The 144179-nt window shown below is 43.8% G+C and overlaps 2 protein-coding genes and 1 pseudogene across 4 annotated transcripts; all 3 read right to left on the bottom strand.

Annotated features, from left to right (window-relative positions):
* Positions 1-42556: 42556 nt before the first annotated feature.
* On the bottom strand, positions 42557-43834 carry LOC128585463 (keratin, type I cytoskeletal 18-like; annotated as a pseudogene).
* A 24869-nt stretch (positions 43835-68703) lies between these two features.
* On the bottom strand, positions 68704-71549 carry OLFML3 (olfactomedin like 3). The gene is made up of 3 exons (XM_053591584.1): positions 71192-71549; positions 70222-70507; positions 68704-69967 (listed from the first exon to the last, which is right to left on the bottom strand). Exons 1-3 carry the CDS (start codon positions 71327-71329, stop codon positions 69147-69149), a joined length of 1245 nt encoding a protein of 414 aa, XP_053447559.1. The 5' UTR covers positions 71330-71549; the 3' UTR covers positions 68704-69146.
* A 2002-nt stretch (positions 71550-73551) lies between these two features.
* Positions 73552-142218, bottom strand: HIPK1 (homeodomain interacting protein kinase 1). Of its 3 annotated transcripts, none has more exons than XM_053591236.1 (16): positions 141936-142218; positions 131606-132683; positions 116446-116569; positions 105996-106115; positions 104390-104476; positions 103555-103739; positions 103103-103265; positions 101976-102201; positions 89537-89658; positions 88507-88641; positions 85183-85325; positions 84569-84748; positions 83913-84119; positions 81900-82141; positions 79925-80055; positions 73552-78374 (listed from the first exon to the last, which is right to left on the bottom strand). In XM_053591236.1, exons 2-16 carry the CDS (start codon positions 132679-132681, stop codon positions 77886-77888), a joined length of 3630 nt encoding a protein of 1209 aa, XP_053447211.1. In that variant the 5' UTR covers positions 132682-132683; positions 141936-142218; the 3' UTR covers positions 73552-77885. The 3 variants fall into 3 exon arrangements, with proteins under 3 accessions (XP_053447211.1, XP_053447210.1, XP_053447212.1); XM_053591235.1 differs by lacking the exon at positions 141936-142218 and adding an exon at positions 141460-141573; XM_053591237.1 differs by lacking the exon at positions 141936-142218 and adding an exon at positions 141460-141573 and having other exon boundaries at positions 103205-103265.
* Between the last annotated feature and the right edge of the window lie 1961 nt (positions 142219-144179).

Here is a 144179-nt window from a genome sequence, read left to right as displayed (position 1 = left end):
AGATGGCCCCCAAGCAAGTTGTCACCAGTCAAGCTTCTTGGTTACAAAAGATAAAAAATCCAAAATGTTTTAAGTGGAAAGGAAATTCATTGGCATTGCCATTGGTGGTTTGGGACTCATGCAGAGTTTGATCCAGGAGCTCAAATGAGGTCAGTAGGACCCACATGTCATACTCTCCCCCACTCCCAGGTGTGTTGGGTTCATTCTCATAGACTGTCCACTCTTTATCACAAGAAGGGAATCAGCTGTGCTACCAAGAAACAGCAGAAAAAAGGAGAGATCCTCTGGCCCAGTGACAAGCTAAGGTCACATGCCCAACCTAAGTCCATCACTGTGGCCAGGGACTATGAAGCTTTGACCAGTTTAAGCTGAGGTAATCTAACAAAATGGATAAGGGATGCGTTTCCAAATGAAAACTGAGGAAAGGATATAGAGGCAGCTAGCCTAGACATGGCAGTGTCCAGAAGCAACCCCACACACAGAAACCGTGGCGTCATTATCCTCTCCTCCTTAGCCACTTCATTCCCTTTCCTCCCCACTGCTGTGGCTTCTGTTTCGTTTTAGGTCCTCATGACTTCTCATCTGGGTAACTATAAGACTTGAATCGAAGTTCAATTTTTCATTCATTCGACAGAGCAACTGGTATACACCAGACACAGTCCCCCCTCAGGGACCTCGGGGACCTGTGGCAGAGAGAAAGAAAATAAACAAGTCAACCAATGTGTATGACATTACAGCTGTGCTAAGTGCTACACGGACAGGGAGGAGGTCACGAGAGAGCATAGTGGGGGATCCGCTCTAGACCAGTGGTCAACAGAGTTCCAGCGAAGGTGACTTCAGCTGAGGCTTGACGTGTGAGGACAAGGCAGTCAGATGAAGGACATCGAGGCAAAGCCAGACTCTTAGTCACATGCCCCAAGTGAATGAATTCTGTCAAAGACCTGAATGAACTTGGAGTAGATTCTTCATCTTTCTTTTTTTTTTTTAAATAGTTTCACTCTATTGCCCTGGGTAGAGTACCTTGGCCTCAGCCTAGCTCTCCACAACCTCAAACTCCTGAGCTTGAGTGATCCTCACGCCTTGGCCTCCCAGAGCGCTAGGATTACAGGCATGAGCCACTGCACCTGGCCAGATTCATCCCTGGTCAAACCTCCAGATGAAGATGCAGCGGGGCTGGCACTTGATTCCAGCTTCGAGAGACCCTGCACAGAGGGTACAGCTGAGCCAGACTCTTGACTCATAGAAACTGTGAGACAATGTGTGCCGTTTGAAGCTACCAGGTTGGTGATTATTTGTTACACATTGGAAAAGTAGCACAGCCTCCCTGAGGCAGGCAGACCCCACTGTCAAAGAAGGCAAGTAGATAAGCCCTGCAGGCTTATTCTGTCCCCACCACTCAGGCCAGGCCAGGACTGCCCACCTGGGGGTGAAGCCTCCACACGGAAGCAAGACTCCCCCTTGGCATCACCTCTACCTCAGTAGGAAGCAAGGGTGGGGGGGGACTGTCAGGAGGGCAAGAGATGACGGTGGCTTGAGCAGAGAGGTGGTCGGTGGATCTGAGACATGTTTGGAAGGTATAAATTGCCAGACTTGCTAATTGTTGGACACAGAGGGCGAGAGAGAAGGGACCAAGAACAGCTGGGTGTGAAGGAAACATTAGCAGAGGAAGAGTCGGGGAAAGAGTAGAAATCAAGTTTCCTTCTGGACGTGTTAAGTCGGAGTGCCTGCGAGACAGCCAAGTCGAGATGTCACTTAGAGGGCTGAATATGCCAATCTGGAGCTCAGAAGAGAAGCTGGGACTGGAGATATCCACATGTGAGTCACCAGCCAGCCGTGTTATGTAAGCCACGCAGAGGGGTAGAACCAGCCGGGAGGAAATGTGGGATCTGCCTCCTCCAGTCTCTCCCCCACACTGCCCTCCATGATACTGTCGTCTAAAACACAAATCCCGTCCTGTCGTGCTCTGAAAATTACGCCATGGCCGTCAAAGGGCTTTCCTTTCTCCTTTTAAGTTTCAATTTTACTAAAATTTTGTTTAAACTGTAAGAGGAAAGCTATGTTAACGTGTTGTACATTGACCTAGTTTTGCAGAAGAAATTACATAGCACTGATTAAAAGCCAGTACAATATTTGGAAAGTTGAGGAGAAACAGAAAACACAAAGAAAATGTAATGAAGGCAAGCGGATAATTAAATTATGGCAAATGTGTTGCTTTTCACACTGCTTTCTCGGAGTAACTAAGATCATTCGTACACCCAGACACAGATTTTAATTTTATAGAAGGTCACTCACCAGCTGTGTGACCTTGGAAACAGCTTTGACCTTTCTATGTCCCCTTTCCCTTTCTCTAGAAGGTGGGGATAATGATGTTTGCACTTCTTTCCTAGAAAGGATGCTGAGAAGGCCAAGTGAGAGCATGAAAATAGAAACACTTTGAAAAGTTTACGGGAAGAGGTGTGAGGTGGGGTTTATAAACTCCTTACATTTTGAGACCATGATTAATTATGCTGTATCTTCTATGCCCAGCAGAGTGCCTGGAGTTCATTACAAGACTATTACCCAAAAGGAAAAAATGGGCCAGGCACGCGGCTCACACCTGTAATCCTAGCATTCTGGGAGGCCGAGGCAGGTGGCTTGCTGGAGCTCACAGATTCGAGACCAGCCTAGAGTTGAAGGAAAGTACTACCAAATCCAAAAAGGCGGGGGGGACCAGATATGTAGCAGCACCCCTCGCCCCCTACCATAAGAATGTGACCTTTTGTAACTGTCCCAGGAAATAGCCCCAAGCTGAAGCAGATAACCGGTAACTGGTTCTGAAAGAAAAAAGCTAAGCAAATGTTTAACTGCTGATCTTGTCTTAAGACAGATGAGTAATGAACCAGAGTTCTTCTTTTTTTTTTTTTGTAGAGACAGAGTTTCACTTTATGGCCCTCGGTAGAGTGCCATGGCATCACACAGCTCACAGCAACCTCCAACTTATGGGCTTAGGCGATTCTCCTGTCTCAGCCCCCCGAGTAGCTGGGACTACAGGCGCCCGCCACAACGCCCAGCTATTTTTTGGTTGCAGTTCAGCAGGGGCCGGGCTTGAACCCGCCACCCTCGGTATATGGGGCCGGCGCCTTACCAACTGAGCCACAGGCGCCGCCCACCAGAGTTCTTCTTATCTGGAAAAGCCCCTATGTCTGCTACCCCTCCCTAAAGTCCCTGCTATGTCTGCTACCCCTCCCTACTTTGTGGTTTTTGCCTTTATAAGCTTGTAAAACCTGCTGTTCAGGGCTTGACTCCTCGGCTCCTAAAAGAGTTGCGAGTCAAGCCCCAGCATGCTGGAATAAAATCCTCTTGCTGTTTGCATCAAGCGCCATCTCTTGCAGTTGATTGGGGTTGTCATCGCTCAGGGCAGAGTGGGGGGTCCTGCCCCAAGTCTTTCATTTGGGGGTTCTCCCGGGATTTGATGACCACCCCTCACCTGCAGAGTCGACCTTGGAGGTAAGAAAGGGGTACCCCGAAAACTGTCTGGTCTGTGTCTTTAGTCCTTTGTTTGACTTTGTGTGCGCGCTTTCGATTTCGCAGCCGTTCGGCACCTCGTGAGAGTAGCCAGACAGTGGTCGGTAGACGTGCCCGGAGGACCACAGGCTGAAATCCTGGGGTACGCTCCAGGAACTGAGGAGAACCAGGGATGCCTGGTTGTCTCCTGCTGTAAGGGCGCTGATTGAGTCCAGTTGTTCGATCAAAAATTATGGGAAACGTGCCTGTCTGATTCTGTTGTAGGCTTGTGAGGGACCAAGTGTGGTAGGTAGATCCTTGTATCTATAATATTTCTGTTATTCCTGTTATTTGTGTTTCTGACATATCTACTGACGATGGGACAGACTGTGACAACCCCTCTGTGTTTGACTCTAGATCATTGGACTGAAGTGAAGAGAAGAGGTCGTGACCTGTCAGTAGAGGTTAAAAAAGGCCCATGGCAGACTTTCTGCTCCTCGGAGTGGCCCACTTTTAACGTTGGCTGGCCCTCAGGAGGAACTTTTGACTTATCTCTTATTTTTGCTATCAAAGAGATTGTTTTTCAGAGAGGACCGGGAGCCCATCCGGATCAACAACCTCACATCATAGTCTGGCAGGACCTGGTGCAGAATCCGTCCCCCTGGGTTCGGCCGTGGACTGCCACATCCAGGCCCCTGTCTAATCCTCGGGTGCTCGCTGTCCAATCTTCCGGTTCTAGAAAAGGGGGCGACAGCTCAGACCCCCCCTAAGAAGATCTACCCGGAAATTCAGACTGATCATCTTCTCCTCGACCCTCCGCCTCCTCCTCCCCCATACCCTCCCGCCTTGGCTCCTGTCGGGGGGCAGGGAGGACCAGCATCGCCAGATCCGGCGATTGCCCCCTCTGCACCCCCGGGGGAACCTTCACTGGGGCCTGCACAAGGTACCAGGAGTCACCACCAGGGAGGAATGTCTCCCGACACTACTGTTGCCCTGTCCCTGAGGGCATACGGCCCCCCGCCAGTGGCAACAGATGAGGGACCACCTCCTCTCCAGCCCCTCCAGTACTGGCCATTTTCTTCCGCAGACCTGTATAACTGGAAAACTAATCACCCCCCTTTTTCAGAAGACCCCCAACGACTGACTGGGCTGGTAGAGTCCCTGATGTTCTCTCATCAGCCCACATGGGATGACTGCCAGCAGCTCATACAGACTCTCTTCACTACTGAAGAGAGGGAGAGGATTTTACTAGAAGCTAGGAAGGATGTACTCGGGGCAGACGGGCGTCCTACCTAGCTCCCCAACATCATCGAGGCTGCCTTTCCCCTCTCCAGACCTGACTGGGACTTCAACACAGCAGAAGGTAGGGAGCGACTGACAGTCTATCGCCAGGCTCTAGTGGCTGGCCTCCGTGGGGCGGCAAGACACCCCACTAATTTGGCTAAGGTAAGAGAAGTAATACAGGGGGCCACGGAACCCCCCTCAGTGTTTCTTGAGTGCCTAATGGAAGCTTTTAGGCGCTACACCCCATTTGACCCTGCCTCTGAAGGACAGAGGGCTTCCGTGGCTATGACTTTCATAGGGCAGTCAGCTGTAGACATTAAAAGAAAGCTGCAGAGGATTGAAGGATTGCAGGACTATACCTTGCAGGATTTAGTTAAGGAAGCTGAGAAATTATACCATAAAAGAGAAACTGAGGAAGAAAAAGAGCAGAGAAAGGAGAAAGAGAGAGAGGAAAGGGAAAATAAGAGAGACCGAAGACAGGAGAAAAACTTAACACGGATTTTGGCCACAGTAGTAGGGGAGAAGAGCCAAGAACAGACCCAAAGTAGAACTAAGAAGTCAGGTAGCCTGGGCAACCGTGTCCCGTTAGATAAGGATCAATGTGCCTACTGTAAGGAGAAGGGGCACTGGGCCAGGGAATGTCCTAAAAAAAGGAAGAAAGTACTGGCCTTAGAGAAAGAAGATTAGTGGGGACGGGGCTCGGAACCCCTCCCCGAGCCTAGGGTAATACTTAAGGTGGAGGGGGAAGCCAGTTGAGTTCCTAGTAGACACCGGAGCTCAACACTCAGTCCTACTCGAACCATCGGGACCCGTCTCTGAGAAAAAATCCTGGGTTGTAGGGGCCACAGGGCATCAGCAGTACTCATGGACTACCTGAAGATCAGTAGATCTGGGAGTGGGACGGGTAACCCACTCATTCTTAATTATCCCTGAGTGCCCTGCGCCCCTCCTTGGGAGAGACTTACTCACCAAAATGGAAGCCCAGATCACTTTCACTCCTGATGGCCCAGAGGTAACCCAGAATAAGAGAGTAACAGCCCTGACCATGCGTTTGGAGGATGAACATAGACTCTTTGAAAAGCAACGGGAGAAAAGGACTAGTCTCATACATGACTGGCTAGAAAAATATCCCGGGGCATGGGCCGAAACTGCCGAAATGGGACTGGCCGCAGAAAGGCCGCCTATAGTCATAGAACTCAAAGCTACTTCCACTCCTGTGGCAGTGTGCCAGTATCCTATGACTAGGGAAGCTCGGGAAGGGATTAGGCCTCACATTCAGCGTCTCCTACAGCTGGGCATACTAGTAAAGTGCCAGTCACCATGGAACACCCCCTTATTACCCGTCAAGAAACCCGGCACAGGAGACTATCGCCCTGTGCAGGACTTGACAGAAGTAAACAAGCAGGCACAAGACATCCACCCCACCGTGCCTAACCCTTATAATCTGTTAAGCTCTCTCCCTCCAGACCATATCTGGTACACCGTCCTGGATTTGAAGGATGCCTTCTTCTGCCTCCGACTACACTCCTCTAGCCAGAACATCTTTGCATTTGAATGGAGAGACCGGGACTCTGAAATGACGGGGCAATTGACATGGACCCGACTTCCACAGGGGTTCAAGAACTCCCCAACCATCTTTGATGAAGCCCTCCACCAAGACCTAGCTCACTTTCGCGCCAGCCACCCTCAGGTAACGCTCCTACAATATGTAGATGACTTACTACTAGCTGGAACGACAAAGGAAGAGTGCCATCGGGGCACAGAACTGTTACTGGAAGAGCTAGCCCGCTTAGGATATCGAGCCTCCGCCAAGAAAGCCCAGATCTGCCAGAAAGAGGTAACGTACCTGGGTTACACCCTAAGAGGAGGGCAGGGATGGTTAACAGAAGCCAGGAAGCATACTGTGACTCAGATTCCAGTTCCCCGCTCGCCCCGCCAGGTGTGAGAATTCTTAGGGACTGCGGGGTTCTGCCGCTTATGGATACCGGGGTTTGCTACGCTGGCAGCCCCCCTCTACCCTTTGACCAAGAAAAGCACTCCCTTCGAGTGAGGTGCCAGCCAACAGCGGGCCTTTGACAACATTAAAAAGGCATTATTATCAGCCCCAGCCCTGGCTCTACCAGATGTAACAAAGCCCTTTGTCCTATACGTAGATGAGAAGAGAGGAGTGGCCCGAGGGGTGCCGACGCAGCCTTTAGGGCCATGGAAAAGACCGGTAGCATACCTCTCCAAGAAATTGGACCCCGTCGCTGGTGGTTGGCCAGCCTGTCTGAGGTCTGTGGCGGCAGTAGCGGTACTGGTAAAAGATGCAGACAAATTGACTATGGGGCAGAAGTTGACAGTCATTGCCCCCCATGCCTTAGAAAGCATCATCAGACAGCCCCCTGACCGGTGGCTGTCCAATGCCCGCATGACACACTACCAGAGTCTCCTATTAAATGGAGACAGAGTCCAGTTTTGCCCGCCTGTTATCCTCAACCCGGCTACCCTGCTACCTGATACCTCTGTCCGGGAGGATGTATTACACACATGCCAAGAAGTACTGGCTGAGGAGACTGGAACTCGGAGGGACCTCTGTGATCAGCCCCTGCTGGATGCCCAATTGACCTGGTTCACTGATGGGAGCAACTCCATAATAGAAGGTAAAAGGGTGGCCGGGGCGGCGGTGGTGGACGATAAGCAGACCATCTGGGCAAGTAGTCTGCCTGAAGGGACGTCGGCCCAGAAGGCCGAGCTGGTCGCCAGGCCTTACGTTTGCAGAAGGAAAAAAAGTTAACATATACACCGATAGCAGGTATGCTTTTGCTACAGCCCATGTCCATGGGGCCATTTACAGGCAGCGAGGACTGTTGACTTCAGCAGGAAAAGAAATTAAACACAGGGAAGAAATCCTAAGTCTACTGGAGGCTGTTCACCTCCCTAAGAGAGTGGCCATAATCCACTGCCCTGGACATCAGAAAGGGGGGTCCAGAGTTGCCGAGGGAAACCAAAGAGCCGACTGAGAAGCTAAGCTAGCGGCTCAAGGGCTCAACATCCTACCGCTATATGAAAACACTTTAAGGCCTAGCCTTAAAGAAATAGCACCCCCCCTTATCAAAAACTTTAAATATTCGGAGCGGGATCTCGAGAGGATGGACAGATTAGGCCTCCACCTAGAATCCCCAGAGGGGATCCGAGAAACCCCGGAAGGGAAAAACATCCTCTCTGAGGAGCAGGCAATCACCTTTCTCAGGCAACTTCATAAATTATCCCATCTGGGCCCCAAGCATCTGAAAACCATTGTTCCGTCCTCTCCATACTATATTATAGAATTAAGTAAGCTCGTTGATGCAGCTGTAAAAGAGTGCAGACCTTGCCAATTAGTAAACACCCAGCCTAGCACACTACCTCAGGGAAAACGACTCCGAGGGGATCGCCCTGGAAGCTACTGGGAAACAGATTTTACTGAGATTAAGCCGGCTAAGTATGGATACAAGTACTTGCTAGTGTTCATAGATACTTTCTCAGGATGGGTCGAAGCTTTTCCTACAAAGAGGGAGACTGCTCAAGTTGTGGCCAAAATAATATTAGAAGAGATTTTTCCAAGATTTGGGCTACCCAAAGTAATCGGATCCGACAACGGTCCCGCTTTTGTTGCCCAGGTTAGTCAGGGTTTGGCCAAAATCCTGGGGCTTGAATGGAAATTACATTGTGCTTATCGGCCCCAGAGCTCAGGGCAGGTAGAGAAGATGAATAGAACCCTAAAAGAGACCATGACTAAATTATCCTTAGAGACTGGCATTACTAACTGGACAGTCCTCCTTCCCTTTGCCCTGTTCCGTGTGCGCAACACCCCTAGTACTGTCAAGCTGACCCCCTTTGAAATCCTATATGGAGCTCACCCCCCGCTCGTTGCCATGCAGCACTTCCCTTCCCCAGAATCTTACTCCTCTCAATCTCTATACACCAGATTAAAAGCCCTTGAAACTGTGCAAAAGGAAGTGTGGAGCTGGCTGATCAAAGCCTACAAGCCCGGAGATCTGCAAATACCTCACCAGTTCCAGGTTGGAGATTCGGTGTACATCCGGCGCCACCGGACAGCCAACCTTGAACCATGGTGGAAAGGACCATACCTAGTACTGCTCACAACCCCGACCACGGTAAAAGTTGATGGCATCGCAGCCTGGATCCACGCGTCTCATGTCAAACCAGCACTGCCGCCAGACTCTGGGTGGAAAGTGGAAAAGACGGACAACCCCCTCAAGCTCCGCATCCACCGCAGTAGCCCTGCTCCTGCTGATACAACTCCCGGTGATAAGTAGCTCTGGTCCCAATCCCCATGCCCCCCAGAGGTTAACCTGGCAGGTTCTCTATCAGACTGGTGATGTAGTATGGAGTACTACAAAAGAGGACCCTCCTTGGACCTGGTGGCCGTCCCTCACCCCAGATATTTGCGCCTTAATAGCAGGGCTAGATAATTAGGATATCCCCGATGAGACCTTTGAGGAGGTTCCATCAAGCCTTGATCATCATTTGGCAAAGCGCTCACTTACCCGAGGCTCCACATCCCAAGGCCAGTACATTGCAGATGCCCCTGGCTGTGGCAACTTGCCCGCCCAGCGCTGGATGCGACAAACGGAGTTCTATATCTGTCCCCGGGACGGGAGAACGAGAAGCCAGGCCAACAGATGCGGGGGGATAGAAAATTTCTATTGTAAGCAATGGGGATGTGAAACGACTGGGCAGGCCTCCTGACACCCCATTTCCTCTTGGGCCTTAATAACCGTAAAGAGAAGCAGTACCGGGGCAGGGTCAAACCCCCTAAATATTTCCTTCATGGAGAGAGGGAAGCAAGCCCGAGATTGGATAAAAGGAAAAACATGGGGATTCCGTTTCTATATGTCAGGGTGGGATAAAGGATTTACCTTCTTTATCAAATTAAAAATAGAGACCCCTGTCGCTGTCCAGATAGGACCCAACATCGTACTCTCAGGACAGCAGCCGCCAGCCAGGCCGCCTATTTCCCCCCCGTATGTCCCAGACCCCGGGGAGCACCCAATTAACTGAGGCCAGCACAGCCCCATTGCCTGCGGAACTGTCTCCCCAGGTGACATCCCCGGAGACTCCAAGCACCGGGCAGAGACTCCTTAACTTAATACAGGGGGCTTTCAATGTCCTCAATACTTCCAACCCTAATCTTACCGAATCTTGCTGGTTGTGTCTAGCCTCAGGCCCGCCCTATTATGAAGGGATCGCCTTCTCAGGTATCTTCCAAAATACCACCTCCCATAATTCCTGTGACTGGGGATCCAAGATCACCCTTACAGCAGTCTCTGGGCGAGGCATTTGCCTAGGCACAATCCCCGAAAATCGCCAGCATCTGTGTAATCAGACCATTAAAAGCCCGTCAACCACTACCAATTATTATCTAGTGCCCCCTAAAGGAGGATGGTGGGCTTGCAGCACCGGGCTAACCCCGTGCATTTCCTCATCAGCGTTTAACTCCACTGCAGACTACTGTATCCTCGTACAGTTAATACCTAGAGTTATCTACCACGAGGCGAGTTCCTTCGAGGCAGAATTCGATCTCAGACCCCATAGACAGAAGAGGGAACCAGTCTCTATTACCCTAGCTGTCCTGATGGGTTATAGGGGTGGCAGCCAGAGTAGGAACAGGAATGGCTGCGCTTGTCCAGACCCCACAGTATCCCGAAGAACTGCGAGCAGCCGTAGATGAGGACCTAAAAGCCATAGAACAATCAATCACAAAACTAGAAGAGTGACTGTCCTCCTTATCTGAAGTAGTATTACAGAATAGACGGGGACTCAATCTCCTGTTCCTAAAAGATGGAGGGTTATGTGCTGCACTGAGAGAAGAATGCTGTTTCTATATAGATCACTCTGGCATGGTAAAAGACTCCATGTCTAAACTCAGGGAGAGACTGGAAAAAAGGCAACGAGACTGGGAGGCCCATCAAGGGTGGTTTGAAAGTTGGTACAACCGATCCCCTTGGTTCACCACTCTCGTTTCCAGTTTAATAGGTCCCCTTATCATACTGCTTCTAATTCTTACCTTTGGGCCTTGCATTTTCAACCGTATAGTCACCTTCGTCCGGGAGAGAGTAAGTGCTATACAAGTGTTAATGCTCAGACAGCATTACCAGTTTCTCCACCGGGACGATAGCCATGAGAATGAATACATAGAGCCAGAAGTTCCATGATTAGAACTTCCCAAAAAACAAATGGGGGAATGAAGGAAAGTACTACCAAATCCACAAAGGGGGGGGGACCAGATATGTAGCAGCACCCCTTGCCCCCTACCATAAGAATGTGACCTTTTGTAACTGTCCTAGGAAATAGCCCCGAGCTGAAGCAGATAACCGGTAACTGGTTCTGAAAGAAAAAAGCTAAGCAAATGTTTAACTGCTGATCTTGTCTTAAGACAGATGAGTAATGAACCAGAGTTCTTCTTATCTGGAAAAGCCCCTATGTCTGCTACCCCTCCCTAAAGCCCCTGCTATGTCTGCTACCCCTCCCTACTTTGTGGTTTTTGCTTTTATAAGCTTGTAAAACCTGCTGTTCAGGGTTTGACTCCTCGGCTCCTAAAAGAGTTGCAAGTCAAGCCCCAGCATGCTGGAATAAAATCCTCTTGCTGTTTGCATCAAGCGCCGTCTCTTGCGGTTGATTGGGGTCGTCATCGCTCAGGGCAGAGTGGGGGGTCCTACCCCAAGTCTTTCAGAGTGAGACCTGATCTCTAAAAATAGCCGGGTGTTGTGGTGGGCGCCTGCAGTCCCAGCCCCTAGGGAGGCTGAGACAAGAGAATCATGTGAGCCCAAGAGTCAGGTTGCTGTGAGCTATGAGGCCACTGCACTCTACTGGGGACAACAAAATAAGACTGTGTCTCAAAAAAAAAAAAAAGAAGAAGAAGAAAGAAAAGAAAAGCTTCCAGTTCTCCCTATTGCCTTTAGAATAAATCATAGTTGGATCCCCAGAGATCAGAGTCTAAGATTAAAAACTGGATGCAGATAGTTTATAAGGCTGTCCAGGGAGCAGACGAAGAGAACAAGCTACTGTGTGGTACGACAGGGACACCATTGCTGAGGACGACAGGGAATCAGCTCCCTGAAGACCCCTGAGATGTTTATGGAGTCACTTCCAGAACTGCCCACTTGAAAGACAGGAGGCTAGAATAGGCAGGCTGCCCCTGCACTGCATGAGGTTGTCCTGAAGAGCATCAAACACTTGTCCCTTCCCCAAGTGAGCAGTTCCTGTGGCCCCAGAGATGGGTCAGTGGCAAAAAAAAAAAAACTGATGGGTCAGTCGGGGGCAAAAAGTGTCCTTGGGGTGAAAGACATCATTGAAGAGCCAGCTTGAGCTTGCATAGAACCCTCCAACACGACAGGAAGTAGAATCAGAGGTGGGCAGGGGGTGTGGTGTGGGCTTCCAAAAGATGCAAAACCTTCTGCTTGACATTTGTCCTCCCCTAGCTTACAGCCCCCCTAAAAGAATTTTCTCTGCCATCAGACTCTGCTGCAGAGGTGCCACTGTGGGGCCCTTTTTGTACCTCATACCCTTGACTGCATCCATGTACTCCTGTGGCTTGGAGCAAGGACAATCACCCGTCCCAAGGCAGCCAGGCCAGGCTTTAGGCATGCGAGTAACCCATAACTAGATAAGACCAATCAATCCCGTTCTCACTCTGGGAAAGACAAAAGAATGAGTCCATCAGTAGTAGGTATTGAACCTGACAGGGTGAAAGGGAAGGATGGGACTCTAAGACTAGGTCCAGTTTACCAGGTGGCAGGTGGATCAGGAAAATGTGTCATAAAAGAGATGATTCTTGAACTGATCATAAAGGATGACCATGTGTTAACCAGGCAGACAAAATGATATAATGTATGAGCAGACCAAGATAATGAGAAATTGAAGGTGAGGTGGAAAGAGGGCGAGTGAGCCTGGGAGTAAGCCAGTTGGTGGTAGGTGGAGTGGAGGTAACTGAAGAGGGACTGAATTTCCTGAATGGCCCAGACCTTCTTGAGGCCAGGTCATGAGGCTTCTCTATACATGTGTCTTCAGATCCTTCAAATAAAAGGTGTAAGGGGTGGAGAGCTATGAGGCCATGGCGCTCTACCAGGGGCAACAAAATCAACCCCAGAATTCTGCCACTCTCCACACATCCCATGTTTTCTCATGCCAGCCCTGCCTCAACTTCCTGGTCAACTCCATTCAACCTTTAAACTCAGCTCAGACATCAGTGCCTTTCCTGACTCCACCACACCCCTATAACTTTGACATACACACTTCCCCCTAAACTCTGTGACATCCATACTTATCCCTAGTATAGCATTCTTTGAATTCCAATTATTGACATTCCTATCTGCTACTATTACACTGAGAACTCCCTGAAGAGAGGAATGATCAATTATCTATTCACTTAAAAATGTATATTGGGTGCTGACTATGTGCGATGCATTGTTCTAGACATTGAGGTCATGTAATAAAAATGAATAAAGCAGACATACATCCATCCTTCTGTTTTCATGGAACTTATACTTTAAATGTTTGTTGGATAGATGGCTAGGTGGTTGGATGGGTGGATGGGTGGGTGGATGGGAGCACAGAAGGATGGATGGAGGGAGGGAGGAAGAGAGAGAGGGAGGGATGGATGGATGAGTGATTAAGCAGATGAATCTTTGAGGTGAGAAAGTCCACTATATGTAGGTCACTTTGAAAGTTTTAAGACACACTGTGTCATGGTCCACTATTTCACTTTCAAGAAACACAGCAGCGTCATTTCTGATCTACTGGTGCAAGTTTCAACTTGCTCAGCTTACTGGTGTTGCTGGGAGGTCTTCATTTGTTTCCATCCATGCCAATTTCTTGTTTTTTGTGTATCTAAAAACTTTACTAATGACCAATGTATAAGGGAACAAAGATCTTTCCTTTAATTAAACTTAAGTCACCTTATAGTACCAAGCCAGATCCATCTTTTTCCCTGTGTTAGTTATCTATCACTTGGTAAGAAATTGCTCCACGACAGAGAGGCTTAAAACAAGTATTATCACCCCCTAAGTTTTGAGGGTCATGAATTTAGACAAAGTTTAATAGGAATGGCTTATTTCTGCTCCACAATCTCTGCAGTCTCAGCTGGAAGACTTGAAAGCTGAGACCTGAAATCATCTGAAGTCGTGACTAACAACGCTGGAGTATCTGCTTCCAAAGTAGCTCACTCACGGCGGTGGTAAGTGGAGCTGCGTAAAGTCTGTGAGCGCCTCTGCCCAGGCTGCCTGAAGGTCCTCATGGCATGGCAGTTGGCTTGCCCCAGAGCAAGTAGTCTGAGAGAGCAAAGCAGACGCAGCAGTGCCTGCTGTGACCCAGTCCGGTCACACGCTATCCCCTTCACCATATTCTGGTTACTAGAAACAAATTACTCAGCCTGGCCCACAGTCAAGGGGACAGGAATTAGACTTCACCTTTTGAAAGTAGCGTCAAAGAACCTGTGGCTCTGTTTGAAGCAACCCTCTTCCTCACACCTGCAAATAGATTTCTTTTCCCCAGCTGTCATCCCCTACAGTCAGATTCCTCCCTCATAAAACTCCCACTGAGCAGTCTCCCCAGTTTCACCCCTACCAACCTTCTCTAAACAAATAATGACCCTTTGCATTTTAAGAGTTTTGCTGCCAATTCCCATAGAAAAGAAAAGCAAATAGAGGTTAAAAATGATAAATCTAGGGAGAAAATCACAGGAAAATTGATAAAGAAGCAGAGAGGTTATTATCCCTGGGATTCTCAGTTCCATGGCTCTCAGAGCCCCCCTCAGACTGCCCTCCCTGCGGGGCAGTCAGTTCTCCTTCTGGGGATTGTCTGATTGGTAGCACAGTAAGCTACTAAGCCGTGAGCCCCCAGATATCTATTTGACACCTCTTCTACATCTGATGGAATTTTTGGTCTTTTCCAGAACCTTCCTCCAAATCTCCCTGTTTGTGTGGGCACTTTTAGCCCTGAGCTATTTTGCATTTATTCTTGGCATGTGCCCATGCTGCCACTTCTGGACTGTACCCTGGGCAAGGGCAAAGGAAGGCCCATCTCCAAACCACACCTACAGACTCCTCCCAGGTTTTGGATGTTCTATGCAGACCTGAAGGCTACAGCACTGTCATCTCTTGCTTGAAAAACTTCAGTAGTCCCCTAAATGGTCTCCCTCCAGACAGCGCACCATATCTTAGCCAGAGCCACCTAAGTTCATACGTGATCTCACTGTTCTCGTTCTTGAGACTCTTCAGTGGCTCCCATTACCCCAGGACAAAATCCATGCTTCTTCACAAAGTCTACAAGGTCATTCATAACATTGCTTTGCTCACCTCTCTGATATTAGCATTCAACCAGAAAAAACTAGATTCACCTGGGAGAGGATACGCATAACAGAGGTCTTCTCAAGGAACCCCCAAGGATACACCTGCCAGGGGCTCCCTGTGGTGACACACCTCTTAGGAATTTGTATACTTCACTCCCTGTGACCTGGAGACTTCTACATCTATAAAAACCAGTGGTTTTGTAAAAGCCAAAGCTCACTTCTCTGGCTTGATTCAAACTGACCAATGAGAAAGGTACCCATGGATCAGCACTTTTTGACTGGGGATAAAAAGGAGAAGACTGAGCCAGTCAGGGAGTGCGGTCATTTTGAATTCTTCTGTGCTGTTGCTCGGTAGGCTGCAATAAAGCCCTTCCTCTTTTAAACATGGTGTTTGGGTGTTCGTTCTCCCCACTGGTGCTCACCTTCTGCAGCCCACCACGTTCTGTCTCCCTTGTGTGCCTTTACACATGCCATTTGCTCCACCCGGAAAGTTGTCCTCCCAGACACGAGCATCCCCGAGGGCTGCCTCATTCCCCTTTCCTTTCTGTTGTCTGCTTGGATGTCTCCTTTTCCAGGAGTGTGTGCCTGGCTTCACCCCACCCCACGCTAGCACATAGGGCTTGCTCCCACTTTTTACGTTCTTTGTATTTTGTTTGATTATTTGTCCATCTATACTGTTACAACCTTGCCATCGTAAACCACATCCTGTGTTTGTTGACGTAGAAGGAAGAAGCTGAGGCAAAATTAATATAAATAGTGAAGAAGCTCAGGAATTTCACTCCAAAAATATGACTCCTTGGTGTAAAGAGTGAAAGGATGGCCCATCTTGATAGTGAAATAACAGAAAAGTTGTTGATAAGATCAAACCCCACCCAAATAGAGTGGGCCAGTCTAAAAGAATCAACCTCCTACCCTGCCCCACCAGATGTCCCACCTAAGAAAGGTGAATGGTCAACACTCTACCCTACCCACCAGATGTCCCACCTGGGAAAGATAAATGGGCCAACCTCCAACCTTACAACAGGTACCCACCCCAGTAAAGGGAATGTCCCGGCCCCCACCTTCCTGACCTTTAAAACCCCTGTTCACCAGGCGGCGCCTGTGGCTCAGTGAGTAGGGCGCCGGCCCCATATGCCGAAGGTGGCGGGTTCAAACCCGGCCCCGGCTAAACTGCAACCAAAAAATAGCTGGGCGTTGTGGCGGGCGCCTGTAGTCCCAGCTACTCCGGAGGCTGAGGCAAGAGAATCGCGTAAGCCCAAGAACTGGAGGTTGCTGTGAGCTGTGTGACGCCACGGCACTCTACCAGGAGAGCGATACAGCAGACTCTGCCTCTACAAAAAAAAATATATATATATATATAATAAAAAAAAAAACAAAAAAAAAAACCCTGTTCACCATTACCCTCATGTGGATTTCTCCCCAGTTGGAAATCCTACCCCCCTGAACCCAGGTGGAACAAAGCCATTTTAATTGCACAAACTGGGCCTCTGTTTTGCTTTTGTATCACACCTAGGAATAATCTTTCATCTTTGACTCTGTAACCTTTCAGTTATTAACTGGTAGTTTTTCAGGAAGGGCTAAAAATCAAGCTCTCTCTCCAATCTCTGCTCTCTCTCCAAATCTCTGCACTCTCTTGCTAGCAGGCACCCAGTAGGGTTCCCGTTTTCACAGCCACTAAAAAGATCAGGCAGAAAGGAACTGTAAATCTTTGTCTTCCCATTCACCAGCTCCTTATCTTTTAGAGTCCATTTGACAGCCTCAGGGTTCCGGGGTTGTCCCTGAGTTCCGGGAGGAAAAGGGTCCAGCGGCCTGTCACTGTCAGCCAATATGCAGACATTGGGATAGGTCCCCCAAACTTTATTTGTCAGAAGGCAGATGATTCGGGAGAACAGAGAGACTAGCCTCTCCAAGACTGTTCAGTTCTTCCATTTCCAAAATCACAGTTTTATACATAAAGATTCAAAGCAAAGACCACATTAACCCTGATGTTAAATACTAATCAGTGGGTGACCTATTACAGCATTCCAATTCAAAAGTTATCTCCTAAATCGATCCACCTAAACTACTCAAGATAGGCATCTTTAGGGTGGGAGTTAATTTACAAAACAGTAAGAATGGGAGGCAGGAGGTGAAGGTCACTTAGGACCTGCCTGTGTCACCTGGGCCCCACCTGACCGACTCCATGTTATTCTCACCATCAGAGCTTTCACCCGGGTGAATGATAGGGCACAAGCGTCAGGCCTCAGATGGGAAACACCTGTGGCAAATCTGTCTCCAAGGGCTTATCATCCAGCTGCTAAGAAGGAGAGATGCCACAGTGTCACAGGGCCCTGTGCGTTGGCTACAATCGCTCTTTTTCCTCTTTGCTTAAATGCAGTCACCTCTTGACCTCAGTGCTGACATTTCTCTTCTTTCTTTCTTTCTTTCTCTCTCTCTCTCTTTCCTTCCTTCCTTCTTTCTTTCTCTTTTTCTTTCTTTCTTATGCCATGCCGTCTCCCTCTTCTCTCTGTCTCTCTTTTCCCCCACTCTCTCCCTGTCTCCTTCTAAGAAGATAAAATAAGCCTTGTACTTTTACACTCTAACCTTGGTCTAGAGAAAACCTTTTCTTGACCCACATGGAGCACGTACCAACCCTAACAAAGAATACATTGAACTAAAGGCCCTTAGAGATCAACACACTGGCAGGGGCTTTCCCTCTTTCTTCATAAAAACCAGATGGACCCATCAAGAACAGTGGTCTTTCCTTCCCCCTTCCTGTTATCCCAATATGTTGCAGGGAAGAAGATCAAGAATTCAACTAGACCTGGCCCAACCCATTTTAAAGATAATACCTGTCTCTCAGGCCAATTTAATTTCCAAAGAGAATCATTTACAAGTCATCTATTTTCCCCAGCATCCATTCATTCTCCAAAGTAACTGTTCATCCTCCCTAGTAACAATTTATTTTCCCTCAATAGAATTACTTATATCCCTTATCCCCTCCTTCCCTCTTAATGAGGGTATCTAAACTTCTGGACCCCACTGGGATACTGGAGAATCACAGTGTGCACAGTAAATAAATTCATAGTCTCTTATTAATCTGCTTCCTTGTGAGCTGATCTTTCAGAAAACCTTCCAGGGGCAAAGGAACTTTTCCTTCTTCCCTACAGGAGAATTTTATTTGTGCCAAGCTTGAGATTGCAACCAGGAACATAGATTGAAGTTGCCCTGAATATACAATGGGTTTCTAAAGGAAAATAAAGACATTCCTAATGATGCAGGAAGACGAGGCCCCGTGGAGAACACCCAAACACCATGTTTAAAAGAGGAAGAAGGGCTTTATTCCAGCTGGCAGAGCAATAGCACAGAAGAATTCAAAATGGCTGCGCTCCCGACTAGTTCCGTCTTCTCCTTTTTATCCCCAGTCAAAAAGTTTCAGCTCACGGGTCCCTGTCTCATTGCTCAGTTGGAAACAAGCCAGAGAAGCAGACTCCGGCTTTTACAGAATCCTGGGCTTTTACAAAAGTGGAAGCAAGCGTTAGTTTCCAGGTCCCAGGAAGTTAAGTTTGGGGTCTCCTTGAGAAGACCTCTGTTCTCTTAGACTTTCCTTTTTTCCAGGTATCCTCTCTCACTAAGTTCTTTACCATTAATGTATATTCAAATAACATAAGCTATATATTGGCTATGTATTTATTGTTCTTCGTATCCCAAACTCCAGGAACAGTGAAGATAATGAGTGAGGCAGCTATTCAAGAACAAAATGACTTTAAATAATTGCCCCGAGCTCATGTGCCCTGGGGGAGGCAGGTGGGAAAATACCCAAGTCTCAGACTGAGCCCAGTAGATTTCACATATTTCACATAGCTTAGACTGCACTGAGATATTTTTCTTTTCTCATATCTTTACTATTACCAGACAAAGAGGCTCCAGCTCCCTGTCACTGTCAGCCAATATACAGAGATGGGGATAGGTCCACCAAACTTTGTTAGAAGGCTGGGATTCTGGAGAACAGTGAGAGTAGCCTCTCCAACACTGTTCTGTTCTTCCATTTCCAAAATCACAGTGTTGTGGGAACAAAAATCCAAACATCGTATTTAAGAGGAAAAAGTTCCTTTTCAGCTGGGCAAGATATGACAAATCTAAAAATCTCAACCTGGTTGCACCCCCACCTTACCCCCCAACTGGCTTGGTCTTTCCCTTTTTATCCTCAGTCAAAAAGTTCCAGCCCTCAGAGAACTACAGGATTTCACACCAGAAGACATTTCCAGGTCCCAGGAAGTTAAGTTTCTACAAATTCCTGAGAGCTGCGTCACCAGTCACAAGGACTTAGGTGTATCCTTGGGGTCTCCTTGAGAAGACCTTTGTTCTCCTAGACCTCACCCTTCCCGGGTATCCTCTCTCAACAGTTTTATACATGAAGGTTCAAAGCAAAGACCACATTAACTCTTATTTTAAATAATAATCAACATAACTCAGTGACCTAATACAACATTTCTAATTCAGAATTTCCTAAATCAATCATCCTAAAGCGAGGATCACATTAACCCTTATTTTAAATAACAATCAGCGTAACTCAGTGAGCAATTACAGCATTTTTGATTCAAAAGTTAATTTCCTAGATTAATCTTACTAGACTATTCAAGACAAGCATTTTTAAGGTGGAAGCAAAATTTACAAAACAGTAAGAATGGGAGGCAGGAGGTGAGGTCAGGCAGGACCTAAATGACCAGACCAGCTGTGTCATGTTGGCTCTACCCTGCCTGACTCCACCTTATTTTCACCACACGAACTCTCACTAGTACCTAACAGCATGCCTGGTTGGTAGTACTTGGCCAATGAGCATTTGCTGACTGAATGAATAAATGAACGGAGCCCTTCCCTGCCCTCCTCCAGGTGCCATGGCTCTATTCTCCATAAAACCTTAGTACTGGACTATTTCTGTCACATGCAGTTGCCTGCAGAGCACAGACTTAATAGATGTTACAGTGAGTTCAGCTCTTCTGTGACCTCTGCTGTCCTGGGCCACAGAGCTGAATCTCACTAAGCTGCCATGTGTTAAAAGAAAAACTTTAGAGAAGTTAAATTTAAGAGTTTATTTGAGTAAAACCAATTGGCAAATCAGGCAACCCTCGAAATCGTAGCAGGTTTAGAGAGACTCCAGCTTTGTTACGTGGTTGGGAAAATTTATAGGCAGAAAAAGTTGAGTGACGTACAGAAAACAGAAGTGAGGTACGGGAACAATAGAACTGGTTACAGCTCAGAGTCTGTCTTATTTGAACACAGTTAAAACAGGTGGCCACTTGTGATGTGAGTGGTTGAAGTGTGGCTGCTGTGATCATCTGAGAGGCAGCTGTTGTCACAGTTCACCTGCCAAGTTAGGCCACAGTTCATAGGTGAGAACTGAAGTAGGTGAGTGCAAAGCTTTCTCAAGGCCACGTTTTAGTTTAACACATTTAACAGAAAAAAACTCAAACTCTGTAAAATAATTTAAAGAGGTTTATTCTGAGCTGAATATGTGTGACCATGGGTCTGAAAATCCATACCCAAGAAGGCTTCAGCATGCAATTCCGAGGCAGTTGTGCTGACAGAATTTCTTTCTGTAGTAGGTCCTTGGTCTCAGGGATTCAAAGAATGAACCCACAGACCACAGATCACTGGTAAGATAGGATTTATTAGATAGAAAGGAATACAAAAGGAATATAAAGCACCAGAGCGTCTGACAGAGGGAATACCCAAGTGGGTCTCCACATGGGTCTTTTGTCTAGGTCAGTGGTTCTCAACCTTCCTAATGCCATGACCCTTTAATACAATTCCTCATGGTGTGGTGACCCCCAACCACAAAATTATTTTCATACACCTGTATTTGTATGGGGTGTGTGTGATGGTTTTAGGTGACCCCTGTGAAAGGGTCGTTCCATCCCCAAAGGGGTCATGACCCACAGATTGAGAACCACTGGTCTATGTGTATAAGGTCATGAGAATTACATTTGGCCAGGATTTGGTAGATGGGAGACATCTTTTTCAACGTTAATGAGTCTATTAACAAATGAATGAATGCAGTCCCTCCAAGTGCAGGGTGTCCACTTCAGAAGAGACCAGCTGACTTACATGAAATTGCCCAGGCGTAGGAAACTGGGGTCCCCTGTCCAGCCCTGAATGGGGAACTCTGTATCAATTGGGTTGTTGTAGGAAAACAGGGCCCAACAGAGAGAAAGAAACATCCAAACACCCATGTTTAAAAGAGGAAGGGATTTATTTCAGCCAGCAGTGCCACAGAGGAATAGAGTCCAAAAATGTCCAAGCTACCCCCAACTCCCCACTGGCTCCATTCTTTCCCTTTTACAGGGCTCCTTATCCACAGGTACCCTTCTCATTGGTCAATTTGAATGGAGCTGGAGGAGGTATGAGTGTTTACAGAAACGGAAGCAAGTGTTAGTTTCAAGGTCCCAGGAAGTTAACTTTCTACAAATTCCTAAGAGCTGAGTCACCACAGGGAGGACTTTGCTGGAGTGTCCTTGGGCTCCTGTGAGAAGCCTTTTGTTCTTTCAGACCTTACTTTTCCCAGGTATCCTCTCTCAGGGTTACAGTTGGTTTTATACATTTTAGAGAGACAGAGATTGTGGGTAAAATCACAAATCAATACCTGGAAGGTGTATAATGGTTTGGCCTTAGAAGGCAAGACATGGCAAAGAGGAAGGATTGGGGGGATGGCTTACAGGTGATGGATGGGTTCAAACATTCTTTGATTTGTAGTTGGTTAATAAATAAACCTTTGTATAAAAGCTTAAAGTCTTTTAAGAAAAGGAAGTCTCGGGCAGCAGCCCCATATACCGAGTGTGGCGGGTTCGAACCCAGCCCCAGCTAACCAAACTGCAACAAAAAACATAGCCGGGTATTGTGGCGGGTGCCTGTAGTCCCAGCTACTCTGGAGGCTAAGGTAACAGAATCGCCTAAGCCCAAGAGCTGGAGGATGCTGTGAGCTGTGATGCCACAGCACTCTACCACGGGCGATAAAGTGAGACTCTGTCTCTACAAAAAAAAAAAAAAAGAAAGAAAGAAAAGAAAAGGAAGTCTCTCAATCAGAGACAAGCCACAATAGATAGACTGAAATGATCTGTTAGGTAAACTGATGGCCTGTAGATGTGATTTCACCTTTGCCTGGCATGGCTCTGGGTCCTGTTAATAATTCTGTATCTTATTGTCACAAAGAGTCCATTTCATCTCAGTCTTACAATCTGTTTTAACTTTAATGCTGGTCAGTTGGTTCTAAACTCCAAAAGGGAAGGTGTGCGGGTGTAATGAAATGTATCCCACCTCCCCTTCATAGCCAGGAACCCAGTTTTAAGGTTTACTGGGGTCCCTTGGGATACGAGGGGATTTATTTTAGTTTTAGTTTACACGTATGTGATTTTAGTTTACATATATGCAATGTGGCAGACTGGTGAAACCATTCTCATGGAATTCAGCTGAAATTTAGTATAATTAAGCATTAATTAGGCTACACTTTGGCCCACTTCCTTGTAACCAAAAGTTACATAGCACTAGATACTAGCAATTTTGCATCCCCACTGGTCCTATAGATAAAATTTTTGATATTAGAATGGTAAGTCTTTTGTTGAAGAATTGCTGGCCGGGCGCAGTGGCTCATGCCTGTAATCCTAACACTCTGGAAGGCCAACGAGAGTGGATTGAGTTCAGGAATTCGAAACCAGCCTGAGCAAGAGTGAGACCCCGTCTCTACTAAAAATTGAAAAATTGGCTGGGCATAGTGCTGGGTGCTGTAGTCCCAGCTACTGGGGAGGCTGAGGCAAGAGGATCTCTTGAGCCCAAGAGTTTGAGGTTGCCGTGAGCTATGATGATGCCACAGCACTCTACCCAGGCTTACAGAGTGAGACTCTGTCTCAAAAAAAAGAAAAAAAAAAAAATGTCTTAACATGTGTTTCAGACCTTAATCCTGAATTCCAGTGGAATAGCTGGCACCAACCAATTTCAAGACCCTCAGAGTATCCCAGGACTTCATCCTGCACTCTTCAACCAAACAACTTTCTCCACACATTGATCTACTCCAAACCCCTTAAAAATTCCATGGAGAAGTGAATCTGTGCTGTCCTCCCATCTCCTCATTTGTGGCTCTATAACTAAACCTCTCTTTCTGCTGCAACCCAGTGCCTTGTGCATTGGGCAATGAACTTGTTTGATGCAATGGACCTGTTGTGGTACAATTTAGAGGCAAGCTAGCCAGGAAGCTCCTCAGGGTCATTTGCCTGAGGCTATAATCTACCTCAACATACCTTTCCAGAGTCAACTTTAAAGCTCTCCAATCAGACCCTGCCAAGTCAGCATTCCTAAATCCTTTCCCTTGACCTCTGAGCCCGTAAATTTGCCGCAGACCATGGACTGGGGAGACGGATTTGAGCCTACTTCTGTTTCCTTGCTGACCAGCTTTGCAATAAAAGCTTTTCTTTTCTCCAGAGCTGGTGCATATTGGGCAGTGAGCTCATTTGCTCAATGACTTCTGTGCATATTGGGCAGTGAGCTCATTTGCTCAATAACAACAGCAGGCCAATTACCTGCCATTTGGTCATCTTCTGTGCCTGGATAATGGAAGCTGTCATCTAGGGTGTGTGTCAGGGGACCACAGAGTATGAACTCTCCCCTTTCCCAATATGGCCTGACCAATCTTTGCCAGACTATATAGCCGCATCTCTGATGGCAGTTAAAGCAGTTCTTTACCAAAGAAACCCACAGCTGGAAAGACACAGAGCACTGAAGGTTGTGACCATTTCCTTTCCATGCCCTTATGCCTGCACAGTCTGGGGTTTGAGAGTCTGAGTTCCAGAGGGACAGACACTGAGATGGATCCCAGTTCTACCACTCGCTGGTGGAATGACCATAGGCAGGTCACATGAACTGTTAATCCTTTGGTTCATCATCTATAAAATGAATAAACAATAATAATGCCTTCTCTTGGTGTTATTGTGAGGGTTAAATAAGATGATCACGTAAAAGACCTTAGAACAGAGCAGGTATTCATATAAACAAACAGCTACTACTGTTTGCACAGAGAGGCAAAGCCTCGAGAATAATGTTCCTCATTCTCTGACTGCCTTCCTTGACCCACTTCTTCCCCTTCATGCTCCTCCCTTTAAGACTTTCCTGGGATAGTCTCTCCCTCCCATAGCGTGATGCAAGACTCACCCATTTTCTCCTTGGTGGATGTCAGTGCTGCCTTCATCTGTCCAGGGCTCTGCTGACCAGCTGAGAACTACACACAGGGTTGGGGGAGGGCTGATGAGCAGATTGTTGGGTTACGGGATAGAAATGGGGTGGTAGTTAGCAGAAAGGAGAGGAGGGCAGTCCTGAGACAAAGGGGAGTTTATTAGAGAAAAGAACAGAAGTCGGGTTCTGGAACAGAGTCAGTCTGCTCCTCCCCATTTCAGAAGTCTTTATCAAGCTTATTGGTATAGAATGTGGGCAGCCCTGGGCGGCACTCCCTCCTGCAGAGAGACCACTGGTCAGGCTGGAAAGTCCACATGCCGCAACATTCCAGGAGTAATTGCCCTACAATATTCCAGAGACACAGGGCTTTAACCATGGTTCCTCGGTTCACATCCAGACCTCTTGCTTGGCCACTGTTCTGCCCTTTGAACTTTGGCTCAATTCATTTGATTTCTTGGCCCAATTCCTCTAAATGGCTACCTCCCTAAAATGACTGTGCTTACGCTAAGGAAGTATCAAAGGTTTGAGGATCCCTTTCCCACACAGATGGTGGGTGTTTCAACTCCATTTCACTCCTCTCCACCAGCAGATGCTGCAGTCTGCTTTTCACCGAGTGACCTAAAAGCAAATACCCCTGTCACAGCAACAATTAATTTTCTTCCAGAGACTGCAGTCTAGGATATGTAAGGACTGCATATTCTTCCCATTAACACAGCTTTGACCCTACTCTTAAGGAAGTAATTATCCTGGCCCTATTATGCTAAAGAATCATTTGCCTACTTCCTGGCCTGGATTTTATTATAAAGCATCTCCTGTTAACTGAAAAGCCTTCTGCCTGAATCAGGAGACTAATGGCACCATCCTTTGCATAATTTCTCTGTTCCCAAATGTCTCTTTTAATAATAGCATTTTTCTTGCCGCTAATCCCACTGCCCAATTCCATCTTCCTGTTTCCAAACTCCAGCCCCTCAAGGGAACTCCCACTTAGCTGCAGTTTCCAGCCCAAATGGTACCTCCTGGCTCAGGAGTCTCGCTGCAGACGAGACTACCACACCCTAAGCCCAAAGATGAATCACAGATTACCAGTCCTCTGCAGCCCTGTCCTCCTGGAGTGGCAGTCCTCACCTTTGTCCCTGACCACACTGCACCAGGACATCCCTGGATTTTTTTTTTTTTTTTTTACTTTTATGATCTGTGGCATTAATAAAATGGTGCTCAGGTAATGCCCAATCCCCAGTTCTGACCATAATTCCAAATCTTCCCTCAACTGAGCAACACTCTCACAAATCCCACTGAGCATTTCTGTTCTCTATCCATTGTATTCCAATGCTACAATTTCTATAAATTTCTTAAACATGCAATAACAACAAACAGAATTCCTTCCAAGGGAAAAGAAGGCTCACCCACCACCACCTCCCAACTCCCCAAGAAACTGGTGAGAGTTAATTCCACTCAAATCCCAAGCCCCACACTCCTGGAGGCAGCCAATAACCCAGCTCCCATAATGGGCTCCCCAGCTCACCCTACCTCACCCTCCGCCCCAATTTTCTAAATCTGCTCAGCAACTGGAGCCATTAAATCCAGAATCTAATTCGCAAGGAAAACAATGAGAAGAGTAACTGTCTCTGTAGGATTCCAATGGAAGGGCCCGAGGGGACTGGTGCAGAGAACTGGAGAAGGGTACCTGGAGAGGAATGCCTATTAACCTCCAAACCCCTCTAGTGGAATGGAAGCTGACCCACTGCAAAATGGAAAGCTTCCCCAGCCCACAGGAGCCTGCACTCAGGTTCCTATTATTTATCTTGCAAACGGAGTTGTTAAAGAGCAAGCAATCACAGGCCTGCTCCCCACAGCAGAGGTAGCCTACAGAGCCATTCCCAGGACACTTGCCTGGGTTGCTTTGAAGCAGCACTATTTGGAAAAGGAGAAAAATAAAAATAAAGCGGGAAAGTGGGAGGGGAGAAAGAGGCAGAAAGGCTGAAGGGAGAGTGAGCTGGCAGAGAGAGCAGTCTAGCAGAGCCCCTGCAGGGATGGCTAAGCTTGCTGAAGGGAAATACTGATGTGATCTTCTGTTCTCCATGGGTGGGGAATAGCGCCTCAGAGATGGGAAGATGTTCACCTTGAGACATGCAGTGAGTCACAGGCAGGAGGCAGAAATAGAGCTTATAACCCACTGTTCCTTGTCACAGACATCTTGTAGCATCTGTAACCAGAACTTGGGTGCTCCTTGCAGCCAGGTTGGTTCATTTGATGTCTGTCTTTCTCCTTTCCAAAGGCAAGTGATTTAAAGTCAAGAAGGACCAGGATCTTCAAACTTTCCCAGCCAAGGTGACCTCCCTAGTCACATCAGGTGTGTCTGCTTCCCGTCACTGGCAACGCATAACAGGTTCCTAGGCTCTCTGTCTCTGCCTCTCCTTCCCTGCCTTCTGGCTTCCACAAGCCACACACACCAAGTGCATCTAGGACTTTTAGGTCTCATGGGGAGCTCCTGCATTCCAGAAAGCCTTTCTTGATTAGACTGACCCAGTTTTGCCCTTTTCTCTTACTTGCATTCCCTTAAGGCTTATACAAACAGGACAGGCTGCCTACCCAAACATCCAAGGTCCCTTCGTTTCATGTTGTCAGAACTCAGATTTAGTTCTTTTTTTTTTTTTTTTTTTTGTAGAGACAGAGTCTCACTGTACCGCCCTCGGGTAGAGTGCCGTGGCGTCACACGGCTCACAGCAACCTCTTAACTCTTGGGCTTACGCGATTCTCTTGCCTCAGCCTCCCGAGCAGCTGGGACTACAGGCGCCCGCCACAACGCCCGGCTATTTTTTGGTTGCAGTTTGGCCGGGGCTGGGTTTGAACCCGCCACCCTCGGCATATGGGACTGGCGCCCTACCCACTGAGCCACAGGCGCCGCCTCAGATTTAGTTCTGATATTCACCCTCCCCTGTGCTCAAGGAAGGTGTTCCTTCCCCAGCCCAGTCCTGGTTTTAGGCTTGGCATGCGAGGATATTACTATGTTGTACCCATTACCACCTGTAAGGAAAACTCAGACCCCACTTCAGGTATAAATCAGATGGTGATTTATTACACCTGCACAGGGGGCCACTGCCCTAAAGTGCAGGCGGCCCCAAAGAGAAAAGCAGGCTGCTTTTTATACCTTTTTTGTTGCTATGTGGCAAGCAAGCGAACAAACACAGAAGCAGAACGTGGCAGTTAGCTGGGGGCGGGGTTACAGCCCGGTGGTTGGCTCAGGGGGTTACATTGTGGCAGTTGGCATGGGGACAGCTTGGGAAACTTAGCTTGGTAGCTTGGGAAACTCTGCTTGAGTAAGCCTTCACCATTGTTTTACCTATGGCTAGGAGTCTCTGGGAACTCAGGGAACTTCCTTATTCTATTCTGAAACCTGTTCTCAGATTTTGCTGGGGGTGGTGGGGGGCGCGTTGAGACATGCAGGGACTCAGGCTGAGACAGGGGCCTTTAGGGGTCTTTTTGCAGGGTATTAAAACTATTTTTTAAATGTAGGTTTTATAATTACTCAGATATGTCAAAGCCAACAGAGCAGAAGGTGATTGTCATTGACTAGATAGTTTGTTACTCACAGTTCCCAAGATGAGGGGACACACTGCACAATGTGGGGCCACCTGGGAAAGCATGCAGGGTTAATCAGGACAGAGAGGGAGCAGGGGAAACACAGGCAGGAGTCCACAGGATGGAACAAGTGAAGGAGAGAAAGCAGACTCAGGATTGGCTAGTTTAAGTAATTTCATCAGGCTCTGGGGTGTAGGGACTGTCCCTGGTTTGCCTGGGGTGATTAGGGCAGGTGGGGATAGTGGTTCAAAGCATCAAAGCCCAGTGAGAGCCTAATGAAGGAGGTGGTTGGAGGCTGAGTCCTGCATTCACTGGTTTGTATATGAAAAGCAGGCTCCTAGGCAAGTAGTTTACTATCTCTAGGAATTGACTTGTCCTGGGAGGAACAGTTTATTTCTCAAGAAAACAGAAAAGCGTGAATGCAATTATCCAGTCATCTTGGAACCATAGGGAAAGGCCAACAGAATTCCTGAGAAGCCATTCCAGCCCCTGAAACATGTTGAACTACCAAATCACACCACCACAAATAACCTGACTCTGATCATCTCATTATATGAGATAACAAATCCCTTATTGCTTTACCTACAGAGCTACCAGCATGACTTTTTACATTTTAAAACAAATGAGACCATATTACTGTCCTGCTTAAAACCCTTCAAAGGTTGTAGTTTACACCTTGTGCGTGGTCCGCAAGACTCAGATGATCTGGCCTTTGCCTTCCTCTTAGCTTCATCCTCACTCTCTAGCCAGGCTGGTGACAACTCAAATAAGTGACTGAGGCAAAGATCTCAATCAATGGAGGTTATTGATTGAGGACATGTCTAGGAAATGCACGAACCACTGAAGCATCTGTGACCTGTGTTCTACAGGGAGGGATTGGGAACTCTATTTGAGGGGAGAGGAGACACAGAAAGAGAAAGGAGGGAGGTGAGCAAAACTTCAGTTAGTTCCCAGGAAATCTACATTTTACAGAAGGCTAATAAGAGAAGAGAAAAAGGAAGTGGAGGAAGCATCAGTTATGTAGATGACCCTGGGTAGGTGGAAGAATAATTGATCTTGTCTTGTCTCTGCTCTGCGCCTGGGAAGAGAAACTTGTCAGCAACATTATTAGTGTGGAACTGAACAGACTTTAGTTTTAGGAGCTAGTCTTAGCCTGCAGACCTAAAGTTACAGTTCACACGTCCTTATTTTTTATGGGAGGTCAGCAGGGAACTTCCTTGCCAATGATCTGTGGGGCCAGTCCTCCCAGATGCCTGCGGCCTTTACCTTTCTGTGGGGAGCTGGCTGATCATTTGGAAGGCAGTTTGTGTGACTCAGCCTCCAGGCTCCACTTTCCCTTTTATAGAGAGTTGTAGGGGAGGGGTCCTGAGATTTTTATTTTCCTTTACACTAGTCTGGTTGTCTTTTGATAGTCCTCAAACATTCCTTGGGGGTGTGCTTAAAACATTCTCCCCTCAGAACTTCAGCTTGTTCCTTCCTTCTCATTGTTTAGGCTTTAGAGCCCTTTCCCCGACTCCCATATTTAAAAAACTCCCTTCCCTAACCCTGTTCCATCTCATTGCCCTGTTTTATTTTCTTCATTCTCTGAAAATGATCATATATAAACTTACTTTTTGGCTTGTTTCTCATGTCTCCCCATTAGGATTTACACTCTCGGAGAGCAGGGGGATCGTCTGTCCTGTTTACTGCTCTTTTCCAGTGTCCAGCACGGTGTCTGGCACCTGACAGAAGCTTCATAAAGGCCACCTGACTGCACAAATGAAAGGATAAGGGTCTCAGAGTGGGGACGGTCCTTTTGGTGTCTCTCTCATGTCTTTTGCTCCTCCCATTTCAGTGCTGTGACCCAAACAGGTATTCACCAGCTACTTAACGCTTGTCACTGGGATGACCAGAGAAGTCTTTCTTTTAGAATTTCTGATTCGTCTTAAACACAGAATTTTCTCTGCCATCTCAGGATTTCACATTCAGAAATCCATCACACAAGGCGCATAGATGAGACACAAAAATGTGCCCTCCACTTTTCCAATGGAAGACATACCTGTTCAGCAAGCAGAGTCATCCTCCACATGCACGGAGGATGATCTGCCACACACTTGGGACCTGACAGTCCAGCTGAACGCGTATGTGCACACAGTTCCTGAATTTTTAATTACCTCTAGCACATAGAACACGCTTAGAGCCCCTGGCCAGTCGTTCTCTGATCACTCCTAACTGCTTGGGAAAATGAGTTTTTCTGCCACAGGGGATAAAGAAGAAAACTAAGAACAATGTATTTTTTAATTAAGTCCATATTTGGTGCTATTCTCAGACGTTTTGAATCTCTTTGTAATAAACGAAAGTGGATTTGTATTTCTTAAAAATTGATTTCTCTCAGAACGCTCTTTTTTTTTTTTCCTTGAAGGCCCATTGACTTTTAAGCCCCTCCCAGGAGTGTTCTTCACTCAAAACCCATTGGGCAGCTTATCCAGGCCCAGCAGCGAGAACTGCAGCCATGGGCTCCTAAAGCCTTTGAAAAGTCTGCAGGAAGCAGAGTTAGCTGAGGGGAAACTGAGGCTGAGATGGCAAGTCCTGAACACGGTCACTACTGCTAGTCTAAGAATACAATAGCCCACAGGACATAAAGTCTGCAATACAGCAGTTGTCCTGGCTCTGAACCCGTCACTGTACGCGCCCGTTCCCATTCTGGCCTAATCAATCCAAACCAGGCAGGAGAAGGAAGAAAGTGATTTAAAGAAAGTTGAGTGAGCTTGGCACTAGCCTCTAAGAGGGAAGCAGCAGGAAAACTGGGGGCACTGTTACCTTCCAAAATAACTATTTGAATTCCTCTTCCTTTAGCAAAAGGTGCTGAGAAAGAATCTGATTAAGCATTATGTTTTCGTTAAGGCACTTTTGATTGCAGACAACAAAAATCCACTTCCTAAACAAAATAGGAAAATGAATTATATGGATATGAGTATCTCACAGAACCCAAGGTCAGGCTATCTCTCAGGAGATATCTAAACCAGAAGCTAAAAAAACCCAGGAGCCAGGGTGGCGCCTGTAGCTCAGAGGAGTAGGGCACTGGCCCCAAATGCTGGAGGTGGCGGGTTCAAATCCAACCCTGACCAAAAACTGCAAAAAAGCCCGGGAACCAAATCAGCCATTTCTTAGTTTTCTTTCACTCTAGGATCACAAAGACTCTCATCTTCTGTTCCCGCTGCATCTCTGAGGTTTCATTCCTCTTCTACAGCCTGGCTTTCTCTGCTTCTCTCTACCTGTTAGCAACCATTCCATGCCCACATTGATATGTTTTCCGTTCTAGCCACACACAGGAACTTGCCCTCTCGGAATCACAACTCCAGATCCCTGGGAGGAAGAATCTGATTGCTTAGCCAGAGTTAAGCATCCACTCCTGGCCAACTGAACATACACTAACAGGTGTTGGGAGCACAGTCCCAATGAGGAGGTAGAGTAAGGCAGGGTGGGTGCTCAGACAAAGGGGTTACTGAAGGCTAGGCAGCAGTCCCCCCAATGTCCAGACCATATCGCTACCCCACGTGGACCTACAACCACTATTTATTCTGCCACTTTTGCAGCTCTGTTGCCCTAACTCCAATAACCTCCAAATGTTAAAAATGACTAGCATCTACCCTTTATTAGTCACTTTTCTTATTTGTGAAAGTATAATTTGTGAACTTTTTAATGGATACTAAAATCATTTTTTCCAGAGTATGTTTTTTCTTCTTCCAGACTCCTGGCTCACACTCCCTCTCAGAACTGGGAACCGAGTCAGTGGCCCTGGGGTCATTTTAGTTAAGGCTAAGACATAATAATAAAATACTAATAATGGGAAGGGGAAGATAAAGAAGAGGAAATGGACATGCAAGAAGAGCCAGCATTTAATGAACATATACAACTCTCAGGGCTTGTAGTAAGCATCTTAGGGACCCAGTGGCCAATCCCTTCCTCGAGCAATTTGGAGACACTGGTAGCTGTAATTGCATTATCCACCCACATTCAGGATTACTGCTCTCCTCCAGAAGTCTCTGCAAGTGCTTTGTTTGATTGCACAAAGTATTACTATTTTCATTTACACAAATAGCTTTCATTTATACCTAATCACCATGTAGCACAAAGATGATTATGTGTTGATTAACTTTGCTTTAAGATTAATTTCAACATTAAACTCTGCTCATTATTTCAAGCTTCTTAGTTTGTTATGTATACAGAATTGATTGTCTCCTCAAACTTAAAAATAATTAGGGGAAACATATCCTGGGATACTAGGCTACAATATAAACGGAACACGAGTCTTTTCCTAAGCAGTAGAAGATAATTGAATCTGGGGTTGGACAATTAAGTTTGGGAACTCATCCTAGAAAAAGTGCTACTTGTCTCACTGCTGCCCATCACTGTGGTCACCTTTGAAGGGCTCCCCTTGGGAAGCTCTGTACCAAGGCCAGCAGGTAGTCTATCCCTCAAAGCAATTGTGGAACTCTGGAGTTTCTGGAATTGCCATCAAAGCTGTTGCACAGAGTCTGACAATTAAGTTCACGAACTCATCTTAGGAAAAAGTGCTTTGAGGGGTGAAGTATGTGCTGGCACCGGGGCATAGCTTCCCAAGGGGAGTACTTCGAAGGCGACTATAGTGATATTCAGCACTTTTTCTAAGATGAGTTAGTGAACTTAATTGTCTGTCCTTCATATTTCTAACAATTGATCTTATAGTATCTAAATAGTTTTTTGAAGGAAAAAGAATTTTAGAGTCGTGAAGGTATACGATATGGTCAAATTGCATTTTTAAAGTGCTAAATAGAGAGATGGGCAGCACGATACCACGGAAGCAATAAAGTCCAATGCCATGGCCCTCCTGCTTCCAACAATTACTAGCTATGATACCTTAGGGATGTGGGGGTGTGGGGTTCTGTAGGGGAAAGGTAACGTTTGTTGAATGCATACTATTATAAGTACTAATCCTGCCAGACACTTCAGTAATAGCAGTGGTGGTACCAGCAAAAGTAATACAGAAACCAGATAGCTAGCGTTTATTGAGGTCTTTCTCTACGTCATGCAATATCATATTTAATCCTCAAAATAATCCTGAGGGATTGGAGCTCTTATCCTCATTTTACAGAAGAGGAAATGAAAGCTCAGAGATGCTAAGTAACTTGACAAAGGTGGTGTTGATAAATCATAAATAGTCTGGACTTGAATCCAGCACTGTTGTGCAGCAAAACTCAAGGACTTTCTAGTTCTAGGTTATCTGCAAGGTTAGATGATCCCTAACCTCCCCCAATTTGTAAAGTTGGATTAAAATATTTTAAACATAAGGTATTTATGTGGCTCAACAGGAGCTGAAATAGCATATGTTGTAAAATACAAGCCAATATACATTTGTTAAGACTTTAAAAATATAGGGCAGCACCTGTGGCTCAAGGAGTAGGGTGCCGGTCCCATATGCCCAAGGTGGCGGGTTCAAACCCAGCCCCGGCCAAAAATAAATAAATAAATAAATAAAGACTTTAAAAATATACCTGTTTTCCTTGAGGAAACTAGGCCAGCTTCCCTGCCTTCCTGCCTCTTCCTCTTTTCTCCCCTTCCTTTTGGCCCCCTCTTTTGCTCTCTTCTTCTTTCCATCCTGCAACAACTCCACCCCCACCCCCATCACTGCCTAGTGGGGAAAGATTTATCCAGAGAGCCCCAAAGAGTGTGCAATTTAATTAATCATCCATGATTCACTGGAAAATGGCTTTGTTACCCTGAAGACAGGAGACCTGGAAGTTTCTCACCTACACAGAGCTGGCTGCACACCCAGCAAGGGCTCCGGGCATAGTTGCTAAATGATGAATAACACCATTCCTCCAAGTAGGGTATTTACAGGATAAACATGAGCAATTTCTTTTTATAGCATCGTCTTCATGCTGCGTCTTGGGCACCAACCTGGATTCTCCTACAGAGAAAATGGACATCTGCCCTTGATCAGTTGTAATGGATAAGTTATAGCACCTGTGATCAGAAGGTCTAGCTCTGAGTCCCAATTGTCATACTTTTATGCTGTGTGACCTTGAGAAAGTTGCTTACCCTCTCTGAGCCTCATTTTTGTCATCTATAAAAAGGGACAGTGGAAACCACATGGGTCAGAAATGTGAGTATTAAAAGAAGTAATGGGTGCCTTGTAAACAATGTGTCTATAGTTAATTGTGGATATTAGTTATGATTATAATTATGTATTTTTCTAGTAATGAGGAGGGGACAAGTGTGAATGGCAGTGGCCTGAGCCCCTGAAAACTCTATTGTGGACAGGATTTACAGAGGGTTCATCTTATTTCTTCTAGGAGGTTCATTCACTCACAGTCCTTTATCATTTTCATTATGTAGAAAAACAAGCACAGATGTCACTTATGAAAACTCGCAGAGCACACACCTGCACCCACGGCAGAAGCAGGGACAGCAGTGGGCAGAGGGGTGATCTCCAGAGGACCGAGCTTTGTTGGGTGGAGGCCATTTCACCGTGGGGTGTCTCCCGACAGCTCAGGGAAGTAACTGAAGGAGGGAGAAGCAAGTGTCCATTATACACACTTGGCAACCCCACAGCCCTGGCCCATGGGATCCCAGCACTGCCAAAGCTGCTGCCTTTACACAGTGTCCTCCACGCTTCCTCTGTGCCCAACCGCCAGCCTCTCATCTTGACCTGGCCTTGAGCAGGCAGGAGTGCTGACAAGAGGAAAATGCTTGGAACCCTGCAAGATGCCGGGAAGATTCCTGGGACCCTCCTGCCCCTGCACACCAGGGCAGACTCAGGTCTCCCACCTCTTTAGCTCTGGCCGCACTCACGCTGAGAAGGGAGCGTGAGCCCTGGGCATGCACTGAGCTTGGCACTGGAAGGCAGGAACCACACGCAGGTTCTGCCACAAAGGTGCAGGACAACTTTGGCAAGTCACTTACTCTCTGAGCCTCAGCTTCCTCCACAGTAAAACAGAGATATTACTATTTGCTGATATGAACATCAAACTCAAAAACAAAAACAATGCGGGTGGCCCCTGTGGCTCAGTGGATAGGGCGCCGGCCCCATATACCAAGGATGGCAGGTTCAAACCCGGCCCCGGCCAAACTGCAACAAAAAATAGCCGGGCGTTGTGGTGGGTGCCCGTAATCCCAGCTACTCGGAAGGCTGAGGCAAGAGAATCGCCTAAGCCCAAGAACTGGAGGTTGCTGTGAGCTGTGACTTCACAGCACTCTACGGAGGGCAACAAAGTGAGACTCTGTCTCTAAAAATAAATAAATAAATAAATAAATAACAAAAACAAGGCAAACAAAAACATCACAGGAGGCTCAGCGCCTGTAGCTCAAGCAGCTAAGGCGCCAGCCACGTACACCAGAGCTGGCGGGTTCGAATCCAGTCTGGGCCTGCCAAACAACAATGACAACTACAACCAAAAAATAGCTGGGTGTTGTGATGGGTGCCTGTAGTCCCAGCTACTTGGGAGGCTGAGGCAAGAGACTCGCCTAAGCCCAAGAGTTGGAGGTTGCTGTGAGCTGTCTCCCCAGAGTGATAGCTTGAGGCTCTGTCTCAAAAAAAAAAACAAAAAAACATCCCGGGAACAAAAACAGTGTTTAAACATTTGCTTTAGGAGAATAATGAAACAGTTAAAAGAAATTAGCTAGATGTACATTTAGCAAATATGATTGGATTTTTAAAACATGGCCCTGAATAGAGACTGCAAGAAATATAATGGACTGGGCGGCGCCTGTGGCTTAAGGAGTAGGGCGCTGGTCCCATATGCCGGAGGTGGCAGGTTCAAATCCAGCCCCGGCCAAAAACCACAAAAAAAAAAAAGAAATATAATGGACTATATAACACAATACTTTTCACGTAAGTTAAAAATAGATGCTCACAACAAAATCAAAACAAATCAGAATAGTGATGGAAAAAATATTATTATTAAGCATCGACTTTGTGTGTGTTTGATGTACTCATCAAATATTGATGATACAGCCGTGCATTGCCTAGTGGTGGGGATATACTCTGAGAAATGTGTCCTTAGGGGATGACATGTCTGTGAGAACCAGAGAGAGAATCTGGAGTGTAGTCACTCCTTTATCAATTTATTCAATAAACATTTGCTGGACATCCACAACAGCACGAACGGTGCCAAGCACCAGACTTACAGAGCTTTCAAAAACAAAAAAAGTCGTGTCCTTACATCTCCTTTACAGACAAGGAAACAAATGGTCACAACATGGCAGGATGATGTCCGATAGAGGTGAGGACAAAGGGACCCAGAGGAGAGGTCCCTTACCCCACCTGGGGCTCGGGGAGGAGCCTGGGTCAGCTAAGGCTGGAAGAGGATGCTTGAGCTGTGCTAAAGTGAAATGACTAGAGGTTAATCTGCTGAGGAAGGTGGGGGTGGAGAATTTAGATACAGGAAACAGTAGGTGCAGTGGCATTGAGACTTAAAGCAGCAAGTCGCTGAGCACAGGGTAGCACAGACTGTCCCTCAGCAGGAACCTGGGAAAGCCAAGGTCAGAGGTGTAGGCCAGAGCCCACTCCAAAGATCTTCAAGACCAAGATGAGGGATCAGATTTTCCTAAACACAGGGGAGCCAATGTGATCGTACACAGAACATCACGCTCAGGGATGTATCTTAAATAGCTATGCTGGGCACAGTGTGGAGAATGGGTTCATGGAGATGAAGGTGGGTAGACCAGTCAGGAGCCCTGGGACCCTGAACTAAGGCAGTGGGGATGGAGAGAAGGAACCGAGGCCAGAGATAGTAAGAGGTGGAGTCCAGTATTAGGTCAGGTAGTATCAGACCAGATGTGGGGTAGAGAAGGGCTAAGAGAGGGTCAGGGATAATGTCCAGGTTCCTGACTCAGAAATCAGTGTAGTTGACCATGACCATTTTCCCCAGAAAATTAAATCCAAGAGGAGGGACAGCCTTGGGTAAAACAATGAATTCCGTTTTGAAGAGACTGGGTTTGGGGTGCAGAAAGTGATTGTACACACACATACACAACTCGGGAGTGGGTCTTGAGTTAGAAAGATCTGTCCTCGGCAGCACTGGGATGTGAAGCCACAGGAAGAGATGATACGTCAGGGAGAAGTCAGAGGATGAAAAGAGAAGGCGGCCAAACAGACCATCCATTTGAGTGATGGGTAGAGGAATGGAAACCTGTGTAAAGAAGGAAACAAAGACCAAAAGAAAAGAAATGAAGAGTAATTGAGTCCTGGAAATCAAGGAGAAGGGTAGTTTCAAGGAAGAGAAAACAGAGACCAACAGGTAATACAAATAACATCGAGACTGTTATGGGTGTAGCAACCAAAAGGCTGCTGGCAACAAGGAGCAGGTCCAGGCTGCAGCGGACTGAGGCACAGGGAGCGGAGGCAGCCCGTGCAGAAAGCTCTGCTGTCAAGGGAAGGGAGACAACAGAACCACAACCAGAAGGATCAAGGAAGGCGTTTTTGAAGTATGAGAGCAATTTGGGTAGATTCAGAGGAAAGGATTCAGGAGAACGGAAGAAATTGAAGACATAGAAGAGAAGGGAAACTTGATGGAAGGGGATCCTAGTGAAGCAGAGGGCTGAGGATGGAGTGCAGGACACAGCACAAGGGACACACCGGGACTACAGAAAGGCCACCTCTCTCCCCACCCCGGAGAGAATGAACTTTCCAGCTTTCTCGAAAGAATACTCCATACGTAGCCATACGCTCCTGTCAAATGAGACTGGCGTCTGTTAATGAGATGACTGTAAAGCTTGTTCCACTCCATCCTCCCCTCATTTCCTCTCTCCCCAGCTCCTTTCAACAATGACGAGAACACAGAAGTGCCTGAGAAGCAGGAGGGAGGGCAGGGCCAGGGGAGGTGGGGGTGGGAAAGACAAGTGCAGCCGTCGATGGCAGAACCCAACTCAATGCCTCTGCCAAACAAGAAATCAGCTGAGGGGGTTCACTAGGTCCTGGGGAAACTGTCCTGGCTTCTTCACGATTTAAACCTCTTCTAACTCTCCCCTGGCTCCCAACTCTGGCTCCTCCCTTTGGCATGTAGAGATTCTTCTCCCATTTCTGACTTCTGACTTTCGGCTCCTTCTTGAGAGTTTTGCCTTGTGTTCAATTCTTTGACCTCTAGTTTTTTACTATCTTGGCTAAAGGTCACATGCTTATGCCCTTCCTCACTCAAAAAGAGATAAGTAGTGGTTATCAAAGACATGTTGACTATAACAAAATGTGTTTAATGGGATCGTGGATGGGAAGGAAAAGTGAAGTTAGAAGAAATATGATAAATCCAAGAATAAATGCCCAAGATGAACTTTGTCAGTTTCCATACACTTTACTTTAAATGGTCATAGATTGAGTTCTGAGCTTCCTGACAGCCAGGGTAAAGAGAGAAACACGATGGGGTATGCAATTCATGTATACATGATGGGGTATACAATTCACTGCACCTTTAAATAAAAACAAAGTTATTGCAAAATACAAGGAAACAGGAATCCAAAGTAAGAGAGAGGTAAAGAGAACCTCCAGGACAAAATAAACAAAAATCCCAGATGTCAGCCAGGCAGCAGGCCTGGAGAGCACCAGAACATTCCAGAAGCTTTTTTGAAACAGCTCTCTCCATTAGAGAAAACCGATGGAACACTTGATATGTTTGAAAGTACTGAAAGATTTAGATGACTGGGGGAAAGTTCAAGTAGAAATTAATGATAAGTATGTAGAAAGACAATAATGATCCTCCGTATAAAATAATAAAAGCACAAGAAAGAAAAATTAATACCTCTATTATGAGTCAAATTTATGTAGTCACAATAATGTAATCATCAAATATGGATGACGTAGCCATGCATTGCTTAATGGTGGGGATATATTCGGGGAAATGTGTTGTTAGGTGATTTTATCATTGTGAAAACATCAAAGAGTATACTTACACAAATGTGATGTACAGCCTACTGCACACCCAGGATATCTGGTATGGCCTGTTGCTCCTAGGATACAAACCTGTCCAGCATGTTACTGTATTGAATACCTCAGGCAATTACAACTCAATAGTAAGTATTTGTATATCTAAACATATCTAAATATAGAAAAAGTATAATAATATTATGGTACAAAATATAAGAAAAGGATACTTCTGTATATGGCACTTACCATAAATGGACGTTGCATAGCTGAGTCTGTGAGGGAGTAGCAAGTGAATGTGGAGGCCTATGACATTACTGTACCCTGCTCTAGACTTTATAAACACTGCATTGAAGCTACAGGGAATTCATTAAAAAATGTTTCTTCAATAGTAAATCTACCTTAGCTTGATATAACTTTATTTTATTTTATTTTTTGGCTGGGGCTGGGTTTGAACCCACCACCTCCGGTATATGGGGACGGCACCCTACTCCTTTGAGCCACAGGTGCCGCCCGATATAACTTTTTTCTTTATAAACTTTAAGAATTTTCTTTAATTTTGACTCTTTTGTAATAACATATAGCTTAAAACACAAAAACATTGTACAGCTGTACAAAAATATTTTTTCTTTATATGCTTATTCTATAAGCTTATTATTTAGAGATATGGAAGTTAAACCTAAAAAAAAAAAAAAAAGGCTTACAAAGGGAGGGTGGAGGATCATTCACATGGCTGGCAAGTAATTGCTGGCTGTTGGCAGGAGGCTCGCTTCCAAACCACAAGGACCTCTCCATAGAGCTGATTGAGTGTCCTCACAATATGGCGGCTGACTTCCTCCACAGTGGGCAGCGTAAGAAAGAACGTGATGGAAGCTGCAATATGTTTTATGATCTAGCTTCAGAAGTCACACTTCATTGCTTCTGGGATATCTTACTACATGGGTCAGCCCTATTCAACATGGGAGATAACTACACAAAAGGCAAGGATCGCTGGGGCCATCTTGGAAGCTGCCACATAAGGACATCCTCAACCTTCTTGATAAATACATAAACAGATGAGAGGGATAACTGGTCAGTCTTGCTCAATAGAGCTAGCCAGCCAGAGGCCAAAATCATGTGCTCAGGGACCCAACTCTCTGAAAGTCTGACTATCTGTAGCTAAGACTTATGGAACCTAGAAAACTGGTGGGCACACATGTCTTTTACCTCCATTAATGCTATTTTTTGCAACAAAGCATTTGGTAAATGTTGAGCTGTGGGGAGCTCAGTGTTATGCTGTCTGACAAGTACATGGAGTTCAGCTCCTCTCTGTTGCCAATTAAGGGCAGAACCATATTCTTTAATAGGCTGAGCTGGAGATGGGCTGTCAGCCTCCTGTGAAAGTTCAGGAGCCCAGCTAGGGCACCGGCTTAACAGGCAGGAGAACTTCCTGCGTGTAATACCTGTCCTGGATGTACACAGCTTTGCCATTTACTACATTCCAACTTTAAATCCACCTCCTTCCTCCTTGCCCCAGAGCAAGAAAATATTTCATTCCTCTTTTTAACTGTCAGCACTTCAAATTCCAGCTCAAAAGCTCCCTGTCCATCCAGCGTCCCTCACTCCCTCCATATCTGCATTTCTACCCCCTCCAGACCAGTGTTCAAACCCCGTGGCCCTTCCTATCCAATCTTACTGACCCATACCTAGCCACAGTGGGAATTAACCAAGACTAACCTTTAGACAAAGGGTGGGCACAAAGGGGATTAACAAACCCACAAATCTGGAAAGGTTGACCCCAACACCCCCTATTGTCTTATTCAGATGTAGGGAACAACTCACCCCCAGGGTCAGTTCTGTTCAGAAGCCCTTTCACCTTTACAAAGTGTGCCTTCAGAAAGGGGCAGAGAGATGCAGAAATGGTATCTAAAATGTTGTGTGTTTAGAGTTCCCCCCTCTCACCAGAAAATGCCTCAATATTTTCATCAGGTTTTCAAGACCCAAAGAGCTTAAGAATCCTTGTCAGTAGACACAAATCACAGCTTGCAGGCCAGAAGTGACCCTTTGAAGTTATTGGTTTGGATCATGTTGTGTTTTGGGGGGTTTTGACAACATCTAAAAGTCAGATGGTTTTACACAAAAATCTAGATTTTTTTTTGTAAAATGAGACAACCTAAAGTCCACATTCCCCAGTGGCCACAGATGGCTAGCTCAGGGTAGCAGTTGCCCTTCGGATGGGGTATGGGCTCCCCACAATTCCCAGCAGACCAATTTCTTTCTTTCTTTTTTTCTTTTTTTTTTTTTTTTTGAGACAGAGCCTCAAGCTGTCACCCTGGATAGAGTGCTGTGGCATCACAACTCACAGCAACCTCCAACTCCTGGGCTCAAGCGAGTCTCCTGCCTCTACCTCCCAAGTAGCTGGGACTACAGGCGCCTGCCACAACACCTGGCTATTTTTTGGTTGCAGCCATCATTGTTGTTTGGCGGGCCCGGGCTGGATTCGAACCCACCGGCTCAGGTGTATGTGGCTGGTGCCTTAGCTCTGCACCGAGCCCCAATTTCTTATTTATGATTTTGCCTGCCCTGTCCTGGTTTAGGGCCTTTGTTTAAGATTTTTTTAAATGTGAATGTTTCTCTCCAGGCAGTTGGTTTTTATTGGCTTCAAGCCATTGCTTTCCGTTTGTATTAACTCTCTCCATCTAACCCTAGGCTTTCAACAGCAGCACACCTCAATGTATGTGCTGTCAGTGGGGGGCTCTTCTTTCCCCTGTTAACGGCTCCTTAGCTGTGCAGAGGCCCACCTGAACAGGGCACTCCTGCCTGACTCCACGCTCACCTCCAGATCGGCTGGATGCAGGGAGGAACCCAGCCAGGTGCCTGCCCTCCCTTCCCTTCCTCCTGGCACTGTGAGGGCCAGGCAGCCTTAGTTTTTCCAGGCTGCTCACCTGTAGCCTGGTGGGGCTGGAGTTAACAGCCCCATATTGCTTTAGAGGTGAGAGCTGTCATCAGAGATAAAGGTGACACTTTGTCCTTTACCAGTCTACAAGTTGTTTGTTTTCTTTCTTTAGCCCCGTGGATTGTAGAATCACAACTGCTCTTCACTTAACCAGCTGTGCGACCTTAGACAAGTCGCTTCCACTCTCTTCCACCTCAGTTTCCTGGGCCACAGAAAGAGGATACGAGTACTAGTGTCACGCTCACAGAGCTGTTGTAAAAATAACATGAGATGATCCAGTTTAAATGCTTGGCCTAATATCCAGAACATCATAAGAATGCAATGATTATAATCTGTTTTAATTTCTGATAGCAGTGATTTAAAAAGTAAATCAAACCTAGGAAATGAAAAACAAACTAGAGAAATGCTGGTTTTCTCTGGTTGAGCCTAGTCCCTCCTCTGGCTGATTGCTGAAGAAACTCCAGGAAACTCTCAGGGGTCCCCCCCAGGGCTCCTCCAGACACGGTTTAAAGCCACTCTCCTGGCCACTTAAAGGGCCCCACACCCTCGTAGAGCGCTTTAAAGGCAGGACAGTAGTCAGCCCAATTCCTTAAATAATAAAGGAGCACAATTCTAATTTAAAAATGAATGATCTTTTTCCTACTCTCATCAAGCCCAATCCATTAAACTAGAATTCGTCTTTTCGCCTTTTCTTCAGCACTCCCTTGCATTTGATGTCTGGCAGTTGTCACACTCCAATCTTTCTCAGTTATGTGTATATACCATACGTGTTTTATCCCCTTCTGGGTTACAGACTAACCAGCCAGGAATATTGAAATTATTTTTTTTCCAGTGACCTCTGAACCCTTTACGGCGTAAGGGCACACTACTCTTACTGCCTCAGGGTCTCAGACACCACGTTTCCATCCACTATCCTACGGGTGGTGGTCTTTTGGATGGTTTGCATGGAGTTGCTGCTGTCCAGGGCATCACCAAGGTTGAAGTCCACCCTGTCTTCCAGCAGACGGTGGTAGGTGGTGATCTCAGGCTCTAGTTTGACCTTGATGTTCAGCAGTGCCTCATACTCCTGGGCCAGGCGCTGCCCCTCTGCCCGGGTCTGTGCCAGCTCTGACTCCAAATGCAGCAGGATCCCATTGAGTTGCTCCCTCTGTATGGCGTTGTGGGCCTCCACCTCCCTCAGGCTGTCCTCCAACCTGGACTTCTGATTTCTCATGGAGTCCAGTTCGATCTCCACGGACTTGGCCTGTATGTGTCAGCTCTGTGCGCATTGTCTTAGCAACTCTGACCTCAGCAGACTGTAAGGTGACCACGGAGGTGCTCTCCTCAATCTGCTGGGACCAGGTCTTGGCCAGCTCTTATTGGTTCTTCCAAGCCAGCTCGTCATACTGAGCCCGCACGTCTGCCATGATCTTGCTCAGGTCCTGGGATTTGGGAGCATCTCCCTCCACAGTCAACCCAGAGCTGGCAATCTGGGCTTGTAGGACTTTTACTTTCTCCTCGTGGTTCTTCATGAAGAGCAGCTCCTCCTTGAGGGCCTCAACCTCTGTCTCCAGCTGCAGCAGAGTGACATTGGTGTCATCAATGACCTTACAGAGTCCATGGATGTTGCTCTCCACAGACTGGCACATGGCCAGCTCCGTCTCATACTTGACTCTAAAGTCATCAGCAGCAAGACGGGCATTGTAAATCTGCAGAACAATGTGGGATTGTCCACAGAATTTGCAAAGATCTGAGCTCTCAGGTCCTGAATGGTCTTGAAGTAATGTGCCCAGTCTCTGACCTGGGGCCCCTTCTTCTCCAGGTGTTCCCAGATTTTTGCTCTCCAGCTCTGGTTATCAGTCTCCAGGTTCCTCACTCTGTCCAGGTAGGAGGCCAGGAGGTTGTTCAGTTCTTGCATGGTCTTCTTCTCGGTCTGTATGCCCCATACTCCTGCCAGACCCCCGGCCATTCCTGTGGCCAGGCCCCTGGACATCCAGCTGCCCCAGAAGGTGATGGAGCAGGACACGGAGATCTGGGAGCCCGAGCCCCCAGTGCCTGCATAGACACTGGCTTCATTGCTGGTGGGCCGGACACTGTAGCTGGGAACCTGGACTGAGCCCAGGAACTGGTGATTGCTAGAGAAGGCAGTGGAACGGGTGGTGAAGGACATGATGTCTAAAGAGGACTTGGGTGAGCTCTGAAATTAATTTTTGTAGCCACATTCCACTCCCATCCCTGCATTGCCTAGAATGACATGCTTCTTACAGGAAGATTCCTTTTTTTTTTTTTTTTTTTTGAGACAGAGTCTCACTATGTCTCCCTCGGTAGAGTGCCGTGGCATCAGCTCACAGCAACCTCAAACTCTTGCACTTAAGCAATTCTCTTGCCTCAGCCTCCCAAGTAGCTGGGACTACAGGCACCTGTCAGAACGCCCACCTATTTTCTTGCTGCTGTTGTTGTTGTTGCAGTTATCATTGTTGCCCAGCTGGCCCAGGCTGGGTTCAAACCCGCCACCCTCAGTGTATGTGGCCGGCGCCGTAACCACTGTACTACAGGCGCTGAGCCTTTTTTTTTTTTTTTTAATTGGGAGAGAGGGAACTTCTTGTAAAACTGAGAGCATGGGCTTTGGAATCAGATAGGCATTTGAACCTTGGCTTCCTGACCTGTGTGGCCAGCCATTTTACCTCTAAGCCAGTGGTTCTCAACCTTCCTACTGCCACGGTCCTTTAATACAGTTCCTGTCGGTTGCAACCCACAGGTTGAGAACCGCTGCTCTAGGCTTTGCTCTATTTTTTTTGAAAATGGAGATGGCAATGGTGAAGCCTAGTTCATGGCTATCGTGGGAGCCAAGGGACCTACTGCACAGGGCTTGCCATTGATTCAGGGCTCAAGGAAGGCAGTTGTCATCATTAGAGGCTGTGTACTGTTTCCCAAACTTATATAAAATTCAATCCCTTTTGAAGGAGAAAATTTTTCATAGGAACCCTGAGAATAATTATGCAAAAACAATGACTTAAGTTTTGTCTTTACAAATGGCATAAGAATTTTTGCAATTTTTGTAAAGCTTATCACAAAGTTGAAATTCCAGCAATTTTTAGAAAACTTACAGAACGTAAGGCTGTATCCACACACCCAAATCTGAGAAGTTTTTGTTTACTAAGTTGACTTAGGGTAAAGCCAAAATTGGCGGGGTAGGGGGGTTACACTTCCACTACTGGCGGTGTGGTAGTTTCCAGAGAACATTCCTGGAGGTGGTCTGCAGAGACCATGGCCTTTTGTTTTTTGGATAGAATGGGCAAGTGGGAAGGGGAAGAAGAGCCAAAAGGCCAGTATTTGTCCCTGGCAACTCTAGCCTGGTGTGGCTCCAGCCCATGAGTGTACACAACCTCCTGCCTGAGACCTGGAGCCAACGGGGCCTTGCCCAAGACTGAGAGGACCAGGACTGCGGCAAGCAGAGGGCTTGTGGGCAGAGGCAGAAAGAAGTTCAGGGAAAATAATGTAACTCAGGAATTTTATACCTCTAGCTGATGGGAAAATCACCAAGGCAAGAGAGAGTCATTCAAACCAAAGAAGACCCAGGGCAGCTCAATGTAAAGAGAACCCCTCCTCTCCTTCTTCCCTGTCCCAGACCCACAGGAGCAAAGTACGCCCTGCAGGGGCTGAGGATCTTCTGGGGTGGGGGTATGCAGCACAGCTGCTCTGTAAGTGCCACTTCCCAACCCAGCACCCCCCCAAACCCAATCGTCACCTCACCTCTGTCCTCAGAAAGGGCCTTTTCTAGTAGTCATCCTGAACACAGACTCAGAGTGAAAATATCTAGGGATTTTCCAAGTTGGGTTTCAAAAAGATTTGAATGCTCCCTCCCCACCAGCAGCAGATGGTAGTTTTTCCTAGGTAGTCAGGCCAACCCCTCAGTACTAAACAGATCAACTGCTCACCAGTCCCTCTCCCAAAAATCTAAATAAAAACCTAAATGATCATGACAGCAACTAGCAGATTCATTTGGTGAGTGCAATCCAGGATCACTGACATTTAGAATTAGTCTGGTAGACAGCAGCAGCTGCCCAGGAGGAAGGGCCTCCTCTGAAGCTTTCTTTTCTCATTAGAGACCCTTAGTAGAGACCACAGAGCTTGGGATGTTATTTTTTATCCCTCAGAAGACTTTGGAAACAGTAAAATGACATTAAACTAAGCCTCACAACCTCAAATGTTCCTGGTGGCAACTTTTCCAAGAGCACGTGGTGCTGCAATCCTACAGCAAGTGGACATGAAATAGCTCCTGGGAGCTTACCCATCACCATGACTGTCAGCTATACCTGCACCTGTGACTGCACTAGGGGTGACAGAAAAATGCTTGGGACCGGCCACCTCCAGGAAAAGAATTCTGGATTAATGGACAAGCTAGCTCTGCTCTAAATCAATGTGGTTGGTACAGAAAGAAAGAGAAACTTGACCCACAAAGCCCAAAGAACTGAGCAGAACTTCTTTCCCTCTACCCCTCCTTCAACCTACCTCCCTCCATCACCACTATACATTAGTAGGGTTCTTTAGGGATAAAGGGGCAATGTATGGCAAAGGTCTCACTAGATTTGACTTCCAGGGATTTATCTCAAGAAAATAATCTGTTTTATTTTGTTTTACACATTCAAGTGTTCTCTTTGGAGTGTTATTTATATAATAAAAAGCATAAATGACCCAACAATAGGGATTGTTTGAGTAAATAATGACATTTTTGTATAGTGGGATACTAAGCAGCCATCAAAAACTCCTGAAAAAAATTAACGATATAAGGAAAACTCTCATACTGTCTTGGTAGTCTTTAAAAAACATTTTCCCAAACATTATTTCAGTTTATTTCCAGTGATGTAAAGACAGAAAAAAACAGAAGAATATATAAGAAAATGAATGGAAAGATGTATTATTGTGTGGGGTATGTGAATGATTTTCTTTTCTTCTTTGTACTTTTCGAATTGTCTATAATTAGCAGTTATTTTTTAATGGGGGTATAACAGCAATAAATTGTCTGTCTTTTTTTTTTTTTTTTGTAGAGACAGAGTCTCACTTTATGGCCCTCAGTAGAGTGCCGTGGCATCACACAGCTCACAGCAACCTCCAACTCCTGGGCTTAAGCGATTCTCTTGCCTCAGCCTCCCGAGTAGCTGGGACTACAGGTGCCCACAACGCCCAGCTATTTTTTTGTTGCAGTTCAGCCAGGGCCGGGTTTGAACCCGACACCCTCGGTATATGGGGCCGGCACCTTACCAACTGAGCCACAGGCGCCGCCCAACTGTCTGTCTTTTTACAAGACAGACACACACTTTTACCCAATACATATTTTGTAGAGAAAACTTTCATTACTTTGCCCCTTGAGGAAAGGCCAGAGTTGAGAAAAGGCTGATGGACATAAGGCAGAGCCTTTCACAACAAAAGAATGATTGGCAGGGCCAGCGATGTAAAGAAAATACAGGCTCAGTGCCCATAGCTCAGTGAGTAGGGCACCAGCCACATACACAGAGGCTGGCGGATTTGAGCCCAGCCCCGGCCTGCTAACAAACAATGACAACTGCAACCAAAAAATAGCCAGGCGTTGTAGCGGGCACCTGTAGTCCCAGCTGCTTGAGAGGCTGAGGCAAGCAAATAGCTTAAGCCCAAGAGTTTGAGGTTGCTGTGAGCTGTGACACTCCAGCACTCTACCAAGGGTGACATAGTGAAACTCTGTCTCAAGAAAAAAAAATGCAGAGTCCCTTTTTCAAAAATTAAGAATTTTAAGGATGCAACAGCAGAGCCTTGAACCAAGCTCAGGAGCTTCTGAGTTCAGGGCCCTGTGCAATTCACTGCATGGACCACATGCTCAGGTAGCTGGCCCTGCTCATTGGCCTGGAGCAGGACACCCTGGCCCAACAGGTGAGGGTTTGCAGGTGGGTACACACCCGGAGGAACTGACAGGAAGGCCCACTGCCTCCTCAAATGCAGATTTTTATTCTTCATGAGTCCAGCTTCTTAGCAATCAACCTTGGGGACAGAGGTACCCCTTGTCATATACATATGCCAATCAGAAGCCCAGCCAAGATTACTTTAATCCTGGATCATAACCTCTTTTTTTTTTTTAAGGTGGCTGCTTATTTATTCTGCTTAGAATACCAGAAAGATGCCAAGCCATCTTCTACCCTGAAATTAATTACAGTCCCTAAGTGAAAACAGAATGTGGAATTCTTTTGAAAAGCGGTTTCTGATTATTTTCTCTCCAGAATCATCAGGCACCCTGACTAGCAGAGTATCACGGTCTTTCCCTGGTTCAAAACACCCTTCCCCCCTCCTCCTTTCTTTTTTGAGAGCAGAAAGGAAACTCATTAACAAATTCACTACAGAGCATTATTCATTTTGATTGTGTTATCCAAACGTTCTTACTATCAAGAGTTACAGTAAATCACAGGAACAGGAAGATCTACCTAACAAGGTCCACAGAGCAGCATCCCTGCTAGTAACCAAGCACCGGCCAGGTTGGAGGAGGCATGTGGAGCCCCCTCCTTTGAGCGGGAGCAAACTCATTACCTAACCCTTGGATTAAATTATGTGCAGAGCAAATCTCTCCCTTTGCAACCAGTCACAGCAGCTGCCTGCCACAGAAATGCAAACAAATCAGCTTCAAACCACAGTCAACCACCTGCTGAGCCTGAGCTGGTGAAAAAAAAAAAAAATGAATGCAGAAATGTTTAAGCAGAAACACACATTATATTTCTTTCTCTAACTTCTCTGGGTGACATTTTACCTGAGGCCAAGTTACGGGTAATGGGATGGGATGGGGCAGAGGCCCAGTTCTCCTCCTCATCCAGGGGCCAGAAGAACCCCTCATTTCCTCCCTGCACCACGTAGAGATTCGCTCCATCACCAGTTATTCCAACACCTTTGAAGCTCTTCCCTCTAGACCTTCCCTTTCTTTTATCTTGCTGGAAAATGGAACAAAGGCCAACAAGGGGCTCAGGCCTGTAATCCTAACACTCTGGAAGGCCAAGGAGGGAAGATTGCTTTAGCTCACCAGTTTGAAACCAGCCTGAACTAGAGTGAAAGCCCATCTCTAAAACTAGCCATGCATTGTGCTGGGTGCCTGTAGTCCCAGCTACTCGGGAGGCTGAGGCAAGAGGATCACTTGAGCCCAAGAGTTTTGAGGCTGCTGTGAGCTGTGATGCCACAGCCCTCTACCAAGGGTGACAAAGAAAGACTCTGTCTAGGGGGTGGGGAAGGACTATGGAACAAAATCTGAATATTGTGAAGGGCTCCTAGTTCCATTCCTCAGCTTATGTTTGCATCCTCTGTACAGCTTCACCCAACATTCATCCAGCCTTTGCTTAACCACCTTCAGGAACAGGGAGCTCACTATCCCAAAGGTAAACGTGAAACCTTCCAGGTGCAGCTGACCCTCTTCCTTTTGTTAAGTGGAACTCTCCCTTCATGCAATTTACATCTATTGAGCCTAGTTCTACATTTGGGGGCCAGATAAAACAAGTACTGCTTTTTTTCATTATGATGACCTTTCTGATATTTGAAGACAGTGCTTTTATTTCCCATAGGTCTTCCGGTGGTAGGTATTATTTTCTCCATTTCCCAAGGACCCAGGCATGTAACTATCTCTTGGAGGCTAAGATTTCCCATTTGCATAATGGAAATAATATCATCTACCTCTCAGGATTGTTGTTGAGATTTAAAAAGAATGCATGTAAACCTTTCCCAGGAGCCTGACGCATAGTAGGTGCCTAATAAATAGTAATAGTAGCAGCTCTGATTACCACCTTTACCGAGGACAGAGAGAAACAGTGCACCCCCAGCCTAACCCCAAAGGACCAGCACAGGACTGTCACCTCTCCTTCACACTATGAATAAAAGCTCTCTGAAAAGGAATTTGGAGGATTTATTCCAGGTTGGCAAAGCAGGAAATAACAGCCTACCCTCCAAAACGAAGGCGCTTCTGGAGAACAAAGGGAGGGACTGTCTTTTATAGAGAAAGTTCCCAGATCCCCACTCTGGTTGGCTTATGCAAATGAAGGACGCAAACTTGCTTAGTTCTGATTGGTTAAGGCAAGTTACCTCTTGTCGTCGGTTCAGGCCTCGAACCCAGTAAAGGGCAACCAGGGAAGTCCCAAGTGGGGCTCTATTTTGAATTTAGGCCCAGTTAGCTGCTCAGAAGCCACCTTGAGGGCCTGGCTCTTCCAGCGTTCAACACACAACGCTAACGCAGGCTGAGGAGTATCTTCTTTTTCAGCAACCATAATGTAGCAGAGGGAACGGCGGCGAGGGGCAGTGGAAAATGTTTTTTCGGTCGCTTTAAACCCCGCCTCCACTCTTTTTGGAGACAAGACTTGCATCTCTTTTGTTCTTTGCACTGCAGGAGATGGACCAGATGGCCCTCTGTCTTCAGATGGGACAATTAGAATCATTAACTGCCGTTAAATGACAATAGCTTAGAACCTAGGGCCCTCACTTTAAAAGTTGTGTTTCTGCTTACGGAAAGGAAATTTGGTACTTAGGGATTTTTTCCTCTGCCAGCAGAGCAATCACCTTCTGTTTCCTTCTGTCAACCACTTACGCTGTTTTTCTGATGCAGCTTCGGAGCTTTTGGTAACAACGCCACACAGTACCTACTTACCCAGGCCTAACACTGACCCAAATCCTCAAGTCTCTTAGCTTTAAACTAAATCTTTATAGTGCGATTATAGGTGATCGCGAGTAGGGACGATACCTATCGAGTCCTACATGGCACAGGGGGGTTTAAGAAAAGTGTGTTTCTGCTAGTTGTTCCGCTTGACCGGTATTGTACGGGAGGAGGAGATGCTGGCAGTGGGGACACCTTGTCCAGTTGGCCCCTCACTTCTCTCAGCCACGGTTCGGTCATCTCTTGCTGACTCCATACCAAATCCACTTCAGCAGCTTGTCTCTCCACAGACGCCGCCGAACTGCCGCCCATCCTCTCACCCTCAGCAGGCCATTTTGTTATTCCCTTCCCAGCAGGACTGGAATTCGGAATGCAAACGCTCTCCCCAGGCATCTCAGTCTTCATGCCCTGCACCCCAAGAAGCCACGTCTTCGCCCTCCCTCTTCTTCCTCCCTGGTCCTCCAGCTTCCCTCTGTGTTCCTTTTTCTCCATTACACGGTCAGTCTCTGCCTACCAACTACTTTTTCTCCTGGGGGAAAAAAAAAATTAAAATGTTTTCTTACCCTACAAATGTCTTCTCTCCTGATAATTAGCATAATAACGAGACACCATATCACATTCATCAAGCTCTTGAAAATCGACACATGATAACACTGTCATGATCTTTAAAAATTGCATAAATGTAGCTACAGATGACACCTTTTATGTGAATTTTTTTTTTTTTTTTTTTTTTTTGGCTGGGGCTGGGTTTGAACCCAGCTCCGGCATATGGGACCGGCACCCTACCCGCTGAGCCACAGGCGCCGCCCTTATGTGAATTTTTAAAACATACAAAACAGGCTCAGCACCTGTAGCTCAGCGGCTAGGGCGCCAGCCACATATGGGCTGGTAGGTTCAAATCCAGCCCAGGCCTGCCAAACAACAATAACAATTACAACCAAAAAATAGCCGGGCATTGTGGCAGGTGCCTATAGTCCCAGCTACTTGGGAGGCTGAGGCGAGAGAATCACTTAAGCCCAAGAATTGGAAGTTGCTGTGAGCTGTGACGCCACAGGACTCTACTGAGGGCGGCATAGTGAGACTCTGTCTCAAAAAAATACAAAACAATGATACAAATGGTAGTGCTACAAATATACTCAACAAACACAACTCTAAAAGGCTGGGGATGAGAGTAACTTAAGGATGATGGTGACCTGTGGGAAGGGAGCGAGGAATGGTTGGGGGACATGGGACAACCCATTAGCTGTATCTGTAAGTTTACACGTCTTTTCTTTAAGAGAGAGAAAGATCTATAGCAAGCATCATAAATATTAATATTTTAAGTCTGAGTGGTGGTTCACAGTTGCCAATTATATTATTGTCTGTATATTCAAAATGTTGTATAACTAAAAACACTTTTTTTTGAGACAGAGTCTCACTCTGTTGCTCTGTTGTAGAGTGCCACGGCATCAAGGCTCACATCAACTTCAAACTCTTGGGCTTAAGAAATCCTCTTGCCTCAGCCTCCCAGGCAGCTGGGACTACAGGCGGTGGCCATGACGCCAGGCTATTTTTAGAGACAGGGTCTTGCTCTTGCTCAGGCTGATCTGGAATTCCTGAGCTCAAGCAATCCACAAGCTTTAGCCTTCCAGAGTGCTGGGATTACAGATGTGAATAACCACGCCCGACTAAAAATGTTTTAGAAAGCTTCCTCAGCCCTGTTCCTCTTCCTCTCCCACTCTACCCTCCCTGTCTGCCTGTTGATCACCAAATTTCTTCCCTGAGTAGCTGCTGCCTCCACTGCCTCGTCTCCCTTCACAGAAGCTTGTGCCTCCTGCATACCCCTCCAGCCTCTCCCAGCTCTGTGGCTTACCTGCCTGACCCCTCTGAATGCTGGAGACTCCTGGCTGCCTCCTCCTTGGATCTCTCTCCTCTCTCGGATGTAGAAATGAGGACTTTCCTGGTTCTACTCAATCTCTCTCCTTCACTGACCCAACCCCTGAATACAGAAACGTTCATCTTGAACCTCAAGCCTCTTTTACCATTTGTACTTTCTCCCTCAACAAGCTCACCCACTCCCATGCATTCACTACAATGAAAAGCTCAAAAACACGACCTTTGGATCCAAATCGATTTTGGTAAAATTTCAGGCTCCGTATGGCAATCATGTGAGAGGCAGTGGTGTATGACCTTGGGCAAATTGTGTGTTCAAACCTCAGTTTCCTAATCTGTAAAATGGGGATAACAATGCCCCTAATCTATAGGCAGGTTGTAAGGATTAAATAAGAGCAATGCCCATACTATTAATTTAATAAGAGGTAGTGAATAGTCACACAGCTTCAACAAATTTACGGGGACTCTAATGAGTCTCTGCAGCAATATTGCCCTGGTGGCGATTTTTTGTCTTTTGTTTTTTGCTTTTCTTTCTACCAGAATCTTTAGAGGCAATTTACATTCACATAAAACTGACCTTGTTGATGGTTCCTGACTCTGCTTTACCAGTCCACTCCTGTGCTCCTGCAGTCGCCCTGTCCTCTAAGACCTGCCTCCGCCTTTATGGAGCCCTTTCAAATATCCCTCAGGGGATTCGAACCGCTTCCCCTTTGGAATTCTCATCAAACATCATCCCTCTCTTGAGGCACTTATCTTAAACTAATTAGGTAATGTTAAGTAGTAAAGGGAAACATATACCTCTTTTATTTTATTTAGCCCCACCACGACACCCCATTAGTTTTTCTATTTTTAGTAGAGATGGGTCTCAATCTTGCTCAGACTGGTCCCTCACTCCTGAGCTCAAGCAATTTTTCCACCTTGGCCTCCCGGAATGGTAGGATTACAGGCATGAGCCACAGCACCCAGCCACATGCCTGTTTTATTACCCTGACCGTAGCCACCTCCTCATTCTGCCACCCTACCTGAGCCATAAGGTCCTGATGGCACAGGAGCCATCTTGCGTCCCCCTCGACACCCAGCACCAAGGCCGGCTCTCATTAAATATTTGTTGGAGGGATATTTCGTCGTGAAGACTGAGACCACTGCATTAGTGCTGTGTCCAGGAGTGGAAGGGGCTCAGCAAACAGTGCTGCAGTTTATTATTTCGTAGGGCAGCAGGGGCTGAGTAAGTGCCCTGCAAAAGCTGCAGCCTAAGGCAAGGGTGTGTGTCCCTTGGGACACACATGGGAGTGTGTCCAGGCTCCAGGGGCCCCAAAGTTGGTCAAAGGGCCTTGTTCCTAGGAAACTTAAAAAAAAAACTGTAAAGTTTAAACTGTAAACAAAACAAAGGAGGCTCTGGTTCCTGCCTGGCTGGCAGCCCTCAGGTGTTCTACGCGGGAACAGGAACAGCTGCTTCTGGGAGCAGAACTACAGGTCTGGGGAACTTGCCTCCAAGCTCCTGGAAAGCCTTCTCAGAAAGAGGAAACAATCAAAGACCCTCCTTTCTTCCTTTGTGCCTTTTCATCTCCCTGTTTTCTTCAAATGTTCATTGAACCAGACCACTAGGCACAGAAGCTGTAAAGAGAAAGTTACTGTCCCAGCCCTCCCAGGGGATGCTTCCCACAGAAAGGGACAGCTTCACAGCCTAGTTCAGGGAGATGCGTCCATAAAACAAGAAATAAAGAGCACCAGTGCTGGAGCTGGGAGGCAAAGGCACCTGTGAGCTCCTGCAATGGTCCGTAAGTGGTCATGACAGCAGTGGTGGGTGTGGAGAGGAGCCCTCACAGTTTCCCTCCAACTCAGGCTAAGGAGCCTCAGGAAGGTGAGTCATCCCCGTCCCAGGCAAGGCTGGGGGCGAAGGTCCTCCCATCACATAACACCTGTCACACTGCAGTGTGGTTGCCTGTTTTTTCATCTCTTGATCCCTCTGGTCCACAGCTGTGAAGACAAGTCAGCGTCTGCTTTATTCACTATTGTGGATAAACACAGACACACAGTTAATACTCCATCCTCGTTCATTACGTTTTTAATTAATCAGTTGTCTGTTCCACTTGGCTTTGAGATTGAAATGTTCGCACAGACTCTGCCTCTCTCGTAGGTGCTGTTCAGACCACAGCGTCTCTCCGTGGCCTTCCCTGACTGACCCTCCCGCCCCAGTCCTGATTTTCCTCCTTTGCCATGAACACAGTGTCAGGTCTTGATCCACACCAGTGATTTTCCACCGGTGTGCTCTGAAAGGATCTTATGTGTGCTGTGAAATTGTTTAAAGATCATCAACTAAATTATTTTTTAAAGAAGTTCAAAGCACAGTAAGTATATTCTTTTCTATTACTCTTTTTTTTTTTGATCAACATAATTTTAGTGTGCCACAGAAGTTTAATTATAGGTTCATGTGTGGTATGAGGTAAAAAAAACGTTGAAAAACACTACTATAGGCTTGGTGCCTATAGCTCAGAGGTTAGGGCACCTGCCATATACACCAGTACTGGAGGTTGGAACCTAGCTCAGACCTGCTTAAAAAAAAAAAAATGACAACTACAACAAAAAAATAGCCTGGTGTTGTGGTGGGTGGCTATAGTCCCAGCTACTTGGGAGGCTGAGGCAAGAGAAGCACTTAAGCCCAAGAGGTTGAGGTTGCTGTGAGCTGTGATGTCACAGCACTCTACTGAAGGTGACACAGTGAGACTCTGTCTCAAAAAACAAACAAACAAACAAAAACATTGCTCTAATGATCACGGTGTTTGACTTTATGGCCTGAACACCACTGCTGGCTTTGTGTTCCCCGCCTGCTGACCGCCACTCACAGAAGTCCAGAGTGAGTGGCCTGGGGTGTGGTCCAGGGAAGATAGTGCTCATGACATCTTTCAGAGTCTGGGATACCTACAATTAGCTTTCGTTTGTGCTAATCAACTCCTCTTCTCATGACCTGTCATTTGTACATCCTCCTCCTGGCCTGTCCCATTCCTTGGCTGCCCAGACTCCAGCACAGATGCAACTCTCCACACATAGTATTGAATAAAGAGAGCAGCTGGCACTGGGGGAGCTTTATGATTTACAAAACACTAGCATACACCATCTCATGTAGTCATCACACCATCTCTGGAGGGAGATTTTTTTTTTTTGCAGTTTTTGGCTGAGGCTGGGCTTGAACCCGCCACCTCTGGGATATGGGACCTGCACCCTAATCCTTTGAGCCACAGGCACTATCCTGTGAGGGAGATATTAATATTGTTGCTGTCTTTCACAGGAGGAAACTGAGGTCACACAGGCAGAACACAGCTGAACTACAACTTGAACCTTGGCTGTCTGCTCCAGGCCCTTGGACAACACTGCCCTCAGAGACAGGGTAAGCCAGCCCGATCCTTCCCAGACTGTGAATCAATAAGAGTATTTTTCTGCCTCACTTGCCCTCATTAAAAACCCATAGACCACAAAGCACAATATATGGCTCATAATTTGCAATTTATAGGCTTTCGAATGAATACTGAAGTTTGGTTTAAATGAGATTACTTATATTTCAAGTTAAAATACAGAGATACGACTGGTATTTCCTTACATCTTCCCTTCTGTACTGAATTATCCTTCAGTGTTTCTAGTTTATGTTTTTAAAGTTTCCCTTAGATATACAAGCAAAATATGAAAGTAAAAAATACTTCACCTCAATCATGACTAAGAGGGCTAGAAAGAACAGAGAAGGAAAGAGAAGGGATTTGCTGGGTCATAATTTGAAATCAGAGGAGAAACTCACCTTTATGTGCATTTATCTCCTCTGTATTGAGAAGAAAAACATGCTTAAGAATCCAGGTTATCGGGTAGAGCAGTGATTTTCAGTCGGTGTGCTATGTCAGGATCTTAGGTTAGGTGTGCCAGGAAAAATTTTAAATATCATTAAATTGTTTTCAAAAGAAGTTCAAAGCACAGTAAGAACATTATTTATTTTACTGTTTTCTTAATCAACATAATTTAAGTGTGCCATGGAAGTTTAACTATAGGTGGTGGTGCCTGTAGCTCAGTGGGTAGGGCACCAGCCACATACAGTGAGGCTGGCGGGTTCGAAGCCGGCCCAGGCCAGCTAAAGCAACAATGACAACTGCAACAATAAAAAAATAGTGGGTGTCATAGTCCCAGCTACTTGGGGGGCTGAGGCAAGAGAATCGCTTAAACCCAAGAGTTTGAGGTTGCTGTGAGCTGTGACACCACGGCACTCTACCAAGGGTGACATAGTGAGACTCTGTCTCAAAAAAAAAGCAAAAACTATAGGTTCAAGTGTGCTGTGAGATAATAAAAGATTGGAAAACACTGGGGCAGAGATTGCAGAGAGTAGAAACCGTAGCTGCCTCAGCCATAACCAGCATGAAACATGCAGCTGCTTCACGAGCCACGGAGTAAACTTACACCAGGTACAGAAGGAGCTGGAGGGCGCGTATGAGCTGGGATATACTTGCATAACCTGAGGGTGTTGGACCAGGTGGCTTTAAGGCCTCTCCCAGCTTACAGCTGATGATGCTCTGGTCTGTGGAATACGTTGCTATAATATTTGGCACTCCATTCAAGGTACTTGGTATGTGCCCCAGCTTTATTTATTTATTTTTTTTGGCCGGGGCTGGGTTTGAACTCACCACCTCCAGCATATGGGACCGGCACCCTACTCCTTGAGCCACAGGTGCTGCCCTGTGCCCCAGCTTTAAATCTCTCAAAGCCCTTTTACTCCTGTTCTGCCTCAGGCTAGAGTGGACAGCTGATTAGAAGCAGTGGTGGAGATTCCTCAAAGTGGATCCAGCAGCTACAGCAAGAACTGACAGGTGACAGAGAGAGAGGAGAGAGAAGAAACGCCGAGTGGAAAAGCATAACTAACACATTCCACGGAGTGTAATTGGTTCTGACGGTGTCATGGCGGCTCAGCACAGTATAATAATTGATGTGGATAATAACTCTGTGTCATCAAAAGGGGTTAAATATGGCACTGGGAGCTGGTCACTCAACTCATATCCTGGGCATTAGAAAGATGGCTAGGGGATGGTGCCAGCCCTCAAAAAGCTCTCTGGACTTCAGTTTCTTTAGTTGTAAGATGCAGAAGGCAGGCCCGGTGAGGTGGCTCAAACCTGTAATCCTAGCACTCAGGGAGGCTGAGGTGGGTGAATTGCTTGAGCTCAGGAGTTCGAGACAAGCCTGAGCAAGAGCAAGGCTCTTCCTCTATTAAAAATAGAAAAACTAGCCAGGCATTGTGGCAGGTGCCTGTAGTTCCAGTTACTAGGGAGGCTGAAACAAGAAGATCGCTCAAGCCCAAGACTTTGAGGTTGCAGTGAGCTGTGACACATAGCTCTCTACCCAGGGCAGGAGTAAGACTCTGTCTAAAAGAAAAAAGAAAAAGAAAGAAAAGATGCAGAAGCCCGCGTGGATGATTCCTAGGAATCCTTTCCTAGAGCGCTGTGTGAGTCCTGCATTAGGGTTTAAACATCAACAATCCTAGGGCTGGTGATCCAGGTGATATAATCCTGTCCTGCTAAGCCAGCTGAGACACAAAGGGGTTAGCATCTTGCTCAAGGTCACAGGACAAAGCCACATGGACCAGTTGCATAGAATTAGGAAGGTCATCTCACTCCACCCAGTGCTCCTTCCGCACTATCTCCCTTCCTTCAAAGGGGCAACCAGAATAGAGAGAACGGCTTGTGAATTCGACAACTTCTTGGATTTACAGGTCTGGAACACAAAATTCAGCAGGTACAAAACAAAAATTATGTGCAATTGGACAGTAATAAATATCTGTAAGATGAAGTGCCGCCAAATGGCATTGAATGATCTGTCAAAATCAATAGCAAGATGCGTCAAAAAAGCTAATAGTGATGGCTCCTAGGGACACGTGCTGAACAGTTAAAATTTTTGAGCAAAAATGTGGTAGAAGGAAAAAGGGTGGAAGCACTATGTGCAGAACACACACACATACACACACACTCATGCACATATACACACTCACACACACATATACTCGCACACATACACTCACACACACGTACACACACTTGCGCACATACACACTCACACACACTGACACACATACACACACACACATACAACACTCATACATTCACACTCACACACACACACTCATGGCTGGCAGGGTTGGTCCAGGCAGAGAAGAGGCAGGATGCTTTGGCTGCCCTGCTTTCTTCCCTGATGGCTGGTGCAGGACACCTGTCAAGCCGCTGTCACTGAGAACACGGAGATCTGAGGTGGGAAACAGGAGCCATGTCCTCCTACCAAACAACACACAAAGGCCGAAGGAAGGAGCTGAGGAGCCACTGGTTCTAACGCCGAGTAGAGACGGTCACCGGCATACCGTTCAGTGTCACAATAGCAAGGACTACCAGGCCTGGGTATAGACGTTTATTGAGCACCTGCTGTCTGGATGCTCTGCTAGATACTTTTTTTTTTGAGACAGAGTCTCACTCTGTCACACTGTGGAGTGAAGTCATAGCTCACTGTGGAGTCATAGCTCACAGCAACCTCAAACTTCTGAGCTCATGGGATTCTCTTGCCTCAGCCTCCTGAGTAGCTAGGACTACAGGCGCCTGCTGCAAAACCCAGCTAGTTTTTCTATTTTTAGTAGAGATGGGTTCTCACTCTTGCTCAGGCTGGTCTCAAACTCCTGCCTCGGCCTCCCAGAGTGCTGGAATTACAGGCGTGAGCCACCGCACCAGGCCTCTCCTAGATAACTTATAAACACTAGCTCTTCCAATCCCCACAACATGTTTCTGAGGGTGGAAATGGTCACCGCAGCTCAGAGAAGTGAGCTTTGCACGGGACTCTACAGTTAGCAAGTGGCAGAACAACACTGGGGTCAGCCTGGGTCCAGGCTCCTCCACATACACCCCGGCCTCGGCTCTGGCTCAGGTATTTATTAGCTGTGTGCCTGAGACAAACCATTTAACCTCTCTAATCCTCAAGTTTCTGATGGGATTATTGTGATGATCAAAAGAGAGAAAATAAAATACAGGAGAGGACTTTGCTAACTGAAAAGACCTTATGCAACGGTGATGATACCAACAGCAATAAAGATACTTTATTTTGCCAAGTACTGGGCTTACTGCTTTACAGAGATTACTTCATTTATTTAATCCTCAGAATTGTCTGTGAAATGGGTACTTTTACCTCCATTTTATAGATGAAGAAAAGTCGGGTCACAGAGGTGAAGTAACTTCCTCCACATCATACCCCAGCAGGTGGCCAGGCGTGGGCAGGAACTGGGAACCCGGATTGAACATGTTCGGAACACTTGCTATGAGCCAGTGCTGAGTCCCAGGTCTTCCCACTGCCTTCTGTAATTTTATTACCTTCCCCGCTGTGGCCACAGGGTAGAGACGTGATGGCCTGGCTTGAAGTCTTCTTCCCCTTAGATGCCAGAAATCATCACTGTGGGAAGGCCAGCTGTTCTGCAGTTGAAAGGTGACTGCATTTGGTTCTTATCTCTGTCTTGTCTTTGTCTAGTTGAATTGGAAAACATTACCAAGAACATTGACTGCTTGCTGGCAACGTCTCAAGACAAGTGTGCTGAGTTCCAAGGATTCGCAGTCCGATGGGGGGATTTGAGAATATACCAGCATTTATTCATTCCACAAGGACTGATTGAGCCACTTTTATGACCAAGGCTCTGTGTTAGGTCTTGGGGACACAGAGGTGAGGAAGATCTAACACACCGAGATACAGGCTCCCTCTGAGGGAAGCACAGGGGCCCATAGGAAAGGTCCCTGACACCTGCAGGTGGGGGTAGAATAGCAGAAAAGCCTCTCCAAACAAGGGAGGTTTCAGAACTAACCCCATGCTGACTGTCTGCGAACCTCATCCTTAGTCCTCACAGCAACAATCCTGTCGGATAAATATTATTTTCTAGATAAGGTGTAAAGTGATGTTGGTAAATGGCAGAGCCAGACTCCGATCCCGGGAGCTCTGAGCTGAAACTCTGTGCTCTTTCTAATGCTTCTGGCTGCCTGTAAGGATATTGTGCTCCAAGCTCTGATGGAGAAAGAGACAACAGATCATGAATGAACAAAAGAGGAAAGAGTCTGATCGGGCCACTTGAAAGGTGTCAGGGAGGAGGTGTGACCTGAGGGAGCCTTGGCAGAATGACCCAGGACAGGCTTGCACAGGCTCCTTCATTATTCTAGTGAGTCCTCTGGGTCCTGTGCAGGGAGGAATGCTCTGAGGCTGTGGTCCACAACCTGCACAGCAGGAGGTGAGTGGCAGGTGAGCCAGGGAAGCTTCATGCGTATTTACAGCCTCCCCACCACTCAAATCACCACGCAGGCCCTGCCTCCTGTCTGGTCAGGGTGGCATTAGAGTCTCATAGGAGCAACATTATAAACTGTGCATGCGAGGGGTCCAGGTTTCCCACTCCTTACGAGACTCTAATGCTTCCCCCTTCCAAGAAACTGGTCTTTGGTGCCAAAAAGGTTGGAGACTGCCTCTCTAAGGGGTCAAGACTATTGCCCAGCAGTCCGGGGGTGGGAGGTGTATTTGTTGGTGAGGAGGCAGGGTGAAGAATAGGAGGAGTCTCTGGATTATAGGAAACAGAAATCCAATCATACTAATTAAGCAAAATACAAATAAAAAAGCAAAGCAAAAAAAAAGGATTATTTTAAGGATGAGGGCATTTTGTAGAACCCAGAGCCGGATGTGTACTGTGACCTCAGGAGAGATGGCCAGAGAAGGGGCATGAACGCACTGAGGTCAGCCTTCCTCTCTCTCCTGTGTCTGCTTCTATTTGGGGGTCCACCTCATCCTTTCCGCCCTGCAGGTTTCACTTTCACTGCCTTGGGTAGCAGGGCAAAGATCCCTCTCTGATTGGCAATTCTATATCCTCAGGGGAAGAAATCTGATTGTTTCCCTCTAGCCACATGGCAATGGCCAGGGGGAAAGGGTGTCTATTCACAGAGAGGGTAGAATTTGAGTTGGGTAGACCCCCTAGAGGTCATGCTGGAGTATTCTGGAGAGGGAGTGCTGAGAGTTCATTTTTACTTTCTAACTCTGCCCTTTAAAATAATACATTGCCTTCTACCTTTATAATTCTTCCATGGAATTATTAAATCCATAAATAAAGATTTAATCTTTTAAGCTCTGCATTGTAAGTGCAGAAGTTAAAGACCAGGCAGATGAGAGCTTCCCAGCCTTGGTGGCCAGGGGAGCCCAGGAGGAGGCCCCCAGCTCCAGGATGCTAGGGCGGAGGCCCTCAGAGGCTGCAGCTGCTGACTGGGCTAAGGCTGGAGGGTTAGCCCCTGCCTCCAGCTGAAGAAACAGAAAAGCCCTGGGGACCAGAGACCACACTCAAAGGCAGGCAGGTGCAGAGAGGCTGGACAGCAAGCTTTAGCTGCCCGCTGCTCTGAAGGCCAGAGAAATGCTAGGGTGGGCAGTCTCCGCAGCTCTCAAAATGGTATGCCTTCACCTAGGCCGGTGGAGAAATGGGAGCAGTGGAAAGGGATATGGTAGAGAAGGGATCCAGAAAAATCTGAGACTGGAGGAAGAGGGAAAGAGCTCTGGTTCCTGTTTAGTCCAGATTCCCTTCCCAGAGGAAACACTGGCAGCTGAATCAACAACTTCATTCCCTTCATCTCTGTCCCCTCCCCCCCAGCCAGGCTCTCACAACATTGGCTCAGGTTCCTTGAGTAAAATGAACAAAATGAACACTAGTTTCTCTGGCAGGCAGATGCTGAGACTGGTTTGTCTGAAGCAGAGGACAGTGAGAACAAAGAGGAGGAAGCTTAGAAGATAGGGCAGGAAACACTGGGGCCCAGTGTGGGGGTGATGGGGAAGCAACATCTGGCCCACGGCTCTGGTGGGCAGTTGTCTCCACCCCAGCAGCACCCCTGCTTCTTGACACTATCCTGGCATCCCCATCCCTGGCATTTCCTGTCTGGGGCCAGCTGTTGGGGGCAGATGTGGGACTCCTCTTTGGACTTTTAACCCTTCCTCCTCCATTAAGGTCTTTGTCTGCCTCTGTTGAACCAAACCAGTCATAACCTGTTTCTGCCAAGTGATGACTTATAGAGCAGCGGTTCTCAACCTGTGGGTTGCAACCCACAGGAACCGTCTTAAAGGGTCACGGCATTAGGAAGGTTGAGAACCACTGTTATAGAGGGTCTGAGAAGGGGTGATGAGGTTGCTTTTCAGGATCGGACTCAACTACCAAGGCTGGCAGTTTAGTTTAATGAATTTGGACAGTTCACTGGATCTGCCCACACAGTTCCACTCACCTTCCAAAATGCTTCCAAAATAGCACTAGCTATTGTATGGGAGCCAAACAGAAAAAAAGAGAAAAGTAATAAATGACAAGGTGCCTGAGAATTCTGCCCTTTCAGAAAAGTCTGAGTGAACTTTTCAAAAGAAATTTTAAGCCGTAAAAAAAGCTGCTTTTTCTTTCTTGCGGAGGAAGCAGGCAAAGAGAGAGAGCACAAAGACAGGAACACACGTGTGACGCAGAAGGTTCCAGCTTCCAGGAAGCTGACAGGGCATTAAGGCTGGACTTCCCATGTTTGTTCCTTCCTGTCATGTACACACACAGAATCTCAGAACTGTTCTCTAGTCCAGGTCATCAAAAAACAACTTCTGATGTTTGGTGCTATGATCTAGATATAGACACACACCCACCCTTCAGATCAGACAGACACACACACACACAGAGTCACACAAGGGGGGACAAGCTCACGTGCCACGTGTACAGACACACACAGTCACACAAGGGGGATAACCTCTCCTGCCACACACACAGAGCTGCACAGGGAGGAAGAAAGCTCCCCTACCATGTGTGCACCAAAGGAGCACAGAAAATTTCACCCCAAAATATCTCTGCTTAGTATAAAGAATATTTTGAGGTTGGGTGCAGTGGCTCCTGTAATCCTAGCACTCTGGGAGGCCAAGGGGTATGGATTGCTTGAGCTCAGGAGTTCAAGATCAGCCTGAGCAAGAGAAAGACCCCATCTCTACTAAAAATAGAAATAGCCAGGCATGGTGGCAGGATCCTGTTAGTCCCAGCTCCTGGGGAGGCTGAGGCAAGAAGAGTGCTCAAGCCCAGGAGTTGGAGGTTGCTGTGAGCTATGATGACATGATGGCACTCTATCCAGGGTGACAGAGTGAAACTCTGTCTTAAAAAAAAGTTTTTTTCATTAAAGACCATTTGATATCTAAAAGCACTGGAAGGGGATTTTGCTCTATCTGCATAAACCAGACTGACAGGATCAAAAATCAAAGGACGCAACTGCCTTCCCTTCCTCTCTCTCTCACCTCAATATATTACAGGACCGAAGATCAGGAATACAGGTTGATTTAATTCACAAAGAGAATCATTTACAAGTTAATCTGTCTCCCCCATCCATTTGTACCCCCTAACAGAATAACCTGTACCCCCTCCCTAACACCATTTGTACCCCCTAACAGAATAACCTGTACCCCCTCCCTAACACCATTTGTACCCCCTAACAGAATAACCTGTACCCCCTCCCTAACACCATTTGTACCCCCTAAACAGAATAACCTGTACTTCTTATTTCCCCTCCCCTCCAAAAAGACAGTTATAAAAATACCTGAACTTCATTGGGGTATTGGGTAATCACTATGTGATTCTCTCCGTGTACGTAAATAAACCTTTCTCTTATTTATCTGCCTTACTAGTGAATTGATCTTTCAGTGAACTTTTGAGGGGAGAAAGGACAAGTTTCCCCCACCTCTACTGTTTAAAAAGTCAGCAAAATAAAAGCCACAGCGAGGTAAATTAGAACTCCGATCAGCTTGCAACATGGTAGGATCCCTTACTTACCAGTCGGATGCCTAGCTTTCCTCTCTCTGTGGGCTTTGGTTGAGCAGATGATAAAAGATCATTGTCCTTTCCAAATTTAAGATTAATGAGAGAAAAGTTTTGTGAGTGACTATTTATGCGAGTGACTGGTTATGGTGTATTTTTTTGTACTTTGTGATATGAACATTTATGTGGTTTGATTCCATTTTCTCTCAGAAATAGCTCATATTGTTGTTGTTACTGTTTGTTGTTGCTCTTTCTTTTTTCACTTGTCTTTCTTCGTTTTGTATTGTTTGAGTCATAAAGAGGGTTACCTTCGTGTAGAACTCGGCAGAGCATCCCATCAGCCCAGCGTCAGAGCCGGCCCTGCAGATTAGCCAGTTACATGGTTCTGGCTGGACCAACATCTATTTCAGACAGACTTTGCAACAGGTCTCTGAAAACAAAAACCATGTGAGGTTTCTCTCCTGTCCTGTCTCACGTTCCTGAGCTTGTCTTTTGACAGAGTGGGAATTTTCTCCTCGGTCTCCACCATCTGGGGGGCGTATTTTTTAGGGAACACATCAGGCGGCGTGTCTGATAAGATTGGGAGTCTGAGACACCTAAGATTCTTAGCAGCTCAGTCTTTCTACAGAACATGTCAAGCTCTAGGGGAAGTCTTTGTCTTAAGATGTCTTTGTCATTTTGTCTATTTCTGAAAGTGAATTTTTGGGAATCTGCCTTCTCTGTGCCCTCTCCATGCTAAACCTGGAAAATTGCTACCTGAGTTTTCTATGATTGAGTCACTTTTGGAATAAATATGCCAGTGAGATTAAGGGCCAAAAGATGAATCCTTTAAATTAAAAGACTTCTAAATTTTCATAAAGATAAATTTTAGAGATCTCTTATTTGAAACAATTGCCTTATTGGCATTAATAGAGAAATTAGATTAACAGAAAGACATATAATGTTATGGGTAGCCTTAAAAATTCTCTTGACAAAATTGAGGCTCAATCTAAAAGAAGATTTAAAAAATTCTTTGAAGGCCAAGTACGGTGACTCATGCCTGTACTGGCACTCTGGGAGGCCAAGGCTTAGGAGTTCAAGACCAGCTTCAGCAAAACCAAGACCCATCTCTACAAAAAACAGAAAAATTCCCTGGATGTTGTGGTGGGCGCCTGTAGTTTCAGCTACTCAGGAGGCCAAGACAGGAAGACTGCTCAAGCCCCAAAGTTTGAGGTTGTTGTGAGCTAGGCTGAGCCTGTGGCATGCTAGCCCGGGGAACAGAGTAAGGCTCTGTCTCAAAAAAGAAAAAATCCTTTGAATACTCCCCCTGTGGGAATAATAGCAGAGGTTGATTTACGTTGCAGCCAGATGATTAAAGTTCTATGCTCTCAACTCAGCAGCCTAGATTTGGTTCCTGGGTAGTGAATGAGCCCGTTCTGGTTCGAAATTTGTATGACTTTCACCCTTCATTGATTCTCTTCCCTTTTGTGCATAACTTTTGCTTTCCTGTATTCTATAGAGACATATGGGGATTTTAGATATTTACGTATAAATGATCAGCTGTGGCTTGGCACCTGTAGCTCAGTGATTAGGGCACCGGCTATATACACTGGGGCTGGTGGGTTGGAACCCAGCCCAGGCCTGCCAAACAACAATGACAACTACAACAAAAAAGTAGCTTGTACCTTGGCAAAAGGAAAAGCTACCGCTGTTGTCACAGACTCCAAATGTGTCTTCAGGGTCTACCATGCAGATGGCACAACTTGAAAATCCTGTTTCCTAATTTCTGCTGACATTCCGATTGCCAATGGGCCTGTACTATAACATCAGATAGACTGTATATTGGGCCAGACACTCTCAGTGGCCTCCTTTCTTTTAACTTTTTGACTTGCACACATCCTATTTCCCCGAAAATAAGACATCCTCTGAAAATAAGACCTACTTACAGGAAAGATAAGACATCCCCTGAAAATAAGACCTAGTGCATCTTTGGGATCACACCTTAAAATAAGACACTGTCTTATTTTCGGGGAAACAGGGTATTTGGAGAGAGAGAGACAGAGAGAGAGAGAGAGAATATAGTTGGTATTGCCCTGGGATCTGCAGTATCTCTGACCAAATTATTTCCTAGTGCCCTGTTTGTTAATCTCACCAAATCTCTGCAGGAAATTTGCCCCGAGAGGCCCGGATGATCCCTTTCTGGCACTCCAAATGGATTTTACACATTTACCTCCAGCTTTAGGCTTTCCTCACTGTTTGGCTAGTGTTTACATGGTTAGGACAGACTGGAAGCTATTCAAGTTGGCACGAAATGCTACAAATGTGCTAAAGAAACTAATAACTGAGATTATGCCTCACTTTGGTATTCCTTTAAGGACTGAATCAGATCAAGGGACCCATTTTAAAGCACTTGCTTATAAAGGCTCTGGAATACTTATTAAAATTTCAAACCCCATATCATCTCCAATCCTCAGGGCAAGTGGAACATAAAATCTACATAAAAATGATTTTGAGGAAAGCCTGTCAAGGCACTGGACTTCAATGGCCAGAAACATTTCCCTGGGTCCTTACAAAAATTTGAAATGCTCCAATCAGGAGACCCGGTTTAACCCCTTTTATAAATAGAGTTCTGTAAAGCCATGCCTACTGACGCCTACAAACCTATTCCTGGACTGACGGAACGCTATGGACGTTTAAGAGAACGATCTGATACCATGACTAGCTACATACAGGCACTAACTAGGCCTGGAGCGTATTGTGAGCAGGTGAAGGGAGCCTGGCCTCTGCCAGCTGACATCCCCAGATCACATGTAAAGTCTAGAAGCCATGCATTGTCACCTCACTAGGAAGACCCTGTTAACTACTTCCTCTGCCTTAAAAATAAAAGAAAAATCCTCCTGGATTCACACAAACCATGCCAAACTACACCCAAAGGATGACCCCTACAAGTGGCTTAAAAACAAGGATTTCCAGGGCCAGTTCCCAGGCCCCTGAAGCAGACGTCTTCAAGAAGTAGACAGCTTTTCCCCAAGATGGTGGAGCAAGAAACTCCATTTTTCATCCATAAATTCCTTTTTGCTTTTTACCCCCCACCATGGTCCTTTTTAAACACTTCTTTTAAGACTCCACCTTCAAGAGTTACACGTTAGAAGCTGAATGGGTATCGCCTCAACCTGTCCCATTATCTTTCATCTGCCACTATGGCTCTTCTTTCAAACTCAGCCTTACTCTTCCTAACCTAACTGCATGCGCGCACACACACACATATACACACACACAGAGAGGAGACACGCTCTCCAGCAACATGCACGTGTGCGCGCGCGCGCACACACACACACACACACACACACAGTCACAAAGGCAGGAGGCATGCCCCCCGGGACATGCAGGCTTGTGCACACTCACACAGTCACATTAGGGAGGGGACACGCTCCCCAGTGCACAGTCACAGCAGCCCCTCATCACCTAGACCAGGCTCTTCAGTCCGCCCTGAGCCCCCTTCCTCCTCCACAACCCCCGGGGCGCAGAGCCTGCGCTGGAGCCAGATGTTCCGTGGGCAGACCTTGGGCGCTGACAGGCAGTCATTACTGTTGCCAGCCCCACACGAGGAGAGAATTGAATGGGAGCGAGCCCCCGCCCACCTCGCTCCCCACAATAGCACTGTGGTGAGGTGCTCCCTGCCTTTCTTTCCCCTCCCTTCCCAGCCTACAGCAGCGCTGCCTGGGGAGAGAAGGAAAGAAGACAAAGGGAGGAGGGCTGTGCTCTGGGGAGAAAGCGCCCCCCACCCTCCCGCGGGGTGAGTAACTAAGAGGACTCCCAGGGTCACCTGGGGTAAAGTGCTCCAGAAAAGCAGTGGCTTTCCACAGGCCAGCCCCCTCCTGCACACGGGAATGGACCTGCATCAGGGCAGGCAGGGTGTGGGCCAGTGTCCAGAAGCAGCAGATCCCTAGAGACCAGAGCCCAAACCCTGGCGCTTCCTTCTCCCCCGCCTTCTCCCTTTCCCAGCCCACTTCTGCAGTCCAGCACCAGAGGCCAGGGTGTTAGTCCACAGAGTTAACCTTCCAGAGTACTGGACAGTCTTCAGCCAGGCTCAGGACTGGGGTGTGTAGGTAGGGGGGCAGCGGGGCTGGAAAGGAGAGTGGGGAAATGTTGGGGCTCCGGACAGACCAGCATCTGGGACATGGTTCCTGCCCCTCCTCCCTGCCCAAACCGCAGACGCTGTGGCAGCAGGAAAATCAGAGCGGTTCAGACCAAGAATGATTGTGCAACCCGGGCCTGGGGACGAGCCCAGCGCTGGAGGTGGCAGTGGGGGTGTGGGTGGGAGGTGAAACCTCAGTGCTTACTAAAAACACATGCATGCAGGGCTCTGGTCTCCAGGGCAGACTTCAATAGAACTCGCATCCTCTTCTGGCTCCAGATCTTGGGAGAATTGGAGTTGGAAGCTTTGCCCCTGGGCCCTGAGTCTCATGGCCAGAGGCATGGTGCCCTTGAGGAGGAGCTGGGGTAGCTGCTGTGGGTGACAGTGGGTATGGCAGGACGCCTTTCATCCAGCCGCAAGGTGGCAGGATTCCGCCGCTTCCTAGGGCCTCAGCAGAGGGGTCCCAGCCAAGTGCCTGAAGTGGCTTAAGGGGTGGGGATATGGTGAGAGGAAGAAACTGGAGGGTAACAGGGAGAAATTTGATCGGTGGGCAACCCCAAACAAACACGGGAGAGAAATGGTGTATTTTCTATTTAATGCAAAATGTTGCAATACAAAATGATGTGGAGAAAGGGACCCTGGGAGGGGCAGGGAGCTAGGGCAGAGAGGGGAAGTCTCCTCCTGTTCCTCTCTCCCCTAAGTCACACGGAGGGTGAGAACACACTTGCCTACTCCCTGGGGTGGCCCCCATACCAGGGTTGGAGCTCTGGATCTGAGTCATCTTTGGCCTGAAATTTGTTAACATGGGGCTGGAGAGTAGAGTGAAGATTGAGGGTTTTTACTCTTTACTGCAAAAGGATTACTCAAGATCTGGGGTTCCATATGAAATTAAAGGGCTATGAGAAGTTGGTGAGGATTTGAGCTGCAATTTGCCCTCATTGAAGAATGAGGAGAGGATATTTAGCAGGAGTGTAAACGTATGGAGGTGAGAGATTCCAAACACAAGCCTCGCTCGCTCCTCAAACTTCCTCCTCCTTCTGCCTCATCTCCAGCTTATAGACAATCTGGTAGCCATCATCCCAGGCATAAAGCTGGCGCTCTCGGGGGTTATAGCGGAGGCTGGCATGGGCACCGTATCTGCGGGGAAAATAAGGGAGTGCTGCCCGTTCTGGGATGAGGGTGCCACTAGCATCAAAGGAGCACTGGATGCGGGCCCGACTGGCAGGACGGGTATTGTAGACCACGTATAGGGTCCCACAGATGACAAAGGCAGCCTCAGCGTTCTCTCTGGGGCATGGCGTGTCCCACTGCTGCTCTGTGTCCAGTGTCTGTGGATCTAACTTGGCCAGACACAAGTGCCTGTCATCCTCTCTGGTGGCATAGACAGCCCAAAGGCCTTCCTCGTCAGCTGCCAAGTCGATGTATGTGTCTGTGGTCAGGCCATACGGGGGGATCAACCCCTCGGCTGGGAATACTGAGCTGTCCACCACCGTCCGGTTTGCAAGGTGGAATTTGATGAGCTGCAAAGTGTTCTCCATCTCTCCGCCTCCTCCAGGTCCTCCGGGAGGCCTCCGGGCATAATAAAGAAAGCCACCATATACCAGCTGCCCTGTGCCCACCCAGGGGAAGGGCACTCGGACTCGGGAAGCTTTCCGGGCAGCCATGGCAAGGGTGAAGTCACGGAGCCTTGGGAAGACAAAAGCTGTGTCATTCTGTGTCCCATCCAACACGTAGATCTTCTCCGTTGGCCCCAATGGATCCTTGGTCCACAGACCAGCAGGGCCACCAAACCGCTTCAGGATCTTCATTGATCTCACCTGAGAGATTGTGTAGCCACAGTCTGGTGGGGAAGGAGAAAAACACAGGAAAAGGAAATAGAGGGAAGAGTTGGATGCCTGCAGCAGGACCTACCCCAGGGTGGCTATTTGGAGAACGGTGGGCTGGGTCTCCAGAAACTCCCCTTAATGGACCAGAGATTTCTTTAATATCGATGCCAGAAGACAGAGCCAAGTGTGTCTGGGACCAAGTGGGAAAAATAAGCAGGGAAGAATGCAGGTTCGGAGAGTGTGAGGGGCCTGCCTCCTGATTACTCACCTGTCACCATATCGTACTTCTCATTTCTTCTGCCCTTGCCTTTGGTCCCAGGGCCTCCAGTCACCTTCTCATCAAACTCTACACAGGGCAAAGCTGGGTTCTGGGTCTCCAGATAGTCAACCTCCCGTTCCAGACGGTCCACTCTCCCTGTGATGGTGTCCGCCTCAGTTCTGAGGGCCTCCCGCTCTTTCTCTGCCACCTCCAACAGTGGCAGCATCTTGTTCTTGAAGTCTCGCAGCTCTGCAGCGTGCCGACTGCTCTGGTCCTGGCACTGGGCCAGCCGTTCCTGAAGGGATGGGGGCCCCAGAGGGAGGCTGCAGGGTTACAACTCCCAGGCAGGAAGAGGCCCAACCAAGGGGTCAGTAATGGGAAAAGGAGCAGACTTAGCAGGGCTTCAATGCCCACTTTTACTCCCACAGGAAAAGAACCAGATGGTCAGATACAAACGTGTAAAAAGCCCGGCTCAGATCCACCTAGGTCCCTGCCCTGACTCCCTGTCTCCAACCTGGGCCACTGAGTCGTCTGACCCCCAGGGAGGTCTAAGTGCATGAAGGTAGTAGGGACCTCTGCTCCACTACACAATTCCCCTGTAGGAAATTAAGGCACTAAGACCTCAAACTGCTAAAAAGGACAAGCAGCTGCAGATGCTCTGGGAACCTGCAACTTCAATAGACCCAACCGCTTTTTCTGAGATGCACCCCCACAAGCTTGGCTCTCATTTTCACTCTGTGCCCTTATCCGAACTAAATCCTAGGGATAAATTACAAAGATCTATCTGCTTTGGAATTGTTGTTCTATGTGGGGAAAGAGGAAGGCTTATAATTTTGAGGATCCTCTTATTAAAAGACAGAATTTTCTGTAGATTCTTACAGAACCCTCTCTGGTCATCCCCAGACCCTTATCAAAGTAGTTGAACCAACAGAAGATGAAGAATCCTTCCAGGCTGGTCTAGAAAAAAAGAGTTCCTCACCTCTAAGGCGGCTAGTCGGCGCTCCATGTACTCCACAAGGTGGTGCTGCTGTCCTTGAAGGTGTCCAGACCAGGACAAAAGGAACAGGATGAGGAGAGAAGAGTTGGGCCCCATGGCAGCCTGGAGAGAGGCCACCATAGGACTGGAACGAGTGTGCAGCGGCCTCTTCCCCTCACGCCTGCGGGTTAGCTTGAGAGGCGGGGTGGGGGCGGGGCCTTCTCTTTCTGATCTCTGGGTCTCTCTCACTACTCTGGAATGCTTTCCCAGTCTCTTTACAACCCCCACCCCCTCCTTCCCGCCTGGACTGATCAAACACAGATGGCCCCACTGCACAGCAGCCAGAAGCCTTAACCACCTCCCGCCTAGGCTGTAGGATCCCCTGGAGGAGAAAGAGAGGGAAACATGAAGGCAGAGGCCTTTTGGGCTGTCACCCAGACCAAGAAGCTAGCTGTAGGAAGCAGAGACCCCAGAGAAAACTCGGCAAACTCTATTCCTGATTTAGAAGAATGCTTCCGTGTTGACTTCTTAAGAAACTGACATCCTCCATTAATCCTTCCCGTACCCTGCAAACACAGAATGTATGGTTTTCCGCCTTGTTTAGTGGAAGCTGGAAGCAGAGTAATTTGAGGTTTGAGGGGAGGAGGCAGGAAAAAGGTCAAGGTTTTAAGTCTAACTTCTTCTACAGCTCATTGGCGCCACCTTGTGTTAACCACCTGATGTCATCTCTCATGATTAACGGAGAAGCCAAGGTTTAGACCTACACTCCATGTGGAAAATTTTACATATAGCAAGCCAAGTAGATTGAATTCTCAGGGCTTTTCATCACTAAAATACAGATGTCCCCATAGATGACCTAATTACTACTGTGGGGACTATGCCGATCTCTCTGACTTAGCCTCAAGAAGAGAATATAACTGGTAAAAAACATAACAGGTCACTGAGAAGTTAATAAAATTAACTTGTTTACCTGGAAATGAGACTGACAACAGAGCCATTCTACATGGCTTTCTTTTGCCTGAAAAGTGATCAAGTTACTCTCTTACCAAAAGCAAGTTCACATTAATTTAGGAAGAAAATTAAAATATATATGTGTTTCAGTCTAAATCAAAATAAATGTATTCTGACTTCCCTACTACTGAGAGAAAGCAAGACTATGGATCATTACTCCTGGTTATGATCCGAAAGGGTACTACTGTTTCTCATTTCTATATCCCAACTCAGACTGCAGGAGTCACAAATTAATTAGTGGCCCCTAATGGCCATTTTAGACTTGGCCTAAAATACGTGTCAAAAAAGATCCAATAGGCAGCTCCTGTAGCTCAGTGAGTAGGGCGCTGGCCACATACACCAAGGCTGGCGGGTTCAAACCTGGCCTAGGCCAGCTAAAACAACGACAACTACAACCAAAAAATAGCCGGTTATTGTGGTGGCCACCTGTAGTCCCAACTACTTGGGAGGCTGAGGCAAGAGAATAGCTTAAGCCCAAGAGTTAGAGGTTGCTGTGAGCTGTGACGCCATGGCACTCTACCTAGGGTGACAGCTTGAGACTCTGTCTCAAAAAAAAGTCCAACAATATAGCATTCATTCAGAGACTTGCAGTGAATAATCTAGGCAAATCCCTACTCCTTTATAAGAAGAAATTTTATTTACTTTAGAAAGAGAAATCTGATTAGAGGTACTCTGCCTCTGAAAAGAACCACTGCTGTAAGAGTACAATTTGAAAGGAGGGAAAAGATAGCATCTTCCTGTGGTGACTCTTATTTTCATTCTACTACTTTTAGATGTTTCCTGAAATACCTTAGGAAACAAAGTTTAATTAGCCTGGCTTGGCACCTGTACCTCAGCAGCTAGGGCGCCAGTCACATACACCAGAGCTGGTGAATTCAAATCCAGCCCAGGCCTGCCAAATAACAATGACAGCTACAGCCAAAAAATAGCTGGGCATTGTGGCAGGCGCCTGTAGTCCCAGCTCCTTGGGAGGCTGAGGCAAGAGAACTGCATAAACCCAAGAGTTTGAGATTGCTGTGAGCTGTGATGACATAGCACTCTACCCAGGGCGACACCTTGAGACTCTATCTCAAAAAAAAAAAAAAAAAAAAAGTTTAATTAGCCTATCTCAAAAGTCATCCACCTCTTTCAAAGGGTCAGATGCAGACAATGTAAAAGTAAAGGGCCCTGGACAGTACATTCTTACAAAATATTCTTTACCAAGCCCTATTCATTTCCACTATGGATATTTATATAAAGAATGTCTTTAATACCCTACTGATGTTCAAATGCAGTGTGTTCAGCTACTCCAAAGGTGTCATTTGATGATCTCTTTTATATCCCATAACAGAAGTCAAAAACAGCCACATGAATCAGAAAATTTACCCATTTTATTGATGCATTGCAATTGCTCTACATTTTACCATATTATGTAGAAAATACTGAAAATACAAGCTACTTTGTAAAACCAAAGACAAACATTGAATCCAAAGATAAACTATGTTTTACACAATGGACCCTTTTCCCATAGTTAGTATTAAATTTTAAATATCTATTTCTTTTGTTAAAATGATTATTTTACATACTCCCTAAGTACATCTGCATTACAAACATAGCTCAGTAATTCTCAGAAGCTACCTGTTTCTAGAGGCTTGTTGTAAAAGAAAGCGCACAACCAGAAAGGGGAGAAAACAAACAAAAAAAAAGTTTAAATCACACACAATAACCAGCATATCAAATACATTTAATAAAGTAGGAATTCCATTGCAATATCAAGGAATCAAAGCTGAAATACTAACATTACATAAATGTACATATAATGTACTGCTACATGTAGTGAGATTATTATTCAAGCTGAATTGAAACCACACATTATATAAAGTTTAGCAACAAACAACCATGTAGACATGCTGCACCATCCGTCAGTTAAAAAAAAAAATCAAAAAGGGAAGCAGGCTCGGGCCATTCCTGTCACTGAGAGGCAATTTCATTTCCTATCCTAAAACAAACCATCTCAACTAGTGGATTTTTGCATAATAATGCTGAATACAACACACATTACTGTGCTTGCCTGGCTAGGGCAGTCAAGCTTAGCCCCTCTAGTGGAGAACGATGGATGAGCAATCACAAAAACAGGCTCAGAATGGCCAGAACTGTTTGAAATGGAGTTAATATTCCTGGGGTTGGTATTTCAGCTGAGCACTGAGAGTGGCATCACTTCCTGGGAGCTATTAAAAACTCTGGAGTGATCAGTGTCCTAATGAGCCCACCGTGGCTATACTTCACCCTCCCTACTTCCTTTCTCACTAGGAAGGGGAGAGGCTGGAAGGGCAAGCTCTGAGAGAGGATTTAAAGCCTTAAGCTGGTTTGAGGTCAGGCCACTGTGACTCAGGCCAGCTGCCCACTAAACTGACAAGGCTTCCTCCTGCACGCTGTCAGGGCGAGCAGTGCTGAGCCTCAGGGACAGAACTGAAAGCCACACTGAGCACATCACATTCAGCAGACACAGGGGGATCTTGGTAAATCTGAAATGCTAGTTTGCCGAGTAAGACTGAAAATTTCTAAATTTTTAAAGTCACACACTACTAGTCGAGTGACTAAAGTATGATACAAGCTCTTGTATTACCTTTTTCTGTGATGTTAGACTCCTATCTTAAATGGAATCTATTTATGGGGGGGCAAGAGTGGAGTTTTGTTTTTTCTGCATCTCATTTCTTACAAAAACAACAAATATTGTCCTTGTAGAGGAAAGATAATGAACAAAAAATGTTACCATTAGAAACTAAACCTGCAATTGAACAAGAAAATCAGAATGTGTTTAGTAAAAAAGGAGACACAGAGCCCACACAGAATGACTAGAAAACTGTGTAACACTAGTGACAGAAACTATACGAAACTGCTTGGCAGTCTTGTGCTGTCTGGAAACACAACAAACACAACTCAGTGTAATGATAAAAAAATACAAAAGACACAACATGTTCTGGTAGGCTGTACTGACTACCTGCCCCATCTTGGAAGCCCTCACTCCTTACAATAAAGAATCTCCAAATACTCTGACAGCTCCTCGGGGTTCAACCCGGTACAGAGCTTGCTGACCAGGCTCCAGAAATCTCCCATCTCCACCCTGCACCTCCTTGACACCATCTCTACACAGAACCACTCCTAGAATTATCTCTCAAATATATGATTTTCAATTCAGATGGAACACATCTGTATCTTAGGGACATCCATCTGAATGTCCTATTCCTCCAAATCCTTTATGGGCAGGAATGTCCCCATCCCCAGTACCTTCTACTTGACTCAGATCCATGCAGGAGCTGAGAATACAAGGACAATTTCACAGCTTGAAGGGCCCCCCAAGAATATACAAGTTGTTTAAAAGAAACCTCAAAAGCCCCAATGTCTCAACAGGCTTTGGTTCCTTCTTGATATTCTTCACTGGCTAAGAAACCTTTCTGTGAGTTCCTTGTCATCAATGGCACGACAAAACTCCTCCTCATGGTATGGGGACATGGTAAGCAATACAACAGGCTCTTTGGTATAAACACATCTGTTATATGTTTTTTTTTCAACAAGCAAATATCTTACTAGGAATGTCAACTATTTGCAGGAAGGACTGATACATGGGAAAAGGAAAAAAAAATCTCGTTCTAAAAATGATTGCACATACTTTAAAAAAAAAAAAAAGAAAATGCATATTTAATATTGGCTTGACTTCTCTCACCTGCTTCCTGAATTCTCACAGAAGCAAGGTAGCAATGCACAGTGGGAGAGCCACAAGGGAAAATGCTTCTGTAAGAACTCAGCTGAGAATCCAAAATGGAAAGGGGCAGAAGTGGTAGTGAAGGCGAAAAGCTGCTGTTTTTATTTTTTGATGTCAGCAGGGAAACTGAGAACAATGCATTTATACAACACAGCAACTAATCCTGTTCTGATAAATCCCAGTGAACAGCTTAAGGTCCACGGGGGCTTGCTGGTCCATCCTAAGGCAAGCTCACTGTAAACTCTATAAACCACTACATTATCATATAAGGCACTACAATAAGGGGAAGAGGGAGAGAGGGAAGGAAGAGACACACACTGAACGACTCCTCACCAGACACACCTGTGCAAAACAATTCCAAGGGTCTCCTCTCCTTGCAGGCAATGCCCCTGCTCATTCAGCACTACAGTAATATGCTCTAATATAATTGCAATTAGTTCACATACATTCCGACAAGAATCAGTTCATTTTGGTTTAAATACAATGGAGACATCAATTCCATCTCCGGGGTAACACTGGAGGATCAGATACACACTAGATACACAATTCAAGTGTAATCACTACACATTTGATTACAAATAACATTTTGGGTTAGCAGGAAAAATTGCTTGTTATATTTTTCTAATCAATATGTACATATTTAATTATGCAAAATATTAAAACACCACCATTACAAAACTTCTAAAATATTTTTAAATTCAGTAATAAATTTTTAAAATAGTTTTTGCAATTCCTACATGCACTTATTATATAAGTCTTAATAAGAGAGCATTCAATTTGCTGCTGGCATACAAAGGAAGCTACTATAAAGTATAAAAGCTATACACAAGAATGTTCTTATCTGGTTTTAGATTTTTTAGCTTTCTCCCCAAACAAATCACATAAAACAGAAGGGAGACAAAGAAAACACACAGAGGTGTATTTCTGAAAATTCATACTAATCCATAGGCAAAGCTCATCACTGCTAGTATCTCGTAATAGACAAAGAGACTTTGAATATACTAAAACAACCACCATACAATAATCACCTTAATGGCTTTTCTAATAATAAAATTTAAGCTGAATCAGAGAGAAAAGGACTTTTAAAAAATAATTTTAAAAAGAATTCATGGTGCTTCATTTAAAAAGAATACTTGGTGCTTTCACGGGAGGTATGGATTCTTGCACACTGAGTTACCAGCAAAGGATGAGCTGCCTTTTTAACACCACTTTATAATAAACATAGAAGCAACTGAGAGAAAACCAACAATAACACAGAAAAATATGTAATATATGTAACCAGTTTTGTAAAAAAAACTACCCATTAAGTATAATGTCACATAAAAACAAAACTAAAAACTCTTAAGTTTACATGTCCCATGAACAAAGATGAAATTTTGAGGAGAAATGCCTGATATTAAAATACAGACTTGCGTAAGCTGATTTTAAAATAAAATAGACAAGTCTGTTTTTAAACAAACAAAAAGTAATGATTTTTCTTTTCTCATTTGTTGCCAGATTTCACGTCCTGTTATCAGCATTTTTCCTCTGACCAGCAATCACAATAAAACAAAATTAAATAAAGAGGGGCTTCACTTGTTTTTAAAAGCATTTATAGAAATCAAGTCAGAGAGACAGAATTTTTTGTCAAAGGGTAACTCAGAATGATCTCTCTTCCTTAGTAACTGCAGAAGATGGACATCTGAACTCTTCCAAATACCAAAAACGCTGTCACAAAAATAAAGAATTTTAAAATAGGGCAAACTTTGGGAGACTACAACAATGCAGTCAACACTGAGACAGGTTCCCCAGAGAAAAACCTTCTGCTTCAGTGGGCCCCTGCAGAACAAGTTGCTGGCTAAGAAGTTTCAAGAGAGGGTAAAGGAGGAGCTCACCGTAGCCCATTATTAAGAACTCAGGGCCAGGAGCAGGCAGCCATGATTCCTCCTCCCTCATGCTCATAAACTACAAGTAGGAATACTGGCTGATCTTTGTAGGACTCAGCGGGTATCCAGTGTAAATTGCTGAGCCTCGGGAAGACCCAATATAGGACTGGGTGGCAAACTGGTGTTGGTACTGAGCAGGGGCTACACTGGCAGAAGTCAGGAGGCTGGGCCCAACACTGACAGGGACTTGGTGCACCAGAGTGCTAGGGTGAGTGGTATAGGCTGCAGCGTGCCTTGAGGAGCCCTGGGGGGAGAAAAGATGAGCAATGGAACTGGTGGAGCCCAATGCAGCAGCAGAGGTGGGGGCAGCATACGTATACAGGTGAGCCTGGCTTGGCAGGTGTGCAGGGGCTGGGGCCAGATGTGGGTGCCCCGTCGAGTGTAGTGGGCTGCCATGCTGGAAAGCGTAGGGGGCTTGGGAGAGCGGGGCCACAAACGCCTGCTGCCTGCGGGGGGCAGGGTTGCTGCTTCTCTCCTGCGAGGCTGGAGCTGCCGAAGACTGCTGATTCTAAAAGAAGGAAGAAGGGAGTGAAGAATCTTGAGATCACTCTGGCACAGGGCACCAAAGGGCAAGTTAAGAGTTGAGGTCCTGACTTGTACTGTTTCTGGATGCTATAGCATGGCACTTCCCAGACTGGCAATGAGTGCTGTCAGAGGTCAGCCACCCATCCCTCTACCTCTTGGCAGAACAGATCCTAATCCAGCTCAGCTTAACAGCAGGTTGCTCTTAGGTACAAAAGAGGAAGGGGGGAGAATCAAGGGCTCTTAGGGTTCCCCACTCCTGCATGTTAGTAACTGTTGACTCAACTCACCCTATTCTGGCATCAGTGAATGTGAATTTTTCCTAACCTTTCTTTCTTGCCATTGTTTTCTTTTGTTCTCCTCTAAGTTCTTCATATCCCTCTTGAAATGTGGAGCCTAAAACACACGCACTAACTCAAACTTACATTTGCACCTGCATGTGTGCACTCTCTCTCACACCATTACACCCTCATAGGGACACCTTCTCACTAGTAGAGACAGACAAGCACCAGGATTTTAGCTGAGGAAAGAGTGAACACAAATGGAATAAAGTGACCCTTACCACCCCATCCGAAGATCAGATGGGCAGTGAAGAGGGAACCCCAAATCCCAGACTCTAGCAACAAGTAGGATTAGAGCCAGTTGAATAAACGGCAAAAAGCTTTTCACTATTTTTTTTTTTTTGTAGAGACAGAGTCTCACTTTATCGCCCTTGGTAGAGTGCCGTGGCATCACACAGCTCACAGCAACCTCCAACTCCTGGGCTTACGCGATTCTCTTGCCTCAGCCTCCCGAGTAGCTGGGACTACAGGCGCCCACCACAACGCCTGGCTATTTTTTTTTTTTTTTTTTTTTAATTTGGCCGGGGCTGGGTTTGAACCCGCCACCTCTGGCATATGGGACCGGCGCCCTACCTGCTGAGCCACAGGCGCCGCCCATTTATTATTATTATTAAATCATAGCTGTGTACATTAATGAGATCGTGGAGCACCATACACTGGTTTTATAGACCGTTTGACACATTTTCATCACACTGGTTAACATAGCCCCGGCTATTTTTTGTTGCAGTTTGGCCGGGGCCAAGTTGAATCCGCCACCCTCGGTATATGGGGCTGGCGCCCCACCCACTGAGCCACAGGCGCCGCCCCAGCTTTTCACTATCTTTAGACTCAAGGAAACAGTGTGAGGTTCAGGTTATTTATGGCCTGGGAGATAAAGGAAAAGAATCTAGTCTCAAAGTAGTACAGAAACAGACATGGCTAAACATCCTGGGTTCTTTCTAAATTCCAGACATTTCTCTAATTTTCCACATAGACTAGAGAGGTCCAAGAGAAAATATGGAATGTATACCCTGAGCACAGAGGGAATGAAGAGACACAGCATATGCAGGTATGACGCCGTCCACAGAACATCACACTGTCTGAAACAAGAGGGGCTTCATATGGCTTTATTCAGCAGTCCAGTCAGAAGCAGGGTTCTCCAGAAAGTAACAACAGGGAGGGCCCCAAACAGAAGGCAGCAGCCCCTAGCGCTTACCTGGCTAAGGTTGAGTGGCTGTGCTGCACTAGTCCCCCCGCGTTGAGCTCGATACCCTGTGGGGGTGATACAGCATCCAGATGACTGCCCACTCACTGAGGCCACTGGCTTGGTCTTATTGCTCAGGAGACCTAAAAAAGAAGGGTCAGGGTTTATTTACTGATGCATAGATATCTACTCAGTTATCACTGAGCTAACCTCAGATGCTATTATCAGTCCACATCTGTAGTTGCTTGCAAGAGTTAATTAAAACCTAATGTGTACCCTACTTCCTCAATTCCATTCACATCAGAAGAACAGAAACTGTATCACCTATTTCTTTTCCGTCTTGCACAAAAGATTTTTGCCTGAATAAACATTATCTAATCTCCTGTTATGTACAAAGAATCACTAGAAATACAAACATAAGAAAGACACAGTCGGCTCGGCGTTTATGGCTCAAGCGGCTAAGGCGTCAGCCACATACACCTGAGCTGGTGGGTTCAAATCCAGCCCAGGCCCGCCAAACAACGACGGCTGCAACCAAAAAACAGCTGGGCGTTGTGGCAGGCGCCTGTAGTCCCAGCTACTTGGGAGGCGGAGGCAGGAGAATTGCTTGAGTCTAGGAGTTGGAGGTTGCTGTGAGCTGTGATGCCACAGCACTCTATCCAGGGCAACAGCTTGAGGCTCTGTCTAAAAAAAAAAAAAAAAGACACGGTCCCTACCCACCAGGAACCTACGGTCTGACGCAGGAAGGGACTAACAGAAATGGCAGTATGAAGCTGAGAAAGATAATGGTAATTCTTAGGATTTTAACTGTCAAAAGGATAAAAGAAGGCAAGATTCTAGCCGCTGAGCACTTACTCTTTTCAAATTCTAAGAAATTACAGGACAGTTGAATATACAATTTTGCTTCCTTCTGTGCTCCCATTAGGAAGTCTGGAGCATTTATTCAATGACTTGGGAGTAGCCTATATTCTCTGGACCCAAGAGTGGACAGAGGTCCTAATAATTCTATTCTCTACCCTGGCATTAGGAAGTTCTCCCTTGTCTGTAATGGAATTGTTGTCTACTACTGAGGAAAGTCACACTGAGGCTTAACACAATACCTTCAAGTTAGAAACTGTATGCCTATGGCAGTAATATAATCCATAACAGAACACCATCAATGCAAGAGTGGTACAGACGGCTATGCTGACAGTAAAAATTCATGCTCCCCTTCCTTGGTATAAAGTTGCCACTGAGAAGTAGCTGTCTAGCTAAGTCTACATTTTCTTAGCTCCCTTGCATCTAAGTGGGGCCATGTGAGAAATGTTCACATTTCCAAGTTAAAGAGATTAAGAAATGTGTGTACTTCCTCCAAACTTTCTTTCTCCTTCTGACTGTATGCTCAGGGCTTTGGTCCTAATTCACTGCAGGCCTACCAACCAGGAATACTGGCAACAGGGAAGTTACAAGTCAGACATAACTTTTAGTATGTCAAGCCACAGAAATCTGGAATTTGTTACTAATGCTGGTACTACATATTATTTAACACAGTAAATGAACCAGAACCCTAAACCCAGTATCTAAAAGAGCAAAAAACATGAAGGTAATCAGGCCGATCATAAAATCAACAAAAGCATCATTGCTACAACACTGGGTAAGAAAAAAATCTAAAGGACACAACTGTTTTCTAAAACACTTGTACAGTTACTTCTAGACTGAATGTGTTTCTGAGACTAAATTCTCTTTTTTTGTATTAATCCAAAGAAAATGAATACAGGAAGATAAACTGATGGCCAAACATTTCACACACCAGGGAATTGATTCCTGAATTAAGAATTCTTTTTTTTTTACTCAGCCCTACTATGAAACTAGGGCTTTCACATGAATTAAGTATTCTTTAAGAATGTCTATGCCACCAGTCTCTACCACTGACATAGCAGATATGGCAAAGTATTAAGTATATATACATCAAAGGAAGGTTTAAGTCTAACTATAAGGACACACTCACCTGAGGCCTGGGTTGCTACAGTGCAGTCGCTAAGCTGAGTTTTCAGCGGAGGCACAATTATGGTGCGAGTGCTAGTGCCATCTGCCACAACTCTGCCGGGCCCCTCCAGAAGAGATCCACCATTGCCCCGGAGAGCACTCAATGTATCGGTGGAGTAAGGGCTGCTCAAAGAAGAGTCGGAGTCTGGAGAATCATTGACAGTGACGTAACTAATGACATTAGATCTTGGCTTCGGGCCTGAGCTAAAGAAAGGAAAAATCCATAAAAATTCAATTGCCTTCTTAAAATTATTTTTACATTTTCTTTATTTGGAGATTAATCAAGTGTCCTATTAAACAATGTTTCTGAGATGGTCTGTGGTCCTCCCATGATAATAATGATAGTATTAATACGCAGCAGGAAACTTCCAAGCGCTTATTAATCAAGTACTATTCTTAGGCTCTACATACATCCCGTTAAATCCTTACAACAATACTATGAAATAGGTACTATTATTCACATTTTGCCGGTGAGGAAATTGAGGCATAGGGAGATTAAGGTACTTGTCTAGTCACACAAGTGGTAAGTAGTGAAGACAGGATTCATACCCAGAACAGAATGACTCCAGAGTCCACACCTCTAACACCTACGTCACGTTGCCTCTATTTCACAACTATTTCAATATTCTTCGAACACCACTTTTACTAAATTTAAGTTTTCCTTGGCTTCTGACAGGGTTGGCTCAAGTCAAAGCAATCATGCTGGTTGCACCTCATGCATTTCTGCCACGATTATGCCACTTTTCCTCACTGGAAGGTTAATTTTTTCTCTTCCCCAAATCAGTTTCATGAGCACTTGTGAAACTTAGTTTCAAGTCTAACATCTTTTTTTTTGTAGAGATGAAGGTCTCTTTTGCTTGAACTATTTTTTTTTTGAGACAGAGCCTCAAGCTGTCATCCTGGGTAGAGTGCCATGGCATCACAGCTCACAGCAGCCTCTAACTCCTAGGCTAAAGCGATTCTCTTGCCTCAGCCTCCCAGGTAGCTGGGACTACAGGCGCCCGCCACAACATCCAGCTATTTTTGGTCGTAGTTGTCATAGTTGTTTGGCAGGCCCAAGGCTGGATTCAAACCCACCAGCTCTGGTGTTATGTAGCTGGTGCTTTAGCCGCTTGAGCTACAGGCGCCAAACCTCAAGTCTAACATCTTATAAACAGTCTCTTTGAACTAATAGGCTCAAATTCATTATAAATTTACCCTGTCAAATTCATGTAAGTGTTATTTTGTAAAGTCTCCTTATAGTTACTTGTATATATGAATCCTATCTTTTCAGGTAAAAGCAGGGTTATTTCCTCTTTCACATGCCTAACACCAAAAGCCCAATAAAGAATACAACATAGAACAATTAAGGCGGTTGGGTATGTTCACACTGAGACGTGTATATTACAGTGGAGTGTGTGTGTGTATATACATATAGTGTGTATATATACAACAGTTATTAAACTTACTCTCTTTTAGTTAACTTCTCAGTTAAGGACTTGAAAATCTGGTATTTAAATTCTTACACTTTCAGACCATACAGCAGAAGGGAAAAGGAAGGCAGCCCTACATGAAGTTCTACTTCTTCTGAAGAGGCCTTTTCATATTAAGAAATTGCGCAAATACTCATTCTAATTAACTTCTTATTAAGCTTCTGTTACGGTACCTGTTTTCAGACCATAAAAATAAAGTTCCATGAAGACAAGGATCATGTCTGTAGTATAATGTGCATTTCAAACCAGAGTAGTTTGTCAGCTACTAATGTATATACCTGCTCTCTAATGTATGTAAAAGACTGATAAAACTGATGAATAAGTATATTATAAAAAAAACCAGACGATGCTTGGTTACGAAAACTTAAGGTGCTTAGGCTGACTCATCCAAGGCTCTACTTCCAAAATACTTTTTAGTCCTTTCTTTCATAGCCAAAACTAAGCCACCTGACTGAAGTCAAAAGACTAAAAGAACCTAGGAGCGAGTCATTCACCTCTCTTACCTATTAGGCTTATATTTGTTGTCCTCTTCCTCATCAGTGTCACTTCGGATAGTGATGACACTCACAGGAGGGCTGGGAGTATCTGGAATGATGATTGGCTGATGCTGATCTTGGACAGGGACTAGGGAATTATAAGAAGATGTGGTGCGGAGGGGACTGCTCCCAACCAGAGAATAGACTTGGGAAGGCAGAACATCCAGAGAGGACCTGCAGCAAAAGTTCACAAGGAAAGACGGTTCAGTCCTTAGCCTTCCAAATGGGACACCTTTCCCCCAGACCGCCCTCTAATTTGCTCTTTGACTCCTTAATAATACACTTAACTAATAAAAGTTCCAATGAAAATAAAACCAATCACTGTGATCAGAATTTCCAGGGACAAAAACACTAAAATAAAAAGAAATGCTACTTTTCTAAGTTCTTTGCCATGGTTAAATTCCACTCTATAAAGAAGGCAGAAAAATAAGAACATCATAAAGGCCTGGATTCCAAGTGGCAGCAGCCTGCACACCTGGTGCACATGCCCAAATGAGAGCACCGCCTCTTCTTCTTCGGCAGGTGCTTGCTGTTCCATACCAAAAGGGTCTACATCACAACATTGCAAATACTGGGTAACCTATCTGGCACAGTTTCAACTCTCAGCTCTAATACAGACTTACTTGGAAGAGACTGGAGCAGACTGCTTATTTTTCTTCGAAGGAAGGGAACTAGATTGTTGTCTGACAACATGGGCAACACCAACATTCAAGGGCTGAGCAGTGGCCAAGGTCACATGGTTAGTCAGCAAGGATGGCTGTTGCATGATAGTGCCGTACTGGTTGCCATGAGAGTGGGCATTCCTGTGCCAACAAAAAGAGAAGAGAGTGGGCATTCCTGTGCCAATGAAAAGAAAGAGAGAATCCCCAAAACACCGGGAAATCCAGACCAAATATTTAATAGGTATTAAAAGCAATTAACCAAATACTCAGCTGCTTTTATTTTTAAAGCCAAATACCCGGAATACAAGGCTTTAGGATCTTACTGTATAATATCTAATTGCTTAAGACTTTCTTTAAATCTGGAGTAAATGATTCCTGACCTTAGAACTTATTAGTTTCTTATATTCAAAAATTTCTTATAACTCTACCTTATAGCCTGATAAGAGTTCTTTTCCTAAAGGATTTTAAAAGAGACCAATTTTCCTTTCTTTTTCTCTTATTCTCTCTCTATATCATCAAGTGCTCCTAAGGGATCTTCCCTTACAAATAAATCTGAAGTAACTTAAGGCACTTGCCTCCAGTCTGCTAGTTGCTGGCCACTCCCCATGGCCTCTGGAATCACTGCTGTAGGTTGTACAGAGTTGTGTAGAGCTACCCCAGGCAATTGTTGCCAAGTTGAAGGCAGGAGAATTTGCTGAGTTCCACCAGGCCAAGCCTGCTGTAAGGAAACACACACAAAAAGAACCAGACTTGACTCATTCTTGGTTTTCTCCTCTGTTTTTTTAAAGAAAGAAAAATTCGTATCTTAAAAGAAGTTGTTTGTAGATTGTTGACTTGCAGAAATTAAAAAAGGTCAGAGGGGCTCAAGGCTATAAGTCTTATGAATGGGGAAAGAAAACATACTGCTTTCTCTTAGCTACCTCCATAACCTAACCACCAGGGTATTAAAGAAAAGATCCCTGCAGTTAAAAGAGTTTCTATTATACTGTAGAGAAAAGAAGTCTGAAAGTTGGGAAGTAAGCTCTGGTTAAATACTAGTTTCATTTTTGCAACAATTCTAAAACACTTGCCTAGAAAGAGTTAATAAAACTCCTTTGAGATTAAAACTGGGAACCATAGGCGGTGCCAGTGGCGTAGTCCTCAGTGGCTAGGACACCAGCCACAAACACTGAGGCTGGCAGGTTCAAGCCCAGCCCAGGCCAGCTAAAAACAATAATGACAACTGCCAACAACTACAAAAAAAACAGCCAGGCATTTTGGTGGGCACCTATAGTCCCAACTACTTGGGAGGTTGAGGCAAGAAAATCCCTTAAGCCCAAGAGTTTGAGGTTACTGCAAGCTGTGACACCACAGCACTCTACCTAGGGCGACAGCTTGAGACTGTCTCAAAAAAAAAAAAAAGGAACTATAAAAATTTGAGTGCCAATCAGATAAGACATCAGGTCGATTCAACCCACAAAATGTTCCCTTTTTTAAAGAGGTAGTTCTTGGAAAATGGAGCCAGATGTGGATGACAAAATGCCAAATCCTTTTGGGGAAAAAAGTTTATGCCAGCATAGGAAAGAAACTTCATCACTTATAGCCATATGTTAGAATTAAACAGTAAGGCAATAAGTAAAATACTTAAGAAACAGATGCAGAAAGCATCATGTTTTATTTTTAATAGTTACATAAAATAATTTGTTTTATATATCATTTGTAGAAATACTTCAACATAAAAGCTAATCCCTATAAGAAAATACATCATTTGTAGTATTTAACAAGCCATATCACTTGCAATAGACTAAGCAACAAATGTTTTCTGTACTTCTTTTTTTTTTTTTTTTTTTTTGTAGAGACAGAGTCTCACTTTATGGCCCTCGGTAGAGTGCCGTGGCGTCACACAGCTCACAGCAACCTCCAACTCCTGGGCTTAGGCGATTCTCCTGCCTCAGCCTCCCGAGTAGCTGGGACTACAGGCGCCCGCCACAACGCCCGGCTATTTTTTTGTTGCAGTTTGGCCGGGGCCGGATTTGAACCCGCCACCCTCGGCATATGGGGCCGGCGCCCTACTCACTGAGCCACAGGCGCCGCCCACGTTTTCTGTACTTCTAAAAGAAAAGTACATTTTCTGAAAAAACAAGAACAGATTTGGAAATATCCTTTTTAAACTTGAAATCTACAGTATAAATACCTATAATGCTTGGGTACATATGGTTCTGTTTCTTGAATTTCAAATTGCAAGGCCATCAACACACTATTTTAAAAATATTTCTGCAAGTAACAGATCCACGTGTTACAAATACTGGTTCCAAACAAGAAGCCTTCAAAGCAGAGAAACTGCAAACAAGTCTGCTACCATAAGCAGAATTTAAACAAAACAAAACAAAACAAAAATAAGAGAAGTATGTTAAGTCACACCATGCGTCTTTCCATAAGCCAACACCTGCACAAGACAAAGCATGTAGTTTAATACAAAGCAAGAAATAACATTCCAATGTGAGGCAGAAATCTGGCGTTCCAAGCGACGAACTGTTTTGACAGAGGAAGAACAAAAATGCGCAAAGCTTAGCAAATGGCTAGTGCAAACTTAAGAGAAACAGCCAAGAAGTGTCAACTAATATCCCAACCTTGAAACTATAGGTGAGCAAGTTAAAAACCATGTCTTAGATCACTTAAATTGGAAAATATCTGACTCCCTGGCACACAGATCTTATGCTTTTGAGAAAATTAATCTGAAGGTGACAAAGACTTTTAAACTAAGAAACAAAGAAATTCCAACCAAAGTATGTTTCTGGAAGTATTTTTACTCACATGAATACTGGAGAAACAATGCAAGAATTTAAAGCTACTCTGAAAATGAGAAACATCAGAATCTAATAGTACTGTTTAGGTTTTCAAATGCTTACCTAATTTTAAATTTCAAATAATGAAATGCTGGATATAAGATAAATAATTCTAACTCCCCAAATAAACCAAAAGACATCAAAGTATTGCTCTTAAGGTTATAAATCCTGAAATATACCTCAAAGTCCTATTTGTTTTTCCTAGCTCTAAGCAGTACTACTACAATTGTAGCTATATTCTTCAATAACCTTTCCCCATGACTTTTAGTAACAAAGATGCTGTATTTGCATACTTTGTCAGCTATATTATCACCTTTATACAAAGACCTATTTATAAAGTATATTAATATCTCAAAAAATCCAAAAAAAAAAAAGAGCTCACCATTAATTTCAGCCAATGATGATAGCTAATATGATCTACATACAAAAGGGAACATCTTTAAATGGAAAATATAAGCTGCCATTGATAATGAATAGCAAAAAGAGCTATCTTCATGTGGTCATAGAAGTATGGTTAATACCAACAGATAAAGCAATAAATTAAAGCATCTTAAGCATTTGTATACACACAAAAGTTAAAAGCTTAAAATAGCAAAAAAGAAGAAAGCTAAGTTGCCAAGAGGTTCAAATTTTGGCCATCCAGGTACCTGTAGTAGAGCCATACTGAAGGCCATTTCCTTCATTCTCATAGATCACAGGGTAAAAGGGTAGAAAACAGATAAACAGTGTTGAAGCTCTTCTGAGGCTACACCAAGAGCTTTTATCACACTAGGCTGGCAAAAAAGAATCAAGGGATCTGGCTCCTTACAGAACCATACTGAACATCAGAGTCAAACAGTGCTTCAGCAAATGTTGGGGAGGAAAACAATGAGACATTAAAGATGTAGCAAGAACATAGCCATAAGATGGCACATGCTTCCATGCCTTCTGCAAAGACTAAGTTAAAAAAAAAAATTTTTTTTTTTTTTTAAATGAGAAAACCAGAAGGAAACAGAACAAAACAAACAGGAAAAAATAAAAAAGAAAAAAACCAAAGAAACTCCGTTAGTAACACAATCAAGTGAGGGGAATTACCAGTACAGCGGCAGTCTGTTCAACCAGCGCCGGCCGGCCGGCTGCGCAGCTCAGAGTAAAGGGCACCGCATACTGCGGTGTGATGGTGGCTACTTGAGGGTGAAGAGTTGCTACCATTAGTGGTGTACAGCTTCCCTGAAACGTAGATTAGGCAGGTGAGTGAAACAAACACGAAGGCAGGTTATCTGGATTCAGAAGAGTTCTCATTCCCCCCACGTTATTACTGACAATAAACAGTAATTTCGTATCCCCTAAAATGCATGTGCCAAACACAGTTTTCCCCATTCATCTCTGTACAGCATTCACCCACTAGGTCAAATGTCAATGGCCTGAAGCAAAAAAGTATAGGAATCCTTCTTAGGCCAGATTCAGGGGATCAGTTCAATGAAACAAAGACATCAACAATCCTTCCTCCTACTCATAAAACAGAGTTTTTGGATTTCAGAATTTCCTGTGTGTCATAGGCCACAAACATTTACGTATAAAATTTAAAAAGTAATTTTTGGTAACATATAAATATTTCACCTTTTCTCAACCATCTTTGTTGCACATTCCATGGCACATATAAAATTTTAAAGTTTTCTATAGCCTGATAAAAGGCAAGAAATGAAGACATTTACAGCACTTAACGAGCTACCCTGATGTGATACAACCTGTCAATCATAATGCAATTTTAAAAGAGTGAGCAAAAGATAGGCAAAGGCAGCAAAAGCAGAGCCTTTTATTTCAAAATCAAAATGTTGCCTGTAGTATATTTTTAAGAGCTCTGAGGTTAAAAAAAAATTCACCCCACAAAATCAGAGTAAGTTTACTCAGAAGACCATTACTCTGGATATTTGTCTGTGCAAATCTAAGGAAGACACTGGCAGTTGTAACACTGTTAGGAGTGACTACAACGTTCCACATAGATATTTCATTTAAAGTCCACTGAATCATGACCAAGAAAGATCTTGTAGTCAAAGCAAATATCATTTTCTAGGACAAAATATGATTCTCAATAGTGCTTCAGCAGTACCAAGCTGGCTTTTACCTGTGTAAGAACTCCTGACTGAATCTGTAGTGGCTGAGCTGCCGGTGCCTGGGGTACAATGGGCACAGCATTATCCATCCTCACAGGGAATCCAGAATGCTTTGTTGTTGCTTGTAGTCCAGCTATTGAAAACAGTATCACAGTTAAGTTGCTTTGCTAGGTCTGGGAGTATTGTCTGTTTTAGATGTTTTTGTATTTAACTTTTCTGTTCAAACAATACACCACTCAAGTTTTAGTTCTAGAGACAAGTAAGACAAAGAAGTTTTATTCCCAGATGTGTTGGAAGTTAAAAGGGAGACTTAATTCCTTTCAGGTTTGATTAATAGAAAAACGTCTGATACAGGGAGGCCTGGTTTTAAAGAATTCTAGATTTTCTTTATGCTACAAAATTTAAGACATAGTACTCATCCCATCCCCATTAACAGGACAGGCAAAAAAATAAACAAGTCCTTCACGTGGTAAGTTACATTCACTTTTTAATCCACTACAGGAAAGAAAACACTTCAGTTTTTTAAAAGAGTATAATCTCTTAAAAGTATGACTTAATAATAACTTGGGGCTAATTAAGAAAAATTATGCCTATAATCCTAGCACTGTGGAAGGCCGAAGCGGGTGGATTGCTTGAGCTCAGGAGTCTGAGACCAGCCTGAGCAAAAATCAAGACCCCCATCTCTATTAAAAATAGAAAAACTGAGGCAAGAGGATGGCTGGAGCCTGACTTGGAAGCTGCTGTAAGCTATGATGCCATGGCACTCTACTCAAGGCGACAGTTTGAGACTCTGTCTCAAAAAAAAAGAAAAATTCTGAAAAGCTCAATGATTTTTAATCTAAGTTACCCTTTGGTTTAACATTTTTTTCAATTTTTTTTTTTTTCTGAGACAGAGTTTCATGTTGTCGCCCTCAGTAGAGTACTGTGACATCATAGCTCACAGCAACCTCTAATTCTTGGGCTCAAGTGATTCTCTTGTCTCAGGCTCCAGAGTAGCTGGGACTACAGATGCCTGCCACAACGCCCGCTATTTTTCTTTTGTTTTTTTTTTTCTTTCTTTCTTTCTTTTTTTTTTTATTGTTAAGTCATAGCTACGTACATTAGTACAATCAAGGGGTACAATGTGCTGGTTTCATATACAATCTGAAAAATTCTCATCAAACTGTTCAACGAAGCATTCATGGCACTTTCTTAGTTATTGTATGTAGACATTTATATTCTGCATTTAGTAAGTTTCACCTGTACCCATTCTAAGATGCACCGTACGAAGGTGTGGCCACACCCATTACCCTCCCTCCACCTTCCTTGGCCCTTTCCCCATATTCTTGTGCTATACTTGGGTTATAGCCTTCATGTGAAAGCTATAAATTAGCTTCATAGTAGGGCTGAGTACACTGGATACTTTTTCTTCCATTCCTGAGATACTGTGCTAAGATAAGAATATGTTCCAGCTCCATCATCCATGTAAAATGAAAGAGGTAAAGTCTCCATCTTTCTTTAAGGCTGCATAATAGTCCATGGTATACACATGTACCACAATTTGCTAGTCCATTCGTGGGTCGATGGGCACTTGGGCTTCTTCCATGACTTAGCAATTGTGAAATGGGCTGCAATAAACATTCTGGTACACATGTCTTTGTTATATTGTGATTTATGGTCTTCTGGGTATAAACCTAGTAAAGGAATTATAGGATCAAATGGCCGGTCTATTTTTAGGTCCCTAAGTATTCTCCAAACATCCTTCCAGAAGGAACGTATTAGTGAGCATTCCCACCAGCAGTGTAGAAGTGTGCCGTTTCCTCCACATCCACGCCAACATCTCTGGTTTTGGGATTTTGTTATGTGGGCTACTCTTACTGGGGTTAGGTGATATCTCAAAGTAGTTTTGATTTGCATTTCTCTGATGATTATGGATGATGAGCTTTTTTTCATGTGTTTGTACATCATGCATCTGTCTTCTTTAGAGAAGTTTCTCTTCAAGTCCCTTGCCCACCCTGAGATGGGGTCACGTGTTCTTTTCTTGCTAATACGTTTGAGTTCTCTGTGGATTCTGGTTATTAGACCTTTATCAGAAGTATAACCTGCAAATATTTTCTCCCATTCTGAGGGCTGTCTGCTTGCTTTACTTACTAAGTTCTTGGCTGTGAGCAGCTTTTTAGTTTGATCAGGCCCCAGGAGTGTATTTTTGATACAGCTTCAATTGCCTGGGAGTCCTCCTCATAAAATATTCACCCAGGCCAATTCCTTCAAGAGTTTTCCTTGCACTTTCTTCAAGTATTTTTATAGTTTCATGTCTTAAGTTTAAATCTTTTATCCAGCGAGAGTCTATCTTAGTTAATGGTGAAAGGTGTGGGTCCAGTTTCAGTCTTTTACAGATCGCCAGCACCATTTGTTAAACAGGGAATCTTTTCCCCACTGAATGTTTTTAATTGGCTTGTCAAAGATCAAATAACGGTAAGTAGCTGGATCCATCTCTTGGTTCTCTATTCTGTTCCACACAGCTACTTCTCTGTTTTTGGGCCAGTACCATGCTGTTTTGATCACTATTGATTTATAGTACAGTCTCAGGTATGGTAGCATGATTCCTCCTGCTGTGTTTTTATTGCTGAGTAATGTTTTGGCTATTCGAGGTTTTTTCTGATTCCATATAAAACGAAGTATTATTTTTTTCAAGATCTTTAAAATATGACAATGGAGCTTTAATAGGAATTGCATTAAAATTATATATTGCTTTGGGTAGTATAGGCATTTTAACAATGTTGATTCTTCCCAGCCATGAGCATGGTATGTTTTTCCATTTGTTAACATCTTCAGCTATTTCTTTTCTTAAAGTTTCATAGTTCTCTTTGTAGAGATCTTTCACGTCCTTTGTTAGGTATACTCCCAAATATTTCATCTTCTTTGGCATTACTGTTAAAGGAATAAAGTCCTTGACTTTTTTCGATTTGGTTATTGTTGGTAGATATAAAGGCTACAGATTTATGGGTGTCGATTTTGTAGCCTGTGACATTGCTGTATTCCTTGATCACTTCTAAAAGTTTTGTAGTAGAATCCCTGGTGGTTTTCAGATATACGATCATACCATCTGCTAAGAGTGAAAGTTTGATCTCTTCTGACCCTATGTGGATACCCTTGATCGCCTTTTCTTCCCTAATTGAAATGGCTAGAACTTCCATTACAATGTTAAAGAGCAATGGAGACAATGGGCAACCTTGCCTGGTTCCTGATCTAAGTGGAAATGATTTCAATTTAACTCCATTCAATACAATATTGGCTGTGGGTTTGTTGTAGATGGCCTCTATCGGTTTAAGAAATGTCCCTTCTATACCAATTCTCTTAAGTGTTCTGATCATGAAGGGATGCTGGATATTATCGAAAGCTTTTTCTGCATCAATTGAAAGAATCATATGGTCCTTATTTTTTAGTTTATTTATGTGCTGAATTACATTTATAGATTTACGTATATTGAACCAGCCTTGTGACCCTGGGATAAATCCCAGTTGGTCGTGGTGTATAATTTTTTTGATGCGTTGTTGGATTCTGTTTGTTAGTATCTTATTGAGTATTTTAGCATCAATATTCATTAGTGATATTGGTCTATAATTTTCTTTTCTTGTTGGGTCTATCCCTGGTTTGGGGATCAAGGTGATGTTTGCTTCATAGAATGTGCTAGGTAATATTCCTTCTTTTTCTACATTTTGGAAGAGGTTTAGTAGTATAGGTACTAGTTCTTCTTTAAAGGTTTGGTAGAATTCTGGTGTAAAGCCATCTGGTCCTGGGCTTTTCTTTTTAGGGAAATTTTGTATAGTTGATGCTATTTCAGAACTTGATATAGGCCTGTTCAACATTTCCACTTCATTCTGGCTAAGTCTTGGTAGGTGGTGTACTTCCAGGTATTGGTCAATTTCTTTCAGATTTTCATATTTCTGAGAGTAGAGTTTCTTATAGTATTTGTTAAGGATATTTTGAATTTCTGAGGGGTCTGTTGTCATTTCATCGTTACCATTTCTGACTGATGAAATTAAGGATTTTACTCTTTTTTTCCTGGTTAGGTTGGCCAAAGGTTTATCTATTTTATTGATCTTTTCAAAAAACCAACTTTTGGATTTATTGATCTGTTGTATAATTCTTTTGTTTTCAATTTCATGTAATTCTGCTCTGATTTTTGGTTATTTCTTTTCTTCTGCTAGGTTTGTGGTTGGAGTGTTCTTCCTTCTCCAGTTGCTTGAGATGTCCCAGTAAGTTATTAACTTCCTCTCTTTCTCTTTTCTTGAGGAAGGCTTGCAGTGCTATTAATTTCCCTCTTAGGACTGCTTTTGCAGTATCCCAGAGGTTCTGGTAATTCATGTCTTCATTGTTGTTTTATTCCAAAAATTTGGTGATTTCCTTCTTAATCTCATCTATAACCCATCTATCCTTCAACATAAGGTTGTTTAGCTTCCATGTTTTTATATGGGTATGCAGGTGCCTGTTGTTACTGAGTTCAACTTTTATTCCATGATGGTCTGAGAAGATGCAAGGAATAATTTCTATTTTTTTTTAAATTTGGTGAGGTTAGATTTGTGGCCTAGGATGTGGTCAATTTTGGAGTATGTTCTGTGGGCTGATGAGAAGAATGTGTATTCAGTTTTGTTGGGATGAAATATTCTGTAGATGTCTGTTAAGTCCAGATGTTGAATGGTTAAGTTTAAATCTAAAATTTCTTTGCTTAGCTTCTTTTTGGAGGATCTATCCAGAACTGCTAAAGGGGTGTTAAAATCTCCAACTACTATGGAACTGGAGGAAATCAAGTTGCTCATGTCTGTTAGAGTTTCTCTTAAAAATTGAGGTGCATTCTGGTTGGTTGCATAAATATTAATAATTGAAGTTCCTCTTTCCTCTTTAGCCAAGGACCCGCGAACATGGGCCGCGTTCGCACCAAAACCGTGAAGAAGGCAGCCCGGGTCATCATCAAGAAGTACTACACCCATCTGGGCAACGACTTTCACACGAACAAGCGCGTGTGTGAGGAGATTGCCATCATTCCCAGCAAGAAGCTATGCAACAAGATAGCCAGCTATGTCACACACCTGATGAAAAGGATCCAGAGGGGCCCAGTGAGAGGCATCTCCATCAAGCTGCAGGAAGAGGAGAGGGAGAGGAGAGACAACTATGTCCCTGAGGTCTCAGCCCTAGATCAGGAGATCATTGAAGTAGATCCTGACACTAAGGAAATGCTGAAGCTTTTGGACTTTGGCAGTCTGTCCAACCTCCAGGTCACTCAGCCTACAGTTGGGATGAATTTCAAAACACCACGTGGAACTGTTTGAATCTATCTTCTGTGTGCTGTAATATTCTAATAAATCTGGGACAACGGCAAAAAAAAAAAATAATAATTGAAATCTCATCATATTGAGTATTATCTTTAACAAATATGAAGTGTCCATCCTTATCTTTCCTTATTTTGGTTGGTTTAAAGGCTATTGCATCTGTGAATAGGACTGCAACGCCTGCTTTTTTCTGCTTTACATTTGCCTGGAGTACAGGTGACCATCCCTTCACCTCTATATTTGTCTTTTAATGTAAGATGCAATTCTTGTATGCAGCAGATATCTGGCTTGAGTTTTTGTATCCAGTCAGCCAACCTGTGCCTCTTTAGAGGACAATTTAAACCATTCACATTAATTGAGAATATTGATAAGCCTTTCAAGAGTCCAGTGGACATTTTTAATCCTTTTGTGACTGTGGAAGTTGGCATTTGATCAAAATTTTTTGGGTGGGTTTACTTTTGTGGTGGAGGGTTATGCTAGTCTTTATGAAGGATAGGTCTGAGAATATCCTGGAAAGCTGGTTTAGTTATGGCAAATTTCTTCAATATGTGAATGTCATTAAAGTACTTAATTTCTCCTTCATAAATGAAACTCAGTTTAGCTGGGTATAGGGTTGAAAGTTATTTTGTTTTAGGAGATTAAAAGTTGATGACCATCCTCTTTTAGCTTGAAAGGTTTCAGCAGAGAGATCTGCAGTTATTCTGATATTCTTCCCCTTGTAATGGTTTTCTTTTGTCTGGCAGCTTTCAGAATTTTCTCCTTCATATTAACTTTAGTGAAATTGGTTATGATGTGTCTGGGGGATGTCTTATTTGGGTTAAGTTGTGCTGGAGTTCTGAAACTGTCTGCTATCTGAATTTCAGAATCTCTTGGCATGTCTGGAAAGTTCTCCTTCATAATCTCATGGAGAAGAGACTCTGTACCTTGTGAAGCCACTTCATTACTTTCAGGGATCCTTATAAGAAAAATATTGGTTTTCTTCGAATTATCCCCAGAGCTCTCTGAGAGAGTGATCTGTTTTTGCCCTCCATTTCTCTTCCTCTTTGAGAGTTTGGGAGCATTCGAAAGCTTTGTCTTCAATGTCAGAAATCCTTTCTTCTGCTTGCTCCATTCTGTTACTGAGGGATTCTATTGTATTTTTCAGATCTTTGGGGGATGCAACTTCTTGTCTCAATGTGTCAAAATCTTTGCTGATTTGGTCTTGGAATTCGTTGAATTCTTGAGATATCTTTTGGGTTACTACTTGGAATTCTATTCGATCTTATTTGCTATCCAGATTCTGAATTCGATTTCTGACATCTCAGCTATTTGTTTGTTCTGTGTCTGCCCCATTGATCCTTGGGAGAGTTGATCTACTCTGATTATTCATATTGGCAGAGTTTTTCTGTTGATTTCACGTCATGATTGTTTTTCACCATTGCCTCTGGCCATCCTCAGAGTTGGGGAGGTGTCTCTCCAAGATTAGACCCCAGCAGGATCACTCTACTGTTGCTGGATCTTTGTAGGGAGTGACCCTAGGTAGTTCCTCTGGGGCTGCCCCAGCCAGGGAGTTGTGGTTGTGGAAGCAGCTCTGGAGTGTGACACACCCAGATCCAGTAACAAGGCTGGGGGTGGTGTACATGGTTCTGGGAGTGCCTGGCACCCAGTGACTTTGGCACAGAGAGCCTAAGGCTCCAGCAGTCTCTGGCCAGGAGAAGGGTTCCGCTCAGAGGCAGGGAGGGCTCCGGAGGGCACACGGCTACCAGAGTCCCTGGCCAGACAAGCAGGCCGGTGTGGAGGCAGGGAGAGTACAGGAGGGAGGACATGGGGTTCCGCAGGTCCTGCAGTTCCTGGTCAGGGCGTGTGGAGGCCCAGCAGGTGCGGGTCGCAGGTCAGGGGTCGCAGCGCAGTTCTTACAGAGGTGTGTGTGGCGCAGCTCTTACAGAGGTCCAGGTGGAGCCAATTGTGGTCAAGGCGCAGCTCTTACGGAGGTCCGGGCAGCCCAGTTCTTAAGGAGGTCCGGGCGGTATGTCAAGATTTGATACTCATCTGTGTTAGTTTGCTAAGGCTGCCATAACAAAGTACCACAGACTGGGTAGCTTAAATAACAGAAATGTCTTTCTCATTCTAGGTTCTTCTAGGTTCACCTAGGACTTCTAGGTTTCGGAGCCTAGAAGTCCAGGACCAAGGTGTAGGCAGGTCTGTTTTCTTCTGAGCCTCTTTCCTTGGCTTGCAGATGGCCTCTTTCTTTTTGTGTCTTCACATGGTCTTTCCTCTGTGCAGGACTATCCCTGGTCTATTTTTTTTTTTTTTTAGAGACAGGGTCTCGCACTTGCTCAGGCTGGTCTTGAATCCATGAGCTTAGGCAATCCCCCCACCTCAGACTCCCAGAGTGTTAGGTTTATAGGCTTGAGCCACTGTGCTCAACCTGTTTAAAATGTTTTAAAGGAAGTTTTTCCCTACTCCTCAAAAAATATAACCTAGTTCACAAATCAGTCATATATTTATCTTAACCAGTGCATGAACTGAAGAAATTATGCCTAGGATAAAAATACAGAACCTCTGTAAGTTGACCACCTAAGGGACTATAACAGGTCAACATACAGAAGTGGTCAAAGGGACTAAGCCTACTGTACTGAACCGTACATGTAGTACATATCCAGCCTATGAAAATTCAGTCAACTAAGGAGGTGGTAATGTAGGTAGGTGGTCAACTACAGAGGTTCTACTGTATTTTAAAAGACCATTTGGTTTACAAAAACATTTCTCTAGTTATTTTAGAAATTAGCTAGGAAAATTAAGAATTTTGCTGCCTTTATAATAGTTACTGTGCCTTATTTATCTTTTTATACATTATGCTCTTAGCACAAATATTGAATGAATGTTTCTTATAAATAGGAAGATCTTTTACTGGGGGAAAAGGGGCTGAAGACAGTTCTTCCTTTTGCCAAGACTTTAGAAAAGAGCCTTCTCAAGAAAGCTCTCTCATTATCATGGAGCAGTTTTCTTCTAAACTTACCCTTATCAAACCCTTCAATATAGAGAAATGAAGTTTCTATTATGCCTCCAATTCACTAATGCTTGCAATTTTGTTAAGTGAATATATAAATGGAACTTTTAGGAGACAAGGTCTTGCTCTATCACCCAGCACAGAGGTATGACCAAAGCTCACTATAGCCTCAAACTCCCGGGCTAGAGTAATCTTCCTACCTCAGGTAACTATGACTACAGTTGCACACCACCACTCCTAGTTAATTAAAAAATTTTTTTTGTAGAGACAAGGTCTATGTTGCTCAAGGTGGTCTTAAACTCCTGGCCTCAAGCAATCCTCCCTCTTTAGCCTCCCAAAGTGCTGGGATTAGAGGCATAAGCCACAATGCTTGGCTTGAACATTTTAACGAGAAGACTCAGTGACATTCTAAGCTATCACCAACTAATTTATCCTAATATTACTATGGAGATATTAAATGAGCGTAACTCATAAATCATACTACTGCAATTTTCAGCAAGTCTTCCAATTTTCCACTTTAGTAATTAAGGAATAATTTAACAAGAAGTTGTCACAAAGAAAAATACAATCCAGACATGTATAAAATAAGAGGAAATAGTAAAATATGAATTAAAATACTTCGCCAATATCTTTCTTTTAAAAAGCACTATTTATATAAAAATGAAAAGTAACAAATCCATATATCAAGATAAACGAGGTGTCAGGCATGCTTCCTTAGGCAGCTTGTCTACAGGTCTATAGTGTCAGGATGCAAGCCTAACTACCAGACAGTGTTCTTATAATAGCCTCCTAGAAATTGGTAGGAAGTATGGAGGGAAAATTTAGGAGGAAATGTTCACTATAGAAGCTCATCACTTCTCAGCCTTTTGGCTAAGATCAAGTGTAGAAGTTCATCTATGGTTCCTGGGATGATAAAAAAAAAGGGGAACAAAATTACAGAATACAGTTATCACTGAACACAATGTCTATTTTGGTCGACTGAAATAGTATGGAAAGCAGGATTTATATTAATAGTACTGACCTACAGATGTGGAGTGTCCAATCTGTGACCTGCTAATTTTGTGAGGACATTTTTTGCTTATCTGTGTGGGGTCTGGTATCACAAAAAGCATGCACAGACCTTTGTTTTTCCAATCAGCTTTCATTAGCGATTGTGTATTCAACGCTTCACCCAAGACAACTCATATCCATCCAAAGTGCAATGGAGGAAAAAAAAATGGATGCCCCTGCTCTAAAGTACATAGTATTAAATTGCTACAATAATTTAGATTAAGCCACAGTAGGCAAGCTAGTTTAAAACTAGTTTCTTCTTTCCACAAGTGGGAACAGATAAAAGGCAATAATTTCGGAAGAAGAATTTGTTCCATTTTCTGCTATTTTTGTTTTTGTTTTATTAAACAGTCCTTTAAATATAGAACCTTGAAAGTATGGGAAGAAGAGTAATTGCCTAACTGACGAGGGTCTATTCTCTTCTAAGTAGAGGATGGTCAAAGAAAAGTGGGCAACCTGGAATAGAGAACTGTTGGGCAAAAATCGGAAAACTGTGGTGGCTGGCAAATGAACCAATGACTCTTTACAGCTGTGAACTTAAACACTGAGAGGCAGTACAGAATACTACTTCAAAAGACATAAGCTCTGAATTCTACCACCTGGAATTAAATCATGGTTCTTCCATAATTAGTTATAATACTTTGGGCAGATGAGGGAATTGTGCTCAATTTTCTCATTTACAAGCTGGGGATGACATTACCCACCTCTTAAGGATGTTAGTGAGGATGAATTAATAAAGGAAAAGGCACTTACATATCAAGTATCATCACATCACCTTAATTTTAAAACTCTCCTTCACTGGGAAATTTTAAAATTTGTTCCACTAGCTCTTCCAACCTTATACTTAACCTAATTATACCAAAAAAGGTTACCCCATTTTCCTCCCTCTACCTTTTCAGTTTACATTTTGTTTTGTTAAAGGAACTCAAAAGTTCTTTTTTGCTTCATCTCTTAAGTGTCATCTGAAAAGCAGCAGAAAACTTCAGGGTCCCACATGTAAAAACTGTTCCAATGAAACTCACTTTGGAAAACGTGGAGGAAAAGTGTGGCTAATTTGCTAAATTCAGCAGAAGAATTAATTACTCAACATATGACAACCCACAGTATAGAATGCACTATTATGAAGTATATGCAGAGAATAATTTGTTAAGTCAAGCTAAATTTGCATTTACGGATTTTGAATCTGCTCCTCCGCTCGCCCTGTGGTTTCTCCCTGGTTTACATTGCTATCGCTCTCCTGTCCTCCCGGTAATCTCTCAGTCTCCCCTAGCCCCTCTTTTCCTTCTGTTTGCTCCGACTCTGTCAGAAACCAAAGAAACAAAAGAGTCACAGTCAGTAAGTAACTGATGGTAAAAAGACAAAAATGCTACCTGCTTCTATGTTAAGAATTATGTGACGCCTCAGTCCTGGTTTATTCTCACAGGGCATAGACACTGACTTTCCATTGGGAAAGTTAAACGTCTCATCAGTATACAGCCTTTAAATAACTTATCAAATCATTAAATATACATTTCCTTTGTTTCAGAACAAAAGGACTAGACAGATTGCATTATAAAACAACAACAAGAAAATAAAGAATAGAGGTGTGAAAATTAAAAATCTTTTTTTTTTTTTTTGAGACAGAGTCTCAAGCTGTTGCCCTGGGTAGAGTGCCATGGCATCACAGCTCACAGCAACCTCAAACCCTTGGGCTTAAACAATTCTCTTGCCTCAGCCTCCCAAGGTTGTAGTTGTCATTGTTGTTTGGCAGGCCTGGGGTGGATTCAAACACGCCAGCTCCAGTGTATGTGGCTGGCGCCCTAGCCTCTGAGCTACAGGTGCCAGGCCCAAAATTAAAAATCTTATTACAACACATAGAGTCAATCTCCTCCTTCAGCTATTTTGTTCCTCTGTTGACAGGAATGATACGATTCATAGACTAAAGCAGATAATTTTTTTTTTTTTTTTGTAGAGACAGAGTCTCACTTTACCGCCCTCAGTAGAGTGCCATGATGTCACAGGACTCACAGCAACCTCCAGCTCTTGGGCTTTCGAGATTCTCCTGCCTCAGCCTCCTGAGCAGCTGGGACTACAGGCACCCGCCACAACGCCCAGCTATTTTTTTGTTGCAGTTCAGCCGGGGCTGGGTTTGAACCCGCCACCCTCGGTATTAGGGGCCGACGCCCTACTCACTGAGCCACAGGCACCACCGTAAAGCAGATTATCTTAATGCCTCCCCACATAAGCATCTCAGCTTGTAGAATTTTTCAATACAATAAGCGATGATCTTTACTTCTGAATATAATTTAAGAGGTGTCTTTTTTTTTTTTTTGAGACAGAGTCTCACTTTGTCCCCCTCAGTAGAAGTGCCGTGGTGTCACATCTCACAGCAATCTCAAACTCTTGGGCTTAAGCAATTCTCTTGCCTCAGCCTAACAAGTAGCTGGGACTACAGGTGCCCGCCACAATGCCTGGCTATTTTTAGAGATGAGGTCTTGCTCTGGCTCAGGCTGGTCTCGAACCTGTGGGCTCGGGTAATCCACCTGCCTTGGCCTCCCAAGTGCTGGGATTACAGGCATGAGCCACCGCACCCGGCCCAATTAAAGAGGTTTCTACATTCTTAAACATGATTTTTACATTTTAGAATAAAATTACCTTTTATTTGGAATATAATTCCATAATAGAATGTTATAGGAAGTAAGATTAAATATATAGCAATTCTGGTTACAACTAATTTTTTCAAGCTGTATATAATCAGCATATTGATAGATACATGCTTATATAAGTTAAGATATGACACTTCCAAGGATTCAATGGGCAAGAAAACTGGTATCAGGCAATTTGATTAAGGAAACACAAATTGAGCGCCTATAATTCTCAGATAGTATTATAATTAGATAAACAACACAAAAAGAGAAAAATCTACTTTGTGATATCACCCAATTTTAGTTATCCTAATCATCAGAGATAGAGTTTAAACTTGTCAAAGATCAGAACTAAACAACTACATCTGCCTAAATCATTATCAAATCATGAAATAGACATTTTTTTTGTTTGTTTGTTTCAGAACAAAGCAGGTAGGTCTAATATAATATCATATAATACAGGAGTTTCCTCACTTACTTTGAAATGCAGGTGGACATACTATAAATGTTTGTTGGAATGGATCTGTCTGAGTGCAAATCTGGGTGGTCCCAGGCTGCAAGGAAACACCCTGCTGGGCAACTCCAGGAACTGGTGCCGCAGATGGTGGGTACAGAGCTGACTGGTAGTTTAGCAGTGAGACATCCGAATTAGCCAGAGAAAGAGTAGCAGCTGCTGCAGTAGAACTGGAAGCTAGAACACTGGCCTAAAAACAAAAGGACTGCATTTGTACACTTGCATAAAGTGGAAATAGACAATATACAGAAAATATAGGGAAAATATACAGAAAAATAGGAAATATACAGAATTTACCCAGAAAAACTGAGAACAAAGTTTTAAAATATAACCTGAACTGTCCTTGAAATAACTCTCTGCTTAAGAAATTTTCTCAGTCCCTAAATTTAAGGAATATTATAAAGTTGAATAAGCAAAGAATAACAAACAGTACTGTACTGGTTATGGCTATACATACCATGTATAAACACTAACTACTTCGGTACAAAAAAATAGAAAATTCCACCAAAATTTCATAAGCTCTTTCAGTTAAAAAGTAGACCTAGCGGGCGGCACCTGTGCCTCAAAGGAGTAGGGCGCTGGCCCCATATGCCGGAAGGGGTGGGTTCAAACCCAGCCCCAGTCAAAAACTGCAAAAAAAAAAAAAGTAGACCTACCTAAGAAACCAGAAAGCTTTCATCTTCACAAATAAGCTTACCTGTAAATATTACTCATTAGCAAACAAATGCAAAACTACCCTTAAGGTCAATGATTGGAAACCTTTCAAAACAGTAATGAAATATAAAATCCTTCTTCTAATAGGAAAGAAGAGTCATCCGGGTAAAGTTAATACAACTAACAGCAATACAACAATTGGACCCCATTTATTTGACTGTGCTAAGACATACGAGGGCATGGATTAAGTCTTTGTATGTAATTTTTGTCAGCACATGACTGGAAGGTGTTATGTCTATCCTGTCTTCCATTAACTTTTGCCAAATATAAAATTCTTAAACAACAAGATCACTATAACAAAGACTGGTTCCTCACCCTGTAATCTTACTAAGTTTCTCTCCCACTTAGGCTTGAGTTCCCAATCATTTGCTGAATACCTGATTGTGCACTGTATTGAGCTGGTTGCTGAAGCTCATGGTTAGATTTGTGCTTGTATTTGGGGCAACATGTGTAGTGAAGGGACTCTTGATCTGACTCACTGTATCATACATGTGAACCCTCCGCTTGCAGATCTCCATGTTCTGAAAACAGGACTTAACACTGAAAAAGAGATTAAGATCGACACATGAATGCTGAGATTTAAACAGATAGAAAATAACTCAATGAACACAGATTCAAGTTTTTCTTCCAAGCACTTTCAGAATAAGATGAATCAAAAGATTTTTATAATCATGAAGAGGAAAAATACACATCTAATTTTTAATCTTGTGATTTTTCAATGAGAAAGAAGAGCATCGGTGAGCACCAAAGCTGCTGCTCACTTTATAGTTCCATTTGTAAAGACAAAGACCACATCATGGCAAAAAGCCCCCAAATATACCATACTCACTGATTGCTATGTGGAAAATCCAGAAGGTGAGTCATTGTCACAAACTGATGGTTAAGAGTTTTCAGAGGAGTAATTCTCTTATCTGCATCAATTGTCAGCATTTTTTTTAACAAATCAATGTATTCTCTTCGATCTGCCTTCTCTGCCAACATATCTGTTCCCTCTAAGTCTGTAGACATATTCACCTTTAGAGGAAAATTTAGAAATATTATACCTCTTCACCTAAACTTTAATGCTGACACTAAACAGCTGCTTTTTCTCTAAACTATTATATAAAATCATCAGAAGAGAAATCTGGGGAAATTCTTTTTATTACAGTATAATCATTTTCACAGGAGGAAGAAGCTCTTTTTATGCTAATTAAAATCTTCATTTAAATTTTGTAGAATAAAATTGATAAATTCTTGTCATAAAAATTTCAAACAAGCAAAAGTTATTTCTTAGATATAAAAGTTTCCACTATTGAAAATATTAAATAAGTATAAATGTTCAGAGTTTGTCACATAATCAGCACTCAATAAATATAGTTCTTACGCAAGCATTTATTTAGTAGAGAAAATGGGACAAGAAGGAAACCTTCATTGAGTAATACTTTAAAACATCAATACATAACAAGACTAAGCAAAGCAAGGAAGAAATGTATAATTCTAAAAGCATACTTTGTTTGGATTCAAATGTTCTTTTAATATAATATGGCAGAATATTAATGTATTTTTCTATATAAAGTGAAAATGAATGCTAGAAAGAGATTAAATCCATCTTCAGTATAATCAACAGAGGTGTATCTTTGATTAAATAAATACATGTCTAACTTTCTGAAATTGTCCATACTTACCTGAGCCATGTCATCTAAACAGTTAAAAATGTATTTTCGAGCTTCTTTTGATTTTATTCCAGTCTCCAGTTCATGTTCTTCGGGTGTCTAAAAAATATGGACTTTTTAAATTCTATCTGTATATTATTTTCACATTTTATTCAAAATCGAAGCCAGCATACAAAGAGGTTAAGTGTTGTCACCTTGCCAACCATAGATGGCAAACATGGAAGTAATTTATAATCAGAAAATATTCTGGAGAGATGAGACCTTGATATCTACTCACCCTTTCAACAGCGATAAAATACACGTGCAAGCAATGATGCAGCGTAATTCCTAATGAAGTGGCAGGTAAAAGGGGACAAACCCATTACTGTCTTAAAGCTACTCTGAAATGAAGTGATATCTCAACTCATATGGATAATCAAATTACTCAGAGATTTCTCAAGTTAAAGCAATAGGCTCGGCTTGGCGCCTGTAGCTCAGGGAGTAGGGGGCCGGCCACATACACTGAGGGTGGCAGTTCGAGCCCGGCCCAGGCCTGCTAAACAACAATGACAACTGCAACAACAACAACAAAATAATAATTAAATTAATTAATTAAATTAAGAAAAAAAATAGCCAGGCGTCATGGAGGGCACCTATAATCCCAGCCACTTGGGAGGCTGAGGCAAGAGAATCAATTAAGCCCAAGAGTATGAGGTTGCTGTGAGGCCCCAGCACTCTACTGAAGGCAACATAGTGAGACTCTCTCTCAAAAAAAAAAAGGCTTGGCGCCTGTAGCTCAAGTGGTTTAGGCACTAGCCACATACACCAGAGTTCATGGGTTCAAATCCAGCCTGGGCCTGTCAAACAACAATGACAACTACAATCAAAAAATAGCCGGGCATTGTGGCAGGCGCCTGTAGTCCCAGCTACTTTGGAGGCTGAGGCAAGAGAATCACTTAAGCCCAGGAGTTTGGGGTTGCTGTGAGCCAAGACACCATGGCACTCTACCAAGGGTAACCAAGTAAGACTCTTGTCTCAAAAAATAAAAAATTAAAGAATGTCTCCAGTTCTTCATATCACTATATCACTTAATAGTGAACACTACTCTCCATATCCCATACCAGCTCACTGATTCAACATACACAAAATAACCTCAGCCAAATGAACTGGAACTTGATGTTTTTTTAATTAAGAACAAGGCCAAATGAATGCAATGAAATAATTTTCAGTAAGTTTCCTCCTACAGGGACCAGGCGTAGTGGCTCATGCCTGTATTCCCAGCAGCCTAGGAGGCCAAGGTGGGTGGACTGCCTGAGCTCATGGGTTCAAAACCAGCCTGAGCCAGAGCACGACCCATCTCTAAAAATAGCCAGGCACTGTGGTGGGCGCCTATAGTCCCAGTTACTTGGGAGGCTGAGGCAAGAGAATTGCTTGAGCCCAGGAGTTTGAGGTTGCTGTGAGCTGTGACACCATGACACTCTACTGAGGGTGACAAAGTTAGACTCTGTCTCAAGAAAAAAAGTTTCTTCCTACAAACATACTCTCCCTTCCTCTACCTCTAGAATTTAATAACTAAACTATGAATTCAAAGTTGAGGCTGAGACGTACAGGGCCAGGCAGTATAACAAAGAAGACAGACCTTAAGCCTCCACAGTGGGTATCCCAAATTAGGATCTCTGTTGAAAAACCTGGTTGTTTTTGTTCCGGCACTGAGAAGATATTCAGCTGGCAAGCCTTGTGTTTGTGAAATGTAACGAATCTGAAACATCAAAACCATCAAATATCAATTAGGAGTGAAAAAAGAAATTATTAAAGACTTTAAACATTTTTATCTCTAGCTCCAAAAGAAAGGTATTACAAAGAAATTAATTCTTTAATTAACACAAATGAAATAAATCTGTAAATACGTACATACATGCCAACCCTTCCACAGGTAATTCCCAAATATTTACTTAGTAACTTCCTTGTTACTTTACCTGTTATTTACAAACCCAGTTTTGCAAATTTTGACTGTAATCTCTTTCATTTTTGTAAACTGCTCAAAGTTCAGAAAATTTTAGATTTCTAGTATAGTTTCTAAAAACTTTTTCATGAATTACTAATTTTTTTGTTTTATTTTATAATGTACTATTCAAATTAGAAAGTTTAAGAAAAAAATTACTTAAACCTGTTTCTTCCTTGGACACCACCTCTTGTCAATAGCCCCTACTCTAAATAGCCACAGAGCTTATCCCTCATACATGAAATTTACCACTTAATCTTCCGTATCAGTAGAGGTACTTTATTTAAATTTATTCAACTTTTATTGAATACCTAGTATGAATTAGGCTACTAGTTCTCAAAATATGGCTGGGGGAAATCTCTGGAGGTCCCTAAGACTCTTTCAATAGGTCTATGAAGTAAAAACTATTTTCATAAAAATGGTAAGAAGTTATTTGCTTTCCTTCACTCTCTTCTCATGGGTGTACAATAGAGATTTTCAGGGTGATGTGTAATGATGTCATAGCTCCAAAATGAAATGGGCTATGAGGCTCTGCACTTGTAGCTCAGGAGCTAGAGCGACGGCCACATACACCACAGCTGGTAGATTCAAACCCAGCCTGGGCCTGCCAAACAATAATGACAACTACAACAAAAAAATAGCCAGGCGTAGCGAGCGCCTGTAGTCCCAGCTACTTGGGAGGCTGAGGCAAGAGAATCGCTTAAGCCCAAGAGTTTGAGGTTGCTGTGAGCTGTGACACTGTGGCACTCTACCAAGGGCGACACCATGAGACTCTATCTCCAAAAAAAAAGAAAAAGAAATGGGCTATGGAGCGGCACCTGTGGCTCAGACGGTAAGGCACCGGCCCCATATACCGAGGGTGGCGGGTTCAAACCCGGCCCCGGCCAAACTGCAACCAAAAAATAGCTGGGCGTTGTGGCGGGAGCCTGTAGTCCCAGCTACTCAGGAGGCTGAGGCAGGAGAATCGCCTAAGCCCAGGAGTTGGAGGTTGCTGTGAGCTGTGTGATGCCACGGCACTCTACCGAGGGCCATAAAGTGAGACTCTGTCTCCACAAAAAAAAAAAAAAAAAAAAAGAAATGGTCTATGAAATGGGCATATATATTCTCATTTTTTAAATTTATTCTACTGGTTGGCACCCATAGCTCAGTGGTTAGGATGCCAGCCACATACACTGCGTCTGGCAGGTTCAAACCCAGCCCAGTCCTGATAAACAATGACAAGTACAGCAAAAAAATAGCCTGGCACTGTGGCAGGCACCTATAGTACCAGCTACTTAGGAAGCTAAGGCAAGAGAATAGCTTAAGCCCAGGAGTCTGAGGTAGCTGTGACGCCACACACTCTACCAAAGGCGACATAGTGAGACTGTGTCTCAAAAATAAATAAATAAATAGAAATAACCAGGTGATGTGGCAGGCGCCTGTAGTCCCAGCTACTTGGGAGGCCGAGGCAAAAGAATCACTTAAGCCCAAGAGTTGAAGGTTGCTGTGAGCTGTGACACCAACGCACTCTACGCAGGGCAACAGCTTGAGACTCTGTCTCAAAAAAAAAAAAAAAAGATTTTATTGTTCATATTTCTGTCTGTTTCTATAATTCTCCCTAACCAGAAAAGCAACAGAAGAGATTTTCTTCTCTCCCTACCTACAAGGGCAATACAAGAGACACATTTTTTAATAACCCAATTCAATATACACATAAATGTCTATACTTAACATGAAATTAAAAAGTAAAAAATTTACACTCGGTGCCTGTAGCTCAGTAGCTAGGGCACCAGCCACATTACACCATTACTGGAGAGTTTAAACCCAGCCTGGGCCTGCCAAACAACAATGACAACTACAACCAAAAAATAGCTGGGTGCTGTAGTGGGTGCCTGTAGTCTCAGCTACTTGGGAGGCTGAGGCAAGAGAATCGCTTAAGACCAAGAGTTGGAGGTTGCTGTGAGCTGTGATGCCACCACACTCTAAGGAGGGTGACATAGACTCTGTCTCAAAAAAGTAAAAAATTTATAAGGAAATAAATCTTACTTCTCATTTCTCCAAGCCCCAAAATTTTCAGTTTTAATTTCTAATGCAGTATACATTAATAGATATAAGCTATGGAAACACAGGTCTTGGAATCCTCAATAAGTTTTTAAGAGTCTTAAGCAGGGGATGGCAAACAGCCTATAGGCCTAATGTGGCCTGCCAACACAAGAAAATTTTAGACAACGAGGCAATACTCCAAATCTGTGGAAGCTCATAAGTGGAAACTAAAATACAGCATTGGCAAAGTAGAAAAGGTTTTGTTTTGTTTTGTTTTTTTGCAGTTTCTGGTCAGGGCTCGGCTTGAACCTGCCATCTGGGTATATGGGGCCTACGCCCTACTCCTTTGAGCCACAGGCGCTGCCCAGAAAGTATTTTTTAAATGTGAATAAGAGCATTTTATTTATTGATTTATTTATTTAGAGACAAAGTCTCAAGCTGTTGCCCTGGAAAGAGTGCCGTGGCATCATAGCTCCCAGCAACCTCCAATTCTTGGGCTCAAGCAATGCTCTTGCCTCAGTTTTTCTATTTTTAGTAGAGATAGGGGAGTGGGGGGCGTGTCTTGCTTTTGCTCAGGCTGGTCTTGAACTCATGAGCTCAAGCAATCCAGCCACCTTGGCCTCCCAGAGTGTTAGGATTACAGGCATGAGCCACCACGCCAGCCACAAATAAAATATTCTAAATGTGAACTTCTTTTGCATATAAGAAAGGTAAAACAGGGGCGGCAAATTGTGGCTCAAAGAGTAGGGCACTGGTCCCATATGCTGGAGGTGGCGGGTTCAAAGTCAACCCCGGCCATAAACTGCCAAAAAAAAAAAAAAGTAAGAAAGGTAAAATATTTTTTTTTTTTTTTTGTAGAGACAGTCTTACTTTATGGCCCTCGGTAGAGTGCCGTGGCATCACACAGCTCACAGCAACCTCCAACTCCTGGGCTTAAGCGATTCTCTTGCCTCAGCTTCCGGAGTAGCTGGGACTACAGGCGCCCGCCACAACACCCAGCTATTTTTTGGTTGCATTTCAGCCGTGGCTGGGTTTGAACCTGCCACCCTCGGTATATGGGGCCGGCGCCTTACCAACTGAGCCACAGGCGCCGCCCAGAAAGGTAAAATATTTTTAAAATCTAATGTTAAATCTATATAATAGAATACTATGTATGCAAATATTTTAAATGATAGCAGTAAATTTACTGAATATAAAGATATTTTGCAATACATTAAGTAGAAAGGCAGATACCAATTAGTCTCTTTTCATTGATTCTAAGAGGCACATTTTTCACAACAGCTTTCAAATCAGTATGTTACAACTGATAGCATCATAATGGGTAGCATTCTTGAGGTACAGAAAAATGATGCATCTTTAAATCAATTATATTTCAGATTTGATGAAATACATATATGTTTCTTTATATCCACAAGTTTATTAGGAACACAACTGTATGTAGTAAATATTCATTCATTCTTTCAGTAAGTTTTTATTGAGACAAGCAGAGGTGATTTTAAAATTAAACATGGTTCTTACTTTCAAAGAGCTTGCAGTCTAATAAACGAGACAGATACTGAATATATAATTTATTTTATTTTTATTTTATTTATCTTTTTTGAGACGGAGTCTCACTATGTTGCCCTCGGTAGGGTGTCGTGGCATCACAGCTCACAGCAACCTCAAACTCTTGGGCTGAAGTGATTCTCTTGCCTCAGCCTCCCAAGTAGTTGGGACTACAGGCGCCTGCCATAATGCCCAATGATTTTTTTTTTTTTTGTCATTGTCATTGTTGTTTGGCAGGCCCAGGCCAGGTTTGAACCCACCAGTTCCAGTGTATATGGCTGGTGCCCTAACCGCTGAGCTACAGGCGCTGAGCCTGAATATATAATTTAAACTAAGCTAGTGTTCTAAAGAAAATATGTAGGCTTCTTTTTTCTATTCTTTTCTTTCTTCTTTTTTTTTTTTTAAAGACAATCTCACTTTATCACCCTCAGTAGAGTGCCATGGCACCATAGCTCCAGCAACCTCAAACTCTTGGGCTCAGGCGATCCTCTTGCCAAAGCCTCCGGAGTAGCTGGGACTACAGGCACCCACGACAGCTCCTGGCTATTTTTTTTTTTTTTTTAGAGACGGGGTCTTGCTCTGGCTCAGGCTGGTTTTGAACCCATGAGCTCAGGCAATCCTTCCGCCTCAGCCTCCCAAAGTGCTTAGGATTACAGGTGTGAACCACCATGCCCTGCCCAAATAAGTAGGCTTCTATAAAATCATATATCAAAGAAACCTAGAGACTGATACAGCACGGCTCCCCAGGAAAGTGACACTTCAGCTGATGAATGAGTAGGCACTAACTGAATGAAATAAGCAGATGATGATGTATTCCAGACTACTGGAACAGTATATGCAACAGCCTATGCTAAAAGAAAATATATTCTTAACTAGTGCTGAAATGATGTCAATGGGGCTAGAGCACAGAAAGAGAGGAGAAATGGTACAAGATCAATCTAGACAGGGAGACAAAAAGGAGAGGAATAGCCCATATGGGGGTTCAGAGGACACATGAAGAATTTAGTCTAGGGTGAACATAGCAGCTCTTTAGGAGGCTGAGGCAAGAGAATTACCTGAGACTAAGAGTTTGAGACCAGCCTAGGCAACATAGTGAGAACCCATCTCTACAAAAAAAAAAAAAAAAAACTTTTTTAATTCTGGGCGGTGCCTATGGCTCAAAGGAGTACGGTGTTGGGCCCATATACCAGAGGCGGCGGGTTCAAACCCAGCCCCTGGCCAAAAACTGAAAAAAAAAAAAAAAAAAAAAAAAAAACTTTTTGAATTCTTTTTTTAATTAGACTGGCCTAGTAACACACACTTTTAGTCATAGCTACTACAAAGGAGGCTGAAGCAGGATTGCTGAGCCCAAGAGCTGGAGATTACAATGAGCAATGATTGCACCAGCCTGGGTCACAAAACAAGACCCTGCCTCAAGGCTGAATACAGTTGCTAATGCTCCTAGTACTTAAGGAGGCTGAGGTGAGAGGATGGCTTGAGCCCAGGAGTTCAAGACAAGCCTGAGAAACACAAGTCCCTGCCTCAACAAAAAATAGGAAAATTAAGTGTGGTGGAGTGCACCTGTAGTCCCAGCTACTTAGGAGGTTGAGACAAGAAGATCACTTGAGCTAGGAGGCTGAGGTTACAGTGAGCTATGATGACATCACTGTACTCTAGCCTAGGCAACACAGAAAGATCCTATCTTTAAAAAAAGAAAAAAGGGGCGGTGCCTGTGGCTCAGTGAGTAGGGCACCGGCCCCATATACCAAGGGTGGTGGGTTCAACCCCTACCCCAGCCAAACTGCAACAACAAAAAAAATAGCCGAGTGTTGTGGCGGGAGCCTGTAGTCCCAGCTACTCAGGAGGCTGAGGCAAGAGAATCACCTAAGCCCAAGAGTTGGAGGTTGCTGTGAGCTGTAATGCCACAGCACTCTACCAAAGGGTAACAAAGTGAGACTCTGTCTCTCAAAAAAAAAAAAAAAGAAAGGAAGAAAAATAAAAGGAAGAAAACCAGTCTGGACAAAGATTGGAGAACAGATAAAGGGAGACAGTCTAGTAGCCCAGATAAGTGATGAAGATAGCCTGAACTAGAATAGTAGCAATGGGAATAATTAAATATAATAATTAAGTATTTAGGACATAAACAAGAGACAGGAACACGTGCACACACAGACATACTCACTGCAAACTTCGTTTTCCTTCACAGAATTTATCTCAATTGTACTACGCAACTATTTTTATGATTATTTACTTAATGTGGGTTTATCATCACCAAACTACAGTCTACATGAGGGTCAGGACAATGTTTTACTCAGCATTGCATCCCCTTGCCTATAGTACCTGACATGAAGAAGGTACTCACTAAACACATGATGAAAATTAAATAATAGGGCCAGGTGTGGTGGCTCACGCCTGTAATCCCAGCACTTGGAGGCCAAGGCGGGTGGATTGCCTGAGCTTACAGGTTCGAGACCAGCCTGAACAACAGGGAGACCCCATCTCTAAAAATAGCCGGGCATTTTGGCGGACACCTGTAGTCCTAGCCACTTGGTAGGCTGAGACAAGAGAATAGCTTGAGCCCAAGAGTTTGAGATTGCTATGAACTATGATGCCACTGCACTCTACTGAGGGAGACAAAGCAAGACTGTCTCAAAAAAAAAAAAAAAAATTTAATAAAGTATATAAACACAAAACCCACCAAACATAACAGATTACTTCCAACTAGTGAAACTAGAGGTTGTTGCAATTCTTGTCTCTTGGCTAACTGAATCTTTTTTAAGTTTTCAATGTTGATACACTTACAGAATAAAACATCTAAAACTTTTATGAATTTCTTCATGAAAGTTAAAAGGAAACCTGTATCACCCTGATGCTTTCACATAGCTTAAAATAAAGCAACAATAAAACCCCAAATTTAAGCAAATAACTATTATCCTCATTTGTTATTTTTAACAATTAAAATGTTTTCAATGGGGCGGTGCCTGTGGCTCAGCGGGTAGGGTGCTGGCCCCATATACAGAGGGTAGTGGATTCGAACCCGGCCCTGGCCAAACTACAACAAAAAATAGCTGGGCACTGTGGCGGCCACCTATAGTCCCAGCTACTTGGGAGGCTGAGGCAAGAGACTCGCCTAAGCCGAGCAGATGGAGGTTGCTATGAGCTGTGATGCCACCGCACTCTACTGAGGGCAATAAAGTGAGACTGTCTCTAAAAAAAAAATGCTTTCAATGAATTTGAATGTATTAAATTATCTGTAGAGAGGGAATACACATTTGACTTCAACAATGACAAATGTGCTATAAAGTCTCAGCTACAGCATCTGTGAACAATTCACAGCTAACATTTCATACTTAACAGTGAAAAACTGACAGCTTTCCCCTTAAAATTAGGAAAATGACAAGGATTTCCTCTTTCATATTTCCATTCAACACTATATTAGTGATACAATGCAAAGCAATTAGGCAAGGAAAAAAAGGCATCTAGACTAGAAAAATAAATGTAAATTTACATTTGTAGATGACACAATCTTGTATATAGAAAATCACAAGGAATTCATAAAAAACTATTAAAGTAGAATTCAATTAGAAAATAGAGTTCAGGGCGGTGCCTGTGGCTCAGCGGGTAGGGCGCCGGCCCCATATGCCGAGGGTGGCGGGTTCAAACCCAGCCCCGGCCAAACTGCAACAAAAAATTAGCCGGGCGTTGTGGCGAGCGCCTGTAGTCCCAGCTGCTCGGGAGGCTGAGGCAAGAGAATCGCATAAGCCCAGGAGTTAGAGGTTGCTGTGAGCCGTGTGACGCCACGGCACTCTACCGAGGGCAATAAGGTGAGACTCTGTCTCTACAAAAAAAAAAAAAAAAAAGAAAATAGAGTTCAACATGGTTGTCAGATGCAAGCTGAATTACAAACATTAACTGTTTCTATAAACTAGCAATAAATAATCTGAAAATGAAATTTAAAAATAATTTCATTCACTCCAAATCTCTCCAACATGTTAAAAAATAGTAATTCCATTCACCATTGCATCAATAAAACGGAATACTTAAAACTAAATTTTAAAATGACATGTAAAACTTATACTCTGAAAATTACCTTAGACTAGTACTCTGAAAAAAACACTAATATAGAAAACCTAACTAAATAGAAAGGTACCCCCAAAATGACTTACAGATTCAATGCAATTCCAATTAAACTCACAGCTGGGTTTTTCTTCCTCCTCCTCCTCCTTTTTTTTTTTTTTTAAAGAGATGGGAGTCTTGCTCTGTCACCAGACTAGAGAGAAATGGTGTCATCATAGCCCAGTGTAACCTTGGACTTCCGGGCTCATGCAATCCTCCTGCCTCATCCTTTTGAGTAGCTGGGACTACAAGCAAGTGCCACCATGAGGCCTGGTTAATTTTCTATTTTTTGTAGAAACAGGGTTTTAACTATGTTGCCCAGGCTGCTCTCAAATTCCTGGCTTCAAGCAATCCTCCTGGTCTCAGCCTCTCGAAGTACTGGGACTACAGGCTTGAGCCACTATGGCCACCCTGCCCCCAGTTAGCTTTTTGAAGAAATTGACAGGGTTGATCCTAAGCTGCGTATGGAAATGAAAGCGTCCCAAATAGCCAAACAATCTCAAAAAAAGAGCAAAGCTGGAGGACTCATATGTTCTGATTTCAAAACTTAATACAAAGCTACAGAAATCAAAAGAGTGTGGGGCAGCGCCTGTGGCTCAGTGAGTAGAGCACTGGCCCCATATACCGAGGGTGGTGGGTTCAAACCCGGCCCCAGCCAAACTGCAACAAAAAAATAGCCGGGCGCCATAGTGGGTACCTATAGTCCCAGCTACTCGGGAGGCTGAGGCAAGAGAATCACCTAAGCTGGAGGTTGCTGTGAGCTCTGATGCACAGCACTCTACCGAGGGTGACAAAGTGCGACTCTGTCTCTTAAAAAGAAAAAAAAGTGTGATACTGGTATAAGAATAAAGGATATAGATCAGTAAAATATAATTGACAGTCCATAAATAAACCAATATATTTATGGTCAACTGATTTTCAACAAGGATGCTAAGACGCTACTTGGGAGGCTGAGGCAAGAAAATCACTTAAGCCTAAGAGTTTGAGATTGCTGTGAGCTGTGACGCCGTGACACTCTACCCAGGGCAACATGGTGAGACTCTATCTCAAAAAAAAAAAAAAAAATACAAGGATGCTAAGACAATCCAATGTGGAAAGGACAGTTGGTAAATGCTGCATTTATTCAGATTGAAGAAACAAAATTCTATATTGACAAGGGGAAAACATTGTTTTGCTCTTCGCCCCCTTCTAATCACTCCAGATATAACCATTTTTCTCTTAAAAAAAAAAAACAAAAAAAAAAAAACAAGAACACTTGTGTACATGCTATAAGCCAGATGCAGCGTCAGGAGCTGAGGATACACTGGTAGTATGCCCTCAAGGAGCTTACTGTATGGAGGGCAGAATCTCTTTTTTTTTTATTTTTGAGACAGTCTCAAGCTGTCGCCCTGGATAGAGGGTCATGGTGACACAGATCACAGCAACCTCAAACTCTTGGGCTTAAGTGATTCTCTTGTCTCAGCCTCCCAAGTAGCTGGGGCTACTATAGGTACTCGCCACAACACCCGGCTATTTTTTGGTTGTAGTTGTCATTGTTTGGGAGGTCCGGGCTGAATTCGAACCGGCCAGCTCTGCTGTATACGGCTGGTGCTCTAGCCACTTGAGCTACAGGTGTTGAGCCAGGAATCTCTTTTTTAAAAAAGAACAAAAAATGAGAATTTGCAATTTACTTCCATAGCAAAATTTCTTTCCTCAATGGACCAATTCCTTAGGAAATTATAGCATATCTTCTCCTAAAGCTTATCTATTTTGAGATACAGATCAATTATAGCAATGCTTTAAAACTCAGCAGATTTCCTTCTTAAATTTTATTTTACAGAGATCCAATATGTATCACAGTTTCTGGGACTGAATTTGTTTCAGACTGAAGAGAGTACTTACCTCAGTGTGTACCATGTATAAAAAAAGTAACATTAACTTGGAGTGAGTCAATGTTCATTACAGATCTAGAAAAGTACCAACCTTAAGTAATATAAAATAAAATACTTTAATTTTAGAATTGCAAACATACTTTACACTAAGAAACAGGAAGAAAAAATTCTACTGTTCTTCAAAAAATTATTTAAGCTGGGCACGGTGACCCACACCTATAATCCTAGCATTCTGGGAGGCTGAGGGCGAGTGGATTGCCTGAATTCACGAGTTCCAGATCAGCCTGAGCAAGAGCAAGACCTTGTCTCTAAAACTAGCCGGGCATTGTGGCAAGCGCCTATAGTCCCTGCTACTTGGGAGGCTGAGGCAAGAGAATCACTTGAGCCTAAGAGTTTGAGGTTGCTATGAGCTATGACTCATGGTACTCTATTAAGGGCAGCAAAATGAAACTGTCTCAAAAATAAATGGTAACTGACTGCTCTTTCTTTTCCTTTATAATCTATTTCATTAGTAACTACTAACTTTCTATTTCCATCCAAATAAATACTCTTACCTGATCATATTCTGAAGCACCAGGGTAAAGAGGCCATCCCAGGAACAGCTCAGCTATCACACAGCCCAGTGACCACATATCAATAGCTTCACAAAATGGTAATCCAAGAATAATTTCAGGGGCTCTAGTAAAACAAAAACGTCAGGTAAAAAAATAAACATAATTTGAAGAAATTAACTATGTTGATTAAGTCTTATTTTAGTATCAGCTAAAGGTATACTTATTTAATGAAACTGAAAACCATCCTTAGTATATGCTCTGTCATCCAAAACTCGTGGAGCCAGATACATCCTAGAAATCAGAATTTTTTGAATTTCAGAAAGATAACATAGAACACAAACTATACACTGCATACTACCCCAGTAGAGTTCAGGGCAAGTATCCCATGAGCAAACACATGGAATGAACATTCCTGTAATAAAAAATGAGCAGTCATACTAAGTTGGCTAAATCAAGACTTTAAATAGATTTACAATGGTTCAATTCGGGTCTTGCTAATAAATGAATTTATACCAAATTTAGAGGGGAAAAATCTTTATTTGGGGGAGCTTTCTGAAATTTGGAATCATAGATCAGGGATTATAGATTTTTTCTTTTTATTTCTAGCAGCTTTTTAATTGTGAAATAAATCAATTAAATGGTCTGGTCAATTAAATAAATCAATTTCGTGACCTAAATGGTTTCTACAGATACATGGTAGCTGACAACACACTCTAGAGTCAGCCTGTCAGAGTTGAATCCTAGTTCCATCAATTAATAGCTGTAATTATGTTAACAATAGCTATCACCTAAGTGTGTTATGAAGTTTAAATAAATATATTAAAGCTCTTAGACCAGTGCCTGGCACACAGCAATTACTATATAAGTGTTAGACACAATAATAGCTATTATTATGTTATCATTATTTTAAAACTTTGAACTGTGTGCTTTCAGAAATATTCATTTTCATTCATGCTCCAACTGAGAAACATACCGTAGGGAATCTTAAAGAGGAGACCAAGGTAATCCATAACTCAAGAGCTTTATATATATAAACACTTCTAAGGTAAATGATCCCTAGGCAAAAAAACCGAGGCAAAGAAAGACTAAGTTTCAGTGTGCTCAGAATCACATTATTATTAAATGGCAGTGCTAGGATATGAATCCCAGCAGTCTGGCTCCAGAGCTGAAAATATTACACTGTTTCTCTTTTTTTTTTTTTTTTTTTTGCAGTTGTTGGCCGAGGTCAGGTTTGAACCCATCACCTCCGGTATAAGGGGCTGGCGCTCTACTCCTTTGAGCCACAGACTCCGCCCTTATACTGTTTCTCTATATAAATCTGTTTGACATGGTGGTATGCATATATACATGGGTATTTTTCAAACTGCGACCAAAACTAAGAGATAAATGAGTTCAAAAATGAAATGACGATAGGTAATGCTAACACCAATAATTATAACAGATAACATACTACATTGTTCTAAGTTCTTTATAAATGTTAAGTCACTTAATCTTACAATAGTTCTATAAAAGTAGGTATAATTATTGAATGTCATAAATTCTAACATGTACTTTTTTTTCACATTTTATCTTATTTATTTACTTATTTTTTCGAGACAGAGTCTTACTCTGATGCCCTGGGTAGAGTGCCATGGACTCATAGCTAACAGCGACCTCAAACTCTTGGGCTCAAAGCAATCCTCTTGCCTCAGACTCCTGAGTAGCTGGAACTTTAGGTGTCCGCCTCATTAATTTTTCTATTTTTAGTAGATGTTCTAATAAAAGAGGAACATGGAAACCCATGTTTAGAAGCCCATGTCTTGTTCTTGTTTAGAAGATATGTTCTTGTTCGCTCTTGTTCAGGCTGGTTTCCAACTCCTGAGCTCAAGCAATCCACCTGCCTTAGCCTCCAAGAGTGCTGGGATTACAGGTATGAGCTGCCTTAACATTTTAACATCTCTGAAATTAAGAACATTTTCACAAGTGATGGTATATTTTAGTTTAACGGCAGTGTGTTTTTATTAAGTGGTACTTAAATAATGATGTATCTTATAATCAATGGCATCTTAGAGTCTATATAATAAAGTATTATCTCCATTTTAAAGATGAGGAAACTGGACAACTAAGAGGTTAAATAACTTGCCCAAGGCTACATAACAACTAAATGATGGCACCCAGGTCTGGAGCTCTTAAGCATTTTATCATCTTCTCTAAATTATTTCCTTTTCTTCTCACAGAATTTGGATCTGTGATGACACTCCAGAGACCCAAATCCCTCATAGAACAGGAGCTAAATGGAAAAGCAAATTTCTCCATGAACAACCATCTAACTGGTTATGTCTCTTCATGGAATGTCTGGGTTTCCCAAACTGCTTTCAAATAGTATTTGCTTATTGTTGTTTTGTATATATGTGCAGGGAGTAGAAGAAAGGCAGAGACTGAGAAGGAGGGAATAAAATTATTTCCCTAAATAAGAATATCCTCTCCAAGTAATTATATATGAATAGTAGCCCTTAGAAAACAGAGTAAATTAGGGGACCCCACAGTGTCTAACAACTTCCCTGATCCTAATACAGAAGTAACAGAAGACCCAGGCCAAGACTCATACTTTCTGACAGCTATCAGTGGAACCCCCAATATCACTAGATTCGTAGTATCTGATGAGCATTATGGTTTTGTTCACCAAAGAAAAAAACCTTCAAAGGTGATATTCCTATTGGAGGTGGCTAGAGCCACATATTACTGATCAAATTTCAGAGTTCAATTAAATCCCAACCATTATAACATGTTTTTAAGATCACACAAGTTTGACAGGAGCATTACTAAAGAAATACTCAGAAACAACACAAAAGCTTTTCTAAAATTAAAAAGGAACAAAATTTTCTATTCCCAGTGAGCAGAATCATTAATTTCCAAGTTCATGACTGTGCCAAAAATAGCTAGCAGGGGAAGCGAAAATGGCTTTGGGCCAAAATAAAAACTAGGCTTAGAACATTCCAAAGCATCAATTGATTTTGCTTTTCCCACCCTTTAAAATGTCAGAAGGACATTTTAAAGTCCCAAAAGTAAAACACACAGAATGGCTGGGCCATACAACAACACATTTCTTTAAAAAGATGGCATATGATAACTGTCAGCCTTCTAGAGCTTAAAGTTTCAGGGAAATTAAGGGAAACACTAAATTCCAGTCCCCAAGCCCATGTCTTAAAAAACAAACTAAAGACTGGCTCAAAGAGTTTTTTCAATTGGTCTCACCCTGAAACAACACAAGCAGCTAAGAGTTTCCAGCAAATGCTCACTCAAAAACATCAATTTTAGCACATCTAACATAAAAACAAAAAAATAGTAAAAAATTAATAAGATTGCTCAGTCCAGGGCAGTGCCTGTGGCTCAGTTGGTAAGGCGCCGGCCCCATATACCGAGGGTGGCGGGTTCAAACCCGGCCCCGGCTGAACTGCAACCAAAAAATAGCTGGGCGTTGTGGCGGGCGCCTGTAGTCCCAGCTACTCGGGAGGCAGAGACAAGAGAATCGCTTAAGCCTAGGAGTTGGAGGTTGCTGTGAGCTGTGTAATGCCACGGCACTCTACCGAGGGCCATAAAGTAAGACGCTGTCTCTACCAAAAAAAAAAAAAAGATTGCTCAGTCCATTGAAGGCTTTTATTATTTGGGCCTAGAAATGTTACTTACCTAAACACTAGGAAGCAAGAAGACTGAAGTTATTTTCTCCCTTACTGAACAGTGTGGCATCATTAGAGCAGGTTCATCTCTAAATACTGGATGTTTTAAACTCTGACTTTAAATTATAAGTCTTAGAAATATTTGTATTACATCTTTTCCCTTGGCCTCTATCATTTCTCAGTCCCCCATATAAACTCTATATAGACAGTGAAACTTTGGTTCTGCTTTACTTGTACAAGGAAGTTGAATTAGATAATTACTCTTCTAGGTCCCTTTCCAGCTCTAACATTCTAACAATAGGGCAGTACAGAAGATTATCGACTAAAACATGGGAAAGAAAAAGAAAGAAAAAAAAATGGCAGTGTTCACTAGTAGAAAAATGGCATTAATTGTGCTTTGGACATGGCAGGTCTCCTCTTTGAAGATATGCTTAAAGAACAAAAGTTAAACAGACTCTAATTACTATAGCCAAGTGGTCAGAAATAACAATCCTCGCCTTTCGATTTCCCAACTTCAAACTTCTTTTTTTTGAGACAGAGCCTCAAGCTGTCACCCTGGGTAGAGTGCTATGGCATCACAGCTCACAGCAACCTCCAACTCCTGGGCTTAAGTGATTCTCTTGCCTCAGCCTCCCAAGTAGCTGGGACTAAAGGCGCCCGACACAACGTCGGCTATTTTTTGGTTGCAGCCGTCATTGTTGTTTGGCGGGCCCCAGGCTGGATTCAAACCTGCCAGCTTAGGTGTATGTGGCTAGTGCCTTAGCCGCTTGAGCCACAGGCGCAGAGCCCCAACTTTCAACTTCTTTAAATTGAAAATTTCTCCAATGTTGTAAAACTTTATTTTACTGGAACCCAGAGCAAGCTCAGATTAGGATCACTTAATAGCACAAATAAGTCTCAGGTTATTTTCATGAACATTCTTGTTTCTTTTTCCCATCTTAGGGGCATCAAACCTACTTACTTGCCAGATCAGAGAAGTTACATAAAGCCTAACTTCCTGCATCTGTGGCTTAGGTGAACCTGTAGTTTCACTGTCAGAGGAAATTAGATTATTTATTTGTCTAATTTATCTAAACTGAAGATACGCTTTCCCCTTCTTGGCCTGGTCCTCCTAAAAATAACTAAGTGATTCAGCTTAAAATAAAGGCTGGCTAGTTTTTCAGAATGGAAAGGTATTGAGCTTATAAGCCTGGCAAACCACTGCCCCCAAAACTGAAGCCCCAAATACTTTAGCTTTTCTCGGAGCCAGTCTATGTTTACAGTGTGTCAGAGAACAGGATATATTAGTTCCATTGCCTAAACATTTCAGCAATGCCCATAGCCAACAGAGACAGCAGGGTGGCAAATTTATGTCAAATACTAATATTTTGGTATATTCATAAAAACAATCAGAGAATGATTTTTGCTGTTAAGCGATCCTAGCCTGAGCTTGCTATAGGTGCCAGTGAAATAAAGCTTTACAACTTTGGAAGATTTCTTTAATTTAAAGAAGTTTGAAGCTGGGAAATCAAAAGGCAGGGATTGCTATTTCTACCACTTAGCTATTGTCGTTAGAGCCTGTTTACTACTTCTTCTTTATGTTACATCACAAGAAAAAGCAATATAGGCCAGTCAGGCCATGGCTCACACCTATAATCTTAGCACTCTCAAGAGGCTGAGGCAGGTGGACTGCCTAAGCTCAAGACCAGCCTGAGCCAGAGTGAGATTCTGTTTCTAAAAACAGCTGGGCATTGTGGCCGACCCCTGTAGTCCCAGCTACTTGGGAGGCTGAGGCAAGAGGATCACTTAAGCCCCAGAGTTTGAGGTTGCTGTGAGCTGTGACCCCACAGCACTCTACCCAGGGCGACAAAGTGAGACTCTATCTCCAAAAGAAAGAAAAAGCAATGTAAACTAAAAAGGAGGGTAAGAAGGTAGCTAGCTTTGGAGCCAGAATTCATCACCAAGAGGATTTCACAAAGGTTTTTGGGGTTCTCAAACTGCGGCCCGCAGGCCACATGAGGCGGTGTGATTGTATTTGTTCCCGTTTTGTTTTTTTACTTCAAAATAAGATATGTGTAGTGTGCATAGGAATTTGTTCAGTCTTTTTTTTTTTTTGTAGAGACGGAGTCTCACTTTATGGCCCTCGGTAGAGTGCCGTGGCCTCACACAGCTCACAGCAACCTCCAACTCCTGGGCTTAAGCTATTCTCTTGCCTCAGCCTCCCGAGTAGCTGGGATTACAGGCGCCCGCCACAACGCCCGGCTATTTTTTGGTTGCAGTTTGGCCGGGGCCGGGTTTGAACCCGCCACACTCGGTATATGGGGCCGGCGCCTTACCGACTGAGCCACAGGCGCCGCCCCAGTCTTTTTCTTTTAACTATAGTCCGGCCCTCCAATAGTCTGAGGGACAGTGAACTGGCCCCCTGTTCAAAAATTTTGAGGACCCCTGGACAAGAGGGTCAGGACTTAATGGACTCTAATATGGGTAACAAAGCAACAGGAAAGAAGCTTAAGAGGACCACTGTAGATAAAACTAGTGATAAGGAATGCCTCAGCAGCCATTCCATCTGCTTTAAGTTCATTATCAAGTATTACTATTACAAAACATAACATTCTAACATCCTAAACATAGTCAAGCGCTGAACTTCAGTAACACACAGAATGAACTCCTGTTTTTAAACAGCAACCTGAGCTCCACTTAAAATTACTCTTATATAAGGTGGCGCCCATAACTCTGTGGGTAGAGCGCTGGCCATATACACGGAGGCTGGCGAGTTGGAATCCAGCCGGGCCAGTTAAAACAACTGCAACTAAAACAAAACAGGGCGGCGCCTGTGGCTCAGTGAGTAGGGTGCCAGCCCCATATACCGAGGGTGGCGGGTTCAAACCCAGCCCCGGCCAAACTGCAACAAAAAAATAGCCAGGCGTTGTGGCAGGCACCTGTAGTCCCAGCTACTCGGGAGGCTGAGGCAGGAGAATCGCCTAAGCCCAGGAGTTGGAGGTTACTGTGAGCTGTGTGACGCCACGGCACTCTACCAAGGGCGATAAAGTGAAACTCTGTCTCTACAAAAAAAAAACAAACAAACAAAAAAAAAAAACAACTGCAACTAAAACAAAACAAACAAACAAAAATTACTCTTATATTACCAGTTAATGAAAAAGTAAGAAAGAGGTGTACATGTTACCACAAAATGTTAACTCATCAATAATTATTCTTTAGTTACTATTGACTAAAGACGATTTTTAAGTGAAAATAAATCTTCAAATAGGAGCAATTAAAAAAAGAAAACTACAAATAATACAACTATTATGTAGTACCCATAATAATTTAAAATAAAAAATCTTGGCAGTGGGCAACACCTGTGGCTCAAAGGAGTAGGGCACTGGTCCCATATGCTGGAGGTGGCGGGTTCAAACCCAGCCCCAGCCAGAAACCACAAAAAAAAAATCTTGGCAGCACCTACAGCTCAGTGGGTAGGGTACCGACCACGTACACCAAGGCTGGCAGGTCTGAACCTAGCCCAGGCCAGCTAAAACAATGACAACTACAACAAAAAAAAAATAACCAGGCGTTGAGGCAGACACCTGTAGTCCCAGCTACTTGGGAGGCTAAAGCAAGAGAATTGCTTAAGCCTAAGAATTTGAGGTTGCTGTGAACTGTGATGCCACAGCTCTCTACTCAGGGCAACAGCTTGAGACTCTGTCTCAAAAAAAATTTAAAAAATCTTTATGAGCTGGGTGCAGTGGCTCATGCCAATAGTCCTAGCACTAGGGGAGGCTGAGGCAGGAGAATCGCTTGAGGTCAGAAGTTCAAGAGCAGCCTGAGAAAAGCGAGACCCTGTCTCTGTCTCTACTAAAAATAAAAATAAATAAATTAACTAGGTGTCTTGGTGCATACCTGTAGTCTCAGCTACTCGGGAGGCTAAAGCAGAGGATGGCTTGAGCCCAGGAGTTTGAGGTTGCTGTGAGCTATGATGACGCCACTGTACTCTATGGCAGGGCAACAGAGTGAGACTGTCTCAAAAAAAAAGGCCAGCTCAGTGGCTCACACCTTTAATCCAAGCATTCAGGAGTCCAAAGGTGGGTGGACTGCTTGAGCTCACAGGTTGGAGAGCAGCCTGAGCTACAGCAAGATCCTGTCTCTAAAAATAGCCAGGTGTTGTGGTGGGTGCCTACAGTCCCATCTACTTGGGAGGTTGAAGCAAGAGAATCACCTAACCCCAAGAGCCAGAGGTTGCTGTAAGCTTTGATACTATAGCACTCTACCAAGGGCAATAAAGTGAGACTCTGTCTCTGAAAAAAAAAGGAGGTGGTACCTATAGCTCAGTGAGTAGGGCGCTGGCCACATATACACTGAAGCTAGTAGGTTCGAACCCAGCCCAGGCCAGCTAAAAAACAATAATGACAACTGCAACAAAAGAAAAATAGCCAGGGGTTGTGGTGGGCGCCTGTAGTCCCAGCTACTTGGGAGGCTGAGGCAAGAGAATTGCTTCAGCCCAAGAGCTGGAGGTTGCTGTGAGCTGTGATGCCACAGTACTCAACCCAGAGTGACAGCTAAAGACTCTGTCTCAAAAAAAGAATAAAAAAAGAGGAAAAATTTAGATGGGAACTGACTGGGATCCAAAAATTTTAATAACAAATTAAAATTTTATGAAAATTGACATATCTATTTGTAGGATAACTTTGAACAGACATTGGTTTAAAAATTTTAAATCATTAAAAAAATAAGGGGAGGCTGGGGCAGGAGAATCACCTAAGTCTAAGAGCTGGAGGTTGCTGTGAGCTGTAACACCACAGCACTCTGAGGGCGACAAAGAGAGACTCTGTCTCTAAAAAAAATTTTTAAAAATAAAGAAAAAAGGTATACATGTTACCATAAAATGTAAGCTAAATCAATCCTTATTCTGGGTTTAGTAATTACTGAGTCTTTCTCTACGACTATTTTTTAAATAAATAAATCTAAAAATGGTAGCAATTTTAAAAACACACTGTTACGGGCGGCGCCTGTGGCTCAGTGAGTAGGGCGCCGGCCCCATATGCCGAGGGTGGCGGGTTCAAACCCAGCACTGGCCAAACTGCAACAAAAAAATAGCCGGGTGTTGTGGCGGGCACCTGTAGTCCCAGCTGCTCGGGAGGCTGAGGCAAGAGAATCGCATAAGCCCAAGAGTTAGAGGTTGCTGTGAGCCATGTGATGCCACGGCACTCTACCAGAGGGCGGTACAGTGAGACTCTGTCTCTACAAAAAAAAACACACTGTTACAGTCAACAACTAAAATGGAATAGATTTATAAGAAGGTTTGTTAAAGAATAATTTAAAAAATATGAAAGCTTGGGTGGCGCCTGTGGCTCAAGGAGTAGGGCGCTGGTCCCATATGCCGGAGGTGGTGTGTTCAAACCTAGCCCCGGCCAAAAAAACAAACAAACAAACAAAAAATATATATATATAAAAGTTTGATTTTCTTATTAAAACCAAAAGCAAAATTACTCAATTTACAATTTAAAAGGATAAGGAAAAAATATAAAAATCAGCAACCTAATGCTGAAAATTATTTAAATGAAAGCTAAACAGAACTCAAATCTCCTTTACCCTTTAAGTGAAAATTCCTTCAAAAATGATTCATGATATATTAATTCTTACCTCCCACTGCTCTCCCCTTTTCAATTTTAAAGATGCTCTATTACCACAAAAGAATGCACTTTGTCTTTGACAGGGTACACAAAGAACATCTAAAGGTACAGAGTAAAGACTGAGAAAAAGCTGATCAGCCTTCACCCTTCAGCTGCCATCTTCCTGTTACCTCCCCAGCTCTCAGAATGTGGTGCTGAGCTGAACTCTTCAGTGTATCTGTAGAGTGTGTTTTATATATATGAGTGCTGGAGGAGGTGGGGATTGCTCAAAGAATATTAAAAGGCAAAAAAACGAAAACAAAAAGAAAAAAAAGGCAAATGTAGTTGGAACCTCAATCTCCCACGGATAAAGTAAATAGAAGTGAAATTCTTAAAATTAGCCTAGGTCAGCACGAAACCAGAAACTAGAGGCTCTAGAAGTTTCTTTACCTCCAGTAAAAAACATCATTGCAATTTCATAAAACTATAAGGATGTATTTATTTATGAGACAGTCTCACTTTGGAAGAGTGCTCTGGTGTAATAGCTCACAGCAATCTCAAAGTCTTGGGCTCAAGCAATTCTCTTGCCTCAACCTCCCAAGTAGCCTGCCACAACACCCGGCTATTTTTAGACACAAGGTCTCACTGTGGCTCAGGCTGGTCTCAAACCTGTGAGCTCAAGTGATCCACCCACCTCAGCCTCCCAGAGTGCTAGGATTTATAGGCATGAGCCACCCTGCCTGGCTATCAGGATGTATTTAAAGACTTAATATCATTAAGATGTCAACACTATCCAACATGATCTACAGATTCAATGCTATCTCTATTAAAAAACAATGTTTGTTTTGTTTTGTTTTTTGCAAAAACACAGAAAAATCTATCCTAAAATTCATATAGGGTCTCAAGGACCCTGAATAGCCAAAACAATCTTGAAAAAGAACATTTTCTGATTTCAAAACTTAATACAAATCTATAGTAGTCAAAATAGATACTGGCATAAGGATAGACATATGTATATATAGACTAATGGTATAGCATACACAGCCAAAAAAAACCCAAATTGTACATATGTTCAAATGATTTCAACAAAGATACCAAGACCATTCAATGAGGATGTAAATGGTGTTGAAAGAACGGAATAGTCACATACAAAAATATGACACTAGACCCTTACCTTATACCATACACAATTAACAAAGAATCAAAGACTTCAATGTAAGACATGACACTATAAATCTCTCAGAAGAAAACTTAGGATACATGACGTGGTTTTGGCAATGATTTCTTGTATATAATACTTAAAGCATAAGCAACAAAATAAAAAGTAGACAAACTGGACTTCACCAAAGTTAAGTGTGTGTGTGTGTGTGTGTGTGTGTGTATATATATATATTTTTTTGAGACAGAGTCTTACTATGTTACCCTGGGTAGAGTGCCATAACATCACAGCTCACAGCAACCTTCAACTCTTGGTCTTAAGTGATTCTCTTGCCTCAGGCTTCCAAGTAGCTGGGACTACAGACATCTGCCACAATGCCCAGCTATTTTTCTGTTGTAGTTGTCATTGCTGTTTGGCAGGCTTGGGCCGGGTTCTAACCTGCCAGCTCCAGTATATGTGGCTGGCACCCTAGCCACTTGAGCTACAGGTGCCAAGCCCAAAGTTAAAATGTTTATGTGTCAAACAATACCAAGAGATGAAAAGGCAACTCATAAAATGGGAGAAAATATTTATAAATTATGTATCTATTAATATCTAGAGTATTTAAGGTGGTGCCTGTGGCTCAGTGAGTAGGGCGCTGGCGCCATATACCAAGGTTGGTGGGTTCGAACCCAGCCCCAGCCAAACTGCAACAACAACAAAAAAAAAATAGCCTGGCGTTGTGGCGGGTGCCTGTAGTCTCAGCTACTTGGGTGGCTGAGGCAAGAGAATCACCTAAGCCCAAGAGCTGGAGGTTGACAGCACTCTACCAAGGGCAACAAAGTGAGCCTCTGTCTCTTAAAAAACTATATATATATACACATATATATATATATATACACATATATATATATATATACACATATATATATATATATATATATATATATATATAGAATATATAATAAGGAACTCGAGGACTCAACAATAACAAAAAAAAAAAACCCAAGTCGAAAAAATGTGCAAAAGAGCTAAACAGACATTTCGGAAGAAGATACATAAATGGCCAATAAACATATGAAAAATGGCACTATATTACTAATCATTAGAGCAGTGGTTCTCAACCTTCCTAATGCCACCGCCCTTTAATAGTGGGTTGTTGAGAACCACTGCATTAGAGGCACACAAATCAAAACCTAATGAGATACTCCTTCATACCCATAAGAATGGCTAATATTTAAAAAACTAAACAAAGGCCAGGCGTGGTGGCTCACGCCTGTAGTCCCAGCGCTGTGGGAGGCCGAGGCGGGTGGATTGCCTGAGCTCAGAGGTTCACAACCCATATGAGCAGCAGTCAGCCAGAGTAAGACCCCGTCTCTACCAACAACATCAAAAACAGCCAGCACCGCAGGAGAAAGAAGAAAATCAACAAAAAAGGAGTACTTCAAACAAACATGAACAAGCACACTAAAATTAAAAATAAAAAAAAAAATTTAAAAAAAAATACCATGTTAGCGAAAATGTGGAGAAATTGGAATGATCACACACTATTGGTGGGAATGTAAAACAGTGCAACCTCTGTGGAAAAACAGTTTGGTGGTCCCCCCAAAAGTTAACATAGAATTACCATATGACCCAGCAATTCCACTCCTGGCTATCTACCAAAAAAAAAAAAAACTGAAAACAGGATCTTAGATACGTGTATGCCAATGTTCACAGCAATATTATTCACAATAGCCAAAAAGTGGTTAATAACCCAAGTGTTCATCTACAGATGAATGAAGATAAAAGGTGGTAAATACACATAGTAAAATATCAGTCAGCCATAAAAAGGAATGAAGTTGATATATGCTACAGTAGGGATTAACCTCAAAAACATTATGCTAAATGAAATATACCAGACTCAAAAGAGAACTATTGTATGATTCCATTTATACGCAGTATCTAGAATGGGCAAATCCATAGGGACAGAAAATCAACTAGAGGTTTGCCAGGGGTAGGAAGAAGGAAGAATAGAGGTCAGAGGCAGTGACTCATGCCTATAATCTGGGTGGCAGAAGCGGGACAATCTCTTGAACTCAGGAGTTTGAAACCAGCTTAAGCAAGAACAAGACCCCATCTCTACTAAAAATAGAAAAAATTGGCTGAGGGTTGTGGCAAGTGCCTGTAGTCCCAGCTGTTCTGGAGGCTGAGGCAGGAGGATCACTTGAACCTATGAGTTAGAGATTGCCCTGAGAAAGCTAATCATGGCACTCTAGCCTGAGGTAACAGAGGGTGACTATCTCAAAAAAAAAGGAAGAAGGAAGAATAAGAATTTATTGCTTAACAGTTAAGAGTTTGTTTTGAGTGACGAAAAAATTTAGAAATAGTAGTACAATTACATAACACTGTGATGGTACCAACTGTTAAAATGGTAAACTTCACATTATACAAAGTATACTAAAATTAAAAAAATATATATGTATATAAAATGGCATTTTTTCTGGATCATTATTTTCACATATAAAACTCTTAGTTCAGAATTTCTATTTCCTCAAAATTTATTATAGGCATTCAGCACATCGGAAGTATTTCCTTATAAATATTTTGTGGGTTACCTATTTTTTTTGTTGTTTTTCATTTCATTTTTTTTTTCTTTTTGAGACAGTCTCTCACTCTGTCGCCCTGGATAGAATAACGTGGTGTCATAGATCACAGCAAGCTCAAACTTTTGGGCTCAACCAATCCTCTTGCCTCAGTTTTTCTATTTTTAGTAGAGACAGGGTCTCACTCTTGCTCAAGCTGGTCTTGAACTCCTGAGTTCAAGCAATCTGTGTGTCTTGGCCTTTTAGATAAGTTTTAGGATTACAGCTGTAAGCCACCATGGCCGGCCTATTGTTTCATTTCTTAATTGGATTTTTACATGATTTGTATTTAATACATGACCATGAAAACTAAATAAATATTAGGGGGCTCGGGACAGTAGCTCATATTTGTAATCCTAACACTCTAGGAGGCTGAGGCAGGTGGATTGCGTGAGCTCAGGAGTTTGAGACCAGCCTGAGCAAGAGCGAGACCCTATCTGTAAAAATATCCCGGCGGCGCCTGTGGCTCAGTCGGTAAGGCACGGGCCCCATATACCGAGGGTGGCGGGTTCAAACCCGGCCCCGGCCAAACTGCAACCAAAAAAAAGCCGGGCGTTGTGGCAGGCGCCTGTAGTCCCAGCTACTCGGGAGGCTGAGGCAAGAGGATTGCTTAAGCCCCAGGAGTTGGAGGTTGCTGTGAGCTGTGTGAGGCCACGGCACTCTACCGAGGGACATAAAGTGAGACTCTGTCTCTACAAAAAAAAAAAAAAAAAAAAAAAATCCTGGTGTTATGGCAGGCACCTACAATCTCAGCTACTCAGGAAGCTGAAACAAGAGGATCATTTGAGCCCTGGAGTTTGAGATTGCTATGAGCTATGACACCACAGAACTCTGCTCAGGGAGAGAGAGAAAGACTCAATCTCAAAAAGAAAGATTAAAAAAAAACAAAACTAAGTATTAGATTTCTTAAATAACTAGATAATAAAATAAATGAAATGCTGAGAAGTAAAAGCAAATTTATTAATAAAAAGCCTTGGTTGGTTGGGTGCAGTGGCTCACACCTGTAATCCTAGAACTCTGGGAGGCCGAGGCCAATGGATTGCTTGAGCTCACAAGTTCGAGACCAACCTAAGTTAAAAGGAAGACCCCATCTCTACTAAAAATAGAAAAATTGAGGCAAGAGCACTGCCTGAACCCCAGAGTTGGAGGTTGCTGTGAGCTATGACACCACAGCACTCTACCCATGGCAACAGCTTGAGACTGTCTCAAAAAAAAAAAAAAAAATGTCTTTGTTATGATACAAATTGTATATAGCAGCACCAGCATTTAAGTAACGTCCCGATAATTATACATTAAAAAGGCATCAACTGGGCGGCGCCTGTGGCTCAGTCGGTAAGGGCCGGCCCCGTATACCGAGGGTGGCGGGTTCAAGCCTGGCCCCGGCCAAACTGCAACAAAAAAATAGCCGGGCGTTGTGGCAGGCACCTGTAGTCCCAGCTACTTGGGAGGCTGAGGCAAGAGGATCGCTTAAGCCCAGGAGTTGGAGGTTGCTGTGAGCTGTGTGAGGCCACGGCACTCTACCGAGGGCCATAAAGTGAGACTCTGTCTCTACAAAAAAAAAAAAAAAAAAGGCATCAACCAAAAAATAACAAATCACTGAAGTGTAAGATACTTGAATTAAATCCGTTCTAGGATGTTCAAAGTATCATAGAGAATGTTAAAATAAGAAGAGAAAGTATCAATCTTCTAATCCAATTCATGTTATTATAGAAGAAAGAAAATGTAAAAGAATAAAATGCTTTAAACCTAGAGTTATTGCCAAGGCATTTTACCTGCCAAGATAAGGACTTAGAAAAAGCAGCAGCATATGTTCAAACTCATCACAAATAAGTATCCTTATTTATTTAAAGACTCTTAAAATCGAAAAAATTAGGTATAACGGTACTAAGAAACTAGATGCTAGTGTACTTCAACTAATACCAACCTTCAGAATCAGATTGAGTTCATTTTTCTAATACTAAATAAAATTTCAGATATAAGATAATGTCATATATGGGAAAGCCACTCACAGAATATGCTAAAACATGCTATCTTATTTCTATCAGAAAATCCACATATAAAGATATTCACTGTTATACATAGCTCTATGGAATATAAGTTATATATAAGAACAAATCTCTCTAGTCTAAGACATGCTTTTCAGCATTTGCCACTTGCCTGTAGTAACGTGACTGTAAGTAGGTGGAGCATACAGCTTTGGAAACATGACTGGCAGAACCAAAGTCAATGACCTTCACTCGGTAGGGTTGGCGAACTGGATCAACCAGCATTATGTTCTCAGGCTTAAGGTCAGCGTGAATCAGACCAAGACTCTTGAGCTTCATCAAAGCTGTGGCCACCTGCTGCAAGATTGGTCTAATGTACTTGAGTGGCAGTGGGCTAAACTTGTTTTGCTTTAGAAAATCATATAAGTTCTGCTCCAGCATCTCAAACACAAGGCAGGTGTGATTCTTATGCTGAAAGCATTCATAAGAACGGACAAAATTATACTCATCAGCATTTTCACTGCTTAGGCGGGAAAGGATGCTCACTTCAATCTGTCCTTGTCTGGCATAGGAGGGATGGTTCTTCAAGATTTTAATAGCCACAATTTCCTTGGTGCTCCGCTTCCAGCACTTAGCCACCTGTCCAAATGTCCCCCGGCCTAGGAACTCCAAGACTTCGTAGCTGTTGGTCATAGAGCAAAGGATCTCATGCTGGACCAGCTGGTAATCCCCTTCTCCGCTGGAACTGCTACTCTTTGTGGTCACAGTGGTGGTCGTGGCAGCAGCACCCACCACAGTCCTGTTTTGCAGCATGAGAGGGGGATGTTCTTCTATGATCTGCACGCTACCGTTGCTGTCAACTTCCTCACTTTTTCTTTTCAATCCACATTTTTGATATGGCTCAAGCAAAGAAACGTTGCTTCTGTGAGTCAGGGTCTGGCTGCTTTGAAAAGTTGACGTAGCAGCACTGCCTGAGCTATCCGCGGCTGTTACAACAATATGCTCCACTGCAGGAGCTGGGAGGAGGAGACCCTGGTCGTAAGCAGGGATGTTGAAATTTGCTACCTGGTGAGAGGAGTTGGCTTGCCCTTGTGTAGCTGGGAGGGTTTTACTGTGGGTATAATATTTGTCGCTGCTGCTCTGTCCTGAAACATCCCAACCAGAGGGCTCTATTTTCAATTTCTTCGCACTGCAGAAGGCACTCGACGACACTGATGGGGGGGAAAACACCTGCAACTGTGATGCCATACCTACATTGAAAGAAAGGAAGAATGAGACTACCAGGATAAGAGATGCAAGGCTTAATAGCACTATATATGAAAAGCAGTTGATAAAAGAAACACGTAATAGGCTCAAGGCCCATAGCTCAGCGTTTAGAGCGCCGGCCACATACACTGAGGCTGGCAGGTAAAAACCTGGCCTGGGGCCTGCTGAACAACAATGACGACTCCAACAACAATAAAAAAAGAATAGCCAGGCATTGTGGCAGGCGCCTGTAAGCCCAGCTACTTGGGAGGCTAAAGCAAGAGAAACACTTAAGTCCAGGAGTTTGAGGTTGCTGTGAGCTCTGACGCTACAGCACTCTACCAAGGACGACAACTCTTGTCTCCAAAAAAAAAGAAAAGAAAGAAAGAAACACATGATAACATTTCCCTCTTTTCAAAAGCTACTTCAATCTTGACATACAAGGTCAATTAAGTTCGAGAAGTCATCCTAGAAAAAATGCTACATACCTTCACTGCTGAATATCGCTACCATCACCTTCAAAGTACTCCCTTCAGAAGCTATGAACTGGCACCAGGGCCTAGTCCACTTTTCAAAGCACTTCTAGGATGACTTCATGAACTTAACTGTTCACGACAGCTCTGGTGGCCGAAAAAGAGTTCCATAATTGCTTTGATATTCAGTAATGAGGTATGTAGTACTTTTTCTAGTTTCACAAATTTAAATGTCCAATCTCGTATATTCATAGAAATAGTGTTCAGAACATGCTAAACAAAGTGAAGCCTATCTACTCTGCTCAGATCATACATAAAATATTTCCAGTTGTCTAAAGGACCATTGATAAACTGACCAGAACAAAGTAATCAGCATGATGAAAACTCTAATCTGAATTGAGGGAAGTTATTCTTACACAAATATGGGAGAAAGAGAGTGAGAACAGTCTAGCTTTCTGTCCGTGAATAGCCAACAGACACATTTAGCTCATTAAGCCCAAAGACTAAACTGAAAGCTAGTTTTTATTTTTTCAGAATAAAATCTAAACACTTGACACAGCACACAAGCCATTTCACAGCTTATATCTTCTCCCTTCTCAACGATCTGAGCCTCAGATGCATTAGAGCTCTACCTTAATCACTCTTCTCTAGCTCCACATCTTCCTCCTTTTCATTACTCACCTAGATTAGTCATATGCAAGGCAATAAAATAAATATCTACCTCTAACCCAGACTTCTCTCTTTTGAACTCCAAACCCTATATCCAAATGGCGACTTGATACTGCAACTTGGACATCTTATAGACACTTCATATTCAACATGTTCAAAGTTAAACTTAAGAGCCTCCACCTCTCCCTCAATTTTCTATCTCAATTATGTGATGTCACTGAACACCCAGTGTTTCAAGCTAAAAATCAGGGAGACTATGAATGTCTATCCTCAACTATACATGGCTGATAACAATACCTACCTCATGGGCTGTTCCGAGAATTAAACGATTAATACATGTAAAATGACAGTGCCCGGTACACATTCAAATACTATTGCAAATCATTCTTCTCCTTTATGCTTCCACATCCAATCTATACCTATCCATTCTACCTCCTAAGTATATTATTTCAAATCAGCCATTTTTCTCTACTTTTACTGGCACAGTTCTAGTTCAAAGGGCCACCAGTCTCAAACTAAATCTCCTTAAATGCTCGTAGGGGATTTTCCTTTTATTTATTTTTTTTTTTTTGTAGAGACAGAGTCTCACTGTACCACCCTCGGGTAGAGTGCCATGGTGTCACACAGCTCACAGCAACCTCTAACTCTGGGGCTTACACGATTCTCTTGCCTCAGCCTCCCGAGGGCTTTTCCTTTTAAACAATGCAAATCAGATAACTATCCTCTCCTCTTTTCCCCTGCCCCCAGGGCTTTCCATTGCTTTGGGAATAAAGCCCCAAATTCTCCACCTGCCTTAAAAAAACTCTCCAAATCCGCTTGCTGCCTTCAAACATTCCCCACTTTGACTCCTCCACTCTAGCCACGATGTTCTTCCTTAATCCTTGGAAAGCCACTCCTTATTCTCAACTCCAAGCCCACTAAAATGTTGAAGACTTTCTGTGGAGAACCGTTCCTCTGACAGCTCCACCATCCATCCAAACACCCTAACACAATCATCTCCCACCCCCACCATGCCATTTCCACAACTGCCTGTTCTTCCCTTATAACTTGAAAATATTTATTTAACGCTACATTCCCAGCTATAGCTTATGTTCCACAAGGACGTGTAGCACCTTGGTCTTGTTCTTTGTATCACTAGAGCTAACCACAAACTCTGGCAATATATACATACTTAAATATTTGCTGGATGAATGAGTTGACCTCTGCCTACCAACTTCACATTCTACTACAATTCCCTACCCCTCATATTAAATTGCAGTCTTCTCAAATGTTTGGTTTTTGGGTCAGCTTTGCTTTGAATATCCTTCCCTTTTATCTGTTCTGCATGGTCCTTGAGATGTAGAAGTCTCCACTCTAATCCATATAGTATAGTTTTACTATTCACAAGAGAATAAACACACACAACCAGAAAGGAAGGAAATGTGACAAAGAATGTTAAAGAACATCAAAATCCAAAACGTACATTTCCTTGTGTTTGAATACAACTAAAAACCATCTGCACTGGACTAGTCAGCTAGAAAAAAGAAATCCTTAGCAGTTTTTGGCCGGGGCCGGGTTTGAACCTGCCACCTCCAGTATATGGGGCCAGTGCCCTACTCCTTTGAGCCACAGGCACCGCCCAGCCTTCAATTTTTTAAATGCAGTTTAGAGTTACTTTAATCAAGAGTTTACATAATTTATATAAATCTTTAAAAGTAAAAGTTTTCCATCATATGTGTTGAGCTGCTAAATTTAATAATCTATCAAAAGACATGAATACAATCTTTATATAATAAAAAATATTTAGTGAAAGGGCGGCGCCTGTGGCTCAGTCAGTAAGGCGCTGGCCCCATATACCAAGGGTGGCGGGTTCAAAACCAGCCCCAGCTGAACTGCAACCAAAAAATAGCTGGGCGTTGTGGTGGGCGCCTGTAGTCCCAGCTACTTGGGAGGCTGAGGCAAGAGAATCGCTTAAGCCCAGGAGTTGGAGGTTGCTGTGAGCTGTGTGATGCCACGGCACTCTACCAAGGGCCATAAAGTGAGACTCTGTCTCCACAAAAAGAAAAAAAAAAATATTTAGTGAAAAATCTGAATGAAATTTGAAGTTTGTAGCAACTAAAGTAAAAATGCTAAAAGAAATTCATGAAATGTCATACCAGATTTTAAAATACACATTCACGACTAGATACTTTATAAAAATACAGCATTTATCAGAATAATGTTATTGACAAGGTCTTACCCAGTAAACAAAATAACAGCTACTTATGATTTTAAATCTTCACATTGGGTACTGCAAAACGGACATTTTCCAGAATGTTTAAGCATATAAATGAATATAATTCTTTTTTTTTTTTTTTTTTTTTGAGACAGAGTCTATGTCACCCTGGGTATAGTGTCGTGGCATCACAGCTCACAGCAACCTCAAACTCTTGGACATAAGCGATTCTCTTGCCTCACCCTCCCAAGTAGCTGGGATTACAGGTGCCCACCACAAAGCCTGGCTAAAAATGAATAAAATTCTTATTCAGAAAGACAAACAATCCACCCGAAAGGAAAGAATAATTCAGAATTTTACTGGCCTTCCCCACAGTGAGAAAAAGATGTATCAAAGTCAGTATCAGACCACCAGGACTTATGTGCTGAGACTCATTCTGGCCTCAACTAACACAAAATGAGAAGGAAATGCAAAATCTAAACAGCCTAGAAAAATCAGCATACTCTTATTTATATTCCACTCTGAAATTCAGCTAAAACAGTAAAGATACCATGTTCCACAAATTTTAAATTTGCAAATGGGGAGGTAATTCTTTCTAGGCAGAAAGCAACCAAACAAAAATATAGAACAGATTAATACCAGTGGAAAATTTACCATATGTATCAGACTCTCTTTGGCAAATTACAAAGTTTTTGAAGTCACATGAGAATAGCTCCCCAATAAATTAAAAGGCTATTTCTGACTTTCTAAAAATTCTGTACCTCAACTCCAACAATAACAAAGTCTTTCCATTTTTTTTTTTTTTTTGTAGAGACAGAGTCTCACTGTACCGCCCTCAGGTAGAGTGCCGTGGCGTCACACGGCTCACAGCAACCTCTAACTCTTGGGCTTACGCGATTCCCTTGCCTCAGCCTCCCGAGCAGCTGGGACTACAGGCGCCCGCCACAACGCCCAGCTATTTTTTTGTTGCAGTTTGGCCGGGGCTGGGTTTGAACCCGCCACCCTCGGCATATGGGGCCGGCGCCCTACTCACTGAGCCACAGGCGCCGCCCCAAGTCTTTCCATTTTAAACCTAAACTTCCAAGGACTTAAGCATCTTAATGTAATGACAAATGTGCCTGCTGCATTAATCTCAAAATAGAACTGACAGGCAAAAGTCTACTAGTACTTGCACTTATTCCTAAAAGATAATAATTATTAAGGAAATCTAAGGTGTTCTAAAACAATCAACAGCTTCCCTACTCTCTGGCATGGTCACATCTATTTAACACTTACTGGGTGCCCCATATGAAACACTGTAGGCAGATAATCTTACTACAAAAAAATTCAATTATTATAATCTTGAATGGAACAGCCAGGTATGACAACCAAAATAACCACTTTTCAGTGCTTTGTATTGAAGTCCTCAGTAACTTTCACCACCACCCCCACACACCAATAATAAATTCATATTGCTTTTGCTCAATGTCATCTTTGCTTCTTTGACACAGTTTAACAATTGGTGACCTAAATAACCTAAAAACAGTACTACATACTGATTTCTTCCTCTAGTACTTATGCTCAGCTGACAGATACACAGATGTACATATTCTCCAGCACACATACTGACATATAGACTATTCTTATCACTAAAGTAAATAAATAAGAGTACATGTTCTGGCTCGGCACCTGTGGCTCAAACGGCTAAGGCGCCAGCCACATACACCTCAGCTGGCAGGTTCAAATGCAGCCCAGGCCCACCAAACAACAATGACGGCTGCAACCAAAAAATAGCCACGTGTTGTGACGGGTGACTGTGGTCCCAGCTACTTGGGAGGCTGAGGCAAGAGAATTGCTTAAGCCCAAGAGTTGGAGGTTGCTATGAGTGGTGATGCTACGGCACTCAGGGCAACAGCTTGAGGCTCTGTCTCAAAAAAAAAAAAGAGTACATGTTCTATAAAAATAAAGCAATACAAGTTTGGGAAGAAAATTCTTTCATCAGAACACCTATCTCTCTCTCTACTCCACTAAGTTTTCTCTACTCTTACTGTACAATTCTGTACTTGCTCAAGCAGCCTAACTGGTCTCCCCCAAATTGTACTCACAAGCCCTCTAAGGTCTACCAATTCATTCACCTTATAACTGAAGCTTTTAAAAATGCACATGTGGGCTCAGCGCCTGTGGCTCAAGTGGCTAAGACGCCAGCCACATACAACTGAGCAGGCAGGTTCGAATCTAGCCCAGGCCCGCCAAACAACAATGACGGCTGCAACCAAAAAAAAAAAAAAAAAAAAAAAATAGCCAGGTGTTGTGGCGGGCGCCTGTAGTACCAGCTACTTGGGAGGCAGAGGCAGGAGACTCGCTTGAGCCCAGGCGTTGGAGGTTGCTGTAGCTCTCTACCCAGGGCAGCTTGAGGCTCTGTCTCAAAAAATAAATAAATAAATAAAAATGCACATGTGGGGGGGGGGGGGAACACATCTGTCCACCACTTAAAATCTTACAATCAAGACTTGCAAGATCTGGGTTAAAGCCTTGTTTCATCCATTCTTTCCCCAGGCATGTTCTCTTCTGAATTCCTAGAGTAGGCCTTGCTGTTCCCCACCTTAGTTCCTTCATTCGTAATGTTCCCTATCTGAACTTAGTTTTCCTGTCTTAGCCTTTCCTTCTAGTCTCTGGTTAAAGCTCATGTATTCAGTATAGTAGAGGCTGTCGGTCTGTATCAAAGTCAGTAATAGCACTCTTAGGTATACTTAAAATGACACCTACAGCAATAGAACAAAAAAAATGTAAGTGCTTTGTGTTTAGTAAAAAGGGACTATTTTAGTATGTGCACAGGACAGTCTAAAGAGTCTATAAAGCTTAGAATAAAGAAAACTATACCTTTTAAAGGCAGGGGTGCATTATAAATTAAAAACAAAAACAAAACAAATATAATATACACTGAGGAGTTTCCAACATAAGGAAACGGTCTAATTAACAAAGCAGAGATCAGGGCGGCGCCTGTGGCTCAGTGAGTAGGGCGCCGGCCCCATATGCTGAGGGTGGCGGGTTCAAATCCAGCCCCGGCCAAACTGCAACAAAAAAATAGCCGGGCGTTGTGGCGGGCGCCTGTAGTCCCAGCTGCTTGGGAGGCTGAGGCAAGGGAATCGCGTAAGCCCAAGAGTTAGAGGTTGCTGTGAGCCGTGTGATGCCACAGCACTCTACCCGAGGGCGGTACAGTGAGACTCTGTCTCTACAAAAAAAAAAAAAAAAACAAAGCAGAGATCAATATGAAGCATAAACAACACTAAGAGGGGACACTGTTTAGATCAACCAGCAAAGGCTGAAGGAAAACAGGTAACAAAGGTGTGGCAGACAGAAGATGATAAGCTCCTTCAGGAAAATGAGCCGACTTTTGCCAGTATGCCAAGGAAGGTGGAAAAACAAAAACTGTATAAAGAAAGGAGATATATTTGATTGGAACAGAAGACACTGTCAAAAACGAGGAACTCTTACAACTAAAAAAGATGTCAAAAAAATTATTTCTAAAGCTCCCTAATTACAAGATGAGAAAAAAGAGATCCAAAAAGGCCAAACAAGTTTTACATGGAGCTAATGAATACTAATGCTGGCAAAGAATTCAGGTCTTCTGATTCTTTTTCATTGAGGACTTTGAGAAAGCACTCTACCAGGTGCTCTTAAATAATCCTAAAGAAATACAACTAAAATTTCCTACCATGAAAGAGCTTAGGATGTTGCTGAAATGATAAGACTTACAAAAAATAAGGAGAAAACGTAAAAATAGGTTGTAAATTTTTTAAATGCCAAATTAGAAGCTACACAGAAATACATTAGGTATTTAGGATGTAGGTTTCTACAACTACAAGGAAGATCAGAAACAAAAACAACAAAAAGGAACCAAAAAGCAAATCAGTGAATAAAGTGATATTTGGAAATATAAGGGGAAGAAACTGGGAAAGACTTAATAGTAAGTTTTTAAAAAGACCTACAAAATATAGAAAGCTTTTATAAATAAAAGGACAGATGGCCGATCGAGCAGCTCATGTTTGCAAAATTACTTCAAATTACAAAAGGAACAGTTACAATATAAGACAAGCTACTTAAGTTCCAAATGTAAAAAGTTTACAGGGCAGGTTTGGGTCATTGATTTCTACCAACAAACCATTGATAGAGCTGCACTTCTAAAACAAAAGCACAGAAAGAATGAACTCTATTTTCCAAAGAGTTGTGAATTTTGAGACAAATTTTTTTTTCTTTTAGAAGGGTGTTCTAGTTTGTCGTTCCAAAATCCATAAAACTACAATGTCCAGGGATAAGGATAAGGTACTCATGAAGATATCACCAGCAAAAGTCCTACTGGCCAGATGAAGTCAGTGTGTTTATAAGATCTCATTAACCAATTTTACTCTCAAATGCTGTACTGACAAGGCTGTCTCCAGTTCTGACCACAAGTATTTTACTAAAATAAAATACCCTTCAAGTCAGGAACAGTATCTTAAAGTCAATTACATTCTACATCATACCAGAATTATAACACAGAACCTTGACATAATTACATGTAAAGAACAAAATCACCTGCTGAATTACAACAATTAGGTAAGATGTTAGACTTTTAAATTTTTACAGAAAGCTTCAGGTTTTTTACATGAATAAAAGTCGGTAATGGTTTGCATTCTCTATAATCTTAAAAAAAAAAGGAAGAAGAAAATAAAAAACTTTGCAGACCAGAAATCAAAAATAGCTTTACGCAAACAAGAGCAAAATTGTAGGTTCTGCTGAAGGCATCAGCCACTTAATTTAACTCCACTTCATCAGGAGCAGGAAGCCACAATGCTGTTTTTCATCAGTTACTAAGAAACAAATAAGATGAAGGAGAGATTGGGGCAGAAGGGTCTATACAGCTGAAACTATTATTTTAATGCGATTACTGAGAATTCTCAAAGTGTCACTAATAGACAAGAAAAAGCATGTAGGGCTGCCTCAAAAAGAATCTACCACAATCAGCGGTTAAACCGAGAAAAGACATAACTGCAGCTTTTCCCCATTCCCTACCTTCTTCCCTCCTATTCCCATCCCCCTTCCTCAAACAGGAAAGAAAGCACGCCCAGCATAAACACAGGCCATTGCTCACAGTTCGTCACCACAACAAACTGGAGGTTAGACCAACGCTTCTGGAGAATGAGCCCCAGGTCTTGGTTGCTAGGCACAAAAAACGACTCTTCCCCACAGCCCTGTGACCAGTGTAGACCTCACCTACGAGTTCTGGTTGTTTTCCCCTCTTTTCTTTTTAATGAAAGCTTTGAAAAGTGGCGACTGGCAGCGAAAGTTTCCCTTTGAGCCAGACCTCTGGAACTGCCTTGCACAGATACACATTAGGAGGGCTGGTCCCACGAAGGCTACACCATCATTACAAACCTAACGATTACAGAACACCAGCGGAGGGAAAAGAAAAGCTTCCACACCCACCCCACCACCGTCGTCTTCTCTCCACACCGCTTCCCGGTCCCAAACAGCACAAATAACCCAAAACCATGGGTTTTGGATAAGCAGGGCTGGGAAGCACAACGCCACACTGGGAACCTGCCGCGGCTGCCGGGAAAATACCGGTCGGGTAAAGAGACGGAAGGCTGTCCCCTGTCACTTAAAGACAACAACACACCCAGAGAAGTGGCAGGAGACTGGGGAATTCCCCCCAAAACAAACCCAGAGCCTGCCCACTTTCCTAGGAACGTAACTCCCTCCTGCGGCCGCGACCAGCCGAGACCGGCCGAGACCTGCCGGGCCGCAGGACGCGGCGCCCGGTCCCGGGCGGGGGCCGGCTCGGAAAGGCGCCCCCAGCAGGCCGGGCGCACCAGGAGAGCCCGCGGCCCGCCCGGCCCGCCTCGGGCAGCCGACAGGAGGTCACTCCGTACCGAGGCCCCTTCCCGCCCGTCCGCACTCACCGCCGGTGTGTATGGTTCTCAGCCGCGAGCTGGGGCTGCCGTGAGGAGGCGGCGGAGGAGACGAGATCCGGGGCCCCGCCGCCGGGTCATCATACCCTCCGCGCGAGCCGGCCCGGGCCCCGGCCCCCGCCCCCCGGAGCCGTCCCCGCGCCCGTCCCGCGGGGGGAGCCTCCTCAGCCTCCCGCCCGCTCCGCCACCCGGCCCCTTCCCGCCACCGCCGCCGCCGCCGCCTTGGCCCCGCGCTCTCCCGCCTCGGCCTCCCGCTGCCGTCCGGGGCTATCGCCGGGCCCCTTACTCCGCAGCCGCCGTCGTCGCCAGACCTGATGAGCTGAGCGCTGAGCGGCCGCCCTCATCCGGCCGGCCCCGCCTCGCCGGAACTGTTCACCCACCCGGCGCCATGACACCTACTGAGGCGGAAGTACTGAGGGCCCCTCCCCCTAGAACCGCCGCATTGTACTGATGGCGGTGGGAGGGCGTGAGCCTCCGTGAGGAGCCAGCGCGGTTGGAAGGCGAGGGCCGGATTTCGGGCCCCCTCCTCGCGGTAGACTCCGCGGTAATTTAAAGGTGCCTGGTGGCCGTAGGGGATCTAGCTGTAAAATGTCATCCCAGCCAGTGTGACATCACCACGGTCTAGTGTGACAACCCCAGAAATTGGGAAGTGTGCGGGGATGCCGTGCGTACCCGGGAAATCCCTAGCTGGAGAGGAATTAACTCAGATTAGGCTTTCGTGTTTCCTTGCCATCAAGACACGCTCTAGCAGGGTGACATCGGTGTATGGGATCTGGAAGCCTCCCTGTACATCAGGAAATCATTAGAAAGCTCTCCCATTGCTGCTTTGGGAACTTGTGTTTGCATTAGGAATTGAGAAAGAATAGCGGTGATCTGAACCCAACACCTCAAACGTGCAGTGAATGAATGCTAACATCATGATTTTCTTGCATCTACCAGAAGATAGCAAGGCTGGGTAATCAGGAAACAGGATGTGTTGGGCAAAACATTCTGAGAAAATGGACACTGCAAGAAAACTAAGTTAAATACTACTAGAAAGAAATTCTATAAGACTTCAGTTACACCTCCTGCTGTGTAAAATGTTCACATTCTTAAAGTGGAGGGCATTTTTAGGGAGACGGTAGTGTAATATTCATTTTTTGTTCCCCATCCCACAAATGCTGGAGGCAGCAGTGATCTTAGCCCTAGAAAGGGTCTGTCCAGCATCGTGAGTATTTGCATATACTCTGTGAGGAGGGGGCCAGAAAAGTCACACTGCTAGAACATCTCTTGATGGCAAGGAAACATAAGGGGGGGCAGATGTAGCTAAGACAAGATTTTGCTATCAAGCTTTATTTCTCAAGTTTCACTCATTAACATCCTTGATTTCCTTGGATTCCCCATCACAAAAAAGGACAACATTTTTGTAAAATGTGCCAAGTAGCTTGTAACTGGTAAGGGAAATCATTTGTGTTTCTCCCGGCCTTAACCATACTGGGAGCAGTTCCATTTTATCGGGAACAAGGAAGTTTATTTCCCTAGAGGACCAGCATTAGTGTTCAATCCCCCAGGGCAGTTTTGTTTGCATATTTCCACAGAAACTTCCTTCTTACTGTTTAAAGAACTTAAGGTTCTCACATTGGGCTGACCTGGGAAACATCAAAATATAGAGAGTGGATAAACATGCGTGTTTTAGTGAGCCAGAAGAAAGGCAGAAACCTTAGGCTGGAGCAGAGCAGATTCTGCTCAAAAAGTCAGCTTTGGCTAAGCATTGTGGCTCAGGCTTGTAATCCTAGCACTTTGGGAGGCTGAGGCAGGAGTTCCACACCCTGTATCTACAAAAAACAGAAAAATAAGCAGGACATGGTGGTGCACACCTGTAGTCCCACTGCTTGGGAGGGTTGCTTGAGCCCAGGAGTTTGGGGTTGCAGTGAGCTATAATGACACCACTGTACTCTAGCCTGGATGACAGAGTGAGACTGTCTCTCTCACACACAAAAGTCAGCTATAAACACAAATTATTTACCATGCCTTGGTTCAATCAAACTCTATGACACGTTCCTAATCTCCTATTCCCCCAATTTATGTCCTTTTCCTCTTTTCAAACATCTCTCAAAATTTACATTTAGGGAGACTTTGCAGATTGACTCTCTACTTCTTTATCATCATCTAAGTACTTAGATAATTTATTTGTACCTTAGTTATTTGTATTTTGTGATCTTTATTGTCATTTTTCTTAGGTCATTTCCTCAGTCT

The sequence above is a fragment of the Nycticebus coucang genome, chromosome 5 (genome assembly GCF_027406575.1).
Source record: "Nycticebus coucang isolate mNycCou1 chromosome 5, mNycCou1.pri, whole genome shotgun sequence".
NCBI lineage: Eukaryota > Metazoa > Chordata > Mammalia > Primates > Lorisidae > Nycticebus > Nycticebus coucang.
This window is presented reverse-complemented; position numbering and strand designations above follow the sequence as displayed.

What these genes read in the sequence shown, in the direction of transcription:
- HIPK1 (XM_053591235.1), bottom strand. Translation starts at nt 141,526, where the DNA reads ATGGTTTTGGGTTATTTGTGCTGTTTGGGACCGGGAAGCGGTGTGGAG. An exon ending in GATTTTCCACATAGCAATCA is followed by an intron (nt 103,266 to 103,554) that starts GTGAGTATGGTA and finishes TCTCTTTTTCAG; the next exon opens with TGTTAAGTCCTGTTTTCAGA. An exon ending in TCAATACAGTGCACAATCAG is followed by an intron (nt 102,202 to 103,102) that starts GTATTCAGCAAA and finishes TTTTGTTTTTAG; the next exon opens with GCCAGTGTTCTAGCTTCCAG.
- OLFML3 (XM_053591584.1), bottom strand. Translation starts at nt 71,329, where the DNA reads ATGGTGGCCTCTCTCCAGGCTGCCATGGGGCCCAACTCTTCTCTCCTC. An exon ending in GCCGACTAGCCGCCTTAGAG is followed by an intron (nt 70,508 to 71,191) that starts GTGAGGAACTCT and finishes CCATCCCTTCAG; the next exon opens with GAACGGCTGGCCCAGTGCCA. An exon ending in GAAGTACGATATGGTGACAG is followed by an intron (nt 69,968 to 70,221) that starts GTGAGTAATCAG and finishes CTTCCCCACCAG; the next exon opens with ACTGTGGCTACACAATCTCT.